The 144179-nt window shown below is 39.3% G+C and overlaps 1 protein-coding gene across 1 annotated transcript; it reads left to right on the top strand.

Annotated features, from left to right (window-relative positions):
• The first annotated feature begins 43697 nt into the window (after nucleotides 1-43697).
• On the top strand, nucleotides 43698-95135 carry Ptchd1 (patched domain containing 1). The gene is made up of 3 exons (XM_075957697.1): nucleotides 43698-44174; nucleotides 78109-78769; nucleotides 89865-95135. Exons 1-3 carry the CDS (start codon nucleotides 43824-43826, stop codon nucleotides 91517-91519), a joined length of 2667 nt encoding a protein of 888 aa, XP_075813812.1. The 5' UTR covers nucleotides 43698-43823; the 3' UTR covers nucleotides 91520-95135.
• Nucleotides 95136-144179: the final 49044 nt, after the last annotated feature.

The following is a 144179-nucleotide window of genomic DNA, read 5'->3' as shown; positions in this document are numbered from 1 at the left end:
TGTAATCAGAATATATTGTATGAAAGAATCTATTTTCAGAAAAAAGTGCTAGATGAATTTCTATGAGTCAGAAGGTGAATCATTTGATATTTCATTTTATATTATTTCATGTAATTTTAGATATTAGATGTAATATTTCATTAATGTTACTTTAATACTAAGGTAACATAAAAATCATCATTGTCTATTTTCAAATTCCAGTTTCTGGGTTAGAAGATGGCTCAGGGAGTAAGAGTGCTTTCTCCTCAAATATGAGGACCCAAATTCAAATCCCTAGCAAGTACATTAAGAAAAAGTCAGCATGAATAAACATTCCTATAATTAAAGTACTGAGTATGATAGAGACAGGTGGCTATCAGGGGCTTGCTGGAGAGAGAGAAATGATATACACTCGCCATGCTCTTTTTGCCTCATATATAGACATACACTTGTGCATACAACAGATGCGCGTGCGTGCGCACACACACACACACACAAAATTGCCAGTCTCACATTTTACTTAGAGTCATGAGCTTCTAGTGATGACCCTAGAATGAGAGTGAAACAAAGGCAGTGGAGGAATGCTGTCTCAAATACTGCACCCTTTTCCCAGATCCACCTCCACACACAAACAATGAGGAGAAAGATGAGAAAGAACTTTTTCTTACATTCCCTTCGCTTCGTTGTTGATAGTTGCTTAGTGATTATGATGAGGTCATTATCCTTCTTTATTAGTGTCTCTGTTGTTTTTGTTGGAATCTACCTGGCCTGTGTTCCTGTATAAAAATCCAAATATTGGTTCTCTGAAGTAATAGAACAGAACACAGATTCTCCATAAGGTCCCGAGGGACATCTTCCTTGACCATTGTCTTACAATGTAAGAACCTGCTGAAGTTGACCTCTTTCCCACTCCTCCTCAGCATCTTCTCCTGGAGACTTGATAGTGATACTCTGTCACTACATTAGCATTCTTCTTAGGGTGGCAATAAAGAGCTTTTTAGCTCTCTCGGGCACAGGAGACTCCTATATGCCTTTGCCGTGCCAAAGGATGGAAATGCCAACCACACCTGACACTCTGCCCCTCAGATAGATATATGAGATAATCTTATTTTCTAATTGTGATAATTATGCAATCTTCAGTCTTATTGGAAGTAAAAGATAACCTGAATGTTCTATGGAGAGAAGAGAAGGAAGGAAAAGTTGTCAGTTTTCCAAACTCTACTTCTCCCCATAATGGCTTTAATCCCTATAGTCATATTTTATTTTAAGGGTAAAGCATGCAAATAGGAGAGAGATGTTGGCACCTGATCTACTGAAGCAGTGTTCTCAGTTGGCAAACCCTAAATGCTGATCCTAAGGACTGGCAATTCTCTGAACTAAAACACTGGGGACTTGGTGCTTTTTGTCCTCACATGTGAGTTCTAGTCAAAATTCCAGGTAAAAGCCTACTTTGCACTTCATACCATGACTTTGAAAGGATTTCTTTGTCACCTGAAGCTTTGACATTTTGGAGCACTGAATTTGATTTCTGGCTGCCTAATCTGTGGAGTATCTTCAAGTGAATGATAACAGTCCCTTATCAAAAAAGTGACTATTCTCTACAAATAATTCTTGCCATCCCATTTAGGAAAATGGCTGACCTTTGAGCATAAAAGCAGAATTTAAAGCATTTTTACTTTTGATTCTTTTGATGATTTTAAACCCAAGATAAACACAACATTGGTGATATGTCATTCAGGAAGAACAAACATAGAAAATATGATGGAACTGAGCACAGCAAGAAAAGAGTTTTAGTTGTGGTGATTATGAACTATCCACATAGCACTGTGGGAAGAAATTTGAATACGGGGAAGGAGAGAATAAATAGGCAAGGGTAGTTGGAAGTTGTAATAAAAAACATGTATGACAGGGATAAAAATGAAACCAATAATTTTATATAATGAATATACACTAATAATAGAATGATATCTTTAAAAAATTTCAATAGTTTGCTACAGAAGCGTATCTTGGAAAAACAAAAGGAGGGTCAAAGTAACATATAAAATGTCTACTAATATATAAGAATTACGTATATGCTGTGTTAATATATGGCCATGTTTGTGCACTCTTTCATATATATCATGTATACTCATATATGCATACACACATCTGTGCATGTATTAAAACTGTTCTTTTATTGATTCAACTCTGTAGGTTTTAGGCTAACCTTTTCTCTGTACCATTATGTTTTACAAATATCTAGTTAATATATATATTGATAATAAGATGAAACATAAATGCATATGTTGAATTCATGCAACTGACAAGCAATGATAAATTTATACACACATATGTATCATTTAAACTTTTTAAAAGGCTAATAAAGTTAGAACTATATTTATCTTCATTTTATAGATGCGATTTTCCACTGCACAACTGAAAATTGTTATGGGTATCTGGTGGTAAAGCCCAATTGTGAATCTGGGCCTGTTATACTTCATATTTGCTTTCTTTCCCTCTGCCATCTAATTACACAACTGTTATAGAAGGGCATTAGATGAACCACAGATTAGAAATGGTTCAATAATGATCCACATGTTCAGGAGATTCATTCTCATGAGGTGAGATAAAATGGAGGTATGTTCTCCATTTTAAGGCAGACCTAGAAAGAGGCAAAGAAGATGAAGAGACAGTGGCTGCAATATTGGCTTTGTTTCTCCCACCAAAGAGTTGTAAATCATGGTATAATAAATGAGGACAAGTGATCTGGGTACAGACTGGATACTGTACTGACAGCACAGCTGTCTGTGGAAGGTTAATACTTTATGAAAAACTCCATTTACCTATAGGTTCAACTTTAAAACCTCCTATACTGGTTGTAGCTCAGGTCACCCCTAAATTACATTAAAGGCTTTTCTATAGATGCTTCAAAAAGTTAAAAGTTTGATCATATTAGATATACAAGAAACCACTGACATCCTCCAAATTACAATATTCATGAAAAGCAGCAGTAATTAATTACAGTAATTAATATAGTTCTCTGTGTGATTATTTCGAGTCAGGATGATCTGGATGAACTAGCAGCCTCAGCCAACAGATTACAAACAGCAAGACACTGACAGTTAAATAAAGCCTATTAAGAAAAATCAAAAGGCCTTCACCCTAACCAAAAATGCTACAGGAAATAAGGAAAGTTTGGAGCAGATGAGTTAACCTTCCCCAGGGAAGGGCACACCAATCATATCTAATAGTAGCATTATACTGACTGAAAAGAATGTCCATGAATTTAAAGGAGAGTAGGGAAGGGTATATGGGAGGTAGAAAAGACTGCTTAGGGGAGAAAGGAAAGTAGTAAAAATGGGGATCAGGGGGACAGGAAGAGCAGCAGCACAATGTGAGTCTCGTAATGTACCACTCCCACAGCCACATAGCTGAGGTACAAGGTGACAAATTCTACTTGCAAACACCATTAGATTTTCTGGTCTGCTTTTCAAACCTTGTGCCTAATGGCATCATGCTGGTCAAAACAAGGCACCAAGACAATTCAAAAACAAGGGAAAGAAACAGACGCTGCCTTCTTAATAGTACGAATCTCAGTCTGTTGACGAAGGGTGTGAAGAAACAAAGAATGAGACCCTATGGGTGCTACTTATGACAAATTCTACATTATCCCAGATGCTAGGGATATACAGCCAAACATGTGAGACACTGACTCCTTAGAGTTGATAGTGAAAACTGGTAAAAATGAGACATGAATTCCACTGCAGCCTGCTACAATTGCGGTCAAAAGCACTGGTGAAAATAAATCTATTTTGCCCACCATACATTTCTGGGAGGAGTATGTTTTTTGAGGGATGATTTTGAACTCTATCATATCAGATCCTCCTGTTAATAGAGTCAACAGGAGGATCTGATATGATATAGTAGTTCAAGGGAATCATTGTGTTCATTTAAAGAGTCAAAGGAATAGCACTCTGCGGTATTGTCAGTATAGGAATCAGAAGGAAGTTCTCATCTAGGAGCAAAGGTCTTCATTCCACAGCTCTGTCCCTGACAAGCATCTTGCCATAAGTCCTGTTGGCATTACATGAGTCTTTATGTAATTCAAAACTTTTGCTGAGAGTCATTTATGTACCAGGCTTTATAAGGGAATTCCCATCTAAGACTTATCTACTTCTCTTGATAATCTTGTGAGAAAATCTAATACAAGATTTAGTCCATATTCAACAAGTGATTATTAAAGAACTAGTTAATACACCAGGCACTGGGTCTTCCAGATAGGAAATATACATATTTCTGGTCCTCCAAAGCTCACATTCTATTACAAGAGAAAGACTTGTAAACAATACAATTAAAATATAATGAGGTGTTCATGAGGGGTGAGTGTGTGCCCGATCGACTGGCCTGACACCCCGGAAAGGGAGCACAGTCATCCTCCAATCCCTTCAGCCAGCAACGTATGGAGATAGAGACAGAGACCCTCTTCAGAGCAATGGACTGAGCTCCTAAGGTCCAGTTGAAGAGCAGAAGGAATGAGAAGATGAGCAAGGAAGTCAGGACCAGGAGGGGTTGGTCCACCCACTGAGGCAGAGTGCCTGTTCTAATGGGAGTTCACCAAATCCAGCTGGACCAGGACTGAAGGAGCATACAATCAAACCATACTCTCTGAATGAGGCTGACAATGGGGGCTGACTGAGAAGCCATTGATAAAGGCATTGGGACTTGTTTCTACTGCATGTACTGGCTTTTGGGGACCCTAGTCTATTTGGATGCAAAGCTTCCTAGGCCTGGATATAGGGGGGAGGGCCTTGGACTTCCCACAGGGCAGGGTTCCCTTAAGAAGGGAGGGGGAAAGAGGAGAGTGAGTGGGGGAGCAGGAGGCGAATAGGAGGAGGAGAGGAAGTGTAAATTTTTTAATGGAAAAATTTTTAAAAAGAATAAGTGTAAGCCAATCATTGCTTCAAAATATAATTATATTATCAAATTTTCTTAAATAAAAAATATAATGAGGTAAGTGCATTTATAAGAGATAGTATACTTTAAAACACTATGCAAATGTAAGCTATTATAACTAAGCAGAGCTGTAGGTCTCAAAGACCTCATCCTGTTTTCAGAAGTGCCTAATTTATCTAAAAGGAAATCTGTGGTGCTGAGACATTTTGAAGTGGAGGGAGGAATACCCTGATTCGAAAACCATATGCCAATTCTGTTCCTACTTTCCAAGAAAATATGATTAAAAATAAAAGAATGATGATGCATACCAGCCTAGCAGATAAATGGCAATCTTTGAAGAGTCAAGGGAAGATGCAGGAAGTACAAAAGCCCAAGGCAGAAATAGCAAAAGAAGAAAAATATGGAAAACCAAGGTACTGAAGGAACCCTGAGCATCAACCTAAAAACTTGAACATGAAGTACAGAGTGATCCTTTCTGGGCATTGCTTCTAATTTTTTTTTTTTTTGGTTTTTCGAGACAGGGTTTCTCTGTGGTTTTGGAGCCTGTCCTGGAACTAGCTCTTGTAGACCAGGCTGGTCTCAAACTCACAGATATCAGCCTGCCTCTGCCTCCCAAGTGCTGGGATTAAAGGCGTGCGCCACCACTGCCCGGCTGCTTCTAATTTTTTGATGGGAAATAACTATCTGTGACTTCTCTTCACAAACAAGAGTTTATTTTTCAGCTCTGGTCCTTGCAAATAACTGTTTACGCAAACAATCTACCTATATGTTTCTGCCCTTCTTACAAATTTTTCCATTCTTCTATTTTCATTATGTCCATAAATGTTTCCTAAAACAAAGCATACTGGTTGCTAGAAGGTACATGGTTATATCAGCTACTGAATCAGTTTATCTGACCTAGAACTTTCACTGACAGATATAAAATGGTTTTAATAAAGCACATACTCTCAGACATGAAAGGAGTTATTTATCACAAATCATAAACACCTAGAAGCCCAATCACTAGTGATTAGAGATGCTACTGAGAATATCAATGCCACAATCTGAGTACTGCTTTCATTAAATGACTTTGCCAGAATTATGAAACTTTTTAAATGCGTGAAAAATGGATGTCTCTAACAATAACATGTATAATTAAGCAAATATTGCTATGCATTTGAAAAAGTCATTGTCATCTGCATTGGCCTCAATGATAAATTTATATATGTGGATCAAGAGAGTCTTACAGCCTGTTGATAAATTTAAAAGTAAACCAGGACTTTCAGACTATATTAAATCCCTCCAAATAATCAGAATAAATATGTTTTGACTTGTAAATAGTCGAGTATTTTAAAAGGAATTTTGAAGGAGATATAGATAGATATCTATTACTTGAGTTTAACTTTTCTCCTAGGTTCACTTTCATTCTTTGTCTTTCTCAAGCCTCAATATTTCTAAACCTTGCTTCAATTAATGATATATTTAAAACGAAATCAAAATTTCAGTATTCCATTCAATTTAACATGTAAAAGGTCTTCCAGGAGTGCAGGAACAGAAACATTAAAGAGTACTTCCCTCAATTGCACCATTAGTCTTTGCCCTTCCAATGACGATGTAGTCAATTCTTACATTAAATCCCTCTCATTTAAATTCTTAGTGTAAACTACCCCACCCCACCTGATTACCCACCTGTTCCCATTCTCACCTGCTGCAATAGACCCAAGAGATCTCTTCTATTTATCCTTCCCAGTGTCTCCTCTTGAGCCTTTCTTGTTACCTAGTCATTCTGGGTCTGTGAATTGTAGCATGGTTATCCTTTAATTTAGAGCTAATATCCCCTTATAAGTGAGTACATGCCATGTATGTCTTTCTGTGTCTGGGTTACCTCACTCAAGATTTTTGGGCTGGCCATATGCCTCATACTGGGTTGTATTGTCCAGCCTTAATACAGGGGAAGGTACTTATTCTTACTGTAACTTGATATTTCATGTTTTGTTGATATCCATGGGAGGCCTACCGTTTTCTGAACAGAAAAAGAAAAGAGGTGTATTTAGGCAGGCAGGGACAGAGCTGGATGGAGAGGAGGGAGGGGAAACTATGGTTGGGATGTAAAATAAACAAATATTTTCAAAATTCCTAGTGTAGTTTATCTTCTCTTAATGAAATCCTGACATATGTATTTTACAAAGAAAAACATGGAGTTTTCCGTTATGACTGAAATACTGGAGAAAGGATCAATAAGCTAGTTTTAGAAGCTGTAGGTATAATTCTGATAATATTGCAGTCTTTTACTCTTATGTGTTTCTTTTAAAGACATTGTGTACATCTGCCTCCACTGAAAAAAATATATATAGAATTCTTCAAGGAGTTCCTTTATTTGTTACCTCCACTGGTAAATACACCTATTGCACATGTATTTACAGTCGTAATTTGTGATGATGCTAAACCAAATATGACCATATTTCCTAACCATTTCTTCAAAAGTTGCCCAACCTGCTAATAAAAGAAGGAAACGCTCCAGATTTCCGACGTTGTTCTCCAGAGTCTAATCTAGTGAACTTCCCTGACAACAAAAATTCACACTTTTTCCACAAACCTCAAGATCTAATCCAGGTCCAACAACCAGGGCTCCAGCTGTAGTAATATGTAGCGGCGGGGCTGTGTCCCCGCCACCCGGCCGCCTGCCCGGCTAGCTTATGCCCCGAAATAATTACACGGACACTGTATTCTTTTAAACACTGCTTTGGCTCATTTCTACCTAGCATCTTCTAGGCTAACTCTCACACCTGGACTAGCCCATTTCTTATCATCTGTATAGCACCGGTCTTACCGGGAAGATTCTAGCCTAAGTCCATTGTGGGTCGGAGCTTCATAGCGTGCATCTTCCCTGGAGCAGGTAGCATGGCATCTCTGCTGAGGCGTCTGCTCCCAAGAGGAGAGCTGTCGAGTCTGACCTCAATTCCTCTTCCTCCCAGAGTTCTGTTCTGTTTCCTCCTCCCACCTATCTCCTAACCAATGAGAGCCAAGCAGTTTCTTTTAATTTAACCAATGACCTTCCTCCATCATTTCCCCTTTTTCGGTTTAAACAAAAAAAAAGGCTTTAACTTTAACAGAGCAAAATTACATATAACAAAACAGTTATCAAGTAAAAGTTACATCAGAAACATTTATACATATAACAAAATTGACCGTAAATCTCTATCAATAAAGCAAAATCTATACTAATGCAAATTATTCATGTCTATATCATATCCCCCTTTAAATGTAAAAGAACATTTATAAACTATATTTGGGAACATGGACGCAGTTTTTTCTCTCCAAACTGCTTCCTGCTGAATGGGGGCATCGTTAATTAGGCCTTTCATGGTATAACCTGTGTGCTAGTTTCATCTCAGTTGGCAGTTGAGCAAAGCAATTCTCTGAAGATGTTCACAGCAACCCTTCAGGAGGACGTGGTCCATCATACCAAATCGGAATAGAAGAAATCCATAGAGTCTCATCCTCTGTGAAAACAAAAGAAGAATCTCTTTTCCAAAGTATCATATCCTTAGATCCAAATTCTGAAATCATACCCTCATGATATCCGTTCTGGTTCCACTGGGCAGCCCATATAATGAAATGTCTCTCTGTACTTAGCTCCTTCACAGTCAAAAATTTTAAAGAAAACACAATAATACAAAGAATACAGACTCTCTGTGAATTTTCCATTTTTACGTGGCTTATTTTTATTTATATCTATAACTATCTGTACTCTGTCTCTTTAAAGACTTTACTTTTACTTTTTTCTTTTTAAACCATTAACTTTATTCTCTATATTCTTTTTCTTCTCTCTCCCAAGCCAACGTACATTCATCCAACATTGTGATTCATTTAGTGGTCTGAATCTGTCCTATTGTGAATCTGCAATTTTTTACTATCCAGGAGCACTTTTGATTTACGCCTTTAAATCACTAGACGCTTAAGAATCTAAGCTGTGACATTCCTAGGTTAACTTTTTGCTTTTTGAGCATATATCTGTAGACCAGGCTGTCTTTGAACTCTCAGAGATCCGCCTGTCTCTGCCTTCCAGGCATTGGGATTAAAGGTGTTTGCTACTACACCTTGAACTCACAGAGATCTGTTTGTCTCTGCCTTCTAGGCACTGGGATTAAAGGCGTGTGCTACCACACCTTGAAGTCACAGAGGTCTAACTCCCTCTGCCTCCCAAGTGTTGGGATTAAAGGTGTGTACACACAACTCTCTTCCTTTTTTTGTTTTTTGCTTTAAGAACTTCAACTTTCAGCTTGCATATATTTTTAACACAGTTTAAACCATTCAGAAATTTTCTCTGTCTTTGAATCTCTCTTTACTTTATATCTCTCTTTTTCTGACCACAAGAGCCTTTAATTTACCAAGCAATATCAGTAGGACTAAAGGCTTGGCTTTGCCAGCTAGATCCGGTCCATTTCTTAGCTTTTCAGCCTCATGGCGGATATACAGGCTGCAGCCATGTTTATAGCCACACCTCTATGGCGTTTCAAGGTCCCTGCCAGCCAGCGAGCTACAACAGACAACACTCAAGTCCTCTCTCGCTAGCTGGCCCTCCTGCCTCAAACAGTCAGAGTTTGCCCTGGCAGGCTGGCCCAGAAAGCCGGCACTTTAAAACAATACAGGTTTGTTCCTGCTGCTGAGTCAGGAAAATTTCAAAATGGAGGACGTACCATTTTGTGCTAGCTCTGGGGCTACCAGGTAGGAGCGGCACTCAGCACTTTAATTCTGAGACTGAGCATGCAGCACAGAAATTCTTTTCATCCAAGTAACATCCAAATCTGACACGCAGAGCACTGCGCAGTCTGAAAACACGTCCCTGTATGGCGGCAGGAATCCGCCATGCTCTTCCGCCTGCCTAAGCCTGATTCTGCCTTCTGCCCAGGAGCAGGCGGGGAGCTCTGAGTCATCGTCAAGGTCTCAGAGCACTCGCCTTCCGATCCCAAGCGGGAACACAAACATAAAGCCAGAGTTTGCACTGGCGGCACAGCCCCAGGAAGCCACGCTTTGAAATGACACAGCGTTTTTCTGCTGCTGTTGCCGAATCAGGAAATCTCTCTAGAGCATGCCACCAACAAACAGCAAAAATCTGTGTTAAACTCTCTCTCCCTTATTTTTAAGCCTTCTCGGGTTTTTTAAGTAGGTTTAGTCCATCACGTGGGGCGCCATTTGTAGTAATAAGGAGCGCGGCGGTGCACAGACACTGTATTCATTTAAACACTGCTTTGGCTCATTTCTACCTAGCATCTTCTAGGCTAACTCTCCCACCTGGACTAGCCCATTTCTTATCATCTGTATAGCACTGGTCTTACTGGGAAGATTCTAGCCTAAGTCCATCCTGGGTCGGAGCTTCATAGCGTGCATCTTCCCTGGAGCAGGTAGCATGGCGTCTCTGCTGAGGTGTCTGCTCCCGAGAGGAGAGCTGTCGAGTTTGACCTCAATTCCTCTTCCTCCCAGAGTTCTGTTCTGTTTCCTCCTCCCACCTATCTCCTAACCAATGAGAGCCAAGCAGTTTCTTTTAATTTAACCAATGACCTTCCTCCATCATCCAGCCTGGTCTGGCTGCCCATGGCTACACCACAAGAAACCTCTAAGCATCTTCTGGGGCCTGCCCAACTTGCAACTACCCACAATTCCCTTTCGCACCACTTACAAATACTTCACCCACCAAAATTTTATGTGTGTTGTTGGTCAATGTTCTTGTACATTGTAAAGATTTGTCACTCATATCGCCTTAATAAATCGCTGATTGGCCAGTAGTAAGGCATGAAGTATAGGCAGGGCAAACAAACTAGAAGAATTCCAGGAAGAGAAAAGGAAGAGCGTCAGTCACCAGCCAGATGCAGAGGAAGGAAGATGAGAATGCCTTACTAAGAAAAAGTACCACATCACATGGCTAAACATAGACAAGAATTATGGGTTAATATGTAAGAGCTAGTTAATAAAAAGGTGAGCTAACAGGTCAAACAGTTTATAGTTAATATAAACCTCATGTGTTTCTTTGGGACTGAATGGCTGTAGGACCAGGGAGGACAAAATCTTCATATACAAATGGCACCCAAAATTTGGCAACTACATCCACAAAAAAAAAAAACTGAGAAAGGAGCAGGGCAGTGGTGTCACACACTTAATCTCAGCACTCGGGAGGCAGAAGCAGGTGGATCTCTGTGAGTTCAAGGTCTGGTCTACAAGAGCTAGTTCCAAAACAGACCCCCAACGCTACGTAGAGAAACACTGTCATGGAAGTAGACAAGATTGCCAGGCAAAAATTGGGAGCTTGGGGGTGGGGTAGGATGGAGGTAAGGGGAGATGGAGATAGAGAAGAGAGAAGGGGAGGATGGGGAGAGCTTGGGGGAATGGGACGGTTGGGATAGAGGAAGGGTGAATATGGGAGCAGGGAAGAAGATATCTTAATTAAGGGAGCCATTTTAAGGTTGGGAAGAGACTTGACTCTAGAGGGGTTCTCAGGTGTCCAAGGAGATATCCCCAGCTTGTTCCTTGGGCAGCTGAGGAGAGGGCACCTGAACTGGCCCTATCCTACAGCCACACTGATGAATATCTTGCATATTACCATAGAACCTTCATCTGGCAATAGATGGAGATAGAAACAGAGACCCACAATGGAGCAATGGACTGAGCCCCCAAGGTCCAAATGTGGAGCAGAAGGAGGGAGAACATGAGCAAGGAAGTCAGGACCGCATGTGGGGGGGGGGTGCGCTCACCAACTGCAACAGTAGGGCTGACCTATTGGGAGCTCACCAAGGCCAGCTGGACTGGGACTGAAAAAGCATGGGATCAAACCGAACTTTCTCAATGTGGCTGAAAATGAGGGCTGACTGAGAAGCCAAGGACAATGGCACTGGGTATTGATTCTACTGCATGGACGGCCTTTGTGGGAGCCTAGTCTGTTTGGATGCTCACCTTCCTAGACCTGGATGGAGGGGGGAGGACCTTGGACTTCCCACAGGGCAGGGAACCCTGACTGCTCTTTGGACTGGAGAGGGAGGGGAAGGGGGGAGAGTGGGAGGGAAATGGGAGGTGGGGAAGATGTGGAAATTTTTAATTAAAAAAAAAGCTAAATAAAAATTAAACCAAAATAGAAAAAAAATGAGAGAGCTTGGTAAAGTACTCTAGAAAAAAAAAAGAAGAGAGTCAAGCATGACTTCTTGGTAACAGCATTGTCTCAGGTTGGTTCTGCTTGCTAGAGGCAAGTAGAGGTGTGGCTCCTTTAAGAGAGGTTTCCTGACTCAGCATTAGTGGCAAAAACCTGCCAGCTCTTTTAAGATGCCCTGACACCAAACACTTAAATGGTGTTTGTCAGCAGTACCCATCTTGGTAGTGACATGAACCTAGAAACTCCACAGCATTGTGGCAATACGCATGGCTCCCGCCAGTACCTCTGCCATGAAGCTAGATACTCAGGAAGCTAAGGAATGGGGCAGATCCAGCTGCCAAAGCCACAGCTTTAATCCTAGCCATATCACTTAGCATAGTAAAGATTCATGGGGTCAGAAAAAGATGGAGATGAACAGTAAAGACAGATTCAGATAAAATAAACCCTCTAAACTGTTCACAGTGTGTTTACAAATGCATGTGGGCTTGAGAGAGAAAAGAAAAGGGGTAGGAAAAGGCCTTAGAAAAGAAATAGAGTGTGACGACACATGCCGAATCCCAGCACTTGGAAGGAAAAGGCAGGTGTATCACTGTTAGTTCAAGAACAGCCTGGTCTACAGAGTGAGTTCCAGGACAGCCAAAGATATACAGAGAAACTCTGTCTCAAAAATCAAAAATTAAAAAATAAAAATAAAATACCTGTCTCAAAAACCAAAAAGTAAAAAATAAAAATAAAAGAAATAGAGTGAAAGAAAAAGTCATGTGTAGATGAAAAATACATATAGCATCTGGATACTATGTATTGTCATGTTGTCTTTGAATTGTTTGACTACTAATGAAAGAGCAACAGATGCAAAAAGGCATTTGATTATGTATGCTGCCAGATTAATCCAAGTTATATATTTTTAAAATGTCTTGACTTCAAAACTTAAGTCAAAAGATACATTACTTTGGAGAAGAGAATTTACTGTTTTTTCCAGAGGAAACAAGAGACTGTGAATTCATTCTGGGTTAAAAAAAAAAGGTTTTATTGAGGAAGGCTCCTGAAAAATCTCCAATGGGAACGGTTGTCCCAGATGATCCAATGTTTTAGAGTAAGTACCTCTGCTGCAGTTTATTCTGAGTTCTGCATCCAGAACAGCTTCAAGGATGCTGGCTTAGATGGTCAAGTCTCAGAGAATACTCCAGTGAGGCCTTAATCACAATCCTAAATTTTCTTTGGGTCCCCATAAGATTATAAGCACCCCCAATCAGCAGGAAGTAATCTAGAAGACTATGCCCACATTCCCAAATATTGGATTATGGATGTTTATCTTTGTTTAGCATGTTGGTTAAAAGTTGTTATGCCTAATGTCAGGAAAAATCTAAGCAAAAAAAGTTTAGATTCAGGGTTTTTGTTTTGAAAAGATAAAAGGGGAAATGCTGTGGGATAATGCTCTTCTACATTCTAAAGATTTGTCACTCATGTTGGTTTAATAAAATGCTAATTGTCCAGTAGCCATGCAGGTGGGGCAACAAAACTAGGAGAATTCTTGGAAGAGGAAAGACTGAGAGTCAGTCACTAGAGAGGTACAGAGGAAGCAAGATGAGAATGCCTTACTGAAAAAAGGTACCAAGCCACATGGCTAAACAGACAATAATTATGGATTAATTTAAGTTGTAAGAGCTAGTTAATAATAAGCCTAAGTTAATAGTCCCAACAGTTCATAATTAATATGAACCTCTGTGTGTTTCTTGGGATTAAACAGCTGCGGTAATGGGCGGGACAGAAACTTCCATCTACACCCATGTTCTCTCTCAAGACCTAGCTCCATGAGTCTCTGTGACCTTCCCACTCACACCTTCTGCTAACCTGCCAGATCTTGTGTTAGTCCCTGGCAGTGCCCTGGCAAGTCTGGCCTCCCCTGACTGCTCTTCAGAAGATGTCCAGGCATTGGCATTTCTACCTATCACCCAACCCAAAAGACCCTCTTATGACATATCCAATCATTCCATCCAGTCAGATATACCCCCAAACTAGGGGCTTGGATGAGAAATAACATCCTATATACGAACCCAGTCTCCAATATTTACCTGACTTCATTCCACCCAAGCCATTTCCAAATTCTAGGTCCAGCCTGATTGAAAAGCCTTTCTTCTTCTCCAACCTGCTCTTCCCATAACAAATTCAGAACTAACAAAAGAAGCTCATGTGCCCAGATCTCAATTAAAAAGGCAATTAAAAAAAAAAACTCCAGGATACACTCTTCAAAATCTACCAGTACAAGAAGCACACAGAACACCAAATGGACAAGACTAGAAAATAAAATGCCCACAACATACTGTAGTTAAAATACTAAGTATACAAAACAAAAAAACAGTGTATTAAATGCACCAAGAGAAAAAAAAACAGGAGAACACAAGACAGATATAAAGCAATGCCCATCAGAATAATAGCTGATTTTTTGAAGGACACTTTGAAAGCTCGAAGAGTATAAAGAAATGAATTCCAAATCATAAAAGACTATGATACCCATCATGACTCAATAAAACTATCTGCCATCCTTAAAAAAGAATTTTCCAAAACAAAAACAGCCCCACCAATTTTATGTAAAAAATATAAAACATAATTATTAAAGCACAAATTACCACTAAGAACAAAAACAGCAGCATCAAAATTCAACAACAAAATGAGCCTGATTAACACACATAATTCAATAATAACTTTAAACACCAGTGCCTTCCATTCTCCAATCAAAAGATACAAGCTGACTGAATGAATCAAGAAACAAAAGCCATATATTTGTTTACAAGAGGCTCATCTCAAATTTAAAGATAGGTACCACCTTATAGTAAAGGAATTCACAAAAGCACACCAATCAAATAGGACAAGGAAGCAAGTAGGCATTGCTATCTTAATACTTGACAAAATAGACTTCAAACTAAAACTAATCAGAAGAAATAAAGAAGGATACTTCATCCTAATTAAGGGAACAGTTAAACAAGAAGAGATTACTATCCTAAACATATGAGCATAAAATTCTGGGACACTTGATTTCATAAAAACTCTACTACTAGATTTTAATATATAGATCAACATTAATCCATTAAGAGTAAGTAATTTTAATACCCCACTCAATCAATCATCAGTTTATCTGGACAAAACTATAAGCAAAGAACTATCAGAATTAATTGACATCATATATCAAATGTATATACATACAAATAAATAATATTCCACACAAATACAAAAGAATTCCTATTTTACTCAGCAGCATATAAAAGGTTTTATAAAATATACTATATCCTGGAACACAAAGCACATCTTTACAAATTCAAAGAAATTGAAACTACTCCTTTCTATGAAAGTGCAAAGAAAATGAAACAAATTCAACAATAAAAAGATCTCTAGTTAATATAAATTCATGGAGATTACACACTTTGTTACTGACAGATGAATGGGTCAAAGAAGAAATCAAGAAAGATAAAAAAATTCCTGAAACTAAATGAAAATGAAAATAGTATATAACAAAACCACTAGAACACATTGAATGCAATCCTATGAGGGCAATTCATAACTGCAAGCGCTTGCATTAATAAAATAGAGGGGCACAAGTAAATGACTTACCAAAGCAACTCAATAACTTAGAAAACAACAAATCCAAACCCAGCTGATGGCAAGAAATATAAAAATCAGAGCAGAATTCAACAAAAGTGCGGCAAAAAAATTACAAAGAATCAACAAATCAACTTGTTAACTAAGAAGATAAACAAGATTAACAGACTCCTATACCAACTAACCAAAAGAATGAGAGAATACAGAAGTTAACATAGAATTAACAGAATCAGAAGTGAACAAAAATTTGGCAAGTAAGATGTCAACAACTTAAATATATTCATAACAAATAAGAAAATTAAAACAATAATAAAAAAATCTTCCAGCATAAACCAAAGAAGGCTAAGGCCAGATGGCTTCACGGGAAAATTCTGCCAAATGGTTCAAAGACCTAAACATGAATACTGATACACTGAATCTGATAAAAGAAAAATATAGGCAATAACATAAATGATAAAGGTGTAGGAATGGGAGAAAATCATTGTATTCATCTGACCGAGGATTAATATTCAGAATGTTTAAGGTACTCAAAAAAAACAAAATTAAAAAAATGACCCATTCAAAATGGGGGCTTGTAGCTAAACAGAATTTTAAAAATAGGAATAAGAAATTATGGCTAAGAAACATTCAAAAAATGTTTATCTTCCCTAGCAATTAGAGAAATACAAATCAAATAAATCTACTTTGTGATTTCAACTTTCCTGTCATAATAACAAAAATCAGTGAAACAACTGAAAACAAATGCTGGAGATGATGTACAGAAAAGTGAACCCTCTTTGTCTGTTGGTTGGATCGCAAACTGTTGTAGCCATTATAGAAATCAATATAAAGAATTCTCAATAAGCTAAAATAAATTTATCATATGACCCAGATATAGAACTCTTGGCTTTTACCCAAGCAACTCAACATTCATACTTGTTTGTCCATGTTTATTGCTTCTCTATTCACAATAGCTAGGAAATGGGAACAACCTAAATGTCCTTCAATCAACATACAGATAATGAAAATGGTGTAATAAACATAATGGAATATTATACAGCTGTAAAGAAAAAAATGAAATCAGGAAGTTTTCAGGTAAATGGATGAAACTAGAATATATCTTATTCACTGAGTTAACCCAGACTCAGAAAGGCAAACATCACATGTTCTCTCTTATAGGAGGTTCCCCACTCCTAATCTTCCAATGTGAGCATATATCCTGGAGTAACTGCAGAAAACAGGAAAGTAAAACTGAACCATTGCCAGAACGGGAGGTTTGGGAGCAATAGAGAGGGCAATAACAGTGTATAAATGATCTGATAAGGAAGATGGCAAAGGGGTTGCTATTTAAGGAGTGAGGTAATACAGAATAAGATCGGGGAGAATAAAGGGAAGTAGCAGGATTCCCGTGAAAAGGGGGAAAGGTATGTATGGGGGAATTAAATACAAAAGAAAGAGGGAGGAGGCAAAATAATAAGAATGTCTAAAATAATCATAAGAAATCATATTATTATTTATCCTTAAAACACATGTTATATACATTATTCTATGTATAAATATAAATTATAGTTTAATGGATTTTTCTCATCTGGATTGATAATGTTCACTCCAAGAGACAAACACCACCTAAAAAATCCCAGTAGCAGACATGATCTATCCTCTTCTGAGTTGTTGACCAGAAGTATTGAAGAGACTCCCAAAAGACAATCTATGGCTGTTGTCATTGGTATCCCAAGAGGTGCAAAGTAAGTCTCTATTGCTGAAGAAGACACCATGTACTTCAGAAACAGGAACTAGAGACCTTTAGCTAGAACTGGCCTGAATGTCTCTTCCCTGAGAACTAGATTTCATGGTAACAGAAGAGACCATGCACACTTCCAAAGGAAAGAAGCAACTAACAGACTTACATACCTATAATGACTATAAAGCACAACAAACAGCAAGCAGCATGGCATAATAATTCTAAAAATGCAGTAGAGGTACACATACATTGACAGTAGCCAACAGCTCTCTAATTGGACTTAGGACCTATTTAACAAGAGGAATACTGTGTCTGGTATTGGAAACCTTCTTAACTACTCAGTGAAGTCACGGATCTTGGAGGAGAACCTACAACCACTACTTTACTAAACCAGCAAATGCCTAACAATAATCTAAGCATTGGTCCTCATATCCACAATAATGTGTTTTCCTTACCTCTCATCAAGGAAATTTCTCTTTGCTACAGATGGAAACCACGACAGAAAATCACAACCAATCAAAATGCAGAGTTGTGGAGCCCAGTCCCAAAGGATACATCTACAAAATACTACTGCAACTTACAGCTCAGGTAATATCATAGAAGAAGGACTGGTAAAAGCAAGAGAACTGGGGTGTTTGCTGCAAGATTGTGTCTCCAAGTAATGTAAAAAGCTGTACCCATAAATCCTCACCAATATGACTGCCTAATCATGAGCTAAACAAGTACAGGGTAAGTCCATTAGGCCTCAATCTTACAAAAAGAACTACAATCATCTATGGAATCCTGAGAGTAGAGGTAGTTTTCCCCCAGGGAAGAGCACACCAGTTGATTATCCAATATCAAATCATCATCCCTGAAAACAGACAAATAAATAACACTATGTAGATTGATCAGGATATATTTAAGCATATTTATGTATCTACATATTTTCACAAAAATCAGTTTGAAGGCGTAAGTCACAAACAATGCCACACCAGTTTAGAATTATGATTAATAGGGTGGTATTTATTTAAAGGGGAAAAAACTTACAGATCACCATCCCAGACAACAGCTCTCTGCGCAACCAGGAAGGGACTCTAGTGGCCAGTGGAGCAGGAAGTGAAGAGAGAGAGGAGAGGGAAGTGGCTGCTTTTTTAAAGGGAGAGAGACCACGCCCCAATGGGCTGGTATCTTGGCGGCTATAGTCTAGAGGAGCGGAAGGAACTCCCACCAAAATAAAAGAAAGCAACTCTGAACACACTGCAACATAGATCATTGGCCAGAAATGAGTTCATGATTTTTTAAAAGTCATTTAGACAACTGGAAACATTTTCATATTGGTTTTTACACATGGATTCTATAATTACGTTGTTATATCTGTAGGATATCTTTATTTCTCTAGTGTGTTAGTTCTACTGTATTTTGATTAAATATTAACCAATGAATATTTTAAGAAATGTAGGGAGATGATCCCCTAAGTAAGTATCATTAGTTTTTTTTTAACAGTTCCCTCCTGAAAATTATTAATGTAATGAATCAAGGTGACCACTGGAAAACTAAGCTTGGGCAGGTATGGAGTACAGCACTTCCCTCCCCTTTCTGAGCATCACTAAGCCCCTCATGCCCAGAGCTAATATGACCTTAAGAAAATGAAGCTAGTTTTTAGCTCGGTGATTTACAGGCAGTGAGGAGAGTTGGGAATAAATGCTAATAATGGGTTTCGGTCAAAACCAAATCAAAATACAAGCCAGCCAAAGCAAATATTTTCTTTCTTATGCTTCCAGTTGACATTTGTGTGGCAGGATAAGGCCTACCATGATAAATAATTTTTTTGAGCTAACAGCCCCTGCATTAGTTTACCTTTTAGTGGGGAAAAACTCATGATATCATATAAAGGAAATGGAGCATAAGACAAATGTTTCACAGTGGTTCTCTTTTATTTACCAATCCCTCAGGCAGGCTTTTGACTCATCTCAAAAGCTGCTCTTTCCCACCCCACCTGGCCTCCACTGCATGCAGCACACAACGTTCTCCCTCATCTAACGCTCTCTACCTTTGCACTTGCTCCATTATTTACCACTATTTTCATCTCTAATTTGCCATAGGCCTTTGGAGTGGGGTTGATACCATAACCCCCAATATATAGGGCATCTTTTATATTTAATGGAATCACTCTTCAGTTCTATGCAAAAGAATGGGAATTGGGGGATATATTTGCCAGGTATATATGTGTGTATTCATGTGTGTATGTTTTGCTGAGAATCAAACCCAGGGCTTCATAGGTACTAAACAAGCCCTCTCCCAGTACACCGTCAAAAATATTTCCATATTTGCCTTGTCAATGGTTGTATGGTAACATCTTTAACAAGTGTTAAATCTGTCCCCCAAACACTGAAAGTTTCTAAGTAGACTAGAAAGGGCTCTAAAGTTGACTAATATAGCCTAAGAGTTTGAATACATAGTGAAGTCCTTAATCTACCTACTTCTTTGTACATGAATGTGCCTGCATATGTACTGGCTATTTATTATGTAAATCCTGTATATCTGTCTTAATTGTTATGAATTTAAACTGCAGGCCAACCTTCAACAAAGTATCAACCTTTAGACTTTGTTTCTAAAGCTGGGTCACCCAAGTACACATACAGAGAGGGAGAAAGACTGACTGACTGACTGACTGACTGACTGACAGACCATTGGTAAAGCAGATGTTGATACCCAACCCATATTTGCCACACAATGTTCTCTAGTACACCTATGGTTTTTCAGGGAAATCTCTGTGCCTTTCTCCTAGGGGCTCCTTCTGGGCCCCAGAATATTGTCTACATACAAAGCGAGCAGTTAGAAGGACCAACAGTTAATATCTCTCTCCCAGTGACTACAAGCCAATGAAGAATATTGTAATTGTTAATATTATCAATTCAATAACATCTGGAATCACCTAGAAGACAAATTGCTTAGCATGTGTTTAAGAGAATTTCTCTATTAGGTTCATTAAGGTGAGAAAATTCACCCACTTTAATAACAAGAATCAGTATTCCCAAGGCTTGACTCCAAGATTGGAGAAAGTGTCAGAAAGAGCTGAGTATCTGCATATCTTCATCCCCCATGTCTCTCCATCTCACCCTCCTCTTTCTCTCCATCCTTCCTATCTATGGATGCAATGTGATCAGCTGACTCTAGCTTCTGCCATTATGCTTTCTGTAATGATGGAGTATATCTTAAGACTGTGGGTCAAAATAAATTCTTTCTTCCTTAGGTCTCTCTTATCAAGTATTTTGTTGAATCAATGAGAAATGGAACTAATAGAAATACACCCCCAGCCTCCTGACTCCTATTTGGAACAATTCTGAGGCTGGTTGTACATCTCTTAGTGGTCTATAACAGTTTTAACTACCCACAAAATCCACCCTATCATTATGTGCCTGTATTAGTTGCCTTTCCTTCCTTGTATTACTTCCCATTTAACTTCCCAAGGTTTCTTAGAATCAGCTCCTAAATAAACAACTGGCCTCCAATTATTTTGTGATTTGTTTTTATAGTGCTGGAGATAAAACCCAGGGCCTGGTAGTTTCTAGGCTAATGTTCTATCACTGTGCTACACCACTATCCCTTCTGAAATCCCATATTTATCTCAAGATCACTATATGAGGCACCCATCCAAAACTGCCAACGATATACAACAAATAAACTGGACCTAGGAAATATCTCATTTAAGGGATGGAGAAACAAAATGACCTTGGAGTTTGTTAAAATATGTTACCATTTCCCCTGTAGGAAACATTGGCAGGTACCAAGACCTACTATTACATTATTAGTAATAAAAGTACACTTTTATTTCACAGATCAGTAAAACATTTTAATGAGGAAACATCTGGAATAAAATGGAACCTGGGTCAGAGATAATGAACCTCCTCTTTCTCTAACCTAGACATTAGTAATACTGCCTCGACAACTGATCCCAGCTCCTACTCCATGTAACAACTGGTAATCAAGAATTTAGACTGGAAAATAGGAACCTGTTAGGAATAATACCCAAGATCTTCCCTTTCCTGTATAGGTGTATAGGTCTCAACCTTTTTCAAGTTCGTACTAGATACCGTAAGTATATTGTAAGGTGCAGTAAGGTTATGAGATGGAAGAAAGTGATCACATGACTGGTTTCATCACCCAGGACCAAACGGTGGATGGCTGATATTAGAATCTGTTTCTTCCCCAAAGAACAAAAAACCTCTATTACAGCCTTCAACAAAAATGATGCTAGGTTAAGCATTGAGGACTCAATATCTAATAAAATAGGTCTTTCTCCTCTTTTTGAAAGCATATAGTTGAGTGCACACAGACAGATATTAAAGCAAGCAAACTAGCAAGTAACATTAAAGTTAGGTAATAAAAGATTCCAAATAATGCCTGGATCCATCAGTTCTCAGTACACAAGGAGAAGCCTAGAAGAAACGGCATATGTAAAGGTATGGGTGATAAATATTCAAGGAACAGAAAGGAGGTCAATGTGGGTAAAATTGGGAGGGGAGAGTCCAAAAACTTAGAACGCAGACATATACTACAAATCCTACTGAGGGACTCTTTGGTAAAGTCTTTGGTTTCTCAAATGGAAGCTCTAGCTTGAGATAAATCTTTACATGTTTCCATGCTGACCGTGCTTCCTTCACCATTTGCTGCCAATTCAAGATATCCTTCTTTTCTAGTCCTTCCTTCTGGAATGCATCTACCCAGATCTTTGCTTAGCAACCAGCTTCTCATTTAGCTCTCAAGTCTAACTTCCCCTCCACAGAGAGACTTTACCTGTTCCCACCGTCCTAGTTATTGGCCAGGCATTCAATAATTATTTGGCTAGTAATGGGTATACTTTTGTAAACTCAAACTAAGCCTTTGGCCATAAAGATTGTGATTCATCCATTGAAAATCCTATTCACCATATTGTTTGATATGCTCTTCAGCCATAAATTGACTGCTAGCTCTTATTCCATGGTTTACAAAATAAGAATAAGGATCAGTACAAGTCACAAGGTTATCTTATGATTGATAGTTCAATGTGGATTACTAATTGCATGCCCAGTGCCATATTCAGAGAGACAGAGTACTTTCTGATTCCTTCCTTTGCATCTTTTTCTCTACATTCAAGGCTAGATTTTCATTTGCATGTAGCACATTGAGGTAGGAAATAAACACATATTTCACTGGCATTCTGTGAACTGCCATTGAACTTCCGTCAAAACAAGAAGCTTGAAGCAAAGTAGCAGGAGAAAGTATCCCAGGCTCAGACCAGTCTCTAAGTACTCTCATCTCCTGCAAGATAGTAAAGTCTATTACCCTATTGCTGTAAAAAAAATTGTAAACATTGGGAGTCTGGAGAGACTCAGTAAAGTGTCTGCTGTGCAAGCATGAGGAACTGGGTGTCGAGTCCCAAAACACATGTAAAACCAGCTTCATGTGGTGACATACACCTGTAGCCCCAGCACAGGGGATGGAAAGAGATGGAAACAAGCAGATCCTCGAAGGTGCCAGTCAACTTTCCTGACTCAATGAACTTGAGGTTCAATTAGAGACCCTGTCTCAAAATATAAATGTAGAGAACAATCAAGGAAAGACATTCTATGTCAAACTCAGGCCCTCTGCATGTACACACACAATACCATGCATACACAAAGAGTAATCAACACCATTCTGAACTTGGCATTACCTAAGTATTGAAACAAGACTCAATGAAATGTAGCTTCTTTCTCAGATCCTTCACGATAGGATGGATATTTTCTGGGACCAAGGACAGACCTGCCTCGATGGTTAAAATCTGTTTTTTTGCTCATCTTTCTTTTCTGCATCACGGTATAGCTCTCTTCTTTTTACCCATTTATTATAAAGGTTTACGAGTAGAATCCAAGGGGTGCATGTCTTGACTGGGAAGGTTTTGCCTTTCTGTTTTCTCTAGTCTCTATCTATAGTTTGGTGTTTTCCTTGCTTTGGCACAGGCAACAAGCCACAGCAATGTCTCCTACCATGAAATAAAAATCTTCTTACCACATTTCAGCTGTAAGAGATATTTCAAAATGAAATCCTCTCAACACTCATCGCTACTTCCAAATTATAATGGTTATTAGACTCCTGGAAAAATCTTGTTGTGTAGTATGTTAATAAAAAAACATTTGTATTACTCTATCACAAACATGGTTTTATAACTATATTTTGATAGTTGAATTTTAATATAATGTATTTCTTTTGTTATCCTGTGTGTTTTATTTTATAAATTTAGAAACAATTTCTGGGCAAGAACTCATAGGCTTTAACACCTTGCAAAGCTGTCCATGGCAAGAGAAAATTTTGGAAGATGTAGCCTAGCTCCTACTTTAGATCATACTTTAAAACAGCCAGAAAAATCTCATTGATTCATCAGAGAAGACTCCAGCCTAGGAAACTTTACAAACAGGTGATATTTAACTTATCCAATATCTTCACAAAATGCCTCCTGTGCCCTTTGTCACCATGGTTTTCAGTGCTTGTCATCCATTGGGAGCCAGTACTACTGACTCTCTAACAAACACTCCTGCCTACCTTTAATGCTTTCTGACATGCAAAAGAAACACTGGTGAAACACTTTGCTCCCTGAGGCAAAAACAAAACTTGGATTTAAAGTATCTCCTTGTCAGCTTCACCAAAACTACTTCACGCCCCCAGTCTCACAAGCAGCCATGGGTAGCAATGCATGCCGGTTCCAAAGAGCACTAGAAAGTGCCCTTGGTCTTGGTACTCCTGCTCTGCATCCCCACTATATATTTTTCTTCCTAATCACACTGTGCCTAGAAGAACCTCAAGTTTTGTCACACTGGCTCCTCCATGCACGGACAGTAAGAAAAAGGGTCTCTTTGTATGGTTTAGGCAACTCATTGTTTTCTATTTTAGCTGTGAGAATTTTGGAAAGCAAGTTGACCAGGACACCACAGGAAAAGGCAGAAAACATGAAGAAGTATAGGCAGAAAAAAGCAGCCGTCTAGCCTCAAGCTTGTCCTCAGAGAAAAAGTGTTCATAATTTTAAAATTAAAATATAATAACATCATTTCCTCCCTCCTCTTTTCTCTTTTCAGTCCCTCCCAGACTCCCTCCCTTTGCATGATCACAAGTTCAGGGCCAATGACATAGTTTTCATCCTCTTACTACTCCTCTCTGGCTTCACACTGGCTCATCTAGCACTGATGGCTGGGTACTCAAGCTGCCAGGTCTGACAGGAGCTCAAGGCTTGCTGAGTTTTCTCCAGGTATGAGCAAAGTGATAAGAGGCCAATGGCAGAATACCAGAGAAGGCATTGATTCTGAGGAGCAGGAAAAAATACAGAGTGTACAGTAGGGGAGAAAGAAGAAACGATGGTGGGGAATAGCTACTCCAATAGTCTGTAAAGGAGTATTTGTATCTCCCAGCCGAGTGCCCTTCTCTTTGGTTCCGCCTTGAGGCTATTTCTGGTACTGCATCTATCCCTAAAAAAAAAAGGCCACAAGTAATCCCAGCATTCCTACAGGAGCAGAAACAGAGTCCTGATGCTCCCAACACTCATTTTGAACCTCCTTTCTGCTTTCCGTGGAATCAAAAAGAAGGTATTAGCTTTCCCAACATCTTCTAAATTTATGAGTGGCCAGGTACCATTAAGAAATGAAAGTTTGGGAGAAGGCTAAATTGGTAAAGTGCTCCCAGAACAAGCACCAGGACCTGAGTTCTGATCCCCAGCACCCACATTTTTAAAAAGTCATATATTGTGCTATGCTCCTGTAATCCCAGCATGTGCAGATGCCTGGAGCTCCAGGGCCACCCACTCAAGCTGAACTGATGAGCTACGCAGTCAGTGAGATTCTGTATCAAAAAGGAAGGTGGAACTCAGTTGAGGAAGACAGTTGCTTTTAACCACTGGCCTTCACATACACATGCACACACATGTGGACACACATACCACATACACACACACAAAATAAAGAGGAAATGGTGTGAAAGGAAATCTTGGGTGATTGTGAAGAAATAATTACTTTCTTTATTAAGAAATAAATATAATCCCTCCTTCTTCCAGTATTAAATGTGAACCTATTATGTAGAATAGTGTCCTTATTTTGACTAAAATTAACAAACATAGTGGAAAAGACAAGAAAGTAGTGAAAATCCTAGGCCTGACAATGTTGGGCCATTAAAGCAATATCAGGGGCTACTTTTTGTGTTGTCGAAAAGAAAAGGGGAAAGCTATTTTCCTAGCCCACCACAGTTAAGTTTCATTTTTTGCAGACAAAAACATTCTTAATTTTTATAAGAATAGCCCCCTCAACCTTATATCTCTTTATTAACTCAATATAACCATAAATCTCTGTTCTTATATGCATATTTTGTGAGACCCACCCCTCAGATATCAACTCTTTACCTCACACATATGTCAACAACCCAGATAATGTCCTCTGTTTAACCATACTAGATGGGCTCAGATTTAATGGCAAGCATTCTCTTCTGACCATACTGGATCCCAGGCTTCCTTCATCACCCTGACTCCTTACAGAAAGTCTCCACAATACACAGGCTCAAAGTAGTCTATCTGTACTGTTTCATACATCAACTTTTCATGCTTTTAACACCACGATCTCCTTTTATCCAGCACTATGTGGATATGCTCTCCCTCTGTGAATACCACTGTACTACTGCTGAGCACTTACGGTATTGGCTTGCATTGCTTTTAGTGCTCTTCTGCCTCCAGGAAGCCTCCCTGACAGTCTGAGCCTCATACACCTAATATCAGCTGTTACAATGCCAGTGAAGACTTCTAACTATGTTAATCTCATGCTGTCAACTGCTATGTTTTCCAGTGAGCCTGCTTGGGATAGTAAAGGTGGCTTACTTACCACACTGATCAGTTATCAAATGAGCCAAACGCATATTACTTGCTTAATAAGCACCTGCTGAATGAATACAATCTCTTATGTCCCTCCCCCAAGATACCAAGCTCTAGGACTTCATTTTTTTATTACTTGCAGTTATCAACTGATATCCATGGTGAATTTATAATATTTACTTATTTGTGTCAAGAATAAAATATGTTTTACTTCAAGAAATTCTACCCAGTAATTAAGGAACATGATTTTTGTTTATTATGTATCTAAATATCTAAGCATAAAATGAGATGCCTATGTATAAATACATGCAACATTAAATCAATTGGTAATAAATAAAAGCTTGGCCTGACAAATTTTCCTCATCAAATTACCAGGTAGTAATTCAACCCTCTGATTGGGCCTGAATCATGCAGACAAACATCAATTATTTTCCTATGAAAATTTTTTAGAAAGAGATCATTGACAGTTAAAAGAGAATTAAAAGATTTAGTTCAGCAGTTAAAAGCACTTTCTGTTCTTCTAGAAGATCTGGGTTCTATTCCAGCACCCACATGGCAGGTCACAGTGGTCTTATGTCCAGGTCCAGGATATGTGACTCCCTCTTCTGGCCTCCACAGACACTGCATAGACATGGTGCACAGTCATGCATGCAGATAAAATACTCATACACATAAAATAAAAAAGCAATTTAAAAATAAAGAAAAGAAGTCAGGCTGGCAAGACGGCTCAGCAGGTAAACTTGCAAGATAGGTGACCTGAGTTCAATTCCTGAACCCTGAACCCCTTTAAAAGCAAAAGGAGATAACCAGGTAACCAACTCATAAAGTTGTTCCGTGACCTCCATGGCACAGGCATGCAAACACAGACACACAACACACACATACACACACACACACACAGGGGCGGGGGGGGAAGAGAGAGAGAGAGAGAGAGAGAGAGAGAGAGAGAGAGAGAGAGAGAGAGAGAGAATACATAAATATTTTTAAAAGAGGCCACTCTGAAGATTCTATCAGTTTAATCAGAGAAAGATGGCAAGATCTTATCACAAGTAACAGCAAATTGTCTTCTAAGATCAGGTGTATTCTGATAAACATACCATAACATTATGCACAAAAAGTCTCTAACCAGAAAGATATTGCTAATACTGGGGCTCAAGACATGGATAAGGGTTCTAGAGAGATAATCCAGTGATTAAGAGCATTGTCTGCTCCTACAGAGGACCTGGTTCCATTTCTTGGCACCCATATAATTGCTCACAACTGTTTGTAACTCCAATTCTGGGAAATCTGCTGCCCTCTTCCGACCTTTGTGGGCATATGCACATGGTTTACATACAAACAAACAGGCAAAATACCCATACAAATTAAGTAAATGCATATTTTAAAGAAGTGGAATAGACTTGCTAAGCACAATTCAGTATTTACTATAAGAGGATCGTTATAACCCAAGTATTTAAGATATAACTAAGAGGAGGACATCACTCTTCTTTCTTCCAGATAAAATATGGCAGCTACAGAAGATTCTCAAACTCAAGAAAGAAGTCACATATTGGAAAAGATATAGTGGAGATGACTGTAACACACAGTCAGCGATACAGCAAATAATCCAGACAACTAAAGCATGTATTTCAAGCAAATTGGAAAGGATGATTCTGAAAGGGCATCTGAAAATTCTTAGAAGTGATTGACCTACTGCTTATGTGAAAGAATTGTAGAATGAAGAGGAGAAGGAGGAAGAAGGAGGAGGAAGAAGAGGAAGGAGTTGTTTCATGGATGGACAGGAACAATACAAAACATTCCAAAAAGAACAATTTCCAAATTGCAGTCGTCAAACCTAGAAGAGACCTAAAGCATCATACATATGCTTTCATCCAGGAATGGTGGTGCACGCTTGTAATTCAAGCACTCTGGAGGCTGCGAGGATGACAAGGGTGACTGAGAGTTAGAGGCCAGCTTGGGCTTCATAATGAGACCCTGTACCTCCTCCTCTTCAAAGACAAGAGAGAATTTTTACAACTCAAGTTCCTCTTTGAACCAAAATTATAAAGCAATTTTTAATATCTGTCCTCTAAAATGTTAAAAGAATCATGTATAAAAAGGCATTAAAAATTTAAAAACAGGATTATATGTTCCTAGCTTCCGATTGACAGCAAATTCATGAAAACTAGCTTACTCTTTCTACTTTGATATATTTCCACCCACAAACATCCAATTCAAAGTGCTTTTACCACACCTCCAGACTGCTGAGCCTCTATATAGGTCATACAGGTCTCTTTCTAGATTTCATAGGTTTAATTGTATCCCCATAACAGTCATATGTTAAAGACTTAACTTTGTATGGTTCAGAATATGACATTTGGAAATAGGGACATTCCAGACAAAGTTAGCTAAGATGAGGTCATACTGTAGTTCTGCATGTCCTAATCCAGTATGACTTGCATCGTTAAAATTTGGATATGGATACACACACTTGTGTGTATGCACACGTGGAAAGAAAGCACAATGTAAACATCAAAGCCAAGGTCAGCATGACATACCTATAGTCCAAAGAAAGTCAAAGATTGAAGCCAGTCCAAAGTCCAGAAAGATATACTCTCTCAAAGCCCTTAGAAGAAGTAACTGACCCTACCTATGCTCACGACTCCAGACTTCTCACCTGTAAAACTGTGGATGGGTGCTATTCAAACTATTTTTAGGTTTTGTTATGTAAGCCCTATTTTTACAGCACACTAGATAGATAAAACCTGGAGCTAGTGCTGTCTCTGACTCTTCTGCCTGTTCTTTGGACCCTTTTCCTCCTACTAGGTTGCCTCATTCAGTCTTGATATGAGGGTTTGTGCCTAGTCTTATTGTAACTTGTTATGCAATGTTCAGTCAATACCCGTGAAAGGGCTGCTCTTTTCTGAAGGGAAATGGAGGAGCAGTGGGTCTGGGGAAGTGGGAAACTGGAGGGAGGGACTGTAGGAAGAGGAGGGAGGGGAAACAGCAGTCAGAATGTAATCTATGAGAGAATAGATAAATAAGAGTTTTTAAAAAACAAAAAAAAATCCCCCTGATATATATATTTTCAAGTTCTATCTCTTTTACAGATTTTCTTAACACTAGTAATGAGTTACCGCTGCCTCAGTTTTCAGAGTTTCTTACATAGGTTGCCTTTTGCCTTTGGCCCCTTCTTATGTATTTACTTCCTTTCCACAGTTAGAAAAATCTGTGTTTACTAATTTCTAAGATGGTATTGCTGTAAAGCCATCTGTTCAAGGAAAAATATTCCTGTATATATGAGATAATCAGCAAACATGGTTCCAATTAATGACTTTAAATTACTATTTAAATGTTGACTTGGATGATGTCCATACAATGTCAAAATAACTGATTTGGATGTGAATATTTCAAGCTGTTTTGGATGTGAGTATTGCCACTCTCTGCTTTGTTAATGTGATTATGAATGGTGTGTTTCATTGTTGTTCTTTTAGCTGACTGACTGCATTGACCACCGGGTGTTGGTATCATAAAGCATAGCTTGAATTCCTTTATGATTATCAGGAGAGAAAGCCAGAGAAATAAAAAGGTCTTTCCTTTCTTTAAGCTCCCATGGCTTATTAATAATAAAATATTATAGTGCAGAAAATGTTCCATTTAGGAAGTATCACTTAATAATATTAGTTAATAGTCCTTCTTGTGGGATTTTGTCCCAACCTTATTTCACCTTTATTGTTCTTTTGGGAACTTCATTATTGTGACTAAAGTGATGCCGTTGTAAAAAGATCAAAGATTTACTATTTTAGGTGAAGCAAGCTAACCAATAGGCCCATGGAGCTGAAAATAGGTAGGGGAGAGTAGGGAATAAATAAAGGAAGGGGAATGAATACACGTATATACTCTCATTTTCCACTTTTGCCCCATCCTTTAAATTTTTTTACCTCCTACCAGTCCATGTGATGGCAACTGAAAGAAGAAATGTAGGGTAGAATGCGATAGAATAAGATGAAGAGGATAGCTTTAACTGAAGAAAAAAGGAAACTGTGAATTTTCTATGTTAATTAGCTGTCACTATAATGAATTATTTGAAGTAATTAAGTTTCAAGAGGCAAAGCTTATCTTAGCTCACCACTTTGGAAGTTCTATTCCAAGGTTGGGTAGAGCTATGCTTTGGGTCTCTGGTATGTGTGCTAGATGGCAACAGCATGGAATACAGAACAAACCATACTGCCCATCTTTTGGCAAGAAAGCAAAAGATAGTGGGGAAGAGGCTAGGGTGCCACAATCCACCTCAAGAATATGTTCCTGTGGTACCCTAAGGACTTACCACTAGACCTAACCTCTTTGGTTTTCTGTTCTGTTTTGGTTTAGTTTTATTTGTTTTTTGTTTTTTTGGCAGAGTTTCTCTGTGTGTATTCCTGTCTGCCCTGGAACTTGCTCTGTAGACCAAGCTGAACTCAAACTCACAAAGATCTATCATCCTTTAACTCTCAAGTGCTGGGATTAAAGATGTGTGCTACCACTGCCTGGATTAGACCTGGATTCTTAAACATCTATCATCTCCTAAAGTCCTACTTGGAGGACCAAATCTTTTTGTTTTTAATTAATTTTATTTAATATGGGTGTGTTTTTCATGCATGTATATCTTAGTACCACTTGCGTGCCTGGCTCCCCAAGATAACCAGACAAGGCTATTGTTTTAATAATAATGGCTCCCATAGGCTCCTGTATTTGAATAGAATCAGGGAGTGATATTATTCCAGAAGGATTAGAAGGTGTGGCCTTTTTGGAGAAAGTGTGTTACCAGGCTTTGAACTTTCAAAAACCCATACGAGACCAAGTGCTCTATCTTCTTGCCATCCAGATTAGGATGTAGCTCTCAGATACTGCTACAGCACCATGCATGTTTTTATGCTCCTTGACATGATGATAAAGGACCAAGACTCTGAAAGTGTATGCAAACCCTACATTAAATGATTTTTGTTATAAGAGTTGTCTTGGTCATGGTCTCTCTTTACAGCTATAGAACACTGACAAAGACAGAGAGAATCTAATCTCCCTGGAACCGGAGTCTCCATGTAGGTGCTGGGAATTAAAACCAGATCCTGTAGAAGAGCAGTTAGTGCTCTTTACTACTAAACCATCCCTCCACCTCATGGCCAAATCTTTAATATATACAGCTTTTGAGAGCATTCATCATCCAAACTGCAGCATTGGTCAGGCTTCAAATTTAATTCAATCACACCTACTGCTGTTACTCAAGCACTGGGTTTCTGGCTACATTAAAACTTGTATGTAAGAGCCTTCTCACGGATCTCTCTGATTCTTTCATTTTCTTCTGACTATTTCCCCCTTCTTTATGGAAAATGGGATATTATCATCACAGTCTCTATGTTCCATCATTGATGCTCCCATGGCCTAAAAAATGTTTCCAAATTGAAGGTTCCATAGAAGGTTTGGGCAATTACAGCAAGGTATTTGAAATTTAGGATTCTCAGAGAATGATCTTCATACATCTACATAAATAATAGATTGTTAAAATTTAATATAGTTTCAAGATAATCTCTCTTATTTTATGATATTATGAGGTTTTCAAGTAGTATTTTAAGATAATAAACACCTTTTCATCACTAAAAAGAATTTAAGAGAATACAAATCAAGAATCAGACTGCAGACTAGCTGTGGTGGCTAATACCTGAAATTCCCATACTTGAAAGGCTGAGGTATGAAAAATTCTCCTATGATTTCCAGGCCAGCCAGAGTCATAGGGTGACCCCATCTCCAAAAACAACATAAAAGGAACAAACAACAGCCAAGCCTGGTGACTTATGCCTGTAATCCCAGAACCTAGGAAATTAATACAGGATGACCTTGAGTTCCAGGACATCCTAGGTTGCACTGTTGGTTAAAGGACATCCTAGGCTATACAACATGATTCTTTCTCAAAACATAATCATTTAAAACTTCCATAAAAACCTAGCCATGAGCATTGCTGGGGTAATGTAAAATGATTAAGCTCTTTCAAAACAGCCTTAAAGTTAAGCATGGAGTTACTATATGAACCAAAAACTAAAATGAAAACATGTATCTGCTCAAAAACTAGTACACAAATACTAATAACAGCACTTTATAACAGGAAAAAATACTTCATTAATATGGTCTTGTATTTACAGTGCCCCACACAGGTATCAACAACACTGTCTCGTACTATAAAAATGTTGCTTTTATTTTCTTCGATTTGATTCACTCTCTATCTCTGTCTCATTGAGGAATGGTGTGGGATTCCCTCTATGTGCTGTGAATATGTTTTATTATCATTGGTTAATAAAGAAGCCACTTTGGCCTGCAGCGGAGCAGAATATAGTCAGGTGGGAAATCCGAACAGAGATATAGAGAAAAAGTAGGCAGAGTCAAAAAGAGTCTATACAACAGGTGGTGAATCCTGGGTCTTTATCTGATTTTTCTATCTTTCATTAAGAATTGATCCTAAGAATGATAGGTTTCTGGCATTTCTAGCCTGCCACACAACTAAAAAATATTTCAGACAGAGGAGGTAGGAATCCACCAGCATATATGAGAGTTATCAAAAGTGAACATCTCATGGTAGTCCATGAGAATGGTAGTGGAAACCACAAAGCATCTCTTCACACCCTCTTTAAAGCTTTCTCGGCCCCTATTTCTGGTTGTTCAGGCAGGACTAAAAGAATACTCTTACAAGTCCCATAAAACACTGAAGTTAAAGATTTCTATGCCCCAATTTTTTTTTCCGTTTCATTTGGTCTCACTCTAGTAGTGAATGGACACCTTGAGGGAAAAGTCTTTGCACATCTTTCATTTTTTTATATTTAATAAAGTGACTTGGATCCATCAGATCCAAGAGTACAATTATCAATTTAATATCAAAACTCTGAAATATTGTGATGTAGCAGCTAGAAGAACCACATGGGTGGGTTCTTTATTTCCTGCAGGTTGGTACACTATAGAGTGAAATGGTGTTTAACTGAGAATAAACCTTTCAATGTATAGGAGGACAACATTTTCCACATCTAGTATAGCCCCCTTCATAATTTTCAGAGGATACCTGAAGATAGAAGCTGATTAGACCTGGAATGCCAAGTCTTTGTCTTAACTAGGAAACTTTGATCTTTTTTTTTCTTCTCAAACTTCGCTTCTCCTAGTAGCTGCCTCCTGGTTTAATTTTTCTACAATTCTAATATTTGTAATATTCAAATCAGATTTTACTATTAATTAATTCAATGACACAATGCCACTCACTATAAAGAAGTGACAAGCCACTGGGAACAGAATGCTTTGTAACTTTGTCATTTTGTTAAAGTTAAAGCAAGTAGCAGAGCAGTTCTGATAACAGAAGGGATGAAGTGCTTTGTTCTTAGGTTATGCTCTAGAGTACAATTTTTGAAAGGATTAAATATATAAACATCAAAGGAAGACTGCCCTGAAGCTAAGAGTTATATCAAAAAATCCTCTGCTTTGTTATATCCCGTATGTGCAAATGTAAGACAAAGGATCTAGTGATTGGAATGCTCTCTGTTTACTTTGTGAAACAAAGCAAAGGAAGGGAAATAAGAAGCATTCCCTAGTAATATAATGGCTACCAGTGAACCACCAAGGAAAGGAAGCATTTCAACATGTTTAAGGTCATAGTCTATTTGGCTGTTTCTTCTGTTATGTATTTTAGAACTGTTTGACAGTTTTCCATTTTACTCTTTTAAGGGATTTTTCTTGGTAGACTACAGACAAGAGCTGCAGAAGTTTCACCATCTGCAAACACTTTAGGTTCCATAACAATATTTTTGTTGGTTCACAGATCTCTCCTCTAAGGAACAGCAACATTGGAAATGAATCCAATCACTGACAAATTAAAGGAAAGGCCACAATACTGCCACTTTGCAATGCTATTAACTGATTAGTAAATACAAAAATCATATTAAATTCTTTATGATATTCATAGCACAGTCTGTTATCCCATTAAGATGTTTTTGACACATTATGATAGTCCATCAAAGCATTTTAGAAAAGGAATCAAGAATTTTCTGTTTAGCAGCAGAAAGACGTGAATTTTAATCTTAAGACAGTCCTGGCTTCCATTTATACTTCTATTACTGTGTAACCCTTGACAAAATAGTTAATCTCCTTCATCCCCAATTTTGACAATTAATAATGCATAGGATAATTTTGCAAATTATATAGGCTAAGAATATATTTGAAAGTTTGTAGGGTGGCTAAACTTAGTACATAAAATATCCCTTCTTCCCTTTTCTATCACTCTCATAAATTTTCAGCACAAATATTCCGAAAACACAAAAGATTATACTTTAGTCATTCCAAGAGTTCCTCTCTAAATGTTTTTTTTTCTGAGACAAATGCAACTACAAAGCATAAAGGCATAATTTGAAATAAGATATAAGATTTATGGTGCATTAATTTAAATTCATTTCCAATTTAACTGACCTAACTTAAAAAAGAGGATCAACTCATGGGTTACAGTAGTTAACAGAAAATCTTCAGGTCAAAAGTTTCTACAAAAGCAACTTAGGAGCTGGAAAGGGTAGAAGGTAGCCAGACCTGTCCCTGGTTCAGAAAGTGGGTAATGCACCTAAATGTTCATCACTTACGATTCAATGAAAGGAAACAAGATTGTCTTCATAAAAAGCCTGAATTGTACTTTTTCTGCTATTAAGAAAATGATATTATTCAGGCACCCCATGAATAATTTTAGAACTATTCTAAAACTCAGAGAAGAGATATCAAAGAGTTCAAGCCAATAACCAAAAGGCTATCAAAAGCAGAGGTGTATTAAAATCCAATTTCCTGCTCACTAACTTGAGTTCAAGATTAGTTTTGAAATGCTCGTATACTTTTGTGTTTTCAGTGTGTGCAGTGTTTCAGATTGATCTTTGTAAACATGTTTAAATCATAGCTCTATTTACCCATTCACCCTAGAATGTTCACCCTACATTCACCTGTAATTAGGGAAAAGATAGTCATTAATAATTGGTAACATTTATTTTCATATTAAAGTGTGTTCATCCAATTTAAGGGGTTTCATTTAAATCAGCATCCAATACATCTTATCTAAAGCCCAAATTTCTCATGCAGATTAATGTATATATCCTGAACATGTAAAGTCAGAATTGTTAAGTTCACCTTTTAAAAAGTCATCTATCACTGGATCAACTAAAGAAAGTTCAGAAAGCATTCGTCTAAATATGGCAATATACTCAAATTACACGGACAATTCATGTATTTCTCTGTAATCGGACACCAACATGTACTTACTTAAGTTTTCTCTGTGCCAAGTCCTGCCACTGAGGATATGAAAGTAGAATATAAAAGTTCAAGGTAAGATTCTGGGACATTAGGAAATTAAAAGTATGCTAAGAGAACAGGAGTGTTATATAAAAACATTTGTGTCACATTAAATGTACAAAAACTTCAAAATACTTGGGTAAAGGTATTCTAATGTCAGAAACAAATTAAGTATCATATATGCCTCTGTGTGTGCAATTGTGCCAAGCTAGATTCTTCAGTCTCACCTATGCCTTTTGGGAACGCAAACACACTAGTGGAGTGGAACTTCTCCGGAATTCACTTCTTTATGGAAGTTTATATTTTTAATTCTTTGTATATACTCAACCTAATAAGACTAAAAACTTGTCAAGAAAAAGAAAGTTCTCTCTTCTCTGTTCTAACTGCTAATCATAGCAGTGCTTTTCTTGCTTGCATAAAATTATTGAAGAGTTAAATTAATTGATCTTGGTGTGGTGCTCGGAGAAAGCTTATCAGATATATGAGCTTAGATTTTAGGATAACCTTGAAGAAATTGGGGAGTTTGAAAGATGGGAAACATGTAAGCTATAAGGCTACACTCTTTATTAGGAGATAAAAGCTAAATATTTTAGCCTAGCCACCTGAAACAACTGACTGCATTTTAAGCACAGATACATAAATGGTGTGTATCAAAATATTTTTATCAATGAACTAATACAGAAAAGAGACCCCTCTAAACCCTGAATCCTGTGTTCATCACTCTCAGACTCATGATGCTACTGGAAATCCTGCTAAGTTGTTAGAACATCTTGAAAATCCTGGATGTGTAGTCAGCAAACATTTTCACAAGGACCATCTATACAAAATAATGTGTGAGAGAGAGAGCCAACAAAATGAACTCAATGGTGTTTTGGAGGTTCTTTGTTTCATTCTTTGATTCGTTGCTTTGGGCATTTTTTGTCTTATTGGTCTTCTGCTCATACTTTATGGTCTCTGACTTAGTGGGGGTTTTGGGGAGGTTGTTTTTATATGCATGTCTGTTTGTTGTGTTTTTTCTTTGTTCTGCTTTATGGTTTTATTGTTGTTTGCCTATTTTCTAAAAATAGAAATGGCATCAAGTTGGGTAGGTGGGGAAGAGAGATGAATCCAAGAGGAGTTGGGGGAGGGGAAAATCAAGATCATAAAATATTTCATAAAAAAAGTATTTTCAATTTAAGGAATATATTAAAAATAGAAGTATATATTAAAAAGGAAGTTCTGAAGTTTTGTCTCACTGATGAAGCACGTGATCTAAGAATTTCTGAGGAAACCTGAACTATGAGTGTTACCAAACTCTACTGTCTTTTTCCTATGCATAGATAACCACAGCACAATTTAGATTACAAATTAAGATCAATAAGAAAGTAAAAAATAATTAATGTTAATTAGAACAATTCCCACATAGGCTATAACTAAAATCTTATGCAAATCTGGTTTAAAAATGATGGTTCTTTTTATCTTAAATAGATATTAGGGTTTGCCACACACATGTTTTCTCCTTAACCACAGGTTGAAACTGTCTTTAGAAGTTGTGCTAGTTAGCTTTTCAACTTGACACAAGTCTTTTTAGAAGACGGAAACTCTATTAAGAAAATGCCATCTAAATAGATTAGCTTGTGGGCAAGCCTGTTTAATCCTGTGGTGCATTTTCTTGACTGATGACTAATGTGGAAGGGTCTAGCTTACTGTGAGTGGTGCCATCTGTGGGCTCATGGGTCTGAGTGCTATAAGAAAGCAGGCAGTAAAAGCCATTAGGAGTAAGCCAATAAGCAGCATTCCTCCATGTCTTCTTATCAACTCCTGCTTCCATGTTCCTGCCCTGCTTGAGTTGCTCCCCTGACTTCCTTGGATGATGGACTGTGATGTGGAACCACAGATGAAATAAACCCTTTTCTCCTCAATTTACTTTTGGTCAATTTGATTGATAATCTTGGTTGTCAAGTTGACTACATCTGTAATTAACTAAAACCCAAGTATCTGGGCATATCTGTGAGACATTTTTTTTTATGATTGCATTATTCGATGTGGGGAAGACCCACCATAAATACTGGCTATACCATCTGGTGGCAGCCAACACAAAGGACATGGAAGAAGGGAACTTTTCTATTTTGCCACACTTACAGTCACATTCATGCATCCTGTTCCTGAGGAATTCCTTAACTGATATTAGAAGCTACATCTTAGGGATTCCAATGTAGATGAAAACTTCCAATGTAGATGAAAACTAGAAACTCCCTGAGACTCCAGCACCAGATTTGGACTTCTGACACACCCAGTCTTGTGGACTGAACAACTACTGTATCCCTGACCATCCTGTCAGAAAGATGACATTGAACTACTCACACCACAGCCTGTAAGCCACTCTAACAAGTCACACATGGGCACGTGAGAGCACACAAACACACATATGCATGCACGTGCATACACACACACACACACACTGTTCTGTTCCCTTAAAGAACCCTGACTAATATAGTCATAGTGCTTTTTCACAGAAATTGAAATCATAACTAAGGAAGAAGTTATCCTTGTGGTAACATTTTGGGAGTACAGTGTTGCTCTTGGTTAAAGCAAACTTAGAACAGTAAATTTCTCATAGAGACAAATACACTCAAGGTAATATTTACATTTGCCAGGGATTCTCTCCCACTTAAAGTAGATAATCCATGTAATGATTCAGCCTTTCCTGAATGTGTTCACATTTTCTACAAAAAAAACCATAGAGATCTATAAGAATAGCAGATATAGGAATATGTCATTATCAATATATTGTTATTGAGACTAGGGTGATTCAAAGTAGTGATTAACATGCCCAACTGCATGTTATCCTTAATTACAGCCTCCCAAACATCCATGATAGTGTTATGCAAAGTGACTTTGTTGTTGACATAGAACTATTTAAATTTAAGATATATGCATGGAAATACTTTTGTTGCTTTACAGTCAGAAAATGGCATTTCATCTGAAGGCAGATACTAATAGTTCACAAGAGTATACCATTCTTTCTAACTTTACAAAGCCAAATAACATTTCCTTTTGAAATCCAACTCTACACCACAATCAATGACTCTGGGTGTCTCTGAACAAGCCTGAGCCAAGAGACTGATTTCAATAGATGATAGAGTTCTCTGTAACATTTGAATAATTCAGTATTGTACTAAGGAAAATCTTAATATACATGAAGACATGTAACCTTTATACCAGCATGCAAGAGGCAGAGTCAGGAGGATTTCTGTGAGTTCAATGCCAGTCTGGTCTACAGAGTGAACTCCAGGAGAGCCAGAACTACACAGTGACATCCCGCCTAAATAAATAAATAAACAAACAAACAAACAAATAAGGAAGATTTGATCCTAAAACCAAATAAGTTGCAGTGAGAGAGTGTAAATTAGGTACATAATCTTCAGATCAAATTCAGTGTTATTTATAATACCAGAACTGTTTTAAAATAATTTGGTAAAAGTTTAGTCACATAAAGACATCTTATAGATCTATTAAGATCTTCTTTAGTAATATTAATTGACATGAAAAAATATTCATGATTTTAATGAAAACTGGGACTCATACTTGCTATCCTTTATTTTTGAAAAGGAACATATAAACAATATGCATATATGTCAGTGCCAAATAACAAGTTACATATCATCATGGAGTTCTAAGGGACATTTTAATAAAAGACTTTTACATATAAAATGGATTTGTATTCTCAAGTAAGTCAGTCAGCAAGCAGGGATAGTTTTATGAATGGGTGTCTTTTAAGTCTTTATATGGGCAGGTGGTGGTGCACACCTTTAATCTCAGCAGTTGGGAGAGGCAAAGGCAGGTGGATCTCAGTGAGTTTCAGGCCAGGCCAGCCTGGTCCACAAAGTGAATTCCAGGAGAGCCAGGATTGTTACAGAGAAACCCTGACTTAAAAATTTAAAAAAACCAAAAAACAAAACAAAACAAGTCTTTATCTGAAGAGAGCGAGGTTTAGAAAACAAACTTTTTTTGGGGTTGTGGTCGTTTGTTTTTTGGAAAGATCACAATAGTCAATTTGATTAGTTATACTAATGACCTGTTGGCCACTTATTTTGAGTTGGACAAGATTCATGTTTTGGCTTGTGTTCAGACATGATTCCTCATTTCGTTTTAATCCATTACAGTTGCACAATGCTCTTATTTAGTGTTTTGGAAAATGGTTTATGTTCACAAAGAGAACACCAAAGCTTAAATGGTAGCACCAGGCCAGCTCTTAGCAACGCCAAGGCCAGCTGACAACACCAGGACAGCTCCTGGATGTCAGAGACTTATTTTCTATTCACTCTCACACAAAAAGACTATAATTATAATTATTAGCATCTTTTGGGTGTTTGTGAGATTCTAAGTACTATTTTAAATGTTTTATATCCTTCCACACTATTTAAATCATCACAGGAACTCCATAGAGTACATATTATTATTATTCCCATTTCCCAGAAAAAAAAAGAACTAAAATAAAAGGGTAAATTTATTCACTTGATAAACGATAGGTAGTAAATAGTGGAGCAGCATTCAGCTCCATAGTTATAAATGTTACAGCCTTAATTCACTATAGTGTTTAACATGTGTAAGTAATTTTAACAGAGGTTACCTTTAAAAGGTGATGGGCATAAAGGGATACGGGTGTCTTCCCTTCTTTCCTTATTTTCTGAATTTTACACTATTAATATCCATTAATATTTAATCAGATAAATAAATCATCTATTAATGGACTGGCAGAAGCTCTGTTCTCAGTGTTACTGCTTCAAATACAAACCAAAGTCTTCGGAAGTGGCAGTGCTTCCCAAGAAGTCTAAAAGGAGAAAAAAAAGGTACAACACACACACACATACACACACACTTTTCTCTCTCCTGTCTCTCTCCTTTCCTGTTTTCCTCTTACATCTTTTTAAGCTTGATTTTGGCAGTAGTAACTGTGTTGCAAATAATGAAGAATTGCTGAAGATTCGCTATCAGGAGGTTTTAACTGCATCAAAGTGGGAAAGGAAGAAGTCCCACCAGAGATGCACAAGGATAGAGTTGGAAGAATGGGAAGATAATGGCTTGGTCTCAAAGAAACTGATCAGTGTAGGAGGGCAACCCTTCCACCCAGGGCAGCTGGGCAATGCAGTGTCTCCTGCTCTAAGGTTCTGTCATGGAACTGCAGAGAGAGCCGGATCTTTAGTCTGCATAAAGGCTGACATAAAATAGCAAAGAATTCTAGGGATGAAAGCTAAGCAAGCTTGTGGAGGGAACTATTTGGACAGAAAAAGATTTCAGAATGAGAAGAGCTTTGCCCAAATGTTAAAGGTTCCCAAGTAGATCTGTGTGTTGATTTCTGTTGTCTTACTTTTGTCCCAGCGCTGGCACCAGGATTTGTGAAACAGAGACAGATGTTAGGGCTCCTGACAGGTGCCCACCCACCACTTGCGACTAGTTTAGTGGCAATGAGTTGGGTTCTCAGCATTTCCCGCCGCCACCCCCACCTCCCACCTGCGCCCGTCTCTCTTTTTCTTTGCTGGACTGAGTACTCAGGGCAGCCACACTGCCCTTTAGCACCTGGACTGCTCAGCGGGTATGTGGGGGGGGGGTCCCCAAAGGCTGTGCCCTTGCTGCAACTCCTGCTACCTCAGCGCTTGCAGGGGCATAAGTCAATGAGGCTTTTCCCTCCGTGATCATCGTGAATCAGCAAAGCGCTGCAGAACAGCAGCATCTCAGGGAGCAGAAATTAAGATGCTGGGGGAAGGGCACAAACGGAATGTAGCAGGGGAATTTCTAGTCCTGCTTCATACGTCCTTCCTAAGAAGGGCAATATAGAGTGCGGGGGATGTGGGCTGGAAGCTGCGGGACTCACGAGGAGTCTTTGAAAAGAGCTGGATGTCAAAAGCGGGGACTGGCAAAGAAAAAACAGCAAGAGACAGGTGGAAGGACCTAGGAAGCAAGCTCATGCTGAACTGGACAAGTGTGTCCCGCAAGGTGGACTGATCTGCTTTGCAGGCATTGTTGAAGGAACATAGATGTGGTATAGGGAAAGGAACGGGAATTTTTTTTAAAAAAAAAGGATTCCAGGTCCAGGACTTCCTGTCTCCAAAGTGCAAGTTTTCAAGTTCAGTTTGAGAAGTAGAGAGCCTTTTGGTGCTGGGGAGTCTAGGATGGTAATATTAGGAAAATGCCTCTTTCAGTCCTGTTCTCCCACTCCTGCCAAGCTCACTCGTGTGTCTGCCTGTCTTTATCTGAACCTCTCTCTCTCTCTCTCTCTCTCTCTCTCTCTCTCTCTCTCTCTCTCTCTCTCTCTCTCTCTCTCTCTCTCTCTCTCCTTCCCTCCCTCCATCCCTTCCTCCCTCATTCCCTCTCTCCCACCCAATCTCCCTCCTCCTCTTCCTCCTCCCCCATTATTCTCTCTTCCCGCAGCTTTGATTAATATGCATGTCCATGCTCAGTAGTATGTGCCACACTCAAGGGACCGCGCCTCCCGCCAGCGGCCAGGGACGCTTCCTATTCGACCCTTGGCACTTAGAGGTCGAGCAGACCGTCCAGAGCTGTGGGGTGGGCAGACCAAGCTGTTGGAGCTGTGAACCTGAGAACCCCTCTTTGTGCTCTGGTTACCAACCCAATGCTGGCGGGACAGGGCGCATCAGTAACCCAGACTCCGCGGATCTCACTCGGTCTGCATGGACGGACCCAGGGGCTCAGAGCGCGCAAAAATAAAAATTAAAAAAAAATGCGCTAAATTGTACCTGTGCGTGGCCGTTCCCGCCGCCGCTGCAGGTCTATCCCAGGCCGAAGCCGGCGCCCGCCTTCTCGGGGAAATCTCCCGAGGGGAAGTGCAAGGGGAACCACAGTGGCTGCCAGCTAGCTCATGGCTGGCGCGCACACGCACAAACCCAACTTTGCCAAGCCTTCAGAGCCCCTCGGGCTCCCCCGCGCCCCCTGTGGCTCGACATACTCAGAGACCAGTACATCTCCTGATCAGAGATAAGGGTCCCCCTACTCTCACATTGTGGCTTGTGGAGGAGGAGCAGGTGAAGTGAGGGAGAAAAGGGGGTTAAGTACTGACTCCTGACCAGCCTTTCCTAAACAATCTACACCCTCGGGGGGCGCCCGCACCAGCTCTGCCGCACCAGATCCCCCAGACCTGCCAGTGACGACAGAGAGAGAAGGAGGAGAAGGAAGAAAAAAGGGGGGCAGGATGGAGATAGGGAAGCCTGGTGACAGACTCTATGGACTGACAGAGTGTCATTATCAGCACTTTTTTTATTGGGGAACGGGGTGGGAAGGGTGGTGGATGGATGTTTAGCAGAACTGTCCTGTTCAATCCACTCTGGAACGACCCAATTTGGGGATCGGGAGAAAGATTGTCCTCGGACACATTTGGGGATGGATTGGCTCCAGGCGCGCACTGGTCCCCTGTGGTGCCCCAGGAGCTGCAGTGTTGGGGCGATCTTAAATGGCTCTTACTTGGGAGGAGGCGTGATTTCCACGCTCGAGCGTCTCGGTTCCCCACCCCCTCTCGGCAACAGCCAGTGCGAGCCACCACCTGAGCCTGGCAAGAGCTGGGGCGCACTCAGTCCTCAGCCAGCTTCTTTCCTTCTCTGGAGAGACTTGGCTGGAAGCGGGTCTGCCGGACATACCCATTCTACCCCCTAACGGGAGAACTCTTTTACTTTATTTGTTTGAAAAATTCGGGCCATCTCTTTATTTATCTCTGAGTCTCCCCGGAGGAGGCCGGGGTGGGGGGGGTGCGCCTGGCCCGCCGAGTCGGGGGAGGGGGAGCGCGCTGAGAGGAGGGGACTGGGTGTAGCCTGGAATTCTCCGTCCTCGTGTTCCAGGCTGGCGCACAGAGTCTCCAGGCGCTAGCGCCACCACTGCCGCCGCTCCCCGCGCCATCCCGTCGTTGGCTTCGGGGATCGGGTGAGTGGGGTCATGACGTGCCGCGGGGGCCGCTCCCAGCCCCGCCCGCGCTGATCACGGACGCGGCAGTGCTCGCTTCGCCCCCCGGGCAGGGAGGCGGCACGGGGTGGGGAGGGGGCCCAGGGTAGGGCGGAGTGGGAGCAGCGCAGAGACCGCCAAGCTGGGGGGCTCTCCGGGCAGGCGCGGCTGCGGGCAGGAGGGCGTGTCTCCAGCCCGAGGGGACCCTCCCGAGGCGCGGCGCGGGACTCCCCCATGGTGGTGCCGCGGCTCCAGGAGAGCTCAGGGTCTTGTCTCCGCCGCCGTCGCCGCCGCCGCGGGCGCCACCACCACCACCGCCGCCGCCGCCGCCGCCGTCGCCCTAGCCCGCGCCGAGCGTGCGCCTCGCCCTCCTCCCGCGCCCGCTCTGCTCTAGGATGCTGCGGCAGGTTCTGCACGGGGGCTTGAGGACGTGTTTCTCCCGGCTTGGCCACTTCATTGCCAGTCACCCGGTCTTCTTCGCTTCGGCGCCCGTGCTCATCTCCATCCTGCTCGGCGCCAGCTTCAGCCGCTACCAGGTCGAAGAGAGCGTGGAGCACCTGCTGGCGCCCCAGCACAGCCTAGCCAAGATCGAGCGCAACCTAGTCAACAGCCTCTTCCCGGTCAACCGCTCCAAGCACCGGCTCTACTCAGACCTGCAGACCCCTGGGCGCTACGGCCGGGTCATCGTCACCTCCTTCCAAAAAGCTAACATGCTGGACCAGCATCACACGGACCTGATCTTAAAGGTGAGAGCAGGGCGGGTGCGGGCAGCCCCTGTCGGGGCGACTGCGGCGGCTGCCAGGCTGGCTCCGCGCGGAGTCCCGGCTGAGAAAACCGCTTCTGCTATCCCAAGCGGTGGTTGCCGCAGGGGCTCCCCTAGACTGTGCGTCCTTAGGCAGCAGCCCGGAGTCTCTCAGACTCCAAGGCATGGAGCGTCCGGTCCGGGTCCCAGCCGGGCCCTGCCCTTACTGCCTCTGCTGTCACCCCGCAGCTGCTGCAACAGTTGGGGCGGCGGCGGCCACAGTGCTTTAGTCAGTGCGCTTGTTTTGGTCGCAATGGGCTTGGGGGCAGGGAGATTTTGGGATAACTGGGCGAAGAAGCGGAACAAGAGAATACATTCAAGAAAGTCCCGCTACTTGAGAAGAAAATACTATGCAGGAGGAGGGAGGTGAGGTTTAGAGACACCATTTCCCTATTCTCATTTTTCACCTCCCTTCCTCTAGTCCTTCCAGCCAAAGTGTTTTGGGAAAGGTTACTATAGCTTGAAAGTAAGGAACAGAGGAATGTGAGTTGGCATGGTAAGGAAAATAACACCCACCCACACTCAACCAAAAGTGCAGTCCCTAATGACGACCTGGCAGCCACCAGCCCACTCCTCCCGGAGCAAGGTAGCCATGTCTGGATTTGAGAGAAGGAAAATGGTGCTCGCAATTCAGTTATTTCATCTTTCATAGTATTTTCAATCCACTTAAATGCAACTTTTTTGGGGAAAGAGAGAACAGGTTGGTACACTTTTATTGGGGTTTATTTGAACGCGTGGGTGAGGGCCAGATCCAGAGGCCGGAGATGAGGAGCCAGGATGTAGCCCTGAGAACATCACAGAAACACAGAACAGAAACTGCTTGTGCCGTCCGTCTGAGGTGGGAATTGGATGTGAAAAGTGAGGCTAATGGTGATAACTTTCGAGAAGTTCCTAAGGAAAGCTGAGGAGTGATGACTAGAAATGGGAAAGTGGAGAGACCATGAGTGAAAACCAATTCAAATAAAATAAAAGTGAGGCTGTTCTATCTGAATCTAGGTGGAGACTGTGAGGTTTGTTTACTTCAGCTTCTGCTCTGGGGAGGGCAGACAGGAACCAGTCCCAGCTGAGATGCCAGAAGAATGGTGGAAAGTGTTGGTTTCCTGTGGGGTCTCTGGGAATAGTGGAAGGTTAGATTTCTCCTTCTGCCAATGAAAGTCTGCTAGTGAGCCTGGGGAAATCTTTACTCTGTCTCTTCCTCTCCAGGTAACCATGTGTCCCTAGAGACAACCTCATTTTCCTCTATAATTTCCCTCTCTGTTTGTTGACACACTACCCAGCAGCAATTAGTAAAGCGGGCACTCTGGCTGGGGACAGACTGGAATTAGAACATTCTCACATCGAGTGGCCTGTGGTATTTCTAATGACACACGAATCACCGCACATATTCAGTTATTGCTGAGATGTTTGCTTTTTCTCTGAGGTTGTTTTTCAACATCAAAGTGGGCTTTCTTCTTCTCAATACTTCAGAGCATATATTGTGATATACATAAATACTGTTATGAATATCTTCTCAAGAATGTGTGAGTAGAGATATCTCAAGCTTAAGGAAACTAGAATGTAGCAAATCTGGCCAGTTGAAAATGCTTCATCTTTTTTTGTAGAGGAACTACCAAGTTATGTTTCTCCTTGAATCCCTCCACCAAGAGGTTTCCATTGGTTTTCTTCTCCCTCTCTAACAAACTACCATGCCACTGTGACAGACAGTCACCAGTTACATTCACTGTCAAGGTTAATGAGACATCATCAACAGACATATCAGATATTTTGCAATTATATTCTTTCTGTTTGCTTTTGATTGGTTCAAAACAAACAAACAAAAACATATAATAAGAAGACTGGATTGTTGAGAAACAGTCTGGCTTTGCCTGCATGTCACAGAACAGCCTTGAAATCATTGCACAGTTTCTAAAAAATGTGATGCTTCTTCATGGTTTAGGTATATGGGTAACAAAGCAAAGCCAAACAGTGGTCATAAACTCATTTCCAGATGATGGCTCTCTAGTCAAATCAGTTCGTACAGCTTATAACAATGCATACTTATGAAACATAGGGAATTGCCTTTGATTTTAAATTGGATATACATTTCATTCTTTATACACTCAACTCAAACCCTATTTTTGGTAGGTCTAGAGCAGGGGGATAGGAAAATGGCTCTTCAGTAGTCATGGCAATGTAAAGTGTGGGAGTAAGCACTCCCCCCACCCTTTTTTTTCCAGTTAGAGACATGATGACTTGTCCTTTCCAAGAGGTATTGGGAGTGAAAATGTTACTGTCACTGTCACTGCTAATGTAATTCCCATACTTTGTTATTAGCATCCAGGACAGCCCCACAGACATTTAACATTGTACACTACCCCTAATAGCCCCTGTGCATTTTAGAGCATCTCTTTTGAAGTTAAATGAGTGGGCAGAGCTTGAGCAGGGCTTGACTTTCTGGGTACTGCCAAACTGCAGGAAGCAACTTGTAGGAGATGCATAAGGCACTTCAAGCATAATGTTTTTCTCTGCATAATTCTATTCAACAAAGGATATTGTTCTTCATGTATTAGGACACCTACTTGCTGAACAAAAAGAGAGAGAAAAGGTAAGAAGAAAAAAACATAGTGGAGGTTGGCATGACAAAAAAGGTTGACTTTAAAAATGTAATTGAGAGAATAACAGGGAAAAGTCTGTTTGAAAATCACATTAATCTTGGTTCAAAGGTACTTTCTCAAACTCGTGTAAATGATATGATTATGTTACTCTGACACTGTAGTAAAGAATTTGACTCCATATTGTGTAGGAGGTGCCTTTCCCCAGCAATAGTTTCCTCTGAAGGCTGCAAGGCAAGCCTTATAACTCAAGGTTATGTGTTTAGGCAGAAGTGGATAGAGTCCAGCGATGTTAAGGATGCCTTAGCAGTTCATTTTTGAACCCCCTCAAACAAACATTGATTTTAAAAACTCTTTATTTTACTACACAATTACATTTGGCTCCTTATCCTTTTAACAGAAAAACAACAATGTTCTTATCAGCCGGTTTAAAAGTAAGACTTCACGGACTTTATGGATAAATATTTTCATGATTATATAAGAAGAAATTTTAGAACACCCTATTGTAAACTAATCCAGGTTATAGCCAAAAATATGGGATTTATCCTGAAATCATCCATGTAGAAAGAAGAATTAGTATAGCTGAGTCCTCAAGATTTTCTTGCCATCCTTGCCCTGCTTACAAGTTGTAAGCATATCCTATGTGTAGGGATATTGAGATAGGGACTCTACCACATTACAGGGTACAGACAGGGTACTCTTTATAAGTTAACTGACTTATCCATGAAAAAAATACAAGGACAGAACTGGAACACAGATTTGAACTTATATCTTAGTGTTCTTTTCCTGAGATTGCCTTCCATTAAACTGTCTTTCTTATGATAAACAACTTCAATGATTTTTTTAAATGAACATTTTAGAATTATCCCAATGAAATATATTTGACCAAAGTCTTATTTATATCCCTTCTTCTACTGTTGCTCTAATTGGATAATAAGGTTATTTTCTTGGCTACTTTTCTCTGGTAGATAGATATATTCCAAATGCCCAAAATAAAACATTATTTTTAATTATCAATGTATTAAAACACGAAAGATAAACATGGCTGTTTTCCTGATAAAGTGCTTGTTCTCTGGCAGGGTCCAGGCACATTCTATCTTTGGTCACCCACAGTCCCTAGCAGATACTTGATTGGTGAATAGACCCCTCCTTGCTTACTAAAGCATTTATGCAATAGGTAAAGAAAAATTCATAGAGGCTACCTTGAAATGTAACTTCAAAACGATGTTTCAATTTTTATAACTTTATAGGCAGTTCTCAAAAAAAAACAGCAAGCTTTCTTCATTAATAACCTCTGCAGCCATATCAAAACATATTTTGGCTTTCAAATTGATTATGAGAATTTCCTTTCTATTATATATTATGCCCACATCCCCAAAGAAACCCCACAGGATATTTAATTCCATACCAGAGAACAGACATATTCTCACTAAGAATGTGGTTTTTCATTTACTAGGGAATCTCATTTGGTTCAAATATTGAGTTTCCATTTCATTTAAGCTCTTTGTGTTTAAGTACATTTGATAGAATTAAATTACAAACAAGATTAATAGAATTTAACTTAGAGGTATTTGATTCCAGCATTCTGAGAAGGGCAACACATTTACTATCTTAAGGTAATAAATCCTCTGGTAGCTAGATAAAGATTCCAGCTTATGGAAATTACCAGAAGAAATTATAATCTATATTTTGGCTAAATAGTTTTTACACTTAAAAATGTTTTCAACAAGACAAAACAAAATATTGCCAGGAACTGTGTGGGGTTCTTTGTGCTTAAAATACCATCTGATTATTTACATGTAAAGTTTCTACATAGTATTCTAAAAGTTTGGCATTGGAGTCATTTCATGATGTCAGTACTACTGAAATAACTCATGAAACAATATTTCTCAACTGGAGATAACTGTGCCCCCACCAGGGGACAGCAAAATATAGTGATATTATTTGCTATTATTATTATTTGTTATTATTATTGTTGTTGTTGTTGTCATAATGATGGCGAAAACATTGTGCCATTGATAATGGGTGGGTAGAGGCCAGAGACAGTGCTGAGAATTCTATAATGCACCGTGTAATAACCCTCCAAAAAAATAGTATCTGGCTCCAAATGACAATTGTGTAAGGTTAGAAAATTCCTTCTCTTCATATGTTTGTATTTATTGGGACCTTTTTTTCAACTATACTGATTAATGGGAAAAATATCAAAGAGAAGTTCATACACAAATGTCTTGCTGAAGACTGGGGATCAATGCTCTGACGTGTGAATTGGTGCTCTTGGACAATTGGGCAGACACCCTATTTTCCAGTGTAGTCTTCCTAAGATGTTATCCTGCTCTCTCCCATAACTTTATCCCTTATAAATTATACCAGCTGGAGAGGAACCGAGAAACTGAATATAATCTAACTTCTTGAAAGGCAAATCTGTGGACTTGATACCAGCCTTTGAGACTTGGCAGATAGTAATATGCCCATTATCAGTGTGCTGAAGCTTCAGTCTATAGCACTTGCCCACTTAGAACAGGATTTTTCCGACTGTCTGTAAGACCCCACTGTGAGTGCAAATCTGTTGAGAAGACAAGCAGGCAGCACTTTGCTGCCTGTTCCAGCTGTTCTGCAAAAACTACAAAAGCAGAGCTTCATCCAAGAAACATCCAATCAAAGAACCTAGAGTTTGGAAAGCACTGTAAAGGTCATCTCAACAGACAGATTCTGGGATCAGCTCTTAGCATCTCTAGGTGTCTTGTTTGGTGATAGGTCCTGTGACACCCTGGGTAGTACAGTTCTTTCTATGAGTTATCCAGGTGGAAGACATTCTATGAAAACTCATTAAGTCAAGCCTGAAAGAGCAGCATTTTTGCATTTGTCCAGTCAGTGAATTGCCTTGTACATACTGTTTTTGCACTAGGAAAAATTAAGAGACTGAAGACATTTGATTCTCATTTTATGGGAAGTATACTCAAATAGCCTGAGCACAGTCTCACTCTGTGTTATCTGACTTTTAAGTAAACTGCATTTGAATAGTTAGCATCTCAAGTGCCCACCCTACTTTTCTCATTTCAATTTGAGGAACATTACAAGACAAGGTGGTGCATGCCTGTAATTCTAATACTAGGGAGGTTAAGGCTGGAGGTTAAAGAATTCAAGGTCCTTCTCAACATTGTGGTGAGTTAGTTGGAGGCCAGTCCAGTGTATATAAGCCCCTGTCTCAAGAAACCAACAGAGATTTTTAAGAACAATCATTTGCTCTCCTCATGCAGGTAAGCATTTTGAACCAATTTTGATTATTATATGAACCTAAATTGACATTTCAATATAAATCCCTAAGAGAAAACTTAAGTTTTAAATCACTCCTAGGATCTTAGTAGATTCCACAAGGAAGGATAGATATTTCTTCAATAACTTCCCAAACTGAACCTTTAAGAATTCACAAGACAGACTTCACAGAACTTTTAAGCATTTAACTGCCAAGCCCTTATGATAAAAAAGAAGGGAGTTAAGTAAAACAGTTTATTTTCCTCTTGAGGTTGCAGCATTCCTTGGAACAGAAGCTAGGGAAATCTGAGGCGATAAACTTTGACTTGGTGGGATGTGCTATCTGGAACCTGATTTGGGGGCTCAGTATGGGCCCTGACTGAGAAGTGAGATAGGCTTAAAGTAGACCTTTGATGTCACCGGCTTGGTAGTATATCTCAGCCAGCAGGCCTGTCTGCAGCACTGCCTGTGTCTCTGCTACATACCGGGAAGGCCAGAGAACTACGGAGGTATCCTGCCAGAGTGATTTAATGACCAGCTGGGGAGGTGAGTAATCTCTAACCTTTAAAACAAAACAAAACAAAAGGAAAATCAACCCCAGTTGTTACTTCATGTGAGATGCCCTGAATGATATATCATACATGTTGTGTCTTTGAGTTCACAATTCATATTTTGAACAAAATGGGGCAACGAGGGACTAGAGAAGCTAATTTGTGTATCAGTGTTCTCTCAGAAACTCTCTAGCAAAGGTTGTTTTTGGTATCTTTAAAAACCCAACTGTTCATCCTCTCCGAGGCAGAGGGAGAGGTAGGTGCGTCTCTGTGAATTCAAGGGTAGCCTGATCTACATAGTGAATTCCAAGATATCCAGGACCATATAGAGAACCTGTCTCAAAATAAAACAAAACAAAATTTAATTATTCAGTCTTCCACTTTAGATTTAAATCGTGAGTTCTAAGTACAGTCAAGATGAGAATTTATTTTAGTTTAAAGCTAGGAGAGTAAGAAGAAAATATAAGGAGTAAGAGGAAGCCAGCCAGAAGGACGTTATCAAACAAGTGTCCACTGTGGGCACCCCAATCAAATTCTCATTAGCCAACTCAGAGAGACATTGGAAAATAGTGTGTGAAAAGCTGGCTCTTTATCCTCCAGTTCCAATTGATATACCTACATACAGGAATAATAAATTATAGGCATTTCTACACGTAGAGTTTTTCCCCACTTCTAATTATTTTAAAATCTCAATAAAGCACCACAGGTGATTGCACTAATTGACTTTGACATGTAGAGATAAGTGTAAGCTGAGAGAACATGGCTAGGACCACAAGAGCATCTGTCCTGAGGTCTTATATCTAGCCAGAGTTATGCATTTAGTGACTTAGGGCCCTGTTCCTAGATGATATCCATCCTTTCACTCAACTAAATGACTGTGACCTCATCTTCATGAAGCTTGAAGTCTTCAGACAGCATATCTGTTAATTCTTCAGTTTTCCAAGAACTACCAGATTCTGAATAGATGATTCCAAACAGGGCTTAGCACAACCAGATAATGTGGCTTTAGTTGCTAAAGTGCCACATCTAAATGGCTCATGTCCAGCCACACTCATTATGAGCTCAAATGTCTATAGAGCTCCAGCTAATATCTAACATCTTAATACATTTATTATGGTTCTCCCTAGAATTACCCTTCTCCCTTTAAAATCCATTTCTCATACCTTCTACTTATAAGGCTTTCTCAGATTCATGGCTCCTTCTTGTCCTTAAATCTGCTTGACTTGCACTGGCATCCGTATTTCATTAATGCTAAGTAGAAAGCATTACATAATTTTCTGTATTTTCATGATACTTTCTCTAGGATGCTGATAAATATCTCCTAGATGCTAGCAAAATGTGTCGTGTGAATCAAGTATTTAATAATTAAATTATTGGCAATTGTTGACATAGAGGATAGACAATGTTTTCATCTTCCCTCTTGATTTATTTAGGTCAAAGAGATTTGCTTTCTATGATTTCTTTAGGTGACTTCATTTTTCATCTCTGACAAACCTTGATGATAAGCATCCATTCCACTTCCAGATGGCTGAGGAGGAAGCCTTAGAAAATTAAACTCCTTACCAACCTCCTCTGATTTGTGTTCAGTTTGGGAAGGTATAAACTTCCACACTAAAAAATGTATCCCCATGGAGGAGGCAGTACACTCTGCAGTTCTCACCAGTATCTTGGAAGTCAATTGTTCACTCTATAGATGTCCTTTTTTTGCGGGGGGATGGGGGAGGCTGGAGTAAGTCTTAATATATTGGCCTCTCTCATACTCAAACACAAACATGAAATTTTTTAGCTTTGGAAATAAATATGCTTTGTGTATTCCTTGATGCTCTCTTATCATCACTACTGCCAAAGCTTTGTCAATTCTGAATCACGCAAGAAAAAAACCTACTCTGTTATACAGCCACCAACTTCAGTGCTCAAACAAACTGACATTTAATCCCTTGATTTTGCAAGGTTTGAGTTGTTGGCTTTTGGTTTTGCTCTTGTGGTTGTATTGCATATGGATATGTGATACATCGAGTAAAGTTTACTTGATTGCACTCAGATTTTTTAACCAGCATACACACATCACCTGGGACCTTGTTAAACTATAGGTTTAAAGTATAGATTCTGATTCAGTGGTTTCTGGAATGGGGCTTGCCAATCTGCATTTCATTTTTTTCTTTGGGGGTATTTTATTGTTTAGATAAGCTCTCTCGCTTTAGTCCAGGTTACTTCAGACACTAGGCAATGATTCTACCTTAGCCTCAAAAGTGCTGTGACTACAAGCCTGAGGTTCCATGTCCAGCTTAGTCTGCATCTCCATCAAGTTCTCAGGCAATGCTGATGTTGTTGGTCAGCAGATCACAGTTTGAGTAACAGGGCTTAGATTTAGCTTTTGTAAATAGAATGATTTTTGAATCAAAAAAGCCAAGTTCACGCATTCTTCTAACAACTTTGCGTGTGTGCACGTGTGTGTGTGTGTGTGTGTGTGTGTGTGTGACAGAGAGAGAGAGAGAGAGAGAGAGAGAGAGAGAGAGAGAGAGAGCATGTGTGTGTGTGTGTGTGTGTGTGTGTACTTTGGAGAAGTCGTTGAACTTCCTTTCATTTGTATTGGGTGCAATGACATCTTTTTTACCCATTTAAGGTAAGGCTACAATGAGATAAATATCTGGAAACATTGTGTAACCATATTCCCCTGTAGGGTGTGTGATTTTATTACTATTTGCTTTTTAAATGGCTTTTTTTCCTTATATGTGCCAGCTCTTCGAACATGATTACTGCCTGTTGAGTAAATAGACAATGCTGTTTTTCTTTGATCCAAAAGGCAATAATTGGTGCTAGATCCACATCCTCAATACTCAGATTGGCCATGTATTGGTCTTTAATGACTCCAACGGGGTCATTATAGATGATTGAATTTATCCCATTGCTAAGCAAGCAGCAACTTCTACCCAAAGTTCTTAAGCAGGCAGAGCTGATGATGAGGTTGGGTGCTTGGAATTCCAATTCATCCAGATAGTTTCTCTGGGCTCAGAACTCCTCATCTTCAGCCTTAATAGGTGCTTCGCACACCAAAGGAAACCTTCAGTTCCCACCCAGGGAGCTGACATTGACGTGACATTCTTAGGGAGGCAGTGGGCTCTATTTTCAAGCCTTTCCAGTTCTAAGCAGCCTGTCCCCAAAAAGGAATTCTCCAGTAATTTAGGTGAGAGAGTCCCTAACTTTGCTCTCTTGCTTAATTTACATGATGACAGTGTTTCCCTGGGAAATCTTGTCCACATAAGTAGGTCTGCAAGCACTTCAAAAGAAAAGGTGTTGTCAGAATTGCCCTAGATCAGGACAATCAGGCAAATGATAATTGAAAATTCTTTTGAAACTGAACTATTAGAAAATTTTACTGAATGGAGATTTTTATCATTATAGGTCAGTGTACTTTCTTACCCATCCGTTTGCATGATTTATTTCTATAGGTCATAAAAAATCGATAATTAGGTTTAAAACAGATCCACCAGTCAAGAGTCATATACTTACCTGGTTTTTCCTGCCTAACACTATCAAACAAAACCATCTTCCTTGCTAAAAGAGGGTTAGTGGTGTTTCTCGGGTTTGAATGTGCTTTGGAAGTCCTTGGGAATCTGTAGCTGCATAAACTCTCAGGGTTGCTGATGCCATTCTGCTGACAACTCCTTGCTGTGTCTTTGTGTGTGCTTTTTAACTGTTTCTATATGCCAAAGTAGTAGCTCTCCAACTTGAGCCTAGATTTGTTGAAATGTAGACTGGATTCCACCATGATTTTCTGTGTCAGTATGACTGAAGTAGAACCTAAGACTGTATTTTTACCAGATCTCCAAAGCTGTGCTATGTCTCCTAGTCCAGGGACCATAATTTGAGAACTCTGAGGTAAAACATCCCATCAGTTAGTTACCATAATTAATTCTAAAATGGTATTCTTGCCTTGTAGAACTGGGCAATAAATGCAAGCAGGGGGTAAGGGTTATTTTTCATTGGTGAATTCTAGATGATATTATGATAACTTTTATATAAAGAGTTCTACATGAATCTAAATATTGGAGGTTTTCAGCATAAACCAAGACACATTGCCTCAGTTGCCTGTCTCCAGGTGGTATAAGTTGACTCAAGGAGCTGAGCAGTATAAAGAAAACACTGAGACAGAGCAAGAAGTTCCACCCAGAGATAGACAGACAGACAGACAGAGAATGTTACTGCTACCAGCATCCTATTTACAGTCACCAAAGCTTCTTTTCTCCCAGAGACTTTCTATGCTGGATTCTAAGGCATTTGCCTTTATAGAAGGTTCCATCAAAGCAAATCATCCCACAGCAGGCACAGATAATGATAACTGCATGTTGTTTCTGAGACAGGACCCTAGCTATGTGGTTAGTTGTGCTGAAGAAATATTACTCATAGCACCTGTTAAAGATTATTAAGGCAGATAAAGACCTTATGCAGTCACAACTATTGAAATAGATATAGGATTAGTATAGTATTCTGTGGCAGGAGAGAGAGTTCAAGATTGATTATTAATATAAGGGAAAGTGGTCATTTATAGTCAAGGAACAGGGTGGGGAATGGTGAATGAAAACTTATTAAGAAACATCAGGAATGAAGAGGAGATTCTGGCTACAGCAACCTGGCATGATTCTTGATGGAGGAAGGCCAGAGTGATTAGATATTCCCTGAGGCATCCAGAAAATGAAGAATTTGGTCAGGTGACCAGTGTAATACAGAGGAGGAAAAGGGGTTCTGGTTAGGTGGACTTTTGCTCAAATTATTTGACTCACAGACAGACAAGGAAGTCTAAAAGCCATGATCTACTTGGGAAGAAATCCCAGAAGCTTGGCTAGTTTGGCAAAGGAGAGAGTCCTTATCGGTTTCCAGAAGTAAGTTGTCCACATGGAGGACCTTGACAATGAATGTTCTGTCTTAACTACTGTTGGACTTTAGTGCTATTAGAGATAGATGGAGTTCAGTAAGCTCCAATTTGGGCCAAGTAGAAGTAGTGCTTCAAAACCCTACAGGTCTGTGTTTTCAAGTTGTGAACTGTTGGAGGGTCCTCGATCAAGTTGCTTAAACTCTCTAGGAGTTCCATTTTGTTCCCTGAAAATTGTATCATTAAGACATAAATTTACTCTTGGCCTTAGTAAAGGCTTCCTCTCCAGGGCAAAAAAAAAATGAAAAAGCATATCCCTGAAACTTTATTCCAGAGTCTCCTCTACTACAGCCCCTTCAAAACAGAAGGCTTTGTGCTTCTCTTAGAATACTTAACAGAGTGATGGAAATCAACATGAGTCAGGAATTCATAAAGTAGTCTATACCACTGAAGAAGTACTTGTTATAGTACCAGGCACAAGTCCACTAAAAGACTGATATTTTTTTTTGGAAGATTATAAAGCATTTCCCCTTCTCATGTTTTACCAGTATATGACAATGCTACAGTATAATAACAATATATTGTAGTTAAAATATCAGCAAGATACAAACTGTATTGGGACATTTGTGTAAGAAAGACAAAAGCCAACAAAGGAACCAAAACAAAGACAGTCAGGAAATTTGAAACTTTGGGGGCCCAAACAACAATGAACATTAAAATGGCACCTAGAAACTAGGTTAATGTAAATTCTCACTATGAGGGCCTATTAGCTCAGATTCTATTAATTGATATTATCCAACAGTGAAAAAAGTTTGACTCTGAGGAGCTAAAGGAAATATCAGAACCAAACTAGTCTAACACATATGCAGTTGTTGGGTATGTTCCAGTAGTCATGTGTTCCTCGTAGGAACCTTCATGAACTTGTCTTCATCAAAGTACCAACAGTGTCATCCTTTAAAGGTCTGCTTCTTGCCTGTCACTCATCATCTTGAGGGCAAGAACTGTCTTATTTACCATCCTGGTCACCTCAGAGCGGACGGAAGCTCAGTGACAGGTCATATGCCTCCACTTGCTGGGGGCTTCTCAAATCTTCAGGAGATTGATGAAAATTTAGTTCCAGATAGGAAGACGGGTACTGATGTGAACTGGAGGTTGGTTAACCTAAAGGTGAGGAGTCAAACTGTCGAAATCAAATTTATTGTCATGAAGAATTTAGTGGACAATAACAAGATCAGAGAATACAGAGTCAGTGTGTTCAGGAAAACCAAATGTGTAAATCACCAAATGTAGATTTACATAGAGGGAAACAAAATGCTAGGTGAACAGGTAAGAGAAGGGGAGAGTATTGAGTCAGGGAATTCATTATAGAAGTGAGGAAGTGTTTGAGTGAAATCTCAGAGAAGTCTGCTGAGTGCATTTGTTGGCCAGGGACATGGCAGAGAATAAACCATGCCCAAACCTTGGCAGAACCTACCGAAATTCCATGGAATTTTCTATATGTTGAGCCATTTCAGATGCTCAAAATCCTTTTTCAACTTTACATTAATAATATTTACTTATGAATGTCTGTTAAGAGTTTAAGAAGATGGAGACTAAAAATTAGCTATAAATTTGTGTCCTTAGAAATTATGAATGGGCTGTGGATCAGTACATGGATAAAGTGACCTTGCAGTGACCTTATAAGGGAGTGGGAAGAACAAGGGCAAAGGGAGCAGGCATCAATTACTCTTTATGGTAAACATGATCTATCTTACTTGCTATATAGTCCAGACTGGCCTTCTACCTGCAACCAGCCTCCCCAGTACCAGTATTATATACATGTGCTACCACGTCCAGCATGAGTTCCTCTCCTAACTGTTACTTGGGGACAAGAACTAGAAACTGTTTATAGATGGAAGATGTGCCTGAAGTTAGAAAACATCAGGTGAGTAAAGCCTTTTTACACATCAGCCTATTTTAAAGTTCATGAGATGGAATTTGTAGAGTTTGAGAACATAACAGAAGAGAGAATGAACTGTTCTAAGAAAGAAAAAGAGAAAAATGCTAACCAATGAAAGAAATTGTGTTTAGACAGAGGAAAAGTCGTGGTTTTGATTTTCACAAATGAGAATGATGGATGTAGATGCAGTTATCCTTAAGAATTTAGTAGCGGCATGTTGAAAAACTCAAACCATCAAACTATGGGAATGGGAGTGGAAGTGAATCTTGTCAAGTGCCAAAGAAAGAACATTCTAGTATTTGTGTCTTTGACACCAAATGACAATGAAATGAGAAGAGAGTTTGAGCAATAAAACAATAGTACAGTGTCTCCTTCTCATTCGCTCTCAATGGCCTCCATGGGCTTTAGCATGTAGGCCAGAAATTGAAGTGGTAGAGAGGCAAGCTAAAAGAGTTCACACTGGAAATGTTTTGGTTTTGGGATAATATGATTTACAGATCAAAAGGATTTATTCAAGATTGTTTTTTTGTAGTTGAATAGCTCATCAGAAGAGACTGCAGTGACTAAGAATAATTTAAATAGAAGACGGAAGAGTGACCTTCCAATTCTATCACGTCTAACTACCTGTTAACGATGATTGCATGTTAGAATCATCAGAGTGATTCAAATAGGTTACATAAGACCACACACTCCCTTATTTTCATTCCAGTGTCCAAAAAATAGGGTGACCTACTCCAAATGTGATTCACAGTCTGGCAGCCTCTCCATCTTTAGAGATCTTGTTTGTAATGAAAACTTTTGGGGCCTACTTACACTATTAAATCAGCTACTCACACTATTAAATGGACTGAAACATCATCTAGAGTGGGGCCCACACATGTCCCCTTTTGTGAAGCTAACTTCTAAGGTTCTAATGTGGAATCAGAGTTGAGATCATCCCTGATAGGAAGAAAAGATCATTTCAAAATTTCCTTAAACTATTGTGATAAAAGTTTGTATCATTCTACATATATACCAAAAAAATTATATGCAAAAACTGGTAGCACCCAAATCATGCCTAGAGTTAATATCATCATACCAAAGAGAAAATCATGGCTTTGATAGTGTACTATAGTTATACAAGATACAAGATTGCAGGAACCTCAGTGGTTCTAGGCCTCCTTAGCCTCCTTATTTCCCAGGGAAAGATGAGTGCACTATCTGCCCCTTCTGCAGCCCCATGACACAGGACAATCAAACACAATAGAGAATCAGGTCAAAGCAGGAACTAAGTTTATTACTGTGACTCAGTATAGGTTAAGTGACATCATGTGATGTGGGGGTACCTCTAGCCAATGAGAGACAGCCAAGCCCTCCCTCTGTCTGGAGGGGCATCTACCTAGATTTTGCTGTCTCATCCTCACTCAGTTCCCTCAAGCTAGAGCCAGGCTTTTCTCTGTCTCACAGGCCTCGAGGTACAGGCCCTGAGATCATTTTGGCCCAACAGGGTGGGTTATATGTGGGAACTCTGAACTCTTGTTTGTGACTTCAAAGCATTGTCTACCATTATCTAAGAAGTGAGCAGGGATTCATCACTGGAGGCCTTCCAGCTTATAGGTTTTCCAAGCACAACCCAGGAAAGGAGGATGCAGAAGCAAAGGCAAAACCAAGAAAAGTTAAGAAGGCTGCTCTTGCTCTTGCCATTTTTTTTTTTAATCAAAGAAGTAAAACATTTTTGGGGAGGAGCAGTTCGGCAAGTTTTCTACCACTGGACTATATCCCCAGTCGTATCTCCATCTTTTTTTTAATTTTGAGAGTTGGTCTCATTAAGTTGTTCCAAACTGGCATTGAAGTTGCTCTGTAATCCATGTTGCCCTTGAATTTCTGATCCTTTTGCCTTAGCTTCCCTAGTAGTTGTTATTGCAAGTCTGCCCCATCAGTCCCAGAAAAAAAATGTAAAAATTTGAGCAAGATTGGAGAGATGGCTCAGTGAGTAACAGCACTTGCTGTGCAAGCATGAATGCCTGAGTTTGAATCCCCAACACCCTTATTAAAAAGCTGAATATAGTCATATACATACCTGTCAGGCCAGAACTGTGAATGGTGGCAACAAGAGGATCACTGGGGCTTTCTGAGTCCCAGTTTACTTCCAGGTTCAGTGAGAAACCCTCTCTGAAAGGGATAGGGCAGAGAATGGTGGAGCATGACACCTTACATTCTCCTCTAGCCTCACATGTTCACCCCCACGCATACACACAGATACCAGTGCCATGCCACACATGTAAAGACCAAAAAACCCCTAACTTAAAATATGTAGTCAAAATCCTTTTAACCTAATCTATCTTCTCGTTTATCAAAAATGCATAGAGAAAAAGAGAGGAGAAGCAGGGTGGGTGGCCAGTGGGCCATTTTGCAGAGTCATCTGTCAAAGTTACCCATCTCCACCAAGAGCTTTACCCATTGAGTTACTTGCTTCACACTGGGAATCTCCCTTTCTAAAGTTATTTGCAAAACATGTGAAAATATTTCTGTTTCAGAGTGATCTGATCTTTAACATTTCAGGTTTCCTCTTTTGTTCCTTGAAAAGAAGAGTTACAAAGCCTGCTACGACTTACTATAACAATACAGAGGCACTCTGTAATACTCACTAAACACATTACAGAGTTTAGCAATTGTTTGAACTGGCTAACTTGACACGGAAAACAATTTATAAGAATACTGTGCTGTCTTCTCAGTTCTTCTGTTACACGATGTCTCAGCATTAACAAGAGTAACACCTAAGCTCTCCCACTTCTTAAATGAACTGAAACCTTGTTTGAGGTCTGTAGGCTGCTTTATATTGATTCCAGGGAAATTATTTCTACCTGGAAAGAAAAATGACAATGTTTAAGCTTCTTTATTCTTCATTCCTGTGTGCTATTATTTCTAGAAATGCATATATTAATATCTTGCATCTATTCTCTTGAGCACCGGGCTAGAAAAGTTGTACACTACTTGTTTGTTTATTTCTTTTTAAACTGCCACCGTATCTTGTACAAGAATATGAGAACATGTACTCAATTTAATTTATGCTCTTGTTCTTGTTGGCTTGTTGCTTGCATTTTTACTCATTTGGCCTTTGAGAACTAGGCAGTACTTTTTACTTAATCACCTCTCAGTATTGAGACTGCTTAATGGACGCTGGTGATGCCAAGAAGACCATATAAGAGTATGCCCACTTGCCTGGAATGTTTGTTTTATCTTATACCTTCTCTTGGACACTGTGTGCTGGGAGCATGAATATAATAAAAACTGAAACTTAGCTCTTTCTTAGACAACTAAGAGAACACGGTCATTAAAAGTTGGCAAGTGATGAAATAGATGTATCTACACAAAGGGTATCAAGAAGGACCTAACCAGCATTTGCAATACAGTCTTCGTGGAGGAGATGTTGTCTAAGCTGAAGCTTCTGACAAACCCATACTAGAAAGACTTGTCTATTCACTATGCCACCCTTCTAGAAACAGTCCCAGATTCTTAATAATGCTGATTCATGGAAACATCTCCCCCTAAACAGAAGATATAGGACTTTTAAAAAATACTGTATGGACCCTTTCTGGGCCATATCAAATAAGTACCTGAAGAATATCATATTACTAAACATGGCCACAAAACATTTGTTTTCTGATAAATAATATAACCCTTACACCATGAGAAAGGCATTTGCTCTATGACAAAAACATCACTAGATAGCCAAGAATATAAGATTTCTGGCCATTCAATCTGTCTCATGAATAGCACTGCTGGGCAAAGGTGCCAGCTCCCATTTTCTGCTTGAGATTACAGAAAGTTTTTCAGTACACAAAAGAATAATTGGGCAGATCAAGTGGATATTTCTGATTGACGCTTTATATTGTCTCATTAGGAAATCCTGTTTTGACTATGAGGAAGCTGAAGACTCAGAAGGATACTTTGTTCAAGGTCATCAAGAAGTTATTTAGTTGGCTATGGACACGGGGTCTGTGTGAATCCTATGCCAGATTATTGTTTCTAGAATGTCATGTTGCTTCAGAAGCTCTCCTTTCTTTTGGCATATCTCACAATTCTCACTAGTCTTGAACTTTGATTTTTTTTCCCTCCAAATCAATAAGGAAAAGACACAACAACCCAATAATCCAAAGGGCAAAAGACTTGAATAGGCACTTTGGACAAGAAAATAACCACAAAGATAATGAGCACATGGAAAGGTGCCTAGTTAGCTTCAGTCACCACAGTAATGTAAATTAAAGCCAAAAATGGGATACCGGTGGACACCAACCAGAATGGTGAAAGTCATAAATAATGCTAAATATTTATTTCTGAGAATATAGGGCAACCTCAACTCTAACATATTTTTCATAGGCATGTAAAATGATCTATTTACTCCAAAGTTTGTATATCCAGTGGTATGCAGGAATTAACTCCTGAATTCTCATTGGCCACATCTTTTCCTACTTTGAATGCCCTGAATAACTTGAAATTGCAATTACGGAGGTGTTTACAAATCTCAGACAGAGCTGTTTTTTCGTTAGAGAATTTCCAATACATCACTATATACCTAAAATCAATAATTACATATGTCTTCCAAAGCCTCTGTCCATGGAATTTTTATTTATAAAAACACCAAAATGGAAATCACCTAAAAGGTCCTCCAACATAGAATGGGACAATAAAATGCAGTACCTTCTCACAACAGATTACTTGCACATTGAATACAAACAAAAAACTGCTTAAAAGCACAAGACAGATGGATTGTGAAGGCTATTTTATTAGTAACAAATGCATTACGCATGCATGTACATACTACACAATTATATTTAGAAGAAGCTCAAGACAAAACAAGTAAATATTAATCGATATTAGAACATTTTTTTCTCTAGGATTGGTGGCAGTATTAGCTAGGAACAGACATAAAGGGTCATTTTGGTGTTATAGATATTCTCTCTTGACCAAGACGATACTGTTAAGGGTATGTGAACAGATAGTACGTACACTGTACATTCAAGATATGTATACTTTTTACCATGTACAAGTTACACCTCAGTGACGACGAGTGTATGCTCATGCATATGCACAGTCAGTGACCCTGTCTTTAAAGTGGAAGAGTACAAAGCATCTGACAAGGGTGAATACCAGCAAGAAGAAAGGCAGCCCAAATCTTGGCCGACAGATCCACTCAGTTTTAACCGAAGTCCAACACACTGCCACCATGGAAACTTTCAACACCTGTACTGGCAGCACCACTGATGCATGGAGAATTTGCCTCCACCAGCACAGACTCCCCAAGTACATCATTGCCTGGGAAAGGATCCAGTGAACACATCAGCTGTCTCTCCCACACACTTACTGCCATAACAGCAGAAACACAGAAATGTAAAGATAGGGACTCTTATCCAGCTTGGGTAACATGCCAACATTCGCTGTCAACAGAGAACACTGAAGCCTGAGACCTTACGTACTGAGGTAGTCAGGAACTATACGAAGAAGCTTCTAACTAAGTTGCTACAGTTAAAGGTCCTTTCCTCAAAATAAGTAGAAGTAAAAGATGGCTACTTTTTATTATCATAAGCAATCAGAAAATGAGATATTATTGTCATTCTACTGTTTTCTACTCCTGGTAGAATGCAAACCCAAGCCCTTCTTGAGGAGTTATGGTACAGCCATGGCAGCAACATACCCCAGACCCTGCCATGTTAGTTCTTTTGATCCTTAATGAAAGATAATAGAGTTATTCCCCAAAGAAAGAAGATGTGCAGTTGGGAGCATCCTGTCCTCTATACACATTAACTTCTTAATATGACTTGGAGAAGTAATAATTGCATACCTACTATGTGTCTCATCAGAGGAAAAAAAATGTGTCCCCATTGAAAGATTGGAGAGGAGATGCTCATGTGATTTCTAACTTTACTGTCAATGCGAGTTTTTTTTTAACTACATATTCATATTTGAATCTCGATGACTTGAGGCGGTGGTTTTGGAATAATTTAGTGTTTTGAGGACACTAAGAACCACATTCCAGGGGCATTAGGCATTACTGAACATTGTTTGAGTTTATGTTCCCCTACAAGCCAACCCTAAAACAAGAAATCAGATAAAGACAGTTTATTTGAAGACTAATTAGAGGAGGAACAGAGAAGTAAGCCATAAATGGGGAAAAGCCTAAAAGGGTGTGCAATTCAGCAGGCAATTGCTACAGCATCTGGACCATAATATCACTAGGGAAGCTCAGGCAACCCAGTTTAAAACACACCACAGAGTGAGCCCACCCATGGAAAGGGAGCTAGATTTTAAAACATCAACTCCCATCTGTCATTGGTTGAGGACTGCTCCTAAAAAATGTTAATTTCCCAGCACTTCTGGCTTGCCAAGCAGATGGCAAAGTGGGCTCTTTGACAAAGAAGTGTGTATGCTGGCATCTGAAGTTGGGCAGGTGTGCTCTCAAGAGATAAGGGCTAGAGAGGATTTTAACAGGGTACCAAACACATCTGCTACCAAATAACATCAAACAATGGCCAGGAATTTCTGTGCTTGTGTGATCTGTGCCTGCCTTTTCGAAGTGTACATACAGATGACTTAAAGGCCACATCAACTAAATTCACACATTTGTAAATCTTTAATTATTAGATGACCCATTGAAACAGAAACCAGAGAAATGCAGTACAAAGAGTTTATCAGGACCTAAGACCTGAAAGTTGGTTCACTTCTTGGCATAAGTTGTCCAGATCAGTAAAAATAGAGGTAGAGACATAACTCCACCCTCTTCAAGTTAGTATGAGCTCCAGGGTTTCAACCTTTCAGAAATGTAGTAGATCTTGTACTGCTGTGTGATGCTCTCTGTTTGCCTCAAGGCCACATTATTTCCAAACCCAGCTACCACACTTTAGGCAAAGTGATCTGCCCAAGAAACTATTGTGATTAGCTAGTCCAATTTGAGACCTTCCTTGGCTTCCAGTTGCCTTCAGGAAAAAGTTTATTTTCCAACTTTAGTAGATAAGACACTGTGGTCTTTTCTTGGCTCTTTAATTTTCCACTATGGTGAGTCTCTTTCTTTCTCCCACATTCTTTAACACAAAGTAGGAGGAACAAAATAGAAAAAAAGAAACAATTTGTATGCAAATTTTTTGGTCACAATTCCCACCTGCTAAGCTCTTCACCAGTTCCAAACCCCTGGCCAAGCCTCTCCCCAGGATGAAATCTTTAACATTCTGAACCTCTCATTTAGAGGTTAATTCCTCCAAAAAGTCTTCCCTTAATACCTCAAACTTCTGTCTTCTCAGACATCTGAACATATTTTCTAATAATGTCATTTGTCTTATTTTCTGAATGCTCTGAGCGATCAGAACTGTTTTTATTACGTTCACATGACCCACATTAAGATTTATTCAAAGTTGCTAAGAATTTTTTTCTTTTACTTCATAAATGAAAAGATCGCTCTTCATCTAACCTGTTTCCTCTCCAATTCTGTGTTGCATAGCACCCTACTACCATACACATGTGTGTGCACATACTCATTTATATGTCCTTCACCCTCCACTACACACCAACGAAGTAGACCTGTTCGCTGCAGCTCATTGCACCGTTTTACCTCCTCATTGGCACTTCACTTTCTGGTTCGCCCGTGCTAATCAATGCAGAGAATACAATCATGCTTTAATGTCCTTCATCTCCCCAGGGTTTACAGAATGCCCAACATAGTATACTCACTTAGAACCTGTTAAAGAAATGAGTCTTTGCTATAACTGATGATGAGATACAAGATAAATTCTCTGTATGACCTCTACTTCTCAACAAAGCAAACAGACTCTGCCAGACCACCATTCCAGTGTCAGAAACCCATCAGTAAGCCTGAAAATCAGCAAGCATTGTCAGCATTAAAGATAGAATCACATAGAGTGATATCTTTGGGTATTAAAGAAACTTTTCTCTCCTGGCTAGGTAAACTACCTCTAAAGGCCCCCTGCCAGTGAGATGGCTCAATGAAAGGCATTTGCCAATTACAGGAGAGTGGCAGTGTTCAGGAAAGGGAGCTTAGATATCCTGAGGGTTCTGTGGAGGCTACCATCTCCGAAGTAGCAAGATAAACCAACCTGCTGAATCTCACACATCACAGCATTTAGCTGGAAAAAAAAGTTGCAATAGAGAAATAGTGAGTATGGTTAGAGATGGAAGGGTTTTTTTTTTTCCCCAAATTTCCTTCCTTGATGCCTTTACTGTGGTAGCATAGCATCACATGCAATACTTTAGGTTCCCAACAATACTAGGGCTATAAGCCAAAAGACAATTGAAGTTCCATGGTGAAACAAAAAGATGAAGTCATATTGGCGGTTGTATCCTTTGGGACATTGAAAGGCAGCCTAAGTTACCTGTGATGTGCTCTCTTTAGAGTTGTTGCTCCTATGAGATGAACAGTGCATTTTTGTACTTCCAATATTTTTGCTTGTGCACTATATCTCAGACATATTTGAAACACAGAAAGTAAGTAAAAAAATGGTTTGTTCTAAAATTTACCATCCATGTCCAGTCAGCTTGTTATACAGTGTAAGTGAATTGTCAAGTTTTTTACTCCTGTGCTCTTTTCGTCATCAAAATTAGCACAAAATATGAAAACAATGTTCCTGTTGGTATGATAAATTTCATGATTACAATATACATAAAAATGTTAATAACGTACACACAATTAAGTAGACATGACTTTTTTAGATGATAGGACACAGTTTTCTATGTGTTCAGGTTTTTAAATTTTTATTTTTCTTCTAAAACAATCCAATATGCATAAAAAAATTAAACTGCCCTGTAAAATTAAGCATAGTATTATGTCAAATTTGGTGTGTGTGTGTCAGGGGTAAGGTGTAAGGCTAGCTGTTGCTCTAATGAGAACAACCACTTGTCTCCAGCAGGAATTTGAATAGGATCAAGTTCAATGTCATCTGTTTATTTAAGATGTAAATGATGTGCATGAAGCACAGCAAGAGCCTATGGGTACAAATGAGCTACCATTCCCGGTCACCAGAGGAACTTTAAATCCGCAAGAAAGAACAAACTCTGAAGGTTCAATCAACACATCTTTGGGCTCTGGTGTGCTTGGCACTGTTCTATGTGCCTAGGATATAGAGGATTAAATGAACCAAAATTCCTGCCTCAGAAAGCACATAACTGCCTTTAAGAAAGGATGATACTCAAGTACCCTAAAACCTATGATGATGTTTTGCAGTAAATCTGAAGCTACTATCCTTGTTACCAATAAAGGTTTTCTTCTTTGTTTATCTGCCTGTCCCCACCCTCCTCCTGCCTGGCAACATAGTGTTAATCTCACAGATGTTACGAGAAAGACCACTGACAAAAATCCTGGCCAAATTAATTAAAGTAAGCTTTATTTGTAATATAAGCATTATATTTGAGAAGCTGTTCCTCCTAAAGCAGGGTTTAAGAGATCAATGCTGGACATGGGGAAGATAAGGGATTTTATGGCTCTGGTTTCCAGAAAGGAAATTTGGTAAATAAATAAGCAGAGTTCAAAGAAGGGGAACATGAGCATAACAAGTTGGTCATAACAACCTTCTGAAACATAGGCATGGTAGCAAAGTGGTTATAACAACCTTCTGAAACATAGGCATGGTTGCAAAGTGGTCATAACAACCTTCTGAAACATAGGTATTCTGGAATAGGCAGTATAGAATTATTTGTAATTAAGATTATTGGTGGACATGGCCCAATCCTTTAGAAACTGAGGTTTAATCATGAATGGGATTGAACCTAGTTTGTCTTTACTATAAGATAGCTTTCAAGTCAAAGACGAAGGCAGGATGGTTTATCAATAGGAAATAAGCATGATGCAAAGGAAACATTTTAATTTTTGGACAGTATTCTCTCTTTCCATATATTTTCTTCTCTCTGGTTGGGTAAACATACTTGTCACTGTAATAGAGTTTTGTCTTCTCGTTGAAGTTTCTGTTTGGGCATGTATTATTTACAGGACTTCAGCATTCAATGTAGGACAGAATGTGGTTATTCCTCATGAGCTGTTTTCTCATGTTTGACCCTTTGACGTTGCTATGCCAGTATCCTCAATGCTGTGGTCAACTGTGATCAAGCATAATGCAGAAAATAAATTCATCAATATCCAAATTCCAATCAGAGATAAAGTCTTTACTTTGCTGAAGAAACTTCCCTTAGGAAACAATGTTCTGGGTGTGATATTTAAATCTGGGCTGGTCTACATGCTAAATTTGTGATCTTGAGCAAGCTATCTAAATTCCCTGAGACACAGTTTCCTCTCTTGTAAATGGAGATTATAGTCTCTCCCTCTTTTGGTGTGAATATTAAATGAGGCCATACGTATAGCATTCTTCACATTATGACAGTAGTAATTTGATGCCCTTTACATTGCTTCCCTTACATCTACTACCTTTCCCTGACCGGTCTATATTTCCTTACTTGATGTGCACAATCATCTCACTAAAGAGCTAATGTAAAGCACCTGGGATCATTTTTAGACTGGGAGCCTGTGTCGCAATTAACAAGTGCCAACTTTCTTTTCCTCTTTAATGTTTTATGAGTAAAAGTGATTTGTCTGCATACACATTTGTGCTCTATATGCATGCCTAGTACCCACAGAGGGCATCAGATTCCCTGGGACTGGTGTCACAGATAGCTTTGAGCTGCTATGTGTGTGCTAGGACTCGAACCTGGGTTCTCCAGAAGGGTAGTCAGTGTTTTGAACTTCTCTTCAGTCAGAGGTTTCAACTTTGAAACACATGCTATCCAGCTATTCTCTTTATTAACAATGATACATAGAAATTTGTCACCTTTTCATTTCATCGAATATACTTTTCAAAAACAACTGAGGAAGATCCTCATTTAAAGAAAAACACATGAGAGCACCAAGATAAAGCAGAAGATACGGATGGAGTACTCTGCTTGTTCATTTTGTTTTTGTTCTCAGACAGTTTGTGTATTATTGCACTAGTGTGTCAGAAACTGTTGATAAGTTCACATTTGACATTTACTTTATTCTCTAACAGTTTCATTGAGATTAGGTATGATCACCATCACCATTCTACAGATGAAGAGCTGAGGCATACATGTACCTATAACAACACTGAGATGTGAAGTTAGGCAGCATGTCTTCATCAAGACACACTATGCCATCAATATCAACACCTCTCAGAAGACCAAGGTCTTAGCAAGTGCAGTCACAGAAATAATCACAGCCTTGGCCAGATGCTGCCAGACCAGGAAAATGAGAGCAACAACTGAGACACTCTTGAGTTTTAAGAGTATTAACTTTGAGCTGGGTGGAGATGGTGCACACTTTTAATCCCAGCACTTGGGAGGCAGAGGCAGGCGGATCTCTGTGAGTTCGAGACCACCCTTGTCTACAAGAGCAAGTTCCAGGACAGGCTGTAAAACTACAGAGAAACCCTGTCTTGAAAAAAAAAGAGTATTAACTTTATGTGGGCACCTTGAGAGAAAAATTATTTCCAGTGGAAAATATATTTTCTGCTAAGATTCTTTTATGCTTTGCATAAGGTTCTAAGGTTCACTGTCCTTCATCCAGGAGAGGTGTTAACATGTCATCAGGCAGAACATTCTGTTGTCATTGTTTCTTCAGTCATCAGCCTTAATTTTCATTGTTCTCATCTTTACAACCCATTGGAGGAAAAATGTAACTTGACAAAAAACTCATCTGATGGAGCCATTTTTCCATGAAGTATAAATTTAAGTTATTATTTGCAATTTCAAATATTTTATGGATGTGGGTTATTTAGTGTTTTGATCTTTTTCCATGGGCTAAAGCTACTAAAAGTGTAAATTCTACTGGAATGTAGATGCTTATGCTCCGAATGAGTGCATGTTTGCTTTTATTTGTGGGGGAAAAGGAATAATTTCATGAATGAATGTGCAATGCCATTCTTTATGCAGTTGCTTTTCCCTTAAAATCCTGACTTAGGACCAGTAAACTGTCTCCTACAAACATATTATTCCAAATTTGGAGTCTGATAGGACCCTTGATAGAGAGGAAGGGATAAGAAAGGGGAAAGAACAAATGCTCATTGAAGCTCAAGCCCTGTCTCACATTGTAATTCTTTTCTTAGTGCCATCTGGGATTGTCTTCCAAATGTCTTACATGCATGGTGCCTGACCTCCAAACAAGCTTCTCTGGGATCCCAAACAAAGACAATGACTTTAGGCATCTAATTTAATTCAGATTCATTATCTGAAAGAAAGAGATAATCCCTCCCTCAAAGGGTCATTGTGATAACACGTAAAAGGTGCTTGGCCTGGAATTCAGTATTCACATACTTATTAAAAATTGGAGGGGGATGGGAGAGGGGGAAGGAAATGGGAGGAGGGGAGGAGGTGGAAATTTTTAAGTAAAAATTAAAAAAACATTGTACTTCCTAGGCCAGAGAGATGGCTCAGTGGTTAAGAGGGTAGGGTGTTCTTCCAGAGGATTCAGGTTCAGTTTTGAAGCCAATCTAGCCTTCTCAGCGTGCTCTAAGTCAATGATAGCTTTTTGTTTTCTTTTGGTTTTGCATTTTTGTTAGTTTTAACTTTGTTTGTTTGTTTGTTTGTTTGTTTGAGACAGCATCTTTATAGATAGCTTTTAGTGTCCTGGAACTCACAGAGAACCACCTGCTTCTTCCTCCTTAGTGAGTGCTGGAATTAAAGGTGTGCACCAGGGCACCCAGCAATAGACTTTGTTTCAATAAACAAGATGACATTTAGTCACAGTACTTTGGAGTCAGACGCAGGTGGATTTCTGTGAGTTCCAGGACAGCCACAGGTATGTAGTGAGACCCTGTCTCAAAAATTGGTAAATAACCTGAGCTTAACCTCTGGATTCCACAAAAATGTGCACATATGCACACACACACACACACACACACACACACACACACACACACACACAAGTTCATTCGGTCTCCAGATTCTTCTAACTATGTGGGTTTTTTTTTTCCCACATCTATGCAGTACATGCTCTAGGCACCCTTCTGTGTAAAGAAAATGTACTAGTAAACCACAAATACACCCTAGCATGGCAGAATTTGTATTCCCATGAGGACAGCAGAATATAGAAACAAAGAGATGATGGCATATCATAATTGGTGCTGGGACAAAGTCAAAATAAGATATTGATGGTGGTGGTTGTTTTTCAACTGAAGGTGTTATCAGGGCATATGTTGAAAGGGAAGTGAAGGAAGTGAGCATGCAGGTTTGGTAGGTCCCAGAAGAAGTGAGACCCAAGAGTATGAAGAGCAGTGTAGTAGAAGCACAGCAAAATATGAGTCTTGAAAATTCAGCATGGGCAAACCCTTGGGGATTTTGAACCAGGAAGGTGGCATTTTTCATAGATTCATTTTCCTTCATCTGAAATGACCAGCAAAATCAGGAACAGAGACCGTTGGATGCCCAATGCAGTGCTCTTCCTACTTGCTCTGCATTCTCTAGACCTACATGTCCTTGGTTTCTTGATTTTATTTTACTTCGCTTTACTGGCTGTGGTCTCCTTCCTAAATCTTAAAACAACTTTTGCCTGTTCTGTGCATTTGACTCCTTTGCCATTTGGCCAACCAGCTTTAGCAGTCTCCTTTCTATGAGCATTGCTCCAGTTACAACTATTAAACAAGATTCATTACCCATGAACTTGCTCCGAAAGCATTTAAGCTTGGCCACGAAAGCAAAGTCGGGACATAAGGGAATAAAAAAATAGTAGCTCTGATTAGAAAGTTAAACATCACAGATTTCTAGGAATCTTCAGATATTGGGATTTCTTTTTTTTTTAATTAACTAAATGAAAATTTTTCCAACATTATGGAAATGATTACATTACATTATCTTCTCGTCAAGAGCAATATGAAATAAGGCAAAAGCTGAAATTGTGTACTGCATCTGCTTTCTCCCTTCACCAACTTCTTTTTGTTTTTGTGTTTTTTCTCAAACCTCAGGTTCAGTACCTTCAAATGGAAAGGGATCTGTTTTCCTAGCTAAGCCTTGGAAGACAAACTGAGCTTGTTTGGGAACTTAACAAAATGGGGTTGTTTAGGCTGCTTTTCAGTATCAACACCCACAGTGTGAGAATTTATCCCTGCAAAGTAAAGATCAAAACCTGCATGATGGGCTCTCCCAGGCCTGTACTGCTGTTCCAGTACTGACAGAAGCAACAAACAGTTTGATACACATGATTCTAGGCACTCGTGTGCAAAGGGAAATGTGTGATCAGATAGTCACTTGTTTGGCTTCATCCACAGCTTAAATTTGGTGTCCTATGAAATATGTAATGTTTCAAAGGCAGAATGATTATTTCTGTTCGCTTATTAAGGGATGACTAACTTGCTTTTGGCTGCTCTACAAATGAATCACAGTAACAGTCCTCAACATTGGACTTCTGGTGTTCTGATGTAATTCATGGTTATTAAAAGAAGAGGAAAGCGAGTGGGTGAGAGTGAGCTCATGCAAAGACAAAACGTAACACACAGTGAGCTAGCGTAATTTATGAACTGCAGAGACCAAATCTATCTGCTTCAAGGTGTTTTCGTGTGAGCTAGGTGAGGCTATCTTGCCAGATACTACCTGGTCACCTATAGTGGCAGAACATAGAACCTAAATGAGACCTGGGATTTGGAGGGATTCAGTGCAGAAGTCATTTGATGTAGGTAAAAAAAAAAGCAACCTATTCCTTAAAAGTATTTTTAATCACATATGATTTAGTGTCATTTGGATGGTAATATCTGAGGGCAAGCTACATAGGTTAGAAAGATAAACCAACAATATCTCTTGGCTTTCTGTTTTGCTTTAATGTGTGCAGATTATTCTATAGTAGCAGCAGAAAATTGGGTGGGAACATGAGACAAGGAGGAGAATAAGCTGGAAAAAGGGATGCTGTGCCAAGGCCCACTGGAGTGGCTTGAACTGCATCTTGCCAGAGACCACGGAATACACATCTTTTCCAAGTGTTTCCTCACAGTGGGGATTGCTGGGTGACTACCTGAAGGAACTCTCAAAGCACATTAAAGACCCTACATGGTCAGAATCATCATCCTGCCTTTCCTCCCCTCTTTATAGCAAAATTGCATCAGATCTCGTATCCCACAGGTAATTTTCCTGTGCTAATCAGCAGTCAGAAGCAGACACTTCCTTCCTTCCACATCCTTTCTGTACCCTCCTCTACAAGGTGTCCCTGCTGTCTTCTGAGGAAGGTGCGAGTGTGCCAAGGAAAGGCAGAAAGGAAATTAGACTCTGGCCTGTGGTGACCGGCAGCCCATCCTGGCTTTGTCCCAGACTCTGCCAGAAGGGAATTAGAAAGGCCAGTGCTTCCCCAGAATGAGAAATCACTCAGAGAAGAAAACCTTTTAAGTATATCCATTTTATTTGTCCTGTTTTCTTTCTGTGTTTCCTTTAGTTTTAGATTTGTCATTGCCTTAAAAGGATCTTCAGTGTGTTGGAAAGTATGCCTCAAGTAGCTTTAATAAATCTCAATTGTTATTTATGATGTTAACTTTCTTTCACGTAGTATCTGACTGTATAGTTTACAGATGTCATTTATCTAAGAACAATGTAAGATTACAAATACAATGGTGGGTTCTTAAGAGAGTCTGCACTAGGTAGATCCTCTGTGTATACGTTATAGCTATTAGCTTGGTGTTCTTGGGAGACTATTAATAGTGGGAGTGGATGTGTCTTTTCCTGCTTGTGGAACTACTTTCTTCCTATTTGTTTACCTTGTCCAGCCTCGGTATGAGGGAATTGGCCTTGTCTTATTTTTTTCTTCTTTTGTCTTATTTGACAGTCATTTCTTGAAGATTTTCTGAAGGGAAAAGGAAGGGGAGTGGATCTGAAGGTGAAGGGGAGGTGGAGCTAGCCAGCAGAAGTAAAGGGAGGGGAAACTGTAGTTGAAATGTATTGTATGAGAGAAGAGTCTATTTTCAACAACAACAACGGCAGAATCAGCTAGGCCCAAGCACCCTGCTTATTCTGAAAATATGAGACCTGAAGTCTTAGACCAAAAGCAGCAGTGTGACATGCTTAGGATCTCCAGCATATCTAAGGTAAGCAGAGAAGCCATGTTGGAATCCCACATATCTTATTACTAGATTCTCTTGTGCTTCCTGGCTCAAAGGCGGAATAACTAATAAGCTCATCTCTGAAAAGCTTTATCTGGCAATTCTAGACACTGTAAGAAGAATAGAAAAGTATAAGCTACCCATTCACTATTTGTTCATATTGTCACGTGATGTTGAAGTATAAGGTGAGGTGTAGCTTATCTGTCTGCATCATCTCTGATCTCTCTTATTGGATCTCCAAGTATGCTCAGTCATTACCCTGGCAGTTAGCTAGCTGAACCAGGTAGCCTGACAGTTCTCCATCTTTGTCTGATTCTTCTTTGTCCTTTCTGCTGAACTTGTGTTGGTCTCAGACTGCATTCTGCTATGGAGTTGGGCCTGATTTAGAGTCCTGCATCTGCCCTTTACTTTGCAAGTCTTAGTTGACTTATTGAAGCTCATTAAGCCTCACTTGCTTCAGCTGCAAAATGGGAGTAATAATTTAAACATGTCCACAGTCTTGATCTTGAATAAAGTTTTAAAATGTGTTTAAAATCTTTAGCAGACTCGTCAGTAGTACTATTATTATTCTTAACATGAAGGGTGAAAAGAGCAAAAGAAGCTGACAGTTTAAATGATATGTTCAGAGGCTTGGAATGAATTTCAATTTAGCATTCAAGCCTAATGTCTTTAGAGGCAAATATATAATAATCAAAATATCATGATCAGGATTTATATAGGCATGGGCTTTACTATTACAAAGTACTTGGTGTTGTTTTTTGTTAGAATCCTCTCATTTTCAATGCTGTATTTCATGTAATTTCACATGCATGAATGCAAGCAAACTAAGTTCAGGAAAATTATCATATTACTGACAACACAGTAGATTTGGTGAGTACTTACTGAATGTGTCATGGCTTAATGGCATCTATACATAGCCATACAAATGCAGATTTTCCATAGATCCATGTGACAGATTCAGGCTATGTTAAGGGTTAGGGCTATTAATATGTCTTACTTTCTCTTCCTTTTCTTTTCTTAAAGCCTCTTAACCAATGTTTTACTACACTCATGTTGGTTGCTGCTTTTTATATTATAGTCTAGCTGAAGCATAACTTCGATCTCTCTGGATTTTCCTTTCTTTCCTAAATCTTGCAAATATACATTGTATCACAACTTAGAATGCCAGGGCTCTACTTCTTTCCTTAGGGCTCCTTTCAGAAAGCAAATCAGAGCATTCTAAAACCATGCAAACATGTAGATGTTTGAGTATTATATGTAAGATATCTGACCATAACAATGTTAGTGTCCAAGAGTGAAATGTGTTTATCCTTGACATGTAGTCATTAGAATAAATGATGAGAGCTGAGTGGTTTCAAAAGTCACAAAGATGCATCTCAACTTTCAATTTCTATTCTACCTTCTCATCTCTTATTCTACAGCACAATCTCATAGTTTCCCTTGCCAGGTGGGTGGCCTTAGGCACCACCCAACTGCTTTGTTGTTTATTCTCTGTCACCCTATGGCTCAGAAGCAGAGTGATACATGTGCCACCCACTACTCCATCAGAAATTCAAGACAACTGCATGTCACAGCATCTCTACTGCTCAGTTAAGACATTTTCTGGTCTCAAGCCAATAAGGTTCCTTCCCATTTTCCAAAACTCTCAGCAATCTTGGCTAGCACAGGGGTTAATACGGTGTCTCCTTCCTTCCATGTGTATTCCCAGAGGTCACAGCAGTAGATTTGCAAAGTTGGCAGATCGCTAAATAGTTTATACCTCCCCAACTAACAGGGCATGGTCATTGGAGGAAATGGATGGAAAAATATCCCCTGTTATAATTGGGTTCAGCCCTGTGGCTTAACACCATTTTATTTGGCAATCTTTTCCTCTTGACATATTTGATAATCACTCTAAGGGAGATTTATTGCGCTGCTTATGGAAAGAAACAATGCACTAAATATTACACATATATATTCTTTCAATATCATTTCTCTGTTCTGGCTCTTTCACACAAAGTCTTTGATTCTTATCAAAATCCACTCATCTTTACAGTCTCCTTTACTTTTTCCTCTTCCAAAATCACCTTTTGCATTTGGAAACTTTCAGTGATTAGGAGTAATCCTAACCAAGACTTGCTGGCCTGTGCTCAGACAAAAGTGGGTGGAACGATAGTTTCAGAGCTTAAAACCTTTGAAAGGTGTTTTCTGGCCATTAATCCCAAAATATCAATAGAAAACTTCAGCATATGGTTCAAACGATAAAAATAGCCTGCTAGGTATATTTAGAAGACTATATGTGTATGTGAAAGAAATGAAAATATTTTAGCCAACGAAAATACAACAAATCTCTTCTGAGCCTAAGGGGTTGTGTTCATGAAGAGATGTGGGGGAAGGGGACAATGGGAGTTAGGATGAACCACTCCATCTCTGGTCTAAGTAAAGTACTTTAACAGCTGGTGCTTCTGAGACATTTTGAAAAAAGCTTACTTTCCCCCTCACTCAGACACATGCACAGTAAAACATCTTAACCAATAATCCATTTAGAACAGATTGAGAGAAGATATAGAAGGGTCATGAGGACTCTTGTGGGAGAGTCCACTGAATGTTAGGCAGAGCCATAGATACACTTGTTTATTTAACACTTCAACACATGTCTCTCACTGGCCTCATTTTTGCAGACCAGCTACATTTACACAGGTACAACAAAGCCATCATGAAAATAACTGACTGTGGAGTTGAAACAGTTAACTGAGGGCCTATGTATCTATAGTTGAAACAGAAGATAATGCCATTTTAAGATGCCAATTAGCCCTAGCTGCAAGACTTCCATGAGCCTTTTTAATTCTCATTCTAAACTGAATTGCCAAGAGGAGGTAAAGTGTGATGCCCTGGCACATGGTAGTAGTTCATTTAAATCCCATAATCCCCTCACAAACATACTACCTGTTTTCTTACTTCAGATATTAGATTCTATATACACTTCCATGTGAATTTTAGCAGCAGAGTTAAAAAAGCACGAATTCAGGAATCAGCTGCTGGCAGGAATCCTCACTGCAGTTCTGGCACCTAGAGGTATGTATGGTAAAAGCCTAAGAGCACCGGCCCTGTTCAGACTGCTAGGTTTAGCATGGTTCGACCTATTATGATATACATGATCTTAGACAAATGATTTAAGTTCTCCATGTCTCAGTTGCCTCACCTGGGAGATAAGGCCAGTATTCATATCTACTTTGTGTTCTGGTATAAATTCTTGGTCAGCTAATCTGTGCTAATGCCTAGAACTGTGCTTGGCATGGAGTAGTAGATGTTATTTAGCTTCTTATATGCTATTCGATGGCAAGTATAAAGTCACTAGACACAACCACAATCTGACACTAGTCAAGGTGTGTAGAATAATTTTTAGAATACTGGGGATACAAACCAGGGTCTTGCACAGAATAGGCAAATACTCTACAAGCACACGTCAGGCCAAGCCTTAAAGTGTATAGAAGTCACATTTTGCTCCTTTAGTATGATTTCAATTTGTCTCAGCTAGACTTTTAACATTTCGTGCATTTCCCACTTGTGCAGACAAGGAACAGCCGAGAAGCAAGGGTTAGTGACTTAGTTAGGGTTACCACTGCTGTGATGAGACACCATGACTAAAGCAAGTTGGGGAGGAAAGGGTTTATTTGGTCTACACTTCCACTCACTCTTCGTTATCAAAGGAAATTAGGTAATGAACTCAAGCAGTTCATGAACCTGAAGGCAGGAGCTGATGCAGAGGCCATGGAAGGGTGCGGCTTACTGGGGTACTCCCCATGGTTTGCTCAGCCTGCCTTCTTATTGCACCCAGAATCACCAACTCAGAGATGGCATCACCTACAAAAGGCTGGACCCTCCCCGCATCAATCACTAATTAAGATAATGTCCTATAGGCTTGCCTACAGCCTGATCTTATGGAGGCATCTTCTCACTTGAAGAGCCTCCTCTCTGTTAGCTCTGCTTCTGTCAAGTTGCCATAAAACTAGCCAGCACATCTATCAAGGTAAACTTCTTGACTTTTATAGTAGAGAGTAATTGGATAAGCTTATTAAGGTGCCCTGGAAATTGGTAGTAAAGGACTAGCCTTCAGGAGACCTCTGCATTCAGAACTGTACCTTCTTTCACTTGTTACATTGTGTTTCCAAGAAAAATAATAAACAAGAGACCTATGTAAGATTTGCAAACATTATTGACTATTTTGGTGACAAATAAAAGGAACATAGAAGTAATATTGGTAATTGAAGGTAATACTTCGCAAATGTTAGCACCATCAGAATCTGCCAGAAGATCTACCTAGGTTGCACTCCAGAGAATCAGATTTCTCAGGTCTGGAATAGGGCCTAAAAATTTGCATTTGACAAGCTGTTTGGTTGACACTGCTATCCTGGGAGCCACGCTGAAAACTACTAATTCAGTGTATGTCTTCAATCTCTACTACCTATTTGTGTCTATGGGCAAAACATTTTTTAAACTCTCTTCTTTACAGATTAAACTAATGACTTTTTCTTTCCAAAAAAAAAAGAAATATTTTAATCTCTGGAGCTAATGTTACTTATTAATGTCTACTTGTTCATTAAAAAATCTAACTGTTGTTTTTCTCCCCCATAGTTACATACTGCTGTAACCAAGATTCAGGTTCCAAGGCCTGGCTTTAACTATACATTTGCCCACATATGTGTCCTGAATAATGATAAGACTTGCATTGTGGATGACATAATACATGTCCTGGAAGAGTTAAAGAATGCTCGGGCCACCAATCGGACCAACTTTGCTATCACATATCCCATCACTCACTTAAAGGATGGAAGGGCTGTCTACAATGGGCACCAACTTGGAGGTGTCACTGTCCACAGCAAGGATCGGGTAAAATCTGCGGAGGCCATTCAGCTCACTTACTATCTGCAGTCAATCAACAGTCTCAATGACATGGTAGCAGAGAGGTGGGAATCCAGCTTCTGCGACACTGTCAAACTATTCCAGAAATCCAACAACAAAGTCAAAATATACCCATACACATCCTCATCACTGAGGGAAGATTTCCAGAAGACCAGCCGTGTATCAGAACGTTACCTGGTCACCAGCCTGATCCTGGTAGTCACCATGGCCATCCTCTGCTGCTCGATGCAGGACTGTGTCCGCAGCAAACCCTGGTTGGGCCTACTTGGGTTGGTGAGCATAAGCCTAGCCACTCTCACTGCAGCTGGAATCATCAATCTTACCGGTGGAAAATACAATTCCACCTTCCTGGGACTCCCTTTCGTCATGCTAGGTAATTATTGCCTTTCCTTTTCCTTGTTTTTGCTCTTTGTTTCCTGTTTATAGTGGTAACTAGTTTTCTCAAAGAACCATCTAATAATTGTTTTCAGATACAGAGTTTTCACTTTCCTGAGAAAGTCTGGACCAAGTTCCATCAACTGAGGAACATCCTAATCTGATACAAATGCCAAAAAGTCAAACAAACACTTTGGCTCTAGCCATGTTCCTTCATTTAATAACTCTGTAGTATTTGGCAAATACCAATCTTGTCTGTGCTCTAGTGTGTTGGGTGTGTTTCCTCAAATCAGACCCAAGTAGGGGATGCAGATAGAAGTAGTTTATTTAGGAGAAAAGCTCTAGTAGTACCACTAGGGAAATGGAAGAGGTGAGCCAGAAAGACAGACAAGCCTGAGCAGGTTGGGGTACTGCTGTAGGTACTGTTAGATCAGTCCCCCGCCCCCTGCTGGAGACCTTTAGAAGATCAGGTAGAACACTCCTCAGAAAGATCCTCCCTGAAGGCTGAGAAAGCTGGCCTATTTCCACCAAAGCCCTGACCTGGGGCTGTTCCCCTGCTTAGTTAACCCCTCTGCACTTTCTCCCAGCAGCGGTAGAAACTCCCCAGGTGACTAGGGCGAGAAGCCCTCAAGGAATTTTAGAATTGCAAAAGGAAGGGCAAGCAGGCTCTGCTGCCTGCTTCCTTTCTCTATCTGTTAATGAATAGAGTAGATGTGAGCATCACACAAAAGGATGTGATAAGTAAACAAGAACTTGGAAAGCCTCCTGTGAAATACCAGCAACAAGGGTATCTTCGTTATTAGTCTTGGTACGAACATCTTACAGTGGTGGCCATAGGGCTCTTCTAAAGTTTGTCACTGGGGAAGAGCATCAGGAATCCCTTAACAGAGTTAATGCTCAAAACAAAGTCACAGTGTTCACAGCATTAGCGCTTCTGCCGGCCTGCTATTAAAGATGACATGTCTAGTACACTGGGAGGTAAAGTTCCTGTCAGACAAAGATTGAATGAGGTTAGGTTAGGTTAGTTTCCCCACTCCTCCCCCGTTTCCTGTGGGAACTACTCATCAATTCCTCTAGCAAAATTAAAATGTCACTTGGGATCAGATACCAACGATACAAGACTGTTGTGGTTGTCTATTGTTGTTGACTGAGAACTCACCACGATTTATTTCATTGGTAAGTCTTATGCTGTGTTTTAGAGCAGCAGTAAAAACCGGAATTTTCCTAACAAATCGCTACTGAATTACAGTTGAATGATAAGCAGGCTTGATGGAGCTACATGCTGCCCTCAATGCTTCGCAACCTATGCAAATTGAGACCTGCTCAATAAACATATACTAGGAGCTTTTGTGGAAAGCAAGGCCCTGTGGAGAAGCCAAGCAGTCAGAGAATCTGCTAAATCAATTTAGTTGTCACTCTTGAAAACAACAGAGAAAGAAGCTGCCTTACTACCTTCTGCATCCATTCAGATAACAAGGCAGCACAAGCTCGCCCTTTAAACTGACTCCAAGAATCTTTAGGTCAGTTGTGGAATCCGCGCGGCCCTGCAGTTCCTCAAAGTGTGTGGAGGACTGAGTCTTAGTAACTTCCTGGGAGAGTTGAGTCAAGGTTGAAATTAAGATGTGTTGCTCATGATTAGTCACATGCTCGAGTCCTTGGGTTCTTTTTTAACTTTTCATTTTAAAAATAGTGGTTCTGTTGTTTCTTTTGCAAGACGAAGATAAACAAGAATAAGAAATTGGTTGGGAACTGAAGGGAGATACAAAGGTTCTTAAGGTGACAAAAAAAGCATGTGAAAGCTTGGGAAAGGACTGAGAGTTTGGCTTTCTGGCACTCCAACCTATTACCAATGATCACAAAGAACATTATAATATTTAAAGCTTCTTAAAATTAAGGAAAATAAACTACAGTATTTAAAGCTTCTTAGAATTAATCTTACAGTAATAACATTCAAACCTGATTTTAATAAGTACAATGAACTGAAAATGTTCAAAACTTCTCGAAGCTGTACAAAATAAAATGCATGAGAATCTTTAATGTTTCCTCAAAATTTACATTGCATTTTAAAAATAATTTGAGTATTCATTATAAGTAAATATAATACATATGTACATATAAACACCACAAAATAATACATCAGACAATATTGGCACAGTAGGGGAGGTGAGTGAGGGCAGGACGAGATGATGCCCTTAGAGAGGAGTGTCTTTAGAAAGCAAGTCCAGAAGTGGGTAAGAAGTTCCACAGCTCCCCGGAGACTGTCACTGAACTTTACCTTGGAATTTATTTCAGAAAACAAAACAACCACCGCAAAGTTAAACAAAACAGGTATTTGCAGTAAAAGAGGACAAGCAGGACAGGCGCCAGGTCCTTCCTTCTTTGGGATATTTGGTGTAGCTTCCCTGCATTGATTTGATGACCATTTTTCCTGATGGCAATCTGCCTGCAACCTTTCTGTCCATTTTCAGCCCATAGGGTTTTCAAATTACTTAGTCATGACGTGAGAGGAAACTACACGTTTTAATGGCTAAGGCCCATTTGCAATAAAGGCTGAGTGTTTAATATGCTCATAAAACTAACAATGCCTGGATTTAGGATGCTTGCCCTTCTGGATTTCTTAGATAAACTCTTCATCCTTAGAGTATGATTGCAAAATGAAATATAAGCAAGAGCAGATTCATGAATGTATTCAAGACCAGTGTTTAGTTCTGTTTATTGATAACTGGCCCTAAATTAACAGTAAACACTTCAGAAGACCAAGAAGAAATGCAGTGCTAAGCACTTTGTTCTACACATAAATTAGCTGTCTAATAATTTGTTGTCTATAAAAATGCTTATTTGTACTTAACTAAATCAGGTTATTTAAAATCTTCTTGATTTTGTTTGTAATGTAAAACTATATCAAATCATATATATATATATATGTCTTCATTTAGAAGAAAAAAGTTTCATAAAATATTGAATACACGAGTATCCTTGGTTATTAAAAACTCTATAATGTGGTAAGTATTATAAATTTCAAATTCAACAAACTCAGAATTGTTAGTGTGACTACAGTCATACAAGGCCAGATCCAGCCAAATGCCAAAATGGCAGCTGATTTACAATGGAAAATTTTAAGACCACAAGTGTTAAGAAGTATTAACTTGACAAGATTCCACAAGAGGAAGGAATTTGAATAAACACTGAGAGTTCATCATAATGGGATGTGATTGTATGTTTCTAGCTAAGATGATACATGATATCTCTGGCAAAAAGAATATATCCTACACAGATGAATCAACTTGACAATGACATAAGCATAAATAGCTCATGATTTAGAATGTTTTTCATCAGTGTCTGTATATTAGACACTTCCAATTCTGTGTAACCTCTCTCTAGATGAGTCAGGGTAGTTTATCTAGAGCTGAAATCCTCAAAGGTCCACAGTATAATAAATGTTTATTGCCATTTTTTGTTGCTAGAATTTAGAGAAGAACTTAGTTGTTTATATTAGTGTCAGATAGGGCAGTATTAATATTTGTAAGCATCATTTATAGCTATTGTAAAATGTCCTCTAAAGAATTAAGATTTACATCATGGTTGTCCAGTTGAGTATGAGTTAATAAATAGGCATCATTTTTGTATATTTTTGTATGTGCAGATTCTCCTTACAGGTGTGATATTTATTTATGCAGCTTGGCTTATCATAAACAAGTCAGGAAAGGAGTTGGAGAACGTAGAAGGAACAGAGGAAGGTTTTATTCCTTATGCATATGAAAGGATTGTTTCTCATATACATTCCATGCACATAAAAGAGAGAACTGAAGTTATTGTGAAAGATAGTTTGGATATCAGTTTTTATGTGACATTTTAACTTCCAAGGGTCACTTTGCCTTTGTTGAAATTCAAGAGCCCTGGATATTGGATGAGATGCAAAACACTCTTCAATTTTGAAAAGGTCAAGTGCCAAGTCCAGGGTGCTCTCTTCTGAATTATCTAACCAGTGAAGCACACAGCACTTTTATGACTTACCGAACCAGACTTCATAGTTTCAGGGATGTGAATGGGAATAGAATGTATATTAAGTGCTAGGAGAAAAATAATATCAGAAAAGTTGCCATCTTACAGTAGTATATTCTAAGATTATCCGAATTTTTAGCAGGAACCAAAGATTAACTTTACTTCTTTAAGGGTTTGTTGTCACTGATACCACTTGAAGTGTGATAACAGTGTATGTGGCTCAAAAAAAGGGTTACACTAAATTGTGCAAGAAGGTTAGTTACAACTGAAATGATTTATTCCTTAATTATTCTCACTCTCAGATTAAACAAACTTGAAAGATGTTTACATTATAATGGGTCCATAAATCATAGAAACATGAGGGAAAAGAAAATATCTTCCAGATAGTATCAAAGGTTTAGCTGAAGTTACCAATATCCAACCATCTTTTACCTAGACAATGGATAACGATACCCAATAATATCTGAATGATAAAAATGGTAATTTCATATAGTTTAACATAAAACATTATGATAGAAATATGCTATTTGTAGCAATATGACAATGTATATAATAGAATAGAAATATAGAGTAATATGGAAATACTTAGTTTAGATATAAAATAGTTAATAGGGGTTTTTTGTTTTTTGTTTTTTTGAGACAGGGTTTCTCTGTAGCTTTGGAGCCTGTCCTGGAACCAGTTCTTGTAGACCAGGCTGGCCTCGAACTCACAGAGATCCTCCTGCCTCCTGAGTGCTGGGATTAAAGGCATGTGGCACCACTGTCCGGCAATAGTTAATAGTTTTAAGAGTTCCTAAAACAAACTGCTTATTAAGATTTTGTTTCTCTTTGGGTGGTGATGGTGAATGTCTTTGATCCCAGCACTCATGAAGCAGAGGCAGGCAGATCTCTCTGAATTTGAGGTCAGCGTTTCAGGATAGATTCCAAAGATACAGACAAACCTTGTCTCAAAAAAAATGGATTTTGTTTCTCGTATTTCTTTTGTCCATATGATTTTAAATAAGATAATAATTCCAGGCTTGAAGAAATAACTCAATAGTTAAGAGCACTCAATGTTCTTGCAGAGTACTGGATTTCAGTTCCCAACACACAAATTGGGCAACTATAACCATTGATACTTTTTTCTGCCCTTTTCAGACACACACATGCACACCCACACTAGTAATAATAATAATAAATGAAAATTTTCAAAATAAGAGTATTTCCATACAATATTTTCTAGGTTCTTTTTTAATCTTTTAAATAACAGTCTATAGTTGTATAATTTTTAAAGACATATGGAATCTAATTTTGTGATTAGTTCTTGCCAGTCATTATTATTGTAAATGGAAGGTGGAAAAAATAGCTTAAGGTGGAAGTAGAGCAAAACCAATTTATTTATATGCACCTTGCCTTAAACTAAGACATGGCATGGCTAGGGGCACAGATTGGAGAAGGCAGAACTCACTGAGTAAGGGAGTTGTGCCTTTGATACAGGTCTTCTAGGTAACCTTTGGGTAGTCTTCTGACTTAGTCTCATCCAAAGAATGGGAGAGCAGCCAATGCTGAACCTTGGAAAAACAGAACATAAGGAAAAATACCTAGTATCTATTTGGACTAGAATATCAGAAAATTGCAAAATAACTCAGATGGGTCTACAGGAGCTCACTGTGCAAACTGATTCAACTTCATTGTGAAAGAACTCTTGCTGTCCACTTAAACTTTACTACATTATTCACTAAGAACAAAATGTGGATAGCTTTCTAGCTTGTTCTCTGCATTGATCAATATAACGGCACTAACACTTATCTGCTTCATCAGTAAATAAATTCCTTTTAGTCAACTTTTTACCTAATATTTATATGGGGGTATAATTTGTGTGCATTATATATTATAAATAGCATTATCTATGGCAGAAATCATATGTAGTGTAGAATTACTTCATGTTATATATTAGAATTAATTAACATTAATATTATTTAACAGTGCTTATTTTTGAATATTTAAACAAAGATATATCTCTGGATATATTCGAATATTTTATATATGAATATATAAAATATGCTTGAATAGGATATAACATAAATACTTGAGTTTATATATTACATATGTTTTCATGTGAAAAGACATAAAATAATGCCCATAGTATATATTTATAGACCTTACTTATATATACTGGTTTTATATAATACATTTGTACATAATATCAAAGTACCCTAGTATATTTACATATAATACTCTATCTTTACATAAAGAAGATCTATTAGCAAAATAATTTCTTGGACTTTTATATGCAGTTATCTAGCAAAAGAAAACCATTTCTCAGATTCAAACCCTGAGTTGTGATTGGAATAACCAGTATGTGTCAAGTCTCTAGTAGAAAGACTAAGATGCATATATCCCTCCCTGATATAAGCATCTGTCTTTACTTAAGTAGAGTACACTTCTACTCTTACTCTTAACTGTGACACAGAACAGGCTGGAATAAGCCAAACAATTCATATTGTAAAGTAAATGTTTATAACCGACCAAGTTTAAATGTAACCCCATTAATGAACTTCTCCCTGAAAATAGGTGTTACTCAGTCTAAAAATGCATATGCTTGAGATTTCTTTTTTGATACAACAAAAATCATGGATTTATGCAGATGCCATGTGAGAAAAGCATTTTATAAACACAAACTACTTAGTGAGAGTCATCTAAGAATAAAATACGCTTTCAGTAGAGTTTGTCTATCCATTGTAATCTGTGGACGTTTTAGAGGACTGTGCTACTTTTGTTTACATATGTGAAATTTGGCACTACACAGGTGCTTTATAAGTGACTTCATTTTATCCTGAAGGATGATCTACCAGTAAGCCATCTCAGTGGAACTCATGTCAGCTATTCCTCAAGGAACTCAAGCTGAGGAAATGCTGCCTGTAGGGAAGGGATTAAAACGTGAGGAGGCTTCTGCTGTGTCTGTGAGGACTGAAGAAAATAGGGAAATCTGGGACTATGGAAAAATAAACTTACAAAATCCAGCAGGACAAAGTAGAGCAATCCTTATGATTAGTCTTTGGAAAAGCAAATAAGCAAAACCAAATCTCCCCCAAAGGTCTCTCATAGGATAATATTAAACAAACTTAAAGCATGATTCACTTTAAGAACAAGTTTCTAGAAACATATCTACTGGGTGGAGTTAACTAGTGAATTCCTTTCTTGGTAGATTATAAACAACCCTGAAGGCTTTGGCTGTACCCCAGAAAAGAGTTTAGGTGAAAGTGAGATTTAATCTGTGAGTATGCCCGAAAGTCATTCTAAGTGACTAGAGGATTAGCTAGCTGAGTTTCTTCTACCATTACTGTTATTTATCATCTGTCCTGCTGTTTCTCATCATTAGTTCCAAACCCTGGAAGTTCATACACACACACACACACACACACGCACGCACACACACACACACGCACACATGCACGCACACACACACACACACGCATACATGCAAGTACACACACACATCTTTCAGTCATTTAAGGCAACTTCCAGGCATACTCAAAAACTAAATCCCGCCTTCACCCAAGATCTTTTCTACGATCTAGCCAAAGCCTTCAGAGTTGTTTATAATCTCCAAAGGTAGCTAGAACAAGCGTGTGGAAGTTTGAAGACGACCTGTGTCACTCAGTTCTCTCTTTGTACCACCTGAGCCTAAAGAGGGTCATCAGGCTTGCTGGGAGACACCGTTACTAACTAGCTATTTTGCCAGCTCCAAACTATACTTTAAATTAAACACAAAGCAAACAACGACATGTTTTCTAATTTTTTTTAAAAAAACAACTTTTTTTTAAAAGAAGAAAATAATACTCAAACCTCAGAAAAATGTCTTCAGTCCTTAGACAGTACAAGATTTGCCCTTCAAGGTTCTAAGCAAGTCAAAGAAGGAGCCCACCCTGTGTGAGATGAAAGTGGAGTGAAAAGGATCCTATGAAAAGCTTCCCCCTTACCTACCCCTCCACATTTCTCTATCCCTAACTTTCCCATTTTACTGTTAGAGTAACAGCAAAAGAGAAAGCCAGGGCTGGCTGGCAGGGGAATGAAAAAATGTTACTGTTTGGTGAAATGTTCCTAATTACTCTTCAGGTAGCCTCATTTTCTGTCCCAGTTTCCCCAAACTAAGGGAAGCTGTTTTCATAGACCATTGTCCCAAAGCAGTTCGTAATTAAAACTATACCTTTAAATGTCAAAACTAAAGGAAATTCAACTGTAGTTCTGAACATAAAAGGAATTTCAGGGATGTTTTATGGGCTCTTAGTGTGTGTTTCTCCTTGAGTCCAAGCCAGGGAACAGGGTTCCCACAATTTATCTTTCCTTTAAGATAATAGGCCAACCTCTTAAGCATAAACATGAAGCTGTAACCTGAGTCTAGTGCCAACCAGGCACTCCAGGCTGCTAACAAATCCCTAAGAGGGCCTGGAACTCTCTTGGCACCTATCTCACCCTTGACTGCCTGGGGTGTAGAAAAGTGTTATGGCATCAGCAATTATCCCAGAAATTCAAGGACTCTTTAAAGATATTATACAATTACAATTTGGAGTTGAGGGTACAGGAATCTGATTGGCAGGTGTGGATTGAGAAACAAGGTTCTAGCCTACCATGAGTAGTGACAGAAAGGCCATTGATAGCTAGCAACAAATGAATGATCAGATGGAATAGATTATTTCTCCCTGCCTTCTCTGACCTCTGTGAGGGCCTTCACATACAAGAAAAAAGGAGGAGGAAAGATGGGGAGTTAGGAAAGGGGAGGGGTCTCCTAAGAGACCCTGAGAATAAAATTTTTCTTTGGAAGTGCCCCTTGAGCCAAAAACATATGCAAAAAGACTCACAACTCAATGAAAAATATTAAACTATATACAATGGGCGTTTAAAAGACAGCAAAAGAACTTGTGTATTTTCCTCTTTCCTTGAGTGTGATTATTTTCATCCTGGAACCTTATTATCACCTTTTTGCTCTGTTAATTCAAAGTTCTTTTCTCATTTAGTTCCTATGGTTTTTCAACAGTACACTAAGAAATGGATTCCTATTGTATTGTCCAAGTGTCAGATAATAACATTATAAAATATCCCACTAATTTTATTTTTATTTTATATTTAATTTCTTATTCAGTTTTGCATTTAATTTTCCCTAAAATTAACTATATGATTAACTGTAATTCTGCTATATGATCTTTATATTCTTGCCATACTTAAATGCTGGCTACTAAAGTCTTATTTTGAAGTATTTCTGTTTGCAGGAAGTAAATACTCTAGAAAACTCTTTGCACTTTGCAGCAACTCCTGAGGTATTGTTTACTTTCCAATACCTACTTGTTCTTCATGACCCCAGATACACCGGTCAGTCTTATTTCCCCAGGGCACTGATGTCTCTTAGGTATTAGTCTTCTTATTACTCACAAAGATTAGTTTGCTTTTAATAAAAGCTTGGTCAGTTCACCCCGAGAAAACTGGAAACAAGGTTCAATAGCTAGTTTTCCCTCTCTAGACTAGACTTTGTTAACTGCCTAAAACATAATTAACAGCAGAATGCCAGTCAACAAATACACTTTCACTTCCTATCTGGGGAATTTAGGTGCTCCAATTTAATAGGGGCCGTGGTACTCGTAATCAAATCGGAAGTCTTGGCCTGACCTCTAAAAGCAGCTGTAAAATGATGTCTAATAAATTAAGATGAATGCCACATCCTTCGGAGGAAACAGGCCTGTATCATTACTATGTAATCAGTTCTCGTGTTTGAGGTCAGGACTGTACAATAAAGATATAAATGCCAGCCTGGGTTCAAGGTGAGACATAAGCTCAGTTATGTTGACTACAAGATAATGGTGACTGGCTTCACTCAATTACACACGGCTGCAGATTTGAAATTCCTTCTTTTTTTCAAAACCAGTCCATCACATCAATGTGAAGTATGGTCCTCAATAATGGGACTGAATTTGTCAAGGTGTAGAAACAGACAATTAGATCTTCTATCCTAGTACCAAGACAGAGATTATCCAAAGCCAGGATGGGTGATTTGGGCTGGATTTTTAATGTGACTCGGGCAGACAGGGAGGTGCAGTGAGGAAGTGTCCAGTTCCAACCAGGAGAGGTACAGAAGGCATAGTCAAACTTCCAAGAAACAGGATGCAATTACAGCACGGACAGTCACTGTATCTATGCCACCCTGACGTTGCTGGAATTCTAAACAGGGAGCCAAGAGCCCTAAGCAGTTGAGGGAAGTTATTACCAAAAGACCACTGCCAAATGGTATCAAGAAGTTGATAGAATCACTGTATATTTGATATGTTATCTGTGAACAACTAGAATTGGTGAAAAAAAAAACCTAAAAACAAATGGAGGTCATAAACCTTTAATCCGATTGTCATTTGTAGTAGTAGTAGTAGTGAGGGTTCACATGAATCTTGTTCTTCTTTCTTTATTTTTCTTCTTTCTGTATGTTCTACTCAAACTTGTTTATACTTATTTTGCTTTCCTCTCTTTCTCGGATTTATTGCTTTCTGCTCTGATATTTAGTGAAGAAAAAAGAGACTGTGATTTAGTTTCCCGTTACTACTCAAACTAAATACAGTGCTTCTTTATCGCTAAAGCCCTCTGCTTGACCAATTTTAATAGAAGGTATTGACACTGATGGGGAATACTCTGCCCACTGCTTTCCTCTGTGCTAACCCCTCCCATTGTACCTATGGGATTATAAAACTAAATGATTGGTATCTGCTATATTCTTTGGAGTGTTCCACCAATCAAATTGTACTGACCACCACAAGCTATTGATGTATATAACGTCTAAAAAGCATAGGCCTGAGTCAACTCAGAATCCTGCTGGCAAAAATTAATCCAGCTTTCTTAGGCTAGTGGCGACCTTGAAGACCTCTGCTCTTCTCACTATCATAGAAGAGACTATCAATGAACACGTATTCTGCAAAACACAGGAAACGTCCCCAGCATTCCCAAACCTGTCACCACTAAAGCTGATTATATTTACTATGATCCATTAAACCCCCATGATCAAATTGATACCCCTCTTTACAAAGATCTGTTCCTTAAAACTTTTACTCTGATCTTTTTTTCTGCCTCTTCAGGTCATGGATTATATGGGACTTTTGAAATGTTATCCTCGTGGAGAAAAACTAGAGAGGACCAACACGTTAAAGAGCGAACTGCAGAAGTCTATGCAGACTCCATGCTCTCCTTCTCTCTCACCACTGCCATGTACTTGGTCACCTTTGGCATAGGGGCCAGCCCTTTCACGAACATCGAGGCAGCCAGGATTTTCTGCTGCAATTCCTGTATTGCAATCCTCTTCAACTACCTCTATGTACTCTCATTTTATGGTTCCAGCCTTGTGTTCACTGGCTACATAGAAAACAATTACCAGCATAGTATATGCTGTAGAAAAGTTCCAAAGCCTGAGGTGTTGCAGGAGAAGCCAGCATGGTATAGGTTTCTTCTGACAGCTAGATTCAGTGAGGACACAGCTGAAGGCGAGGAAGCAAACACTTACCAGAGTCACTTATTGGTATGTTTCCTCAAGCGCTATTACTGTGACTGGATAACCAACACCTATGTCAAGCCTTTTGTAGTCCTCTTTTACCTTGTTTATATTTCCTTTGCCTTAATGGGCTACCTGCAGGTCAGCGAAGGGTCAGACCTTAGTAACATCGTCGCAACTGCAACACAAACCATTGAGTACACTACTGCCCAGCAAAAGTACTTTAGCAACTACAGTCCTGTTATCGGATTTTACATATATGAGTCCATAGAATATTGGAACTCTAGTGTCCAGGAAGATGTTCTAGAGTTCACTAAGGGGTTTGTGCGGCTATCCTGGTTTGAAAGCTACTTAAATTATCTCCGGAAACTCAATATATCCACTGACTTGCCTAAGAAAAATTTCACAGACATGTTGAGGAGTTCCTTCCTGAAATCTCCTCAATATTCACATTTTCAAGAGGACATCATCTTCTCAAAAAAGTACAATGATGAGGTTGATATAGTGGCCTCTAGAATGTATTTGGTGGCCAAGACCATGGAAACAAACAAAGAAGAACTCTATGATCTCTTGGAGACCTTGAGGAGACTTTCAGTCACCTCTAAGGTGAAGTTCATTGTCTTTAATCCGTCTTTTGTGTTCATAGATCGATATTCCTCCTCTCTGGGAGCCCCCCTGCACAACTCCTGCATCAGTGCTTTGTTCCTGCTCTTTTTCTCAGCATTCCTGGTGGCAAATTCGCTGATCAATGTCTGGATCACTCTAACAGTTGTGTCTGTGGAGTTTGGAGTGATAGGCTTCATGACATTGTGGAAAGTAGAACTGGACTGCATTTCTGTGCTCTGCTTAATCTATGGAATTAACTACACAATTGACAATTGTGCTCCACTGTTATCCACATTTGTTCTGGGCAAGGATTTTACAAGAACTAAATGGGTAAAAAATGCCCTGGAAGTGCATGGGGTAGCTATTTTACAGAGTTACCTCTGTTATATTGTTGGTCTATTTCCTCTCGCAGCTGTGCCTTCAAATCTGACCTGTACACTGTTCAGGTGCTTGTTTTTAATAGCATTCGTCACCTTCTTTCACTGCTTTGCCATTTTACCTGTGATACTGACTTTCCTGCCACCCTCTAAGAAAAAAAGAAAAGAGAAGAAAAATCCTGAAAACCGGGAGGAAATTGAGTGTGTCGAAATGGTGGATATTGATAGTACCCGAGTGGTTGACCAGATTACCACAGTGTGATGGTATCTGCTTCGTATATTTTTCACCCTAGGTCTTACCAAGACCAAAAAGCTGATGTTGATGAAACATAGTCAAAGTTGCTCTGTTTCTAAAAGAATAAGAAACAAGCACTGGAAAAAAAGTAAAAGATGAGGATAGCAGGTGTGGAATCTTTAAAATCATTAAAGTAAAGGGGTTGCTATGAAAGAGAAGTTACTTATATGCACACGTGTGTGCACACACACGCAGGACTCAGAGTGTTTTAAATAAGATCAAACAGAGGAACACTTACTAATAAGCGGGATATTACCCCACTGCACAAGTTACTTGTGTTGTAAGAAAATGCAACTGATTGCAAGGTCAGCTGCCATGACAAAAATATCCTTAAGCATTGTTCAAAAGAACAAGGCTTCCTAAACTTCGGCAGAGCTGTAATTCTACTTAGGTTCTGAGGTTTGAGATCTTCATTGTCTCATCTAGCACCTCAACACTCAAGGAGAGTCTGTAAAAATTTTCATCAGCAAAAGAAAGCCAGGACCTCTGAAGCAGATGTGATAGACTGAACATCATCCACAAATTAAAATGGAGTTTCCCGAAATTCACTTAGGTGAGGCCAGGTTTTTGTTTTCATGAATGAACTTGTCATATTCTTCCACTGGCAACACTTTTACCACCTGTATGGTTTACTTAATGAACCCAGGAAGCAATGACAGCTCCAGCACTACAGAATTGGGGCAAATCTATTTTAGAATATCTTGTTCTTTGTCATCAGATGGATCTACTTTATACGTTACAGCTTCTGGCAGGAACCTCTGAGGGTGCAAAGTCACAGAGCCAAGTTCCAAATGGCTGGCATGTTGGAGGAAAAGCAGGAATCTATTTGAACCTACAGAGTATCTCTATATTAACAAAAAAGAAGAGCTGGCTAGTACAGATGTTTGTGGTTTGTCCCTATATGCACTTTTGCATGGGTGCCCATAAACAACATCTGCCCATGTGTCTAAGGAAAGGGAAATAAACACTAAAATCGTCATTGGCCAAAAAGTGCCAGAATGTCTTTGCTATGAGATGACTTCCACTTGACTTAGTGGAGAAGAGTAAGATTTTTGGTAAGTCTAAGCCTGGGTAATGAGTCATTTATAAAAGTGCTGGGAGATAAAGGCTCAAAGGAAAATAGGTGGAAATCCCTGGATAACAGCAAACACCAGTACAAACCTATCCACAATGGCAGCCAAACTCCCCTGCTAAACTGGCTGAATATCACCTTCCCTGTCCCCTAAAATGCCTTTTTGCTATCTCTCTACTTCATCATAAGGCCCTCTGTACATTAACATGCCTGGATTATTTATATAGTGCAACAGTTGTAACTACAAGGGCAATGATTCATAGATCTAAACAAAAACAGTTTGATCTGAAGGGGTATGTATGCTGGCCTTGGACCCTGTATTTCTTCAAATCCATAAAATGAAGTCAAATCCTGGGTTACATTTGAGGCAAACAGCTACAATGTCTGTCCTTTTTAGAGATGTAGCATATATAATGGTGAGCATTTACAAAAGGCATATTACCTTTCAGGACCTGTGCAAATATATTGTATCACTTCCCCTTCCTCCACAAAGGGGAAGCAGGCCTTGAAGAATGAAGTAACTTACTAGGGTTGCACTACTAGTAGAGTTCCATCATTTCAGCATGGCTAAGACAGGGGAGGGAAATTGCAGATTTTCTCATAAGGCAGCTACTACCCCTTCCAAATACATATGTAAGGTAGGAACATAAGGCTTCATTGGTTATGGAACAAACATGTTTTTTTATGTCTGGAACTGGATTTAGGTTGGCTACTCTCCTAAATAGCAAAACCGCCCAAATGATTATGATGTAACCACACTAAGTGAAAATCTGTGCTTTTGCTCTCATGTGCTTTTGTCTATAAAGTTCTAACAAATATGCTGGGGACTGTAGCTAGTGCATCACACACACTCCCAGTCTCCCCTGCAGACACACTAATCAGTCATACTAATGTGTTGTTCACTGAACAAGAAGATGAGGAGCTTTACATCTAAAGACAAGCATATTCTTCACAAAAGGGAAGGTTTACATCTTAGATGTTCTTTCAATCGATTTTCTCTCTTATGGGCCTGCAACTAGGCACTTAGTTATAAAACACAACAGAAGAAGGGACTGGTTTTATTCTTAAATCATATGCTGCTAAACCGTTTTCTGAATAGTGTGTTCTAAATCTGCTATTGATTTCGTGTCAACCATGTGAAACACCTCAGCTTAGTGAATTCACAAAATGGACACAACACATGGACCAACTACATGGATTTTGTTGAGAATTTAATCATCAACTTGGTCATCCAGAATGACTTACTGTGGAACTTTGTTTTATGACAGATATTAGTTTTCCAACATGAGTCTCTGTGTATCTTGAGATGTTGTATTTTTAAATGAAGGGCATTTTCAAACTTGTCAACTTCTGTTTTCAGAACTTGAAATCAAGGTTTCTGAAATTCTGACTGTGAACTGAATTTTTCTATTGGAGGACTGCATGCCAAGATTTATTTATTGTTAGGCAATGATTCTGTATTTGTTGATATTAATATTGATTACGCTCTGGCAACATTGTTCTAATCCTGCCATAGAGAAAACACTGTAGAAATAACTCAAAATATTTAAGTTTTCACAAAATTTTGCTTGTTAAATTGCTAAAAAGGGAAGAAATGATCTCAGCAACTTTTTTCATTTTTTAATTAATTCCAACCAAGACATTAATGTCCACTTTACCAAAGAAACTTATTTGGTTGGTTTTAAGTTGGTTTTTGGTGTCCATTTACCAAAGAAAATGTTCCATTCATCAGAAATGTTTCTCCTGGTCAACTAATATACTGTGATACTTGGGCCTTCAGAAGAAAAATAAGAAAAGCCAAAGTAGGAGGAATGATACTCTCTCATTCAATGGAGTTCAGCAGAAGATATGAATTTACAAGAAAACTGGGCTTTACAAGAAAGAAAATGATAATTGAAATTGGACATTATTATTCAGACATACAGTAATGTTCCAACAAGTACCACACGCTAAAAGTACAGTTTGTTCCAGAGAAAATGGAAAACAAACCCTCATGAAAATTTCTGGCTGTTTTTCCTGCTAATAACTCTTTTCTGTTTGTTTGTTTGTTTTGGGTTGGGTTGGTTTTTGCTTGTTTGATTAATGGATTGGCTGGATTTTATTTTGGTTGGGGAAGGGGTTATCTTCATTTTGCTTTTGTTTAGTTTGTGGTTTTTGTTCAAGTGGCTTCTGCTTCTCCTACCACTTCCGCCATTTTCAGTTAGACGTGAGATAATTAGAGGCCTCGTTCATGGCCACAGTTATTCGCACAATCTACTGCTCTAAAAAGACCTTTGAGAAACTGTTTATTTTGAATAACCACTGCCCAATTGTTTGTGGCATTCTAAGACTATGACACTACCTTCCTTCAGCCCCAGCAACAGACCTTGGCTGTGTCCCTCATAAGAACAGGTCGAATGGAGAGTCACCTTCAGGGTGTGGTATGGTATGAGGCAAAGCCTCTTGAAGACAAATGGTACCCTCTTCATAATGGCTTTATTCCTTTGGATCCTATTAAAGTATCCCTGCAGCTTGTAGCAGTGTTTGACTTCTGTGAATGTTTGTTTCTTCATCTATACAGTGGGGGATAACAACAGTAAATACATTTAAATTCAGTAAATTTTAAGTGCCTAATAATACCCATACATTGATCTAAAGACTGGGTGCACACAAGCAAACAAATCAGATAAAGCATGATCTTGACTTGGAAATATTAAGTTTGAGTGATATTGCGAGTTGACTGTAAGAATTGAGATGGTGTTTGGGAAGCACTTGGGACAAAAGAAAGAACTCAAGGCATTATTATATTTGATTGGCCAACTTCACACTGTAGCATTATGGCTCAGGATATAAACCTCCAAAGTATATCTCTGCCCAAGATTAGAACTATATAAAAATGCAGTGGGTTACCACAGAAAGAAATTATTAGGTTTTGAGGTCACATTAAAACTAAGCTGGATTACCATGTGGTGGGAAACTGCGAAGAAGGTACGAACCTAGATATTGGGGTTGGACTATAAACCTTAAAATGGGATGTAGATAATTGGTGGGGATAGAGAGAGTAACACTTCTTACTCTCTATGTGTGGCTTGTCTGGTGACATTTGAACATTGCTTTGGGGTGATTCACTTTGAGTTAAACATATTAGAAAATAAGGCTATTTTTTATAAGCATGTATCATGAAAGGGGAAATATTATATTGGTACTACACTGGCAAAAAAAAAAAAAAACAAGATTGCTACAGCCAATACATGGCAGAGTCCCTTCCTGTGGTGGCTTCAACTGCTTGTTTTTGTTTTGTGTCAGTTTAGAAGAAAACAAAGAGGGAAGCAAATGAACTAGAGCCAGTTCACCTGAACAGTTAGTGTTAATCTGCTCTCCCCAGTGTGCTTCTTGTCTGTCCTCTCCTTTTTCCCAGGTGATCTATTTGAAGTCCTCTTTGATATCGATGAGAGTGCCATGCAAAGAAAAGGAAACGAGATGCCAGAGAGCTGTAGTCACCACATAAGGTTTTGGATTAGAATCAAATTAGCACCACAAGGCTTCAGAGAAAATTACTTAGTAGAGAACAGAGGTTTCTTGGCAAAGTACAAAGAAAGCATGAGAAAACCAAAACCCAGAGTAGTGAAATGTTCACAGAACTAGTTGGAAGAAGGTACGGGACTATAGCTGAAGTATAGTTCCTAGCTTCAGTTTATTCTCCATTGTGCCAATTTACTGCCAAATACTTTGTTATCTAAATTATTGGTTCTCAAAGCAGGGATCATGAGTGAGCTGGAGAAGAGAAGAACGTTTGACCTCCCCAAAATTAATTACATGCAAAAATATGTGTATGTTCAATATATACATCTTGCTAATGAGAAGGGTCATAGTTGTCATCAGATTCTAAAAGAGTTTTCCAAGACCCCTGCACTGCCCTAAATTAAGAAAGACCTCAGTGGGAGTGCGATCCTGGCGTCCTCATGTTGGCTAGTGAACAGTCAAGAACTTCTCAATCACTTTTTCTCTAAGATTCTTCCAAATACTGATTTCTTTATGCCAAGCCTAGTGCCTACTTCTGTTCATTTATTCTTCATTCCTATTTTCACTCATTTTTAAATCCTGTAGTGTTAATTTATGTTATGTACCAGTTAAACATAGCTCCCCAGGAAGAACCAGGAAAGGATCTCTCTGCACTATGCCCTTGTTACCAGGAGGAACACCAAAATACTACAATACTTTCACTGCCTTGCAAAGTCTGTATCAGCGGTTCTCAGCTTTCCTAATGTTGTGACCTTTTAATGCAGTTCCTCTTGTTGTGGTGACCCCCAACCACAAAATTATTTTCATTGCCACTTCATAACTGTAGTCTTGATACTGTTACAAATCACACAGGAAACATCTGTGTTTTCTGATAGACGACCCTTGTGAAAATGGTCAAATGACTCCCAGAGGGGTCTCAACACACAAGTTGAGAACCACTGGTCTATAAGTCCTCAAAATTACAGTAAATACAATCCACAGACATACACAGAGTAAAAAAACTGACGAAGCCTACACACAGATGTGTGCCCTATCAACCAGGAAAAGAGTAGACTATTTCCAGGCTATTTGGTTACACACTCAATAGAAATAGCATATTACATCCCTGACGAGCCTTCTCCCAACTGAGTTCTATATCAAACTTTGTACACCAAGCTTGTGCATACGTGTGGGAGCTGACCTGACAACCTTATCACCTTGATAATACTGAGAGTGGAAAATAAACACTTATTACCATGGACAGACAAGTCCCTTTAAAAATAGGTGCCTTGCACACATAAGCGACTAAAAGTCTAATTCTCTTGACTACTAGACAGAAGCTAGTCATAGTATACGTTGATTGAGGAAGCATCTGTTGACTCTCTTCTAGTTTAAACTTTATCCATATAGAATCCTTCTGTATTTACCTAAGGTGATGTTGAGAGAATCCCAGGTTCACCTTCCCTGAACATAAATCACTGCAAACTCATCCATGCCACTTACACCACCCTCTGTCAAGTCATAGTAAGGTAAGACTTCTGAGGTAGCGGAATAGTAGTCCCACTTTGTAGCATCTGATATGAGGTTCAAAGGCTGTATATTTGTTGGGATCTATAAAATGCTTTGTCTAATTCCTACAGAAATGGCTCTGACAGTCCATTTCTCAAACCCATTCCGGGCTCACTCCTGAGAGAAATTCATAAATATTTTTTTTATCAAAAACAATGTCCTTGATGTCTCTTCTATGACTCCTGAAATGTGTTTCTCTCAGCTTTTTCAGATAGTCTTTCAATTAACATGCCTTTTGAAAAGGGCTTTTTCCTGTTGTGCCAGAGTTACCAAGATAAGTGCCACAATGCCTCCAAAGAAGTGTGAACAACTAGGCAAAACTGGCCATAACCCTTTGGCTTTGCTCCACATACACACAGGCAGGCACAGTACATACACAAATATATATCACATATATTACACAGAGCACAAGTACATGTGGAAGGATATAACACCCACAGAAAGTATTTAAGTGTACATAGCTGCACTCTCCATAGGTGTGCACATTTAGTACATTTAAGTACATACATTTACATACCACTTTTTACAATATGCTTAACAAATGCGAGCGTATTTAAATTCCTTGGCAGCCTGACTCTTTGTGCTTTATGAAGGTAGGCCAAGAGTTTTAGCTGTACATAGAAAACCCAACAAAATGATATTTTCACCTTCTATGTGTTCCCTATATATTAACACATCTGAGAGCAGCCAAACAATACATTTTAAAGACAAGAAATCTGAACATGTAATTTACAAACTGCTAATGAATCGTTCCATGATTGAAAACTGCATTTGAAGAAAATTTCCAAGTCATGAGTAATAAGAGCAGACCCAAAATGACAGAAATTTCTTCCAAGGTCTAGAATTGTGAAAATTTATATAGAATCACTGATTGGTGGTCCAGAAAAAAGGGGAAAGGAGTAGAAAATAAAATAAGGTGATCATCCCATCTTGCCAACTTACAGTCTTGGGAAAGAGTGAATATTTTTCATTTATCCATAATAATTTGGTGGAAAAATCAGTGAATGTCATATATCTCAAGGAAGGGAGACACAATCACAGAAACCTGGTTATTAAAAAAATGAGTTTAGATGTCTCTAACACAGCCTTTACACCTACGGCTCAGGGAGCATCATGGACGAGGGGATGGAGAGATTGTAAGAGCTAAAGGATATGGAGAACTTCTGCAAGACCATGTCTTTTGGACATGACTGGGATGCTGCACTCATGAACTCTCAGTACAGTTGCCTACCTAAGACTATACAAATGACACCAGTTGACATGCCAAGCAGAGATGGAAGAACATTGTTCAAGGCCCTGACCCTAGATGAAGAGCCATAGGCAGTCAATGGCTGCTGAGGGAGGAGAACCAGTTTCGTTCAGGATCAAACATTCAATCCTTAATGGTCAGTATTAAACACAGTCACACATGGAAAACAACAATTGGCCATAATAAGTTGTATGCGTGTGTGTTTATATATACATATATACATACATATACAATAATTTCAGAAGAAGAATTCAAGAATACATAAGAGGAGTTGAGGTGGGGAAGAGATGGAAACCATGCAACTACAGTGTACTCATGTATAAAATTCTCAAAACTATACAAAAATGGAATAAATATAAAAAACTGAAGATGAAAAAAATTTAGTTTAATGGAAACACCACACATGCAACATAGCTATTTATGACTAGAAAATTCTAACTCACAAAGACAATTGGGGAAGTAGAATTAAGAGAGTCCCTGGTGAAGTATCTCCCTCACAACACACATACACAGACATTTTGAAATACATCTGTACTCTATCTCAGGCTAACCTCAAACTCACAGCAATCTTGAGTTACGGACTTAATATGTGGGAGGGTTTGTCACCTTTTCTACTCCCCTGTAGCAGGGAAAAGAGCAGGTATTGGGAAGCTGAAGCCAATCAGATCTGTGGGAAATAACAGATTATGAGACCTAACAATAGTGAAATTTTTCAGGCTTCATTACAGGTAAGACAGTTCAGTGGGTAAGGGTGCTCGCTGCAAGACTGAAGACCTGAGCTTGAGCCTCAGGATCTGCACAGTGCAAAGAGATGACCAGCTTCATATGGTTGCTCTCTGACCTCCACACATGCACCATGACATGCGTGCTTCCCCAAAACAAGATAAATAAATGGGAAACAAAATGTGAAAGATATTAACGCCTCAATCTGTACTTTTTAAATTTTCCTTTTACTGAAAATAGATTTTTTTCATACATTATATTCTGATTATGGTGTCCCCTCACCCTTCTCCCAGTCCCTCCAAATTCTACTCCCATCCAGATCCATACCTTTTTGTCTCTCCTTAGACAACAAACAGGCATTTAAGGAATCATAATAAAATATAATACAATATAAGATAAAGCAAAAGTAAATGAAATAATCTGTACTTCTTTAATGAACTAAAAGAACCCTGCATTTTTGTTTATTGTTCCATAATTAATCTTCTATAACTTATACAGAATACAGTCGGGCTCTTGTCTTATGGTTGATGGTTCTATAGTTTACCCACTATGCTGGTTTCATTCGTCAACTTAAAATATAGTAACTGAATTATTTAATGACAGGTTCAACAAGCAACATGTCACCTCTGTTTTAGTCCTTATTTCATCAAATTTCTCTTTTTACTATTAATTAAATTTATTCATTTATTTTACATCCTGAAAAGTTTCCCCTCTCTCCTCTCATCCCATTCCCTTCCCCCACCTTTCCCCACAAATCCGCGTTTCCTCTGTTTCTGTTCAGAAAGGGGCCAACCTCCCATGGGTGTTAACAAATAATGACATATAAAATGAGGTAAGACTAAGCTCCTCACCTTGTACTAAGGCTGGGTGAGGCAGCCCAGCATGAGGAATAGGTTCCAAAGAACAAATAGAAACCTTAGAGACCACTCCTCCTTCTATCACTAGGAATTCCACAAGTAATTCAAGCTATACAATTGTCACACATACATCAAATTTCTCTTATTCATTTAAATATACTGGTGTTTTAAAGCTTTAGAAAACTAGCTCTATATTGTGCAGTCTTCTTAACATTGAAGGCAACATCTGTTAATGATTTTTAAACAGCAAAACAAAGCATAATTATTAAACATTTCTCTGGCAGTATAATTTCTTTTATTTTTCCATAACAAAGCATCTTATATTTTTATTATTTAAAACAATTTTTAAATTTAAAAACATTTTATTCACATTCTTCCCTTCCTCCAAGTTCTTCAGGTCCTCCCCCCCTCCCTACCTACACAACGTTAAGTTTTTTCTCAAAAAATACAGCTTTAACAGGTGAAAAACAAAACATAAGAAACCATACCAAATATTTTTGTTACGTTTCAGAAAAATAAAAAGACATAAAATTATTTAAATTCTAAATGTGTCTCTTTTTTACCATTATCCATTATGAAAGAAGCTCCTGAAACTGAATATTAGTTTATATATTTTGGGGCTAAGCCACACTTTTAAATTTGTATCCACGTCAGTAGGTCATGAGACCACATTTCTCAGAGTAACCACATATGCACTCTTCAGAAATCTTATGTATGTTTTCTAGAAACACCACAGTTGTACCAAGTTTCCAGTTGGGTTTCTTTACACTAGGCAAATAGATGATTCAGGAAAATACATCAAAACACTAGAGAACATAATTAGTTAAGGTTGATCAGTTCTGAAACAGATAGATAAACATAAAACCACAAACAAACAGTGCAGTTGCCCCTCAAGCTTGACAATGTGTGCTTGCCCAGATGAGATTTAACAGAAAACTTACCCAGAACAATTTCCCACAAGAAGCTGAAACACTTTCTAGCAACAAGCATTAATAAACCCCTTACTAAGGAGCTATTTATTGGCAGTTGATAGCTGCTGGGGAGAAAGAATGCTTCTTTATTGAAAATGTGATCACTGACAGGATTAAAAGTACTCCAGTGGGTGCCCCACACCCATGCACATATGATAACACTAATTGAACTTAGTGGGTTGTCAAAAAAATTACAAGATGTTGGGGGATGGGTGTTGGAGCAATAGGGAAAAGCTGGAGAGGAAAGTAGAGGTGGATTTGATTGTATTCCACTGTGCATAGGTATTAAAATCTGAAGAACAAGGACAAATGTTATAAGAATATAGAGAAAGATGATAGATAGATAGATAGATAGATAGATAGATAGATAGATAGATAGATAGATAGATAGACCCACCCTATCATTTTACCCAGGTGTAGTGGCATTAGGGAAGCTGAGGATCCCTGTGAGCTCAAGGTTAACCTGGGCTATGTATATATAGAGAGTCTGTGTTAGTGTTAAAGCACAAAACAAAATAAAATAAATTTCATTTTGGTAAAAGATGTGCGTGCAACCGTGTGTGTGTGTGTGTGTGTGTGTGTGTGTGTGTGTGCCCTTCTACTTCATGATGGCTAAGGCTTTCTGTACATCAACATGCCTAGATGTTTCTGCTGCTAATTTGAAGTACACACAGGTGAACATTTCCCGGATTTGAACAGAAATCGTTGGTCTATAGAAGCCATGCACTTATACCAATGAGATTAAAAGACATGAGGGCAACACCTGCAGTATTTTTCTTTTAAACAGGTTCAAGAAAAAAATCAGTATAATAAAAGTGACCCATTTCTTTCAGAAACAATTTTCCCATATTTATACTACTTGAATTTCCCTGATGTCTAAATACACATATTTACATCATTCCACACCCAACTACACAGAAACAAAATCAACAGGGAAAGTCATCCCTGATGACTGGAAATCTCATAGTTCCTCTCCACCTGACTCGTTTCCAGGATAGAGCCATATATTATGCTTGCATATAAAGTATATAGGTGGTAGAAGCCTCTAAGTCATTTGATACACAAACCCCAGAAAATGAATCATGTAAAACACAGCGAGTCCTTCATTGGCAAGCTATTTATATTAAAATCATATCTTCCAATAGACCTTTACATTTCCAATCTAGGTATCAAATCCCAAGTATAGGGGCTCGGGAGATGGCTCAATGGATAAAGTGCTTACTACGCAAGTATAAGGCTGTAAGCTTGGCATTTTTGTGGGACTCCTAACACTGGGAGCAGCTGTGTCTCTGACTCTTCGCCTGCCCTTTTCCTCTTATTAGGTTGCCTTGTCCTGCCTCTTGTGAGAGGTTTGCCGTGTCTTATTGTATCTTGTTTTGCCCTGTTTGGTTGCTGTCTCTTGGAAGCTGCTATTCTTTGGAAAGAAACAGCAGGGCAGGGTGGATCTGGAGGAGAAGACAGATCAGAACGAGCTGGGAGGAAAGAAAGGAAGGGAAACTGTGGTCGGGGTGTGGTGTATTGTATGAGAGAAGAATCCGTTTTCAATAAAAACTAAAAAGGAAGCTGAGTTCAAATCCCCCAGAATCCAGGCAAAACTGGATGAAATGTCATGCATTGTACTCCTACGGCAAGATGGAAAGCTCAGTGCTCAGCTAGTCTGGCTACCCAGCTGTAAACAAGAGACTGTCTCAAACAAAGCAGAAGGCGAGAACTAACACCTTAGGTTGTCTTCTATCTCCCACATGCATACACATCCAAGACGCCTGCTCTATCTCCTGCAAACACAAGTGTGCATATACACACATACACAAGTATAATTTTTAAAATTCCAAGTGTAAAAGATTTTAAACTTTCTACTTTCACCTTTTTTATATCTATTTTATTGACATTTCAAAATCATGTTTTGAGATGAAATGTAATGCTTCACTATCTTTACGCATTGTGGAAGCATAAAATCAAACAAAATTGTATATCCAAAGCCTCATACACTTATCCTTTTTTTATTTCTTTTCCTTTCAAATTTTTATACATGTGTCAAATCTCCTCACAGATTCACACCAAAGAGTAAAATGGCAGCAGGCCAGGAAAATGAGCTGGAATCTTTCATTTTCTTTCTTAGTATGTCCATATATTTAAATACTTTTTGACAGAAATTATTATGAAGTTTTGTTGCTGTTTTATTTTGTTTTTTTTTTCCAGATGAGCTACCAAAAATGCACATGACTCAATATCCTACACATTGTAGTTTAGGGTTTTGGTTTGTTTAACAGCCAATACCTTTTTTAAAAATAAAACTTTCATATGGTGCCTTATTTAGCTTAATGGTCACAATATTATACTTCTATCTTTCTAGAAAGAAAACTCCATTTCTTGACTTTATTGTAATGTACTATATCAAGCGGACCAATAAAATTATCACAGCAAGCAGCTAATATCACAGACCCTTTATATAGTCAATAGAAGCCTGGAAAAAGTCTTACCTCTCTTTTCTGTAGAATTTTCCACTGACATTTAGATGGTGGAGGAGAGGAAATTCTGAGTGTATTTATTTATAGGTTAAAAATACATATAAAGTGGGGGTAAAAATCCTACAAAAGTAATAATAAAACAAAATGTGGGGAAAATGAAGCAATTGTATTGGATGAGTTTTATGTTTGAGTTCTTTTCACAAGGCTAACTGAATGGATAAGTGATTATCACTGTCACAAAGAAAATTTGTATACAAAATGATATGTTCCAGGTACCAAAATATAATATTGATCTCATAATAAAAAAGATTAGGATGCATTCAGATTTTGTCTCAATAGTACTGTGCTAAAACTCAGCAGCTGGGTACTGCCATACCCCTGTCTGTTAAAGTCCTTATTTAGCCTATTTCCATGGAAACTGAAATCAGATTCCCCTCTCTCTTTCCCTTTTTTATCCCTCCCTCTCCTACACCCCCCGCCCCACACACGAGGGAAACTATCTAGAGTCTGAGGTTGAACTTACATGTGGAAGCATCTACAAGATAATTTTTGCATGGACATTCACTCACCAGTGGTAATTCTCCTGAAAATGGAAGAAAAGTGCAAAAGGCTGACTTATTTTTGAAGAAGCCAAACTTGTAATATGACTTTTTTAAAAAAAAAATCCAAGTTAGAAAGCTATTTCAGAATAGGCCAGTAGTACTAATGGCTAGGAGCATTTCATAGTTGGACACTCAATTAGTTGAGCTAACTTGGAAATATTTTGGGGTTGGAAGACATTCATAAGAATTAAATTTAACCTCTTGTAATTTTGCCTATTTTGTTTTACTCTGAAAGATTGGCATTTCTCTAAATAGTCTGGAAAATAAGGGATAAGGGAAAAGAAAAAATGAATGAATTCACTTTAAACTTTGAACATATGCTTGGTTGGATTTACATCCTAATTGGCAATAATGCACATGTCCCAGATTTATAGACAGGACAATAATTAGGTTGCTACCTTAAAAGGTGATACATTAAAAACAGAATAATGTTGGAAGAAGAATAAATACAAACTTTTGGCGTGTATCTACAATGAGGTCATCAAGCAAACTGGATGCCTTCTGTACATAGACAGTTCTCGGTAATGGGTAATATATTTCTCATTTCTGTCCCCCTTTATCCATGAGTAAAGATAAAAAGCAAAATTTCTTTTCAAATAATATTTTGCCTCAAAATGGACTGTGGATAATTTGAGTATTGAATCAAGTCCTTTTTAATCACCCTCTTCTATAAAATTGTGACTGTTGCTACTTATGAAGTATTTGGCTCTGGCTCTAACACAAACCAGAATGAAGGGCTGTAAAGAATGGGCATTGATCAGGAAGACAAAAGGGCTTGATCTTAAGCACACTACAGTTCCTCAGTCTCATTGTGGAATATTTTTCATGTGCTTGACACAAAAATGAATAGCCTTATAAAGGGATGCCAATGCTGTTAGTATGTTTTCAATCAGAAATTTGAGAAAGGATACAATCTGTATTCAAAGCTATCAGAGATGGGGAGTCAGTGATCTTACTTGGTAAAAAATTTGAAGTCACTTCTTAGGATTAAGAATCAATCAATAGCAGTGTGTGAAGAGAGAGAAACAAAAATTTCTCAAACTAATGCATGAGCCAGGATGTCAGCCTGTCCCACCCACTTGACATCAAGTGCTATCTCCCCTCAGGAGCTAGATTAAGATGACATTCTACAGTCTACAGGAAAATCCTCATTTCTGCAGCAAAATTCATAAAACTGCAAATTTTAAATAAAAAATTCTTTGAATCACAGTATTCAGATAATCAAGGTCAAAAGAACTGCAATGAATAGTTCTTTCTACAGCCACAAGAAGGAATACAGATACTGAATCTATAAAAAAGGATGGTTTTCATAAACTACAGGTCATCAAATACATAATACCAAATGGTTACATTTGCTTGTATTCCTATGAATTAAGAAATACAAGACAGCTACCACAGAGGTCCATTTAACTTTTATTTGGTCTTGTGTTATGAACAAATTATATAAAAACTCAAGAATTACCAAAATAGGATAGTATTAATTGTGATTAATCAATATTCACAACTAATGTTCTATGATTTAAATAGTAAAACTTAGGAACATCTAACAACACTAATTGATTCCTTTCCATTTATATGAAGAGTTTAATGATAGAAAAACTGAGTTGTGATACTCAGAGATATATAGTCCAGCACTCCTTTTATTAATACAATATGAAAATATGGAAATTCAGCATTATAAAACACAAACTCATAATTTATCTTTATTCCCAATTATTTTAGGGCATATAATTTCTTTTTCCATTAACAAAAGGAATAGAAAATCATTACAAGTGAAAAATGTTCAGATCATATCATATTGGTGAACTTTTTCTTTTGTCCTGTCTCTAGAAATGCCCATTTCAATTCCTTATTCTTTCACTGTTTCTAAGGGCAAGTATACTCATAAATGGCAACAAATATGACTCATGTGATCTTGATGTAAAACTTTTGCATCTGTAAACATTCCTGGTCCACAATAAGTGGTGGCTGATGCATCCTTCAGATAATTATACTTCAAAAATTATAAAAGTATGTATCTACAAATATAGACTGTAAGGCACATAATCAAGTATAATGTCATTTTGCATTTATTGAGAGATTTAAATGTAAAATATTCAACTCAAATCAAGTACATTTGTGTCACTTATATCTTGTAGTGACATGGGAAAGGGAAAACACAGCAACAACCACTACAAAATGCTTGGCCACAATACAGCATTAAAAATAAAGCAGAAACTGAGTTGAACAATTATAAATGTGTGATCTTCTAACCAAGAATTTTCTTACCAGCGTATTAGAACTCAAGTGTTTTTCAGAATTTAGTTCACAAATTCTTTACACACTGTTGTTGACAAACTAATGTAAGAATGGGTGTCTCAGGTTGAGTCTTTCTCAAAAATCAGACTCAGAGGCAAAAGACAGATGCCTGTGCTTTGTTTAGGAGGGGATTTCCAGAAGTACCTTCAGAATAGGCAAAAAGTGATTTAGCAAAGCTACTGAAAATAATCAAATGCTATGTTCATGGATAAGTACGTCTATGAAACAAAAGCCCACTGACATTTTGTAAATGATTGTAGAACATCCTTCAGAGTTGTTACTGAAGAGACAAGAATAAATCAATTTTAAACCTAGGGTTCATTTTGTAAGAATCTAACCTAGCAGGCACCCCACCCCATGCGCCCCACCCCATGTACCTGAAAATTCCAAGAAAAGCCACAAATGGTCCAAACACTGCCTGGCTGCCCAGAGACCTGAGGACAGTCAATAAGAAGCTAGACAAACAAGTTTTTACAGTTACCAGGTGTTTTTTACGGAAAACTAAAAAAAAAAAAAATCCCCTCTTGACTTAGAGCCAATTACAGCATAAGCATATCCCCCATCCAATCTGGTAATTCCAAGGCATGCAACTTCTGCTTGCAGTTTTTCCCTTTAAAGACCCCTTGCACTGTGAGCTAGGGGCCTTTCTCCCTTACCCACTGTGTCAGTGTATGATGAAACCCCCATTCTCAAGCTTGAAAGATAAAAAATCCTTGTGTGAATGCATCAGAAAACCGGTTCTGTGGTGCTCTCGTTGGAGGTCTCACAACTCAGGCATACATTTGGGGGCTCATCTGGGATTCCTGGATCCTTCATGAGCCCTGGACCTTTGACCCCAGAGGTTCAGAGAAGCTGGTGAGTTTCCATTTGTATCTGTCAATTATCTGCCTCTCTATTCATTTACTTTCAGTTTGCCTTTATATCTCTGACTGCTTCTGAGACATGGAATCCTCCAAAAATCCAGTTTTCTGGTTTTTCTGAAACAGCCCAAGTAGCCTAGGCAGATACACTGTAAGGCTTGGTGTTGGGAGCAGTGAGACCCCAGATCCTGAATTTCTTGCAATCCCCTAATCTGAGTGCCTATAGCTGCTCTGAGCAGGAGACCTTTAGGAGTTCCTGATGGCAGGAGAGTGGTTTCTGGTGGGTTTGGCTGGGGCGTGGCTATCCTTATATAAGCTGCCCCTGGACACAATAAAAGGGGCATTATTAGGGAATTCAAGAATGACCTGTGTCTCTGTCTCTCTGTCTGTGTGTGTTTGTGTATTTTAAACTCCAGCCCCCTTGCCCAAAGCTCGTGAACTGGGTAATAGCACACCGAGTGCAGACACGGGTACGTGGTATGCAGCAAGCAGCTTGGGTTGCAAGGATCTGGGAGACATCCCAAATCCTGACAAGAACATGGACAAGGCAACCCTGCTGGGGGATGAAATTCCCCCAAAGTACACAGTCTTTGGCATTTTAGAGCCCCCGGACTCCAGACAAAGGGAGTCTGGGGCTCATCAAGACCACAGACCTCTGACTCTGCTTTCAAGATATTTTTCCTCTCATTGGGCCCTTGTGTTTGTCTTTTTCTTTTTATCTCTGTTCATTGTTTTAAGAATTGACCTGACACTGACTTTAACATGGGACAGACTCTCTCTTCTCCCTTACAGCTTTGCCTTGCACATTGGGGTGATTTCAAGGTGACTGCACATAACAGTGTGGAAATTAGAAAGTGAAAATTTAATATCTTTTGCAGCTCAGAGTATCCCTCCTTCAATGTCAGTTGGCCAGCAGAGGGATCCTTTGATGCTGGCTTATAGGTGCGGTGGAGAATACCATTTACCAACAAAGGATCAGCCACCCAGAACAGATTCCCTATATAGTCACCTGGTTGGGACTTATAGCAAACCCTCCACCATGGGTTAAATTTTTTTGCCTCAAGAAGTTAAGGTTTTAACTGTTGAGAGAAAACCCAGGGGACTTGCTTCCATACCAATCCTACAAGGAGGATCAGATGAGGAAGACATCTTTCCTCTACCCTATATGCCTCCCCTGTGATCCCTTGAACCTGTTGAGGACAATGTGGGGGAAGCTCCACTAGAGAATCAGGCAGCAGGTGGATGCCCAGCCCAGGAAACCCACAGCAAGTGGGAAAACACTCTACTCCCCAACCTCAGGGCCATGCAGTCCTACCACTGAGTCCATCTGGGATGCCAAATGAAGATGGAAACCAACAGTATCACTACCGGCCTTTGCCACTAGCCATTTGTACAATTAACTTTCGAAAAACGCCCCCTTCTCTAAGAATCTCCACGATCTCACTAACCTCCCCAAAACTGCCCTTTTTATCCAGCAGCCCACCTGGGATGACTGTCAGCAGCTATTGCAGGTCCTCTTCATCACCAAAGAAAGAAACAGGATCATCACAGAAGCCCGCTAAGTTGTCCCTGAACCCATTGGGGAGCCCACTGCTGATTCAGCCCTTATAGATGCAGTGTTCCCCAGTGTCCAGTCAGGATGGGATCATAACTCAGTAGAAGGTAAGGAGAGACTCAAAGTCTATTCCCAGACTCTATTGGCGGCTCTCAAGGAAGTAGCCAGGCAGATGACCAATATGAGTAAGGTTTGTGATGTGAAAAAGAACCTGAGGAGCACACCGCAGCCTTCCTGGAATGCTTGCAGGATGTCTTAAGGCACTATACTCCCTATTACCCGGAGGCACCAGAGACAGAAATATCCTTGATCTTTGCTTTTATAAACCAGGCAGCTACAGATATAAAGAAAAAGCTCCAAAAACTAGGCAGACTAGGAAAGAGAAATATCAGAGATATTAAATGATGGTGGCAGAGAAAGTTTTTAATACTAGGGAAAGTGTAGAAGAAAAAGAACTGAAAAGGGAAAATGACAAGAAAAGAGCCTTACTCAAGTGTTAGAAGCACAGCAGGAAAGCCACCACTAGAAGTTATCCAAGATTTTGGCTACATCAAGAGAGACAGATGGCTTGTGCCAGGGAATATGACAAGCAACTTCTGGCAATAAAGAAGGAAGAAACAAATTCCTCCCCTGAGACTAGGGGAGGAATCAATGTGCATACTGCAAGGAGGAAGGACGCTGGGCAAGAGAATGTCCAAAGAAGCAGCAAAGGACCAAAGTCCTGCAGTTAGATGTAGGCAGTGATTAAGAGAGTCAGGGTCCCTCACCCCTGCTTCCCGAACCCAGGGTAACTCTAAAGGTGGAGAAGAAAATTGACTTTATGGTAGACACCAGAGCAGAAAACTCAGTATTGTTAAAAACAAGAGGGGCCTATATCTAATAAAAAAGACCTAGTTACAAAGAGCCACCAGAACCAAAGCCTATTCATGGACTACCGGAAGAATGGTGGACTTAGGAATGGGACAGGTAACATATTCTTTCCTGGTGATACTGGAATGCCCATATCCCCTTGCTTACAAAGATAAATGCATAAATACATTTCTCTAGTGACAGGGCTAAGCTACTTGACCCTAATGGGGTGCTGGTCTAAATTTTGGTCACCAGCATCTTGACTGAGGAATGCAGGCTTTACTCAAAACCTATGAAACCTGATCCCTCTATGTAGAATTAGCTTCAAAAGTTTCTTGTAGCATGTACAGAGACGGAAGGCACAGGTTTGGCATCCTACCAGCCCACTGTCTATGTGAAGATCAGGGGCAGATCCTGTAAAAGTCCACCAATACCTCATGTCCCTCGAAGCAAGGAAGGGAGCCACTCCACATATAAGGTGACTGCTAGAATCCTGAGACTCATTCAGTTGGCCCAAAACACACTCCACACCCACACCCACCCGCTGCTGGTAAAAAAGCTTCACTCCAGTGATTACCAGCCAGTGCAGGACCTCCATGAGGCAAACAAGAGGGTAGTAGATATTCATTCCACACTGGCCCTGACCAGCAGTGTACAGAGTCCTGGACTTAAGGATATATTCCTCAGTTTGCAGCTAGCCCCCCAGTAACCAGCCCTATCTCATATTTGAATGACAAGACCCAGAGATCAGAATCAGCGGCCAATTAACTTGGACCAGACTGCCACAAGGATTCAAAACCTCCCCCACCATCTTTGATGAGGCCCATACACGAGGACTTGAGTGAGTACTAAGCCCAAAACCCAGATATGTCTGTTACAGTGCATCAAAAAATGACCTGTTGATTATTGCGCCAACTAGGAATTGTGTCTGAAAGGGATGGAGAACTTACTGCAGACCCTTAGAAGCCTGAGATACAGGGCCTCTGCAAAGAAGGCCCAGATCTACAAGCAACAGATAATGTACCTGGGGTATGTCCTCAGAGGAGGACAGAGATGGCTCTCAGATGCCCACAAGGAAATAGTACTGACGATATCTACCTCTGCTTCTGCTAAGCAGGCGAGGGGATTCCTGGGTACCACTGAGTTCTGCCATCTCTGGATTCTGGAGTTTGCTGAACTAGCCAAGCTCCTATATGAAGGAACAAGATTTTATTTGGACAGAGGACAGACAGAAGGTATATGACACTGTCAATCTTCTAGAAGCTTGGCACTAGAGCTGCTGGGCATGACCATGCCCTTCTAACTGTTTGTGGATAAGCACTGGGGAATAAATAAGAGTGTGTTCATGCAGACCCTAGGGCCATGGAAAGGACCACTAACTTACCTATCCAAGAAAGTAGACCCCATGGCCATGGGCTGGCCCCCTTGCCTTCACATCATAGTGGCAGTGGCCATGATGGTTAAGGATGCTGACAAGCCAGCTCTAGGATTGAACTGGAAGGGGTACTTAAACAGCTGCCCAACCGATGGTTGAGTGATGCCTGGATGACTCATTATCAGACGCTGCTCCTTAACCCAGCCAGAATAATGTTTCAAGTTCCAACAATTCTAAAACCGGCTACATTGCTGCCAGACCCAGACCAGGATCCTAGCAAGAGCGCCCTGCACATGCCAGGACCTAAAAGAAACTCCTCTCTCAGATGCAGAGGAGACATGGTTCATGGATGGAAGCAGCTTTGTGCTGGATGGACTAAGGCATGCGGGAGCAGTAATAATGACCACAAATGAGGTGATCTGGGCAGAACCAATGCTGGCAAGGACTTCAGCCCAAAAAGCCAAAATAATAGCATTAACCAAGGCTTTAGAGCTGGGACTGGGAAAGAAGATTAATGTTTACCCAGACAGCCACTACGACTTTGCCTCTGCCCACATGCACGGGGCCATATACAACGAAAAGGGCCTATTGACAGCAGAGGGAAAGACAATTTAAAAAAATAAAATTTTGGACTTGCTAAAGACATTGTGGGCCCCTACAAAAAACTGGCCATAATACATTGTCTTGGCCACCAGAAAGGGGATGGCCCAATACAAAAAGGAAATAGTTTGGCTGATTGAATGGCAAGGGAGTTGGTAATAACCTCTACTTTATTCCCCCATCTTGGTGTACCCTGGGCTCCTGGCTTTACCAGACTAAATATACCCGGAAATATCTGACATGGAAAAAAACCCTCTCTATGACAATGCCTTGGAGGATGGTGGAGATCGGCTAACAGTAAAGTCATACTGCCCAAGCAATTGGGCCTTCAAATCCTGTGCAAATTCGTCAGATGCAGGACTTGCTGAGGCATTTAGAAGTAAAAATAGAAAATGGAAGCCAGATTACAGAGTACCTGGTCTACAGCTGCCAGGCCTGCCAAGTGACCAATGCTATCTCCAACCCCAAGAACCCTGGAACTTGGCTCCGAGGACAGAAATCAGGTGCATACTGGGAAACTGACTTCACAGAAGTCAAAACCAGATTGTTTGGCTATAGGTATCTTCTAGATACCTTTTCTGGATGGACCAAGGAGCTCCCTACCAGACATGAGACAGTGACCAGAAAGTTGCTGGAAGATATCCTGCCCAGGTGTGGATTCCCCACTATGATAGGATAGGAAAACGGTTCAGCATTTGTATCTCAGGTGAATCAGAGTCTAGCCACCATTCTGGGGATTGATTAGAAATTAAATTGTGCATATGGACCCCAGAGTTCATCAGAGAGAATAGAACCCTAAAAGAGACCTTGATTAAATTATCCCTTGAGACTGGGTTACTCTCCTTTCCTCCACCTTATACCAAGTGAGAAACTCCCCGTATCAGATGGGCCTAACTCCCTTTGAAATCACATTTGGTACCCCTCCTCCTATTATTCTCAATCTCCAATCAGAACTCCTGGCAGAACTGGATGACAGGAATGTGCTTGATTCCATCTGATGACTGCAATGGACCCATAAGCACATATGACCCAAACTCAGGGTCCTATAGGAATCTGCTGCCCTCCCCCATCCCCACAGACTGGGTCTTCATCCCATGTCATCGGCAGGGCTCCCTAGAGCCACGATGGAAGGGACCCTTTATCATTTTGATGACTATGGCCAGAGCCCTAAAGGTGGACAGAATGGCCGCCTGGATTCATTATTCGCATGCAGGCCCTGCAGATCCATTCACCAGCCAAAAGGACTACTGAGGAGATGGCTGGAAAGCTTTACAACACCCGACCAGCCCCCTATAGGTCATGCTCAAGCATTGTTCCTCATCCAGTAATGTTGATGCTGATTCCCCCTGCACCTGCTAAAGAGAGCAACCCCCACATACCATTCAAATTGACTGGGATTCGGATTCTTTTGGATGGAGAGTCATATGAGACTCTATACCACACTACCCATGTGGCCCCATTGAATACCTGGTGGCCTGACCTGCATTTCTGCTTTTGTGATCTGAACCATATCTATAGAGCAATGGGACAGAAAGAGGACAGGAGGTATAGTTTTTACATGTGCCCAAGTAACCTCAGGGATAAAAAGCAGTTGGAGGCCTTGAGTCCTCTTTCTGCAAGAGTTGGGCCTGTGTCACCTCTAATGAGGGAGAATGGAAATGGTCTGTAAGTAAACAAGACTTGGTCAACTTTATGTAAACCCAATCTGGTATGCCCCCACCCCCTCCTGCAGCCAGATAAGCCTTGAGTGCCAGGCAATTTAGACCAGGTAAAAATTACATTCACCAACCAGGGAAAACAGAACACACGATGGTCATCAGGCCTACACTGGAGTGTGATATATTATAGACATGGAGGACATGCCCTAACCACCCTCGTAATGCAGCTGCAGAGAGAGCCAGTAAAACCACTGGCAGTAATAGGCCCCTAATAAGGCACTTATCCAAAACCCACCCTCCCACCTATGCCTCTGAAGAGACTGGAGCACCCACCCCCAGGCTCTGACCACCTTTTTGCCTAACCTACCAACTCCAGATGCTTTAGTTACTATTGCTAAGGAGCCTTTATTGACATTGCCTGAGCCACAACAGCATCCCTTCCTGGAGCTTCCAATTAGGACTTGCATTGTCCTAAACTCCTCACGGCTGACCCTAACCAACTCTTGTTGGTTCTGTAATGACACAGCTCCCCCTTATTATGAGAGAACTGCAGTCCAGGGCACCAACTCTGAAGTGGCTAAGTCTGATGAATGTCACTAGTATTCACCACACTCCCTAACCCTAGAACAAGTAACAGGACAAGGGCTTTGCATAGGTGAAGTTCCAGCTGCTGAGGGCTTTTTTTTTTCAATTCAGTCTATCCCCTCACAACCAGAAGGGCAGAATACCTAATCCCCCAAAATGATACTTGGTGGGCATGCCTCTTTGATTTAACTCCTTGTGCACATACTACAGTTTTGAAAAATTCCACAGGGTAATGTGTCCTCATCAGGTTGGTACCCCGGCTCATTTATCATGATTACCAAAGTTTCCTAGATAGAACAAAACAGGGTGCCAGGCTACCTAGAATAAGAAGGGAGCCCATAAGTACCCTCACCCTCAGTATCCTTCTAGGAGTGAGTCTTGTGGCATTGGGGACAGGAACTGTCTTGCTTCTGTCCCAAAGTAAGCATTACCCTGATTTCAGGGAAGCTATAGTTGTTGATACAGAATGCCTGGAGACTTCCACCTCTCACTTGCAGTACTCCCTCTCGTCATTGGCTGAAGCAGTTTTACAAAACAGAAGGGTACTGGACCTAATATTTTTACAACAGGGAGGAGTATGTGCTGCCCTAGGAGAAGAATGCTGTTTCTATACAGACCATTCTGGGCTTGTAATGGATTCCACGGCCAAAGTGCAGGAGGGACTTACAGAGAGAAAGAAAGAATTGGGAAGTCAATCAAGGATGGTTGAGTCATGGTTTAATAACTCTCCCTGGTTAATCGCTCTTGTTTCAATCCTACTAGGACCCTTGCTCATATTAGTTCTTCTTTTGAATTCCAGCCCTTGCATTTTAAATAGGCTAGTACAATTCAGAAAGGAGAGGCTAGAAACTATTCAACTGATGGTCCAGAAAATGCAGACTCAATATTAAATTCTCAACCTAGAGATTGTGGGAAGCTACAACCATTGAATCAGTAGTCGTGGCTTTAGGGACCCAAGATTGTGCACCCAGGTACCTAAGAGAAGGAGGGAATGAAGAGCTAAGACTAAATAAAGCCATTTTAAACCCAGGCTTTATTTTGTGAGAATCTAACCCAGCAAGCACTCCACCCCAGGTGCCCCATCCCGTGTACGTGGAAATTCCGAGAAAAGCCACTAATGTCCCAAACACTGCCTGGCTGCCCAGAGACCTTAGGATAGCCAATCAGAAGCTGAACAAACAAGTTTTTACAGCTACCAGGTGTTTTTGTGGAAAGCTACAAAAATCCTCTCTTGACTTAGAGCCAATTGCAGTGTAAGCATACCCCCCTATACAGCCAAGGCATATAACTCTCTCCTTGCAGTTTTTCCCTTTAAAGACCCCTTGCACTGTGAGCTAGGGGCCTTCCTCCCTCACCCACTGTGTCAGTGTGTAGGACAAATCCCCTGTTTGCGAACATATAAAAATAAAGAAACCTTGTGTGAATGCATCAGAAAATCCGCTCCATGGTGGTCTCGTTGGAGATCTCGCTACTCAGGCCTAACAGTTACACCTGAAGACAAAAGGATGTTACTTTATTTAACTTCAGCTGCTATCAAATACGGTATGAAAACACTCCTCACTACCTCAGCAGTATGCAATCCCTAAGTCACCTCCTGTTTGCTCCACCCACGGCCTGGAAAAGAGGTGTCAGAAAAATGCAGGTGATGGCATAATGGAAGGCACTGAGAGAGCGCCAATGGTGTCTTCTAGAATTAGAAATAATTTTGGAGATCCACATAGACACTGAACAAATCCATGATTATCTCTCTGTATTTGGAATTATTTCTTGTTGGACCTAGCAAGGGCAAAGGTCAATAATAAAAGCAGACAAGTTAAACTTAGTTAAGGTCTCCATCAGAATAAGACCACCAAAAGAAGTCATCAAAGATACCAAATAATTATGGCTACAGAAATGACCAACACAATTGGTTCATCTGGTTCTCAGTAATGTAGGTAATTTTGAGGTAAGAACAAGATTAAGTAATCAGATGACTGGAAAAAAATCAGAACCTGATGTGAGGCTTAAGAAGAACTTTAATTGTATGTTTATCTTTGTGTGTACAATAAACTTCATGGCCAGTGGTATGGAGGCAAATTTTTATCAAGTAGCTCCCTGGAAAAGGGAAGCACGTTCTATTTGAATTTACTCAGAGTTTAATAACTGATTTTTAAATTCTTAAAAATTGAACAACTAGCTTTCACAAATGTGAGTTGGCTACGTGTCTAGCCATTGTTTTAAGTTTTAAAGGTTAATGACAAACCATTAAAATATAGTTAATCCCTGAATTTTTAGGTTATGCCTATAAATAACTCAGATTATGGATGAATAGGAGATAGGATGATATGGATGTCAGGATCCAGTTCAGTGGAGGCTGGTTACCTCACATCCTATGGTCCCACCTCACTTTTCACAACGTTTTATGTGCCTTGAATATGGAATTATAATTCTGACAGAAGTTCCTCTGGGTCAGATTTTAGCAGTTTATTTACCTCAGTTCCACACTGGCATCTATAATGTGTGTATTCCAATGACTTTTCCACTAATATTTGCTCAAGGTGTTTATAAGGAAAAACAAACTACATTCATCTCCAAGGTAAAAAAAATAGCTGTCATGAATATATCAGCTAACATATTCATTACGGCACAGCCCGATGCTAAATCTTCATTCCAGTATCATATTTAACAAAGATTATGTCTGTTCTGAACCTTGAATAAAAAGCACATGTAATTCGACAAATAGTTACGCTCAGTTCACACATCTGTATATCTCCCAACCCAAAAAGTTCAGAAATGTCTGTATTTCCACTATTGAATCTTAAGAGAGGTCCCTATTGACCAAGTTAAAATAAAGCACTCCATGACACAAACGGGCATGCCAAAATGGACAGAGGAGAGACCACAAGGCTTCAGCCCTATCTGAAGAACTGTAGGGAACTGAGGGAAGATGGGAATAGGAGAAGTGGACTTCACCAAGGAGGACCACACCAGTTAGTTTTCCAATGCCAAGCAGTCAACCCTCAAAACATATACACTGGTATCTTTTTTTAAAGATTTATTTATTACATATACAGTGTTCTGCTTGCATGTATGGTTGCAGGCCAGAAGAGGGCACCAGATCTCATTACAGATGACTGTGAGCCACCATGTGGTTGCTGGGAATTGAACTCAGGGCCTCTGGAAGAGCAGTGCTCTTAACCTCTGAGCCATCTCTCCAGCCCACACTGGTATCTTTATATGGACTTATCAGGTTATATTTAGAAATATATATGTGCATATGTTAAAAAAGAAATATTTTTGTGCATATGTAAATAATTTCTGTTTTTAAAGAGGCCATAAATTTGGAGGAGATTGGAAAGATGTATATGGGAGAATGTGAAAAGAAGAAAAGAAGAGGAGAAACATTGTAATCAAACTATAATCTCAAAAAATTAAAAAATAAAGATATAAAAGCTACTCTGTTTCCATAAACATGAGCTCAAACTATGAATTAATATTTGCTATGACATTCATATTTAAAAATTATTTTTGCTTCTGAGTACGAGGGATTTGAATCACCTAAAACTTGTGCTTCTTTAATCACTGAATGCTACATTTGTATAACCTGCCTGATAGCAGCCACATACAAGTTCTACTCTGAATTCATAGCAATTAATTATGTCCTGATCTCTTGGGAGTTCCTCTGCATTCAAAAAGAAAAACCCCTATGTTCAGAGAGTCCGGTTTTATCCCAGGCTTTTCCAGACCCAGGCCAGCTGGCCTTGGTGAGTTCCCAATAAAACATCCCCATTGTCTCAGTGTGTGGGTGCACCCCTCGCGGTCCTGAGTTCCATGCTCGTGCTCTCTCTCCTTCTGCTCCTGATTTGGACCTTGAGATTTCAGTCCTGTGCTCTAATTCGGGTCTCTGTCTCTGTCTCCTTTCATCGCTTGCTGAAGGTTAATATTCAGGAGGATGCCTATATGTTTTTCTTTGGGTTCTCCTTATTTAGCTTCTCTAGGATCACTAATTATAAGCTCAATGACCTTGGTTTATGGCTAGAAACCAAATATGAGTGAGTACATCCCATGTTCCTCTTTTTGGGTCTGGCTTACCTCACTCAGGATAGTGTTTTCTATTTCCATCCATTTGTATGCAAAATTCATGAAGTCCTTGTTTTTTATTGCTGAGTAGTACTCTAATATGTATAAATTCCATACTTTCTTCATCCATTCTGGACTCTCTGAACATAGCGGACAATGAGGAATACTGAGAACTCAAGAACAATGGCAATGGGTTTCTGATCCTACTGCACGCACTGGCTTTGTGGGAGCCTAGGCAGTTTGGATGCTCAACTTACTAGACCTGGATGGAGGTGGGGGTTCCTTGGACTTCCCACAGGACAGGGAACCCTGATTGCTTTTCGGGCTGGGGGGGGGGACTTAATTGGGGGAGGGGGAGGGAAATGGGAGGCGGTGGCGGGGAAGAGACAGAAATCTTTAATAAATAAATAAATTAAAAAAAATTTCCAAAGATAAAAAAAAAAAAGAAAAACCCATTTTTAAAGTAAACATTCCATTTACCCCAACTTTCTTTAGTCTTGCACAAATTTCAAGTTACCAAGGTACTGGGACAGTATTACTCAGCAGTAAAAAACAAGGACTTCTTGAATTTTGCATACAAATGGATGGAAATAGAAAACACTATCCTGAGTGAGGTAAGCCAGACCCAAAAAGAGGAACATGGGATGTACTCACTCATATTTGGTTTCTAGCCATAAATAAAGGACATTGAGCTTATAATGCATGTTCCTAGAGAAGCTAAATAAGAAGGTGAACCCAAAGACAAACACATAGGCATCCTCATGAATATTAACCTTCATCAGGCGATGAAAGGAGACAGAGACAGAGGAGCACGGGACAGAAATCTCAAGGTCCAAATCAGGAGCAGAAGGAGACGGAGCACGAGCAAGGAACTCAGGACCGCGAGGGGTGCACCCACACACTGAGACAATGGGGATGTTCTATCGGGAACTCACCAAGGCCAGCTGGTCTGGGTCTGAAAAAGCATGGGATAAATCCGGACTAGCTGAACATAGAGGACAATGGGGAATACTGAGAACTCAAGAACAATCGCAGTGGGTTTTTGATCCTACTGCACGTACTGGCTTTGGGGGAGCCTAGGCAGTTTGGATGCTCACCTTAGGAGACCCGGATAGAGGTGAGCGGTCCTTGGGCTTCCCACAGGTCAGGGAACCCTGATTGCTCTTCGAGCAGATGAGGGAGGGGGACTTGATCGGGGGAGGGGGAGGGAAATGGGAGGCGGTTACGGGGAGGAGGCAGAAATCCTTAATAAATAAATAAATTAAAAAAAAAACAAGTTAACAGATTTTCTGCCAAGCCTGGCAACCTGAGCTCCATGCCTGGGATGCACATGGTAAAAGGAGAGAGTGAACTCTTACCAGCTGTCCAAAGACCTCCACTTCTGTGTTGTAGGGTGTGTGTCTGTGTGTGTGTGTGTGTTCATACATAGACACAATGAATATAATAGCTTCAAAGGCATATTGCATGTACTCATCAGATTTCGTTTCACACATTCTTTGCTGCCTTCTTTGCTACTAAGGTGACGTGTTTCAATTTAGTTTTTCTTTACACATATTTTATGACAAAGAATTACTTAATGATGCTTATTAGAGAATTCAAATGAAAAAGAATAATTATTTGTCCATGTACAAAAATTCTCATATTCAGAAAGCATCTCAAGGAAGGCTTGACAAAAGAAACTATCCAATGCCTTGCAATTCACTGCCTTTCTAAGTTATTCTTTTCATAATAACAGCCCTTTGGCTCTGATAAAGGCTGTGATTTCCAACTCCTTTGTATAACTTCATGCTCTCTTCTGAAGACTAGTAGCAGAAAATAACAGCATGGCTAACAAAGCAATGCATTTCCAACGTTTTTTCGAGAGCTATTGAAATGTAAACATTCCTTTGCCATTTCCTGACAGATGTTCCTATGGAGAATTTGTAATCTATACAGTACTTGGATTTGTACTACAGTACATCCTACTTTTCTACACGCAGTAGCCAAACAGCACTTTTACTAAGTGAAGAAACAATCAGACAAGTTAAACTAAGTAGTTGAGGAGCAATTTAGAATTACCGCCTGATGCATCTTTCCCAAGTACACACTCTTTTATAGGTAGCAAGAATGTGTCACCTGTAACACCTCCCTGGATTGTAAGGTCCTAAGGCATATTTCTGAGCCCCATTATTCATCCAATACTAATCTTAGCTCCATGGACAGTGATAAAATTCAAGATGGTAGCCTACTACTTAATCATCACTATGGGATTTATGTACCACTAAGATAAGATAGGAGTGGGGAAAGAAAACTAAAAAGTGAAATTCCTAATATGTCTTCCATCCAAGTACTAACCAGGCCCAAATCTGCTTAGCTTCCAAGACCAGAAGAGATTAGGCATGTTCAGAATGGTATGATCATAGACTAGAATTCCTAATCTCTGTGTAATTAAACTTCATTTCTTTAACACAGTATTTTTTTCTTAGAGGAAATTTGGCAGCTGGGAGTTGTCATTTATAGCTACTCTAGAATTTGTAAATGCTGAAATATACCTCTTTCTAAAAATATTACATTTATTTTTCTGTTAAAGTTTAGTGATGTAGGATGTCGTCCCAGAAAATATTTCCTGGTTTCTGATCAATTTCCAACTAAGTTACATGTCAGCTTTATTTGCTTTGACCAAAAATATTTTACCTAAAAATTGTCAAGTAAATTCCTTAATGTATAAAAGAGACAGTGAATTCAAAATATCTCATGGTTAAACGGCATCTCAACGAATATCACCACAAAATAAAGGTTCAATATGCAATATTATTTCTGTAATGGGAAGACAATAAAGAGCAGTGCTCATTTTATTATAAACTAGATGTTATATACTGAATTGAACAATGCAAAAAAAATCAATTTCTAACAAAATAGTGCACTATAAGGAACAAAGTTTTTTATTGCCATTGTATACAATTCATAAATTTCTTTTATTACCTATTATCAGTTCCTTGCATACATTTAGCCATAAAATATTCTGACTTCTTACGCAAAAATCCCTAATTTTTTATTAAGTATTTTTCAAAGGAAACTAAGAACTTGTCTGTCATAAGAAGAAAGGAATGGAAGACTGGGCAGGGTTTTAGTATTTCCTCTGCCCATACTGGTTTCTAATTCACAACCAAGATAACATATTCCTGGTGGTGATGAAAAAAACGAGAAATAGTTCCGGAAATTGAAGAAATTTTGATATCTTGTGGAAAAGTATATTTTCAAACTATGGCCAGTATTTGAAAATGTCTTGATTTTTAGTTTGTTTGATTGTTATCATTTCTGGTACTTCTATATGTAACTACTGAGTATAAATAATAGCAAATAAAATATTCAAAATTTCATTTAAATATTCTGTTAATGCTTTATGTATTTGTTACATTCCACACATGATATACCTTTTGGACAAGTAAATTTATCAAAAATTTGAGGCATACAGATTTTATGAATGCCCTATATAATAAAACTCAACTGATGGTTTCATAAACTAGTATATATTCACTGCAGCATTCACTGAGATGTCTTCTGTAGAATTTGTTTTAAAACCAGATACTACATTCCACTGTGGGAGGCATGAATCATGACAGGACACATTGTAGGGCCAAGAAGGTATGAAGGGTAATACTTCATTCCCCAGAGAAATAAATCCCAGTCATTATACATTAGCAAGAATGTATGTTACCAACTTACATTTTGTTTGTTTTGGACCTGTTTGGTAGAAGCTCCTTGTCATGCATATTTATTCTGCAATAGTAATGATATAATAAAAATGATAGTGAAAAAATACAAAGTTCAGTGTAGCTTGGAAATCAAGTAAGGGGGTAAGAGAGTGCTACACCAATGCAGAGGAAAATGCATCAAAAAATGAGCCTTATTTTATGCTACTTGCCTTTCTTCTGCTCTACAGCAATGTTTCCAATGTCCCCCACAGGTCATCACCCATCATTATCCCCAAGATCTACTCTCCATCAAAAAGTCTAATAATTCAGGATGGGAATAGTACTTCTTCATCACACTAATATATCAACCAGGCAGCAAATAGCAGCAATACATCAGCTTTTTCAGTAGTATATCATAGGTTTCACATACATGATAGCTACTTCATACTTATGTAATTTTAACTAACTATAGCAGAAGGTTGGTTTACTGGGGGCTCTGTGGACAGTCCAAAAAAGACTCTAAGGACAGCATTATTATTATCCAAAAGATGCCCTTTTGCCTGAAATCTCTTCCACCCACCTTGAAATTTCATCACTTCTGAAAGGTCTCCTGAGCTAGTTTGGATGTATGATGGAAAATGGTCTGTATTTAACCATAATTTCAAAGCATATTCAATTAACTGTATTACCAGGATCAATTACATTGCAAATAACAAAGAATGTCAACTCAAAATAGTTTAAACAAAAGACTTATGCAATCAATGTTTGGTGTTAGGGTGTGCAAGTTTTCGGATACATGAAACTCAGTTTAGCAGTCACATAACATTCCCAGATTCTTTTCCCTATCTGATAACCTTATCTTCTGGTGTTTGTACTTTATAGCACTAAGGTAATTCTAGTGATTCCCAGGGCTCTGTGCTCTTCAAAGGAGAGAAAAATTCAATCAAGTGCTAAAGACTCTGAAAACCTTTTTCCACAGAAGTTCCTACTAATCTAACACATATATTCCTGAACCAATAGTTTTGGACACAAAGTATGATTGATGTGATGTGGCCTGAAAAATTCAGACCTAAGTGACATCTTTCATTCTTAGAACCAAGAGAAAATAAGGTGGTATAAAAGTCTCGAGGTTCATTTAAAAACAAACAAACAAACAAAAAACCCTGTATAGATCCATACTTATGGTACTGGGCTGAAGAAAGAAGACAGCAGAGAAGCCATCTTTCTTTAAAGAGGAACCTATCCTCTAGTCTCCATCCTTCCTCATTTCATCTTCATCACCATACACATTAATGGAGCCAAAATTGAGTGTTTTGTGTTTTGAATGAAAAAGATAGATAAGCATGTAATACATAACATCATGAGTTCAGAAATATTTACTTACTTTTTAGCAAATGAGTTCTTTTTTAAAGTTGGATAAATTTGGCCACAATGAGCCATAGGTTAGGCATTGTCATTTAGCTAGAACTACATCCATTTGTACTATTGACACAGTTAGCATACAGACAATACCACACAGTGATGATTAGAGGAACACAAGAACACGAGAAGAAATCTGCCATGTACAACGGCCACTAAAGAACTCAACGACTGCCACAAATAAAAGTGTTTCATTCCATAGACAAGGTCAGAGGAGCTCATCCTTAATAAATAACTATCCTAAAGCAGAACAGGAGAGGTAACTAATAGTGTTGGCAATAGTCTATAATGTCCTTCTAAAATTCATCAAAGAATTTAAATGGAGTCACCATATAAGTGGGAAAAAATTCCTCAACTAGACATTAAAAACTACCAAGTAAATAACCCAATACCAAGAATGGGTTACATCTTGTTAGGACCCCATAGTTGGCCCTAAACATTAAAAGCTATTGCCAAGCCAGGCAGTGGTGGTGCACGCCTTTAATCCCAGCACTCGGGAGGCAGAGGCAGGCAGATCTCTGTGAGTTCGAGACCAGCCTGGTTTACAAGAGCTAGTTCCAGGACAGGCTCCAAAACCACAGAGAAACCCTGTCTCGAAAAACCAAAAAAAAAAAAAAAGCTATTGCCAATTTAATGGGTAACTCTCTACAACCTGATAAGGCCTGATTGCTGAAAACATTACTTTCTTATGCCCCATAACACATAGAAATTGAGCTAGTGTACAACTAGAAGCTTCTCCTCGACTTACTAACATTCATAGTTCTGGTAGGTATTATATACTCTACTAGAGTAGAAAAGTATTCACAAGTCTCACCCAGCTACAAACCCTGTGACCTTCAGCAGCAACCTGCCTGCAAGACATACTGGTGCAATAATGACACAAATGTTATGGGACTGACTAACCACTTGTGTTTATTGGATTTAAGGGCCATTCCATGAGATGGAACCCATCTAGCACTGTTAGTGAGTCCAAGAACCTGAGACAAGTTAGGTCATAGACTCTAGGGGAAAATTTATTATTTCTAAATGAGCATAACAATAAAATGTCTTCTGATAACACACTGCTATACCCATAGAACAACACCACCTCCCTCACCCCTCATCAGAGACATTTTCTCTTGCAGTCGATGAGAATTAACACAGAGACACACAGCCGAAAAATGCACAGACAGTGATATACCTCGTATCACTCAGCTCAAAGTGGTATGTCTCTATTAAACCCCTATCCTAGAGACACAGGGGTCTATGTGAAGGAAGAGGTGAAATGATTGTAAGAGCCAGAGGTTGTGGATGATTCCAAGGTAACAATGTCCTAGAAACACAACAGGACTGATGTATGTGTGAACTCACAGAAACTATGACAGCATAACAATACCTACACAAGTTAAACCTAGACAAAAATCTCACCACTGAGTAGGGGATTTGAGAATAAAAGTCTACCCCCAAATCGAGACATTATTTGCAATTAATATCTGCAGAGAGAAGGAGTAATGATTTTTTTCCAACACGATGACACTGGCAATATTAACTACACTCCAGGGAAAGCCTCAAGCTTAGAAGCAGTTAGACAACACAAATCAGACTCTGGATTTCTGTGTACTTTTCTTTTTGTTATGGGCTAGTGGTTTTGGGTTTTGGCGGCGGTAGAAGCTGTCTGTTTGTTTTGTTTTCTTGGGTGGTTGTGGTGGGGAGGGAACAGAGGATGATGATGTGAGATGTTCTGGGGAGGGGAACGAACATGATAAAAATGTTGTATGAAAATGTTTAAAAATTTAAAACTATAAATAAAAACAAAAAACTCTCCAAATGTACTGCTTGATTGGAAAATGCCACTTCTAGCTATGGCCACTTTCTATTATCTACCTCCCTGCAATCCTTCTCTGGTTTCTGCTCCTTGCAATTTATCTGTAATCAGTCATAATGACAAGGGTCTCAGATCAATACAGCAAACTTCGTTGTACTTCTCTTTCTCTTCCATGAAGTATGGTACCACTTAGATATTTTTCTTACTGAACTTATTTTTCAAGGAGAGAGAGAGAGAGAGAGAGAGAGAGAGAGAGAGAGAGAGAGAGAGAGAGAGAGAGGTGAATTGTTTATCTAATTATTATTCATCAATAAAAAACTTGGGAGTTAGATATTGGTGTAAGAACCTGAATGATCAGAGAAGCAACAGAGAAGCAACCAGTGGTCTCCTATCATTTTCTTTCCTCCATCCAAAAGGGCCGAGACCCTATTTATGCCCTACCCTACTACCTCTTGTGTCTTTCCATCCTCAGTCCTCCAAAACCTCTATCACCGATTTTTGATCAAAACAAACTTTATTGTCAGTCTTGGGACCATCAGAATTCAATCAAAATACAACACGACAGAGACCTACATATATGCTGGTTTTCCATTTAATCAAGATATGATGTGACCAGTGTGCAAAATAAAACAAATTATAGGAAGATCTTTCAGGCAAGAGGGGTTGAACAGTCCCTCTTGTGTCTTTGGTCCCTTGTTTTCATTCCTCCACTGCCAACAATGTGTTTTGTTTTGTTTCTAAGATATATCCTACTAAAAACAGCTAAATCAGATGGTAGTGAATGCCCAAGCCATAATTTACATCTCTAATTCTATGCCCCAGTGTTGGAAGCATTAATCAAATAGCCTGTTCTGGAACATCAAATGTGACACAAACAACATCTCTCTACATGGAAGCCAATATTTTATAAAATTCCTTTATTTGGGGGATATTTTTCTATGTTCTCTTGTGTTTTATCATCCCAGATCCTTATTTGTTTTTCTTCTTTTTAAAAACATAATTTATTGAGTCTATGAGAATTTCATATATTACATCCTAAATCTACTCACCTCTCAGTCCCCCTCCCCATATCTTCCCCTTACCCTTGCAATGTCCCCCAAAGAAAAATTAAACCAAAACAAAGCAATCAAACAAGCAAACAAAAAAAAAAGAACAAAAAAATTCTTCACTCCTCTATCCCATGTCTGCAACACTTCTTAATTTGTCCTGGTGGCATTGGATATGGTGTGTCACATAGTGTATCTTTTATCCAGTCAGCTTTAGTAACAAACATTCATTTCAATGAGTCACAGGTCTGATTGGAGACCTGTGATTTCTGGTACACCATCATCACTGGATCCTCACAAAAAATCCTCTAGAATATCTGCCTTGAGTCATGGAAGTCCTGTGGGTATCGTTCCACTCCACCCGGCCCTTTGTGATCTCCAGCAGGTCCTAGATGGGATAGATGATAGGGTGGGCCTGGGTGGTAGCTGAGCTGCTAAGTCTGGACCACTGAGGCATTCCACCTCAGAAGAGGGAGTGGAGCCAGCTCCTTTGCACCCATGCCATCAGGGCCAATTTTCCCTCACCTGTGGTGAGAGGTGGGACCATCTCTGCCAAGTGCAGAGGAGAGGGTAGGGAAAGCTCTCCTGTGAGGGTTAGGCCAGTTTTCTTGCTGCAGTGTCCAGTAAGAGGCAAGGTCAACTTTCCCAGGGTCTGCAAAGTGGAGCCTGCACAGGATGGAGCCTGATTTTATCACACAGGGTTTCTATGGACCCCTGAGGTGATACAGGCCACAGACATCAACTTAGACCCTGGTTGTAGCTGGTCCATGGACCCAGACATGGCCATGACAACAGTTCGGCCATGTGACATCATGGCTCCAGATAGAAGCACTGACCACCCAGTTCAGAATGGCTCTGGAGGTGGCAAGGCCTCTGGACACCAAGGCCACAGGTTGCATCCCCAATCCCAGGCTTCCATGTGACCTTTGGTAGCAACATGAGTGTAATGATATTTCATTTATATTTTATTAGATAAAAATTGCCTGCAGATAAAAATGCAAAACAGCCACAATAGTCAGCCATACAGACCAGGCAGTGGTGGCACACACTTTTAATCCCAACAGCTACACTAGTTAGCCATAGAGGCTGGGTGGTGGGGATGCATGCCTTTAATCCCAGCACTAGAGAGGAGTATAAGATGGGATGAGACACTAACTTGTTCTCTTTTCAATCTGAAGATTTCATAGAGGTAAGAACTCTCTAGTGGCTTGGCTGCTTTGCTTTTCATAACTTCAGGTTGAACCCCAGTATCTGTCTCTGGGTTTTTATTATTCTTAATATACATGGGCTTTGGGCTTCAACACAGACCTCAACCAAGGCAGGACCACAGCCACAGACATGGTCCTCAGGAGGCAATGACAGGTCTGTATGTCATTGCCTCAGGTGGCAGTTCAGGTCACTTAGAACAGTTAGGCCCCTGTGGCAGTATGGCCCTCAGACATGAATATGGGCCCCAGACCTCAGGCATCCACATGGCCTTCAATTGTAACAGGAGCGTCAAACACCAACACAGATCTTGACTACAGTAGGGCCACAGATCCAGACACAGCCATTGGCTATAGCTCTGGCCCAGATGTCACCATGGCATTGGGTAGCAGTGCAGGCCACTCAGATCTGTATGGCATCAGCTGTATCATGTTCCCCAGGCTCTAGGAAGGCTACAGGTTGCAGTCCAGACCCTGGGCCTCTTTATGGGCCCTTGTGGCAACATGGGCCATGGACTTCAACACAGATCCAGTTACGGTAGGACCATGGGCCCAGACATGGTCTTCGGCAACTGCTCAGGTCTGGATGCCACATGGTCCCAGGTGGAAGCTATGTACACCCAGATGAGCATGGCCCCAGTGGCAGTGCAGGCCTCGGACACCAACACAGCTCCAGGTGGTGGCCCAGACTCTGTGCATCAGCATGGCCCTCAGTGGCAACAGGAGACACAGATATCCAAACAGACCCTGGCTACAGTAGGCCCTCAGATGCAGATGTGGCCCCCAGCTGGAGCCCTAGCTCAGACGTCACCATGGCACTGGGTGGTAGTATATTCCACTCAGAACTGTATGGCCTAGCTGCAGTAGCTTGATAAATGAAATGGTCATGGTCAAAATAGTTATTTGTCATTAGCAAAGTTTAATAGCACTTAATTAATTTATAGAAAACATTCTTCATTAAATGCCTTAATCAGTCACCTAAGCAAAATATAAGTACTTGTTGTTTTGTTTTTCTGTACAGCAGTAGGTTACTCTGACATTGTATATTCCACTAATATAATGGAGATTTATTTGAGAAAGATCTGCACTATGGAAATCTGTAGTGCTGTGTTTATTTGGTCTCGCTTAGACTTACTATCATTTCTGATATGCGGAGAAATATTTTAATATTAAGAACTATAATTCTACAAATTTAAAACGAGTATGGGTTTACAGAGATGACGGCGGCAGAAGCCATGTTTATGTGCATAATTAGTGAGGAGATAATAAAATTACTCTGGCCAATGACAGAAACAAAAATAATTCTATATTCTGGACTAGAACAGCAGGGCGTTCTGCAACATGGCTTTAGTACTTTTACTTTTTAAATATATGAAAGCTTATTTTGTCTTGAGAAATTTATTTTAGAATTATATAATGTCTTTGTAGAATACTGAACAAAACCAGTCTCAAATGTTATCTTATTACTGTGGAGATACTTGTAGAAATACACCTAGGGACAATGTCTACATACACTTAGAATGTGGAAACAGTGACAAAATTAGGATCAGAATTGGCCATTTAATTTAAAGCAATAACCCTAGTGAGCGACTGAACAGTAGCTATGAGTTAAAATTGACTACCTGAACTGTTTGTTCCACATCACAAACACCTATTCACTATTTAGGGCAGGAAATTCTGTGGATAAGTAAATAATTTTAAAAAGAAGCTATGACTTTGAAAGAGAGCAAGGAGGGTTATATGGGAGTGTTTGGAGGGAGAAAAGGGATGAGAAAATGATGTAATTATATTTTAGTCTCAAAAATTAAAAAAAGATAATTTAAAGACAATGCTAGCTGGGAATGTAAATGCCCACTAGGAAGAAATAGAGAAACCCACAAAACAATATAAGCAATGTAATTCCAAGTTAGAAAGTGAAGATATCAACCAACTACACCTAATGTACAATGTAAGGAGGCCGCTAGCTCTGTTCTCAGCTGCTCAGCCCTGAAATAATCACACAGAACTGTATTATTTACATCACTGAATGACCCATTAACACTAGCTTCTTATTGGCTAGCTCTTACATATTAATTTAACCCATCTCCATTAATCTGTGCATCGCCACGTGGCAGTGGCTTCCCAGGGTAAAGTTCTGTCCAGCATCTGTCTCTGGCAGGGCTACATGGCTTCTCTCTTGACTCTGCCTTCCTTCTCTTCCAGCATTCAGTTTAGTTTTCTCTGCCTAGCTCTAATCTACCCTATCACAGGTCTGAGACAATTTCTTTGCTAACCAATGGTATTCACAGTATACAAAGGGGAATCCCATATCAGTATAAATTAATTTTTTTTACCCAAGATATATTGATTGTCTAAATAAAGAGGTTATAAGGCCAGAAAATAGTAGATTTATTAAAATAATCAAGATATAGTTTTAATCGACAGCTTGGAGAGGACGATTAGTGCAAATGTAATTGCAATTTTGGAATTTCTCAAGTTAGTTGTTTTATGTTGGAATGCATTCTTTAAATGTGATTGCATTGCACATCATTTGATATGCAATTCTCATCATTTTTCCTAATGACTTATTACCTGATATTCACTTTATATTTAGTGTACAGTGTAAAAATTATGTAAGACAAAAAGCAAATTCAAGCCATTTTATTATCCAAATTCAAAATTGGTAATACTATAGTGGAGAGATCTTGTATCATCAATAACACATTTGGAATTATTAACAAATGTACAGTACATTGGGCATTCAACAAGTTTTGCAAAATAGATTATATCTTTGAAGATGGAGAACCTAGTGACTTGCCAACAAGAAGCTGATGCTAACCAATTGAAAGAAACAATCAAAGCTAATCCTTCATACTACATGAGAACTTGACAAAGAATTTAACATGGTTTATTTGAAATTGAGAAAAATTACAAAGAGCTCAATAAGTAGGTACCTTATGAGATGACTGAAAATTACAAAACAAACAAGCACATAAACAAAAAAACATTATTTCCAATTGTCATCTAATCCTATTCTGCATTTCTCAGATTGTGACATGTGCAAAAAGTATGTTGCATATTAAAAGTGACAATGCCCAGGCCAGTGGTTAGATGAGAATAATCTCCAAAGCACTTCCCAAAAGGCAAATTTACACCAAAGAAAAGCAAGAGCAGCACTTATCTGTGGGTATGAGGAGAAATAACTAAAGTGTAATTAGGGATTATACTGGTTTAGTAAAGTGGTGGTGGTTGTTGGTTCTCCTCCATGTTCCATAACTTCACAAGCAATGTGCAGTTGTCTAGTTTTCCAATATCAGCCATAATTTCTGTATTGCTAAGCAGCTCTTAAATCCAATTAGAGAGTTGTTTCTTACAGCTGAGGCATGTGTACCACTACTGCACTCTTAGGGTTATGGTGCCATGCTGATCATTGTTATGGTTCATAAGCATTATAGCTGTACAAGGCTGTTGGTTTTCTTCATCACTTAGAAACTTATATGCTACCTTCTGGTCTTTTTGCAAAGAATGGGAACAGCTGCAGAGAAACACAGCAAATCAAAATTCAAAATTGTGAAGCCCAGTCCCAACTACAACAAACCCATAAGGTTTGGGATCATGGCAGAAGAAGGGAGCAGAAAAAATTGTAAGCACCAGAGTAACAGGAATAATGTTGCTAATTTATGTCTCCTAGAAATGTCAGAAGCTACACTCATGAGGTATCACCATCATGGCTACCTTAACATGATCTGAACAAGGACTACATCAAAAGACATGTTAACATGAAATGGAAAGCTCACGAGGACACAATCCTAGACAAATAACTACAGTCTACAGTCAACTAATGGGTGCTAAGAGTCTTCCCTAGAGAAGACACATGAATTCGTAATCCAATTCCAAATGGTCAGTCTTGAAAACATATACATGCAAAAGACATTATACAAAGAGTTCAGGCTTTCCTTCTTTCTTTCTCTCTCTTTCTTTTTGTTCTTTATTTCTTTCTTCCTGAGTGTAACAAAAATGAAAAAAAAAGACCATGAATTTGAAAGAAAGCAAGAGGGACTTGAGACAGTTTAAAGGGAGGAAGGGAAAATAATTTATGGCCTGAAGTAAGAATCTATGGATCTATTTTTATTTTTATTCTTTTGCAGGTAAATTTCCAGTTGCTGCTAATCATAGTGGCTCATTCTGCAAATCATGTCTGGGACTGCAAGGCAGAGGTATTGCAATAAGTTCAAAGCCTGCCTGGGCTACAAAGTGAGTTCAAGGCCAGCCTAGGCTGCAGAGTAAGACCTTTAGTATAAATAAATAAATAAATAAATAAATAAATAAATAAATAAATAAGAAAGAAAGAAAGAAAGAAAGAAAGAAAGAAAGAAAGAAAGAAAGAAAGAAACACTTGTCCCAAAAATACTATTCTTTTCCCATTGGTCTTTGCATACTAATCAAATTAACTCAAAATATGAGTTTATCTACTGATCTATACTACTACATCTATCCTTAGGCCAGTTCTGCATTGTTTTCATTAGCACAGTCTGGAAGTTCTGAAATCAAAAAGAGTCCTCCAACGTTTTATTTTCAAAATTGTTTTAGTTACTTGGGAGTGCCTTACAATTTCACATAATTTCTAGAAAATTTTTTGAAGTTTTGAAAAAAAAATACTACATTTGGATTTCAATAGAGATTTGATTAAATCTATAAACTGTTCTGATAAGCTTTTCCAGCCTCATATTATCAACTCCTCTAATTTATGAACACAGGATACCTTTCTTTAATTTCTCTTAGTAACATTTTTAAAATAATCTTTATATTTTACATACCAACTATAGTTCTCCTCCCTCCCCTGCTTCCCACTCATCAGAGAGGGTGAGGCCTCCCATGGGGAGTCAACAAATCTGTCACATCACTTGAGGCAGGACAAAGGCCCTCTCCCTTGTATCTAGGCTGAACAATGTATCCCTCCACAGGGAATGGGCTCCAAAAAGTCAATTTATGCTTTAGGGATAAATCCCGATTCCACTGCCAGTTGACATTGCCCTGACTAGAATACGCATGATCTATCTAACTCTAAATAAAATAACATATTATTTAGAATTAGATCCAAATAAGTTGACTTTATCCTCTCTTTCTTCTTCTTCTTCTTCTTCTTCTTCTTCTTCTTCTTCTTCTTCTTCTTCTTCTTCTTCTTCTTCTTCTTCTTCTTCTTCTTCTTCTTCTTCTTCTTCTTCTTCTTCTTCTTCTTCTTCTTCTTCCTTATCCTCCTCCTCCTCCTCCTTCTTCTTCTTCCTTCTCCCCCTCCTCCTCCTCCTGCTCCTTCTTCTTCTTCTCCCCACCTCTCTCTCTCTCTCTCTCTCTCTCTCTCTCTCTCTCTCTCTCTCTCTCTCTCTCTCTCTCTCTGTGTGTGTGTGTGTGTGTTTGTGTGTGTGTGTATGTGTGTGTGTGTGTGTGTGTGTGTGTGTGTGTGTGTGTGTATTCCCTAGCTGTCAGTCCAGGGTCAGTGCACTCTCACCAGCTCAGGGCAGCTGTTTCTATGGGTTTCCCCATGATGGTCTTGGCCCCTTTGCTCTTATTATGACTCCTCTCTCTCTTCGATTGGACTTCCAGCCTAGTGCTTAAAGCTTTAAATCTTTCATATCCTTAAACTTATTCCTCCTAAGTAACTTTCATGGCCTTGTAAGCTTAATTTGAAAAAGTTTATTTTTGTAATTCATTGTGGTTAGGACTCAAAGAAATCCAACACAATGGTTAACTGAGGTACTTATTAGCATATCATAGCAGAAGCTAGACAGCTCTCCCAGAACCTGTGGCGCCTTCCTTCTTTCCCAGCATCACTCAGCAATTGTGGCTCCTCCAAGCACTTCTCACCCCACTCCTACCCTAAACCTCTCCCTCCCAGGGGCTGTGTTTCTCTGATCCCTATATAACCTTGGTCATTTTGGTTATGTGCTCTGTTGGCCCCTGGATGGCTTTGTTCTTGGATCTCTTTTGATCTACACTAATTAGTCTTTATAGGTAAAAACAAAAACACAAAGTTGGATGGTAGGAAAGGGAGGGTGGATATGGAAGAAGTTGGAATATGGGTAGATATGATTAAAAGCCACTGTATAAAATTGTCAAAGAACTAAGTTTTAAAATTGGGATATTAAAGACTTTATTATTAATATAGACTTATTTTTCTTCATTGTGTCAGTTTCTTCTTTGTTAATATATATGAATTTTGTGTTTTTATTTTATTGAAAATAGATTTTTTCTTGCAATATATTCTGATTGTGGTTTTCCTCCCTCTACTCCTTCCATTTCCTTCCCATCTCTTTTTCCATCGACATCCATACCCTTTCTGTCTTTTCTAAGAAAACAAACAGGCATCTAAGGAATAGTAAGAAGATAAGATAAATAAATAACAAACAAACCAGAATAAACAAAACAATCAAACAAGAAAAACGGCCAAAAAGGAAAAACACAAGTTGCATGCATTCACACACACGCATGCATGCACACACACATGCATTCGCACACGCACATATGCATTTGCATACACATATGCATTCACACACACACATGTATTTGCACACACACATATGCATTAAAACACATGGAAATGCCATAAAAACTCAAAACCAGAAACCATGATGTGTATGTAAAGGATCTATAAAATGTCCCGACTTAACAGAAGAAGACAAAAATACTTCCCATTGTTATGGTTTTCATCTCTTCAAGAGACAAGCCATGCCCACTCCCAGCGACCTCTGCCCACCTCCCACCATCTTAAATTCTCACTGTCCCCTCATGGCGCATGTGTGTGTCTCTCTCTCTCTCCCTCAGGCCCTTCTCTGTCTCTCTCCTCTTCTTCTCTTTCTCTCTCTGTATGTGTCCTCTTCTTCTCCTTCCCCCTTTAAGTAATAAATATCCAATTTTATTCCATACAATGTGTCTGCCCCACATGTCTCCCAGCCACTCGCCTGCCCAGCCGAGTGATTTGTTTTCCAGTGAGACTTCCTTGGGGAACATTTTTTTTATTTGCAAGGGATTATCAATTGGACATAGTTTCTGGTTTTGAGATGGGAGCATGTGTCTACTCCTCTCAGCTCTAGGACCCCATATACATATTGTCCTGTGCATATTGCCATAGTCTCTGAGTTTGTTTGTCCATCAGCCCTGTTATATCTAGAAGACCTTGATTCCTTTGTGTCTTCCATTCCCTCTGGCTCGAATACTCTTTCCACCTCCTCTTCTACAAGGTTCCCTGAAGCTGGGAGTTGGAGATGTTGATGGAAACATCTCTTTTAGGGCTAAGTGTTCAAAGGTCTCTCATTTTCTTCATGTTTTCTGGCTGTGGGTTTTTGTATTCATTCTCATCTGCTGCAGAAGGAGGTTTCCCTGATGATGGCTAAGAAAGGCATAGATCCAAGTATAGCAGAATGTCATCAGAAATTATTTTATTGCTATGCTCTGTTAGCAAAAATAAAAGTATTTGGTTTGTTCCTAAGTTCATGGCTTACCTACTCTCAAGTTCTTGGCCACCTAAGCAACACTGGCTATGGATTCCAAGTCATGGAGTGAATCTTAACTCAAATCCGATGTTGATTGGCTACTCTCAAGGGCTTATGCCACCAATGCATCACTGTTACTTTGCAGACTGGTCACTCTTGTATATCAGAGAGTCATTACCTGGGTTGGTGTTTACCTTCTCTCCTTTGGTAGTATTCAGAGTACCTTCCTACGGATACTACTAGTCCATAGGGATGAAGGCTCTATGTAGGCATCAGCTTGACTTCTCAGCGTGCAATGAGTTGTGTAGGCTGCCTTCAGCAATAGAACCTTTCTGTCAGTTTGTAGAGAACCAGCAATAATGCCTTGGCAAAGCCCTTAGTGGTTTGGGGGTTCTCATGGGATCCCTTTGCCCAATAACTCTATTATATGTAATCCATTCCTGGGAGATATCCAGTTGGACTTCTGTCTCCCCCATTATATTTGGTGATGTCATTTGGATAACCTTCATACATGTACATATTGTAGTATGCTTCTGCTGTATTAGGTTTCCATGAAACCCCTCAAATGGCCCTTAGTTTATATCAATTTTGATTCATATATTTTTGAATTTCTGTTGGGTGATATCTATATATCTATATCTATATCCTGTAATTTGTATCTTGAATGTCTCTGAGAGGCAAATATTTTGAAGACATTCTCAAGGATGGAATTTGGGGGATGAAAACTAGAACAGTGTCTTTTGACCTTCTTGAAAGCAACTGTAGGATCCTTGCCTTATTAATTTTTCTTCCCAACTACGAGGTAAAATCTTTGGTTCTATTGTATGTGTCCCAAAATGATGTGATAGATCGGCAAAGGTGCAAAAGCAATAAAGCCAACTAACCATCAACTGAAACTCCCAAAACAATTAGCCTAAATAAATCTTTATTAGTTGTCTTTTTCTCAGGTATGTGTTACTTTGACAGAACACTTAACAAAACAATGTCCTTGATGGTTGACACTTTAAAAATATAGATGAGGCCTTTTTCTGTCAGTTGTATACTTTATATATTATAGTTTATTGGGTCAGGACTAGTATAATCACCACAGACGACTTTTGCTCATGACAATTTTTAGACAGTTGCATTTTCCACCTCTCAAACTCAATTTACTTTTGTTCTTTGCTATAAATTGAATATTTTGAGGACATTAAGAATTAGATCTCTGTCTGACCATTCTAGAACTTTATCTTTTAGCTAATGAGCTCAATCTATCTATATTGGTACTAACTACTACTGAGGAAGTATTTCTATGAGTTTTAATTTGCTTTCTCTATAATATAAATATTTTTTCTTCAATACCTAGAATTCTCCTTTTCTTTATTTAATAATCTCTCAAGTATATTATTTTGACAATTTCATTAATCTTATCCATTCATTTAATATATGTTTAATCCTTTTGTTATTTATTACCTTGTAAATTATAATTAATATCTTTATAATATTCAAGTTTGAATTAAAAATAACTTAATTTCAATAGCATTCAAAATAGTTTTTTTAAATCTGATTACTTTGGCTATTATCATGATTTCATTTTTTTTATTTTTTTATTAATTAAAATTAATTAATAAAAAAATAATTCTCCCTTCCTCCTATTTTCCTCTATCTCCCCTCACCCTGAGATACACTCCACAGAAAGGGTAAAGGTTCCCATCAGGAGTCAACAAAGCTTGGCACATGAAGTTGAGGCAGGACCAAGCCACTTCCCCCTGAATCAAGGCTAAGCATGGCATCCCACCAAAGTTATGGGCTCCAAAAAGCCAGTTCATGCACCAGGGATAGATCCTAGTCCCACTGTCAAGGGTCCCACAAAAAGGCCAAGTCACACAAGGGTCACCTACATGTAGAAGGCCTAGTTCTGCCTCATGCAAGCACCCCAGCTGTCAGTCCAGAGTCTTCGAGGTTCCAAGAGCTTGGGTCAGCTGTCTCTGGGTTTCCCTGTCATATTCTTAAGCCTCCTTGCTCTCTTAATCCCTCCTCCTTTTCTTCAATTGGAATCCCAGAGCTCCACCGAATGCTTGGCTGTGGATTTCTGCATCTGCTTCCATCTGTTATTGTATGGAGGTTCTATGATGACAATTAGGGTAGTCACCAATTTGATTACAGGAGAAGTCCAGATCAGTCACTCTCTCTGTTATTGCTAGGAGTCTTAGCTGGGGTCAACCTTAGGATTACTGGGAATTTCCCTAGTACCAGCTTTCTCCCTAAAAGTGTAATGTTTCCCTCTGTCAAAATATCTCTTTCATCATTCTCTCTCCATCCTTTCCCCAACTCAACCATCTTGATCCCTCATGTTTACAACCACCATCCCCTCCTCTTTACCCCCTCCCAGATTACCCAGGAGTGCTTTTCTATTTCCCCTTTCCAGGGCAATCCATGCATCTCTCTTAGGGTCTTCCTTATTACCTAGCTTCTCTGGGTCTGTGGATTGTAGCCTGGTTATCCTTTGCTTTACATCTAATATCCACTTATGTTGATACACACTGTTTTTGTCTTTCTGGGATTGGGTTACCTTACTCAGGATGATTTTTTCTAGTTCCATCCATTTGCTTACAAATTTCATGATGTCATTGGTTTTTTTGCAGTTGAGTAATACTGCATTGTGTAAATGTATCACATGTTCTTCAGTTCAGGAGCATCTAGGTTGTTTCCAGGTTCTGACTATTATGAATAATGCTGCTGTGAATATAGGTAAGCAAGTGTCCTTGTGGTATGTGATAGAGAATCTTTGGGTACATGTCCAAGAGTGGTATTGCTGGGTCTTGAGGTACATTGATTACCATTTTCCTGAGAAAGTGTCATACTGATTTGACTGTACTAATTTGCACTCCCACCAGCAGTAGAGGAGTGTTCCCCTTTACTCCACACCCTCTCCATCAAAAGCTGTCATTAGTGTTTTTGATCTTAGCTATTCTGACAGGTGTAAGATGGTATTTAAGAATTGTTTTAATTTTCATTTCCCTGATGACTAAGTGGTGTAGGAGGTCCTTCTGTATTTGTATTGCTTTCATTGTTTAATCAATAAAGAAACTGCTTGGCCTGATAGGGCAGAACTTAGTTAGGCGGAGAAGACAGAACAGTATTCTGGGAGGAAAAAATCAGCAGATAGAGCCAAGCCGCCATGAAGCCACCAGGTCAGACATGCTGAATCTTTCACAGTAAGCCACGACCTTGTGGTGACGTACAGATTATTAGAAATGGATTGAATCAAGATGTGAGAGTTAGCCAATAAGAGGGTAGAGCTTATGGGCCAAGCAATAATTTTATTAATACAGTTTTAGTGTGGTTATTTTGGGTGTAAGCTAGCCAGGTGGGATGGAACAAAAAGGCCCCACATTCTCCCACAACAACTAAGGATGTTGAACAATTCCTTAAATGTCTTTAGGTCATTTGATATTCTTCTATTGTGAATTCTCTGTTTAGACTTGTGCCCCATCTTTTAATCTCATTATTTGATAATTTGATGTCTAGTTTTTTTGAGTTATTTATATATTTTGGAGATCAGCCCTCTGTCAGATGTGGAGTTGGTGAATATCTTTTCCCATTCTGTAGGCTGCTGTTTTGTCTTATTTACCATGTCCTTTTCTTTATAGACACTTTTAAGTTTCTGTAGGTCCCATTTATTAATTGTTGCTCTCAGTGTCTTTGCTACTGGGGTTATATTTAGGAAGCAGTCTTCTGTGCCCATGCATTGAAGACTACGTCCCACTTTTTCTTCTATCAGGTTCAGTGTAACTGGATTTATGTTGAGGTCTTTGATCAACTTGAACTTGACTTTTGTGCATATTGATAGATATGGATCAATTTTCAATCTTCTACAGTTAGGCAAACACCATATATATACACATATATACATACATATACATACATACACACACACATACACACACACATATATGTATATATGTATATATATATGTGTGTGTGTAATATATATATAGAGAGAGGGGGGGTGGGGACTCCTTAAGCTTTGCTCATTGTTCTTTATTCATACTTTGCTTGTCAGATTAGATTATATCAATTGACCAGTCTTTTTTTTTTTGGTTTTTTGAGACAGGGTTTCAAGTTATTTTTTTTCTTTTACCTGGTCAAATTTTGTTGGATCTCCTTAGCAAATGATCATTTCAATTATTTTACTTTTCACAACCAGAATTTTTATTTGGTTCTTTGAGGGCACTTTCTCTACTTGTTTGTATCCTCTATTTTGCAAAGTGTTCTTTTGTTACTCTTTAGTTCTATTTCTGGGGTTTCCTTTAACTCTTTAAACATATTTAAGGCAGTTTATTTAATATTTCTATCTAGAAAAATAATAGTATCTTGGTTACCCCAATGAAAATTCTTATTGATTTATTTTTCTATAAGAACAAGCCCTATATTCTTCTGCTTTTATGGATATGATATAATTTATTGAATATAGAATATGCTGGATGTTATAAAGTCTCAACTCCAGACATCAGATTTTCATCCCTTCATAGTATTCATCATTACTATTGGGTGTTGTTTCATTAGTAACTTTTATAAATATTTTTCTTTATATTATATATTTTCTGTCACATAGAGCCACTGAAGTATAAGTTCTATAACTGAGTGTTCTGTTTAAGAAAATGATTTTCTCAAATGCCTAAAGGCAAAACAGAGATCTCCCACAGAGACTAACTGCTCTTTCTCATACTATAAATAATAAACACACTGAGGCTCCTGGTTGTTATATAGTTGATGCCACTCCATCAGAATTAGCACTTGTCCACCTAATCCCCCTTTCTGTACTTATAGCCATGTATATATGCACTTTCTTCATTCCTTATCACCCCTATTAGGTTCCTAGGACCAAGTCATGCTGCATACAGCATATTCCTATTCCAAACAGGAGGAATGAGGTCATAGCTGAACATAGCGGACAATGAGGACTACTGAGAACTCAAGAACAATGGCACTGGGTTTTTGATCCTACTGCACGTACTGGTTTTCTGGGAGCCTAGGCAGTTTGGATGCTCACCTTACTAGACCTAGATGGAGGTGGGTGGTCCTTGGACTTCCCACAGGGCAGGGAACCCTGATTGCTCTTTGGGCTGACGAGGGAGGGGGACTTGATTGGGGGAAGTGGAGGGAAATGGGAGGCAGTGGCGGGGAAGAGACAGAAATCTTTAATAAATAAATAAATTAAAAAATAAAAATAATAAAAAAAGAGAAATTAAACCAAAGTAATACTGAAACCCACAAAGAGAAAGCTTAAGTGTTAAAGGTCTAGGCACCATATGTGGGGAGTGAGCTCCAATGGATTTGGAAGTCCTGCCCTTCTGACTTTTCCAGGTGTAGTCTACATAGCTTCTTTCTTGGGCTGACTCTTCTCACTACCTGTAGGTTTCCACAGCAATCATTCCACATTTCTATTGTCTTTAACTTCTTTGGATCTTCTTTATAGCTTAGACTTCAATTCACCTTCAGAGCTTCATGCACCAATCTTTTCAAAGTTGTCTACAAGGAATATGATACTATCACATATTGCCCAACTTTATAGGCTTTTCTTAGAAATTTGGTTGGAATTACCTGACTTGCATTTTTCATGCCTGTAAAACTAGCACAATCTGAACTATAAATGCCAAGTTTTACTGCCAATTCAAGCAGTGGTTGGGCACTTCAGACTACACTGAAGTGGTGTTTGAGTACTTAGCATCTAAATACAGGAAAACATCCCCAAAGTGGACCTGTATGAACAGGGTTTTCAAATGACACTCAATCTCAAGAGAAAAGCTGATAAATAAGTTTGCACTTGTATGCTTTTGACTCTGAAATGGGTTGGGGCTCACAAATTCCTGAAGGGCTTTTAAAGCATCTTTGTTTTCTTTCTTTCTTTCATCTTGAGACAGAGGCTCACTATGTAGCCTCTACTGGCCTGGACTCACTATTTAGACTAAACTGTCCTCAGACTCACAGAGGTCCTCCTACCACTGTTTTTCAAGTACTGGGATTAGAGGTGTATGCAGCTAAAGAGCTAAAGTATTTTTCTTATTATAGTAATGCAAAAAGCTTTGGTTCGATTTTGACAGGGCTAGTCTTTAATAACTATGCTTTCTTTGACCCCAAATTTATACATGTGTCTCTTCTGGATAATCTGTAAATTTTTTATATTTTTGTTCTGATTTTGGTTCTCATGTCTCAATATGATCGGATTAAAACCCATGTCACAACTCGAATGCTGGACTGTCTTAAAATTTCCTCCACCCATTTAACAACTTATCATCTTTGAGGTGGTTCAAAAGAAAATGGCCCCCATAGACTCATAGGAATTGACTTTACTAGGAGGTGTGGCCTTGTTGGAGTAGATGTGATCTTGTTGGAGAAAGTGTGTCACTGGGGGCAGGACTGGAGGTCTCAGATGCTCAAATCAGGCTGATTTTGGTTCACTTTCTCTTCCTGCTCCCTGTGGATTCAATTGTAAATCTCTCAGCTACTTCTCCAGCACCATGTCTGTCTGCATACCACCATGTCTCATCAAGAAGATAATGGTCTTAACTTCTTAACTGTAAGCCAGCCCTAATTAAATGGTTTCCTTCATAAGAGTGGATGTGGTCATGTTTTTGTAGTATTGTCTCTCCAGAGCAATAGAAACCCTAAGACAACTTTTTTTTTGATTATTTTTTTTATTGATAAAAGAATAAAGGAAAAAAAAAACAAATTTCCACCTCCTCCCAGCCTCCCCTTTCCCTCCCCCTCCTCCCACTCTTCTCCCCCTCCTCCCACCCCTCTCCCCTTCTCCCCACTCCTCTCCCCCTCCCTCTCCAGTCCAAAGAGCAGTCAGGGTTCCCTGCCCTGTGGTAAGTCCTAGGTCCTCCCCCCTCCGTCCATATCTAGGAAGGTGAACATCCAAACTGGCTAGGCTCCCATCAAGCCAGCAGATTGCGTAGGATCAAAACTGCGTGCCATTGTCCTTGGCGTCTCATCAGCCCTCATTGTTCGTCATGATCAGAGAGTTCAGTTTTATCCCATGCTTTTTTTGGTAATAGTCCAGCTGGCCTTGGTGAGCTCCCAGTAGATCAGCTCCACTGTCTCAGTGGGTGGGTGCACCCCTCGTGGTCCCGACTTCTTTGCTCATGTTCTCCCTCCTTCTGCTCCTCCTTGGGACCTTGGGAGCTCAGTCCAGTGCCCAGTGTGGGTCTCGGTCTCTGTCTCTATCTCCATCCATCACCAGATGAAAGTTCTAAGATGATATGCAAGATATTCGTCAGTATTGCGCTAGGATGGGGTCATTTCAGGTTCCCTATCCTCAGCTGCCCAAGGAACTAACTGGGGACCTCAGCTTGGGCACCTGGGAGCCCCTCTAGGGTCAATTCTCCTGCCCACCCTAAAGTGGGTCCCTTAACTAAGAATTGTGGTTCCGTGCTCCCCTATCCAACCTTCCTTTATCCCGATCCTCCTATTTCCCCAAGTCCCCCCTCCTTCCCTTCTACCTTTTCTCTCCCCATCTCCCCTTACACCCTTCCCACCCCACCCCCAAGATCCCACTTTTCTCCCCGGCAATTTTGTCTACTTCCCATAGCCAAGAGGATAACGATATGTTTTTCCTTGTGTTCACCTTCTTACTTAGCTTCTTTAGGTTCGCCAATTGTAGATTCTGTGACCCCTATTTATGGCTAGAAACCAATTATGAGTGAGTACATCCCATGTTCTTCTTTTTGGGTCTGGGATACCTCACTCAGGATAGTGTTTTCTATTTCCATCCATTTGCAAGCAAAATTCGAGAAGTCATTGTTTTTTACTGCAGCGTAGTACTCTAGTGTGTATATATTCCACACTTTCTTCATCCATTCTTCCATTGAAGGGCATCTAGGTTGTTTCCAGGTTCTGGCTATTACAAATAATACTGCTATGAACATAGTTGAACAAATGCTTTTGACATGTGATAGAACATCTCTTGGGTAAATTCCCAAGAGTGGTATTGCTGGGTCCAGGGGTAGGTTGATCCCGAATTTCCTGAGAAACCGAAACACTGACTTCCACAGTGGTTGCACAAGATTGCATTCCCACCAGCAATGGATGAGGGTACCCCTTCCTCCACAGCCTCTCCAGCAAAGGCTATCCTTGGTGTTTTTGACTTTAGCCATTCTGACAGGTGTAAGATGGTATCTCAAAGTTGTTTTGATTTGCATTTCCCTGATTGCTAAGGAAGTTGAGCACGACCTTAAGTATCTTTTGGCCATTTGAAGTTCTTCTGTTGAGAATTCTCTGTTCAGTTCAGTGCCCCATTTTTTAATTGGGTTAATTAGCATTTTAAAGTCTAGTTTCTTGAGTTCTCTATATATTTTGGAGATCAGACCTTTGTCTGTTGCGGGGTTGGTGAAGATCTTCTCCCAGTCAGTAGGTTGCCTTTGTGTCTTAGTGACAGTGTCCTTTGCTTTACAGAAGCTTCTCAGTTTTAGTAGGTCCCATTTATTCAATGTTGCCCTTAATGCCTGTGCTTCTGGGGTTATACCTAAGAAGCGATCACCTGTGCCCATCTGTTGTAGGGTATTTCCCACTTTCTCTTCTATCAGGTTCAGTGTTTTCGGGCTGATAATGAGGTCTTTAATCCATTTGGACTTGAGTTTTGTGCACGGTGATAGATATGGGTCTATTTTCATTCTTCTACAGGTTGACATCCAGTTGTGCCAGCACCATTTGTTGAAGATGCTTTCTTTCTTCCATTGTATACTTTTAGCTCCTTTATCGAAAATGAGGTGTTCATAGGTTTGTGGGGTAAAATCCGGGTCTTCTATACGATTCCATTGGTCGACTTCTCTGTTTTTATGCCAGTACCACCCTGTTTTCATTACTGTAGCTCTGTAATAGAGATTGAAGTCAGGGATGGTAATGCCTCCAGAAGATCCTTTATTGTATAGGATTGTTTTGGCTATCCTGGGTTTTTTGTTTTTCCATATAAAGTTGATTATTGTCCTCTCCAGATCTGTGAAGAATTTTGATGGGATCTTGATGGGGATTGCATTGAATCTATAAATTGCCTTAGGTAGAATTGCCATTTTTACTATGTTGATCCTCCCAATCCAAGAGCAAGGGATGTCCATCCATTTTTTGGTATCCTCCTCAATTTCTTTCTTCAATGCCTTAAAGTTCTTATCAAATAGATCTTTCACTTCCTTGGTTAGATTT

This window comes from Microtus pennsylvanicus, chromosome X, assembly GCF_037038515.1.
Source record: "Microtus pennsylvanicus isolate mMicPen1 chromosome X, mMicPen1.hap1, whole genome shotgun sequence".
Taxonomy (NCBI): domain Eukaryota; kingdom Metazoa; phylum Chordata; class Mammalia; order Rodentia; family Cricetidae; genus Microtus; species Microtus pennsylvanicus.
This window is presented reverse-complemented; position numbering and strand designations above follow the sequence as displayed.

Excerpts from the sequence above, each read along its gene's own strand:
- Ptchd1 (XM_075957697.1), top strand. The coding sequence starts at position 43,824 with ATGCTGCGGCAGGTTCTGCACGGGGGCTTGAGGACGTGTTTCTCCCGG. Across the intron at positions 44,175-78,108 it reads ACACGGACCTGATCTTAAAG|TTACATACTGCTGTAACCAA; the intron begins GTGAGAGCAGGG and ends TCTCCCCCATAG. Across the intron at positions 78,770-89,864 it reads ACTCCCTTTCGTCATGCTAG|GTCATGGATTATATGGGACT; the intron begins GTAATTATTGCC and ends CTGCCTCTTCAG.